Source organism: Ursus arctos, unplaced genomic scaffold (assembly GCF_023065955.2).
Source record: "Ursus arctos isolate Adak ecotype North America unplaced genomic scaffold, UrsArc2.0 scaffold_9, whole genome shotgun sequence".
NCBI lineage: Eukaryota > Metazoa > Chordata > Mammalia > Carnivora > Ursidae > Ursus > Ursus arctos.
Window position 1 is genome coordinate 57,775,564 of NW_026623111.1, and position 129,776 is coordinate 57,905,339.

Sequence of the window (129,776 nt, forward strand, 5' to 3'; positions counted from 1 at the left end):
GCTGAGATGCTGAGTGTAGTTCCTGGGGAACAAGTTCCTGGGGAAGGAGCTTGGTGGGGCTGCTCTCACTCCTCTGGGCGTTCTGCCTCTGTAATGCCTCACTGCAAAACAAATGCTGAATGTTATTTTCACTGCCTTTTTTTCATAACAGAGAAAATTCTTCTTAGATTTCCTTCAGTTAGCAAAAATAAGTACTAACATAGGTCTTTTATAAAAGCAAAGTGGCATAATGTGAACTTTTAAAAAGTGGGGAAATATCTCTACCCGACTTCCCCCTCCTCCTCCTGCCCTGCTATCTTCTGCCAGTGCCTTCCACTGGCCAAACCTGTCTGGAATGTAACTGGCCAAACCTACATGGAAATAGAATTCCCTGAGATACAGAGCAAAGCAAGGGAAAGGTGTGAATCGCATCTGAAATAAAACAGGCAAATGACAGACACGTAAGTCAACTCTAAGAGGAACAGGAAATTCCCCCTGCCTCCACCTGGTCTAACCATGCAATTCTCTGGCAAGTCTTTTCTTATCTATCTGATTCCATCTGTGTGGTCACACAACTCCAGGACACAACCAAAGGGCAGAGTCCCTAACTGTAGTCAGTGTGATGGAGTTTTCATGGAAGCTACTGCAGGTCTGTCCTAGAGCTAGAGAGTGGATAGTTCTTACTGATGGAGATGATGGTGACTGCAGATGCGGAAGGAAGTCAAACTTTAAAAAAAAAATAAGTCTATGGACACCTAAACAAATGTTGGGAATTTTCTCTCTTTTTTTTTCTTGTTTTTTTTTTCTTGTTTTTTTTCTTTTTCTTTTTCTTTTTTTTTTTTTAATGGGTTTTGCAGGGGCAGAGGGAGGGGGAGAGGGAGAATCTTAAGCAGGATCCATGCCCAGCACAGAGCCCGATGCTGGGCTCAATCTCACAACCCTGAGATTATGACCTGAGCCAAAATCAAGAGTTGGACAGTTAACCAACTGAGCCACCCATGTGCCCTGGAGAATTTTCTGAAATCATTGCGCCAATTAGTTCTTTTAACCTCATAACATCAAACTAATTTTATTGCTCCTCAGTGACAGCAATATCATCTATCCAGTTACTTTAACCAGAAACTTGGGGGTCATACTTATCTCTTCTTTTTCTTTTTCCCCAACCAATCCCCCTGGTGCCTTAGCCTTCAAAATATATCCCAAATCCACCTATCCTTCATCCAAAATCCTCTTCATCTCCCCCCAATCCTATTCACCTTTATCACTTCCCCAGACCACAACAAATGGCCTCTCAACTCCTGACCTGCTCCCATCCTCCCATCACTGGAAGCTTCCTCTACCCCCAAGGCCTCATATGGTGAGTCTTTTGTTATCTGCATCTCAGTGCCAATGGCGGGTCCTCAGAGTAGCCTTTTTGAAAACTAGCCCCTACCCCTCCTGTGTCACCCTGTTTTATTGTTTTCCTAGTATTTGCAGTGCCTGAATTTACCTTGCTCTTGTATTTGTTTTCTTCTTCCCTTCTCCATTAGGAGGTAAGCCACATGAGGGCAGTAACTGATCTGTCCTAGTCACCACTGAAATTCCAGCACTATAAAAAGTGCCTAGCAGTAAACAGGCAGTTGATAAGTATTTATCAAATAAGTGAAAGAATTGATTTTTCTACTCTCCCTATTAGATTGCTTGACTTGGTCAACACTTTAGACAGCAGAGAGGCACACCATCGAAGATAAAGTTATATTTAGATTTCTGCATATGTTTTGAGAGGGCTTTGAAAAGTAAAAGTTACCCCCAAGAAAGGTTTTAGGCCAACTGATCTGTCTTAGTCTGCTTAAGCTATTTTAACAAAATACCATAGGCTAGGTGGCTTAAAGAACAGAAATTTATTTTCTCACAGTTCTGGAAGGTGGAAGTCCAAAATCAGGGTACCAGCATGGTAAGGTTCTGGTGAGAGCTCTCTCTTCCTGACTTCTGGATGATTGCCTTCTCACAGTGTCCTCACATGGCAAAGGCAGATCTTCCTCTCTCTCTCTCTCTCTCTCTCTCTCTCTCTCTCTCTCTCTCTTCCTTTTATTATGAGGGCACTAATCCCATTATAAGGACTCCACCCTCATGACCTCAGCTGATTCTCATTGCCTCCCAAAGGCCTATTTCCAAATACCATCACATTAGGGGCTATGGCTTCAACATATAAATTTTTAGAGGGATGAACTCAGTCCATAGGATGGCCATTAGAATAAAATTCACACACATCAACATGGTACTAAGAATGAGTTGTCCCTCAGCTATGTCCACAATTTCCCTGGATTCCAGTCAAACCGTACTCTCTGAAAAAATGACATGCTTTTTCCACAGCTCTGCCTTTGCAAATTTCCCTTCCTTTTGCCTGGAATATTGTTCCCTTTTTATCTGCCTGATACCCTTCAAGATTCAGCTCAAGACTCCCCTTCTCCTAGAAGCTCCCCTCCCCCTACTTCATCCTAGATGGAGGTAGACATTTCTCTCTCTCTTTCTCCCTCTCTCTCTCTCCTTGCATTTCTCTTTTTATGCTCTTAGGATATTTAGCCTAGACCTTAACCCTAGGCTTACCTAGATTTGCATACCTTGCCATGATTCATGTATCTGCCTCTTCAAGTGGATTGTATACTGTTTAAGGTCAGAAGTTATATTATATTCATCTCTGCATTCCTGGCACCCAGCTTTTAGATGCTTAACCAGTGTTCAGTGAACAAACATAAATCTAATAAAACAAATAAATAAATTGGGCTCTGAATTCCTGGGTTCTAATGTCTGGAAACTGGGGTGTATAAAGAATATGGTGTTTAAAAGACCTGGAATCATGAGAGAACATTGTCACTGAACTCTCTCAACCTTGAATACAGGTTATAAACCTAAGGAAATCCCTTTTAGTGCAAAGAACAGTGGGGGAAACTGAAGGGGAAGAAATTAGAGAGGGGGAAAAACCGTATGAGACTCTTGACTCCAGGAAACAAACTGAGGATTTCGGAAAGGGAGGTGGGTGGGGGGATGGGGTAACTCAGTGATGGGCATTAAGGAGGGCACGTGATGTGATGAGCGCTGGGTATTATACACAACTAATGAATCACTGAGCAAAAACTAATGATGCACTATACGTTGGCTAATTGAATTTGAATTTTTTAAAAAATGCCTTTTCTTCAGTGTTCTCCTATAATGGGCTTTTTTCATCACCATATCCACCTGTACACATTTTTATTTATTACAGGAGGAGGACACTGTAGAATCTTTTTTCTTTAATAAAGCTCTTAAATTGCAGGCATGTCACCATGTTATGCATTTGTTCTTCTGTTGCCTTGTATAAGTGGATTGAAATTACTTCTCTGATGAAATGTCCATGGAGAGTTTTCTTTTTGCCTTGTGCAGTCAGAGGGAAAGAAGGCAAAAGCAACTTTGTGAGATTGATGCCTTTCCCAGAACCCCCCATCCACATCTCCTTCTTAATAAGTCAGTAGCCATGACAACTTCCAGGGAGCCCCAGAAAGCTTGGAGGCTACCTGCATCTGTTTTGCTCCATGGGCCTCCACCCAGGGGACTCAGGTCTGCATCTGACTGAGCCACAAGCAAAAATACAAGCCCTTCCTGAAGCCAGTCTCTCCTTAACATGGCCACTCTGGCTCAGAGTTTACTGTGGCTGCTACAGACTTGTCTTTGACCCAGGTTTGTCTGGCCTATTGGTTTCCATTTCTTCTTTGGCTTCTGACTATGGCCCGATTTGCTTTTCACTATTCTCTGACTTCACACTAAGTCCTTACCCAGAATGCCCTGCCCTAGGTTCCCAGTGTCTGCCATGACACTCTTGGTCCTGGCTCCAGCCTGTCTCCTCTGATTAACGGCTACCCAGGCCATTGCCCACATCCCTCTCACCCTCAACTCCCCCCCCAGCCCCAATTCATCCCTTGTCTTTACCAGTTACCCACCTCTGCTGGGGCTATGATAATAGGTGAGTGTAGGAGAAGCTCACACCACCCCATGGATGGAATAAGTGTACTGCTGAGACATTTCTATCAGCTGAGATTAGACTTGGCCATGCCTATTAGGAGCACCATCCATATGCAAATACATATGTGCTTGGTTCTACACTGGATTCTAGACTCCTGGATTAGACCCTTGGTAAATGATAAGAAAATGTATGGCTAGAAAGACCCCTGATCTCATAATTACTTCAGTGAAGTTTTCTCTACATTATCAACAGACAATTATTTAAAGCTTAAGATTTTGAGATAGCAGGCTGATTATCACTCATTTTTGTCTTCTGAAAATGGCATAGTTCCAGGCATATGGTGAGCACCAAATATTTTAATAAAGAGAAGGGAAGAAAGAAGGAAGGATGGAAGGAAGGGAAGAAGGAAGAGGGAGGGAGGGGGGAGGGACGAAGGCGGATTTTTGGACATAATAAAATTAGGTGGAGATAGAAGTAGCACTCTGGAGATAGAAAAATCACTGAACTGGGAGTTGGTCAGGAACCAGGAACTGTAAACCTGACTCCACCACCAATTTGTCACAGGACCTTAAAACATTCTGCCCCAAGTCTCTTTGTAGCCTCAAGGTCTGAGAAATGGAATCCAGATTTCATCAGGGTCACCTGGACCCTCTTTTCCTTTCTTTTTTGTTTTTAAGTTTTAATTTAAATTCTAGTTAGTTAACATATAGTGTAATCTTGGTTTCAGGAGTAGAATTTAGTGATTCATCACTTACATCTAACACCCAGTGCTCATTGCAACAAGTGCCCTCCTTAATGTCCATCACCCATGTAGCTCACCCCCCACCCACCTCCTCTCCAATAATCCTGTTTGTTCTCTATAGTTAAGAGTCTCTTATGATTTGCCTCCCTCTTTTTTTTCTGCTTCCCCTATGTTCATCTATTTTGTTTCTTAAATTCCATTATGAGTGAGATCATATGGTATTTGTCTTTCTAACTGACTTACTCGCTTAGCATAATACACTCCAGCTCCATCCACTTCATTGCAAATGGCAAGATTTCATTCTTTTTGATGGCTAATATTCCATTGTATATATACACCACATCTTCTTTATCCATTCATCAGTCGACAGACATTTGGGCTCTCTCCATAGTTTGGTTATTGTTGCTAATGCTGCTATAAACATCAGGGTGCGTGTGCCCCTTCAAATCAGTATTTTTGTATCTTTTGGGTAAATATCTAATAGGGCAATTGCTGGGTCATAGGGTAGTTCCATTTTTAACTTTTTGAGAAACCTCCATACTGTTTTCCAGAGTGGCTGCACCAGTTTGCATTCCCACCAACAGTGCAAGAGGGTTCCCCTTCTCCTCATGCTCAGCAGCATTTGTTGTTTCCTGGTTGTTAATTTTAGCCATTCTGACAGGTGTGAGGTGATATCTCATTGTGGTTTTGATTTGTATTTCCCTGATGCTGAGTGATGTTGAGCACTTTTTCATGTGTCTGTTAGCCATCTGGATATCTTCTTTGGAAAAATGTCTATTCATGTCTTCTGCCCATTTCTTAACTGGATTATTTGGTTTTTGGGTGTTGACTTGGATAAGTTTTTCATAGATTTTGGATATTAACTCTTTATCAGATATGTCATTTGAAAATGTTTTCTCCCATTCCATAGGCTGACTTTTAGTTTTGTTGATTGTTTCCTTCACTGTGCAGACATTTTTTATCTCAATGAAGTCCCAATAGTTCATTTTTGCTTTTGTTTCCCTTGCCTCCAGCAATGTGTCTCATAAGAGGTTGCTGCGGCAGAGGTCAAAAAGGTTTCTGCCTGTGTTCTTCTCTAGGATTTTGATAGTTTCCTGTCTCACATTTAGGTCCTTCATCCACTTTGAATTTATTTTTGTGTATGATGTAAGAAAATGGTCCCATTTCATTCTTCTGCATGTAGCTGTCCAGTTTTCCCAACACCATTTGTTGAAAACACTGTCTTTTTTCCTATTGGATACTCTTTCCTGCTTTGTTGAAGATTAATTGACCATGTAGTTGTGGATCCATTCATGAGTTCTCTGTTCTGTTCCATTGATCTGTGTGTCTGTTTTTGTGCCAGTACCATACTGTTTTGATGATTACAGCTTTGTAATATAGCCTGAAATCCAGAATCGTGATGTCTCCAGTTTTGTTTTTCTTTTTCAAGATTTCTTTGGCTATTTGGGGGTTTTTTTGTAGTTCCATATAAATTTTAGGATTGTTTGTTCTAGTTCTGTGAAAAATGCTGCTGCTATTTTGATAGGGATTGCATTAAATATATAGATTGCTTTGGGTAGTATAGACATTTTAACAATATTTGTTCTTCCAATCCATGAGCACGGAATGATTTTCCATTTCTTTGTGTCATCTTCAGTTTCTTTCATGAGTGTTCTATAGTTTTCAAAATACAGATCTTTTACCTCTTTGGTTAGGTTTATCCTATGTATCTTATGGGTTTTGGTGTAATAGTAAATGGGACTGATTCCTTGATTTCTTTCTGCTACTTCATTATAGGTATATAGAAATGCAACAGATTTCTGTACATGGATTTTGTATACTGTGACTTTGCTGAATCCATGTGTCAGTTCTAGCAATTTTTTGGTGGAGTCTTTCAAGTTTTCTACATAGAGTATCATGTTGTCTGTGAATAGTGAAAGTTTGACTTCTTCCTTGCTGCTTTGGATGCCTTTTCGTTGTCTGATTGCTGAGGACTTCCAGTACTATGTTAAATAACAATGGTTAGAGTGGACATCCTTGTCTTGTTCCTAACCTTAGAGGAAAAGCTCTCAGATTTTCCCCATTGAGGATGATATTAGCTGTGGGTCTTCTGCATATGGCCTTTATGATGTTGAGATATGTTCCCTCTATCCCTACTTTGTTGAGGGTTTTTATCAAGAATGGATGCTGAACTTTTTCAAATGCTTTTTCTGCATCTATTGAAAGGACCAGATGGTTCTTACCTTTTCTTTTATTAGTGTGGTGTATCACGTTGATTGATTTGCAAATATTGAACCACCCTTGCAGCCCAGGAGTAAATCTCACTTGATCGTCTTGAATAATTCTTTTAATATACTGTTGGATTTGATTTTTTAGTGTCTTATTGAGAATTTTTGCGTCCATGTTCATCAGGGACATTGGCCCGTAATTCTCCTTTTTGGTGGGGTTTTTGTCTAGTTTTGGAATCAAAGTAATGCTGGCTTTGTAGAATGAGTTTGGAAATATTCCTTCCATTTCTATTTTTTGTAACAGTTTGAGAATAAGTATTAGCTCTTCTTTAAATGTCTGGTAGAATTCCACTGGGAAGCCATCTGGCCCTGGACTTTTGTTTGTTGGGAGATTTTTTTTTTTTTTTAGATGTTATTTATATATTTATTTGAGAGAGAGAGGGAACAAGCATTGGGGAGGGAGAGAGAGAGAAGCAGACTTCCTGCTGAGCAGGAAGCTGGATGCAGGGCTCAGTCCCAGGAACCAGAGATCATGACCTGAGCTGAAGGTAAATGCTTAACCAACTGAGCCACCCAGGCGCCCCTATTGGGAGATTTTTAATTACTGATTCAATTTCTTTGCTGGTTATCATTCTTTTTTTTTTAAATAATAATATTTTTTATTATATTATGTTAGTCACCATACAGTTACATCCCTAGTTTTTGATGTAAAGTTCCATGATTCATTACTTGCGTATAACACCCAGTACACCCAGATTTTCTCTTTCTGTTTCAGTTTTGGTAGTCTGTATGTTTCTAGAAATGTATCCATTTCTTCCAGATTGCCCAATTTGTTAGCATCTAATTTTTCATAATACTCTCTTATAATTATTTGGATTTCTGTGGTGTTGGTTGTGATCTCTCCTCTTTCATTCATGAATTTATTTATTTGGGTCCATTCTCTGTTCTTTTTGATAAGTCTGGCTAGGGATTTATCAGTTTTATTGATCTTTCAAAGAACCAGCTCCTAGTTGCATTGTTCTGTTTTACAGGGGTTTTTTGTTTGTTTGTTTCTATATCATTTATTTCTGCTCTAATCTTTATTATTTCCCTTCTTCTTCTGGCTTTAGGCTTTATTTGCTGTCCCTTTTCTAGCTCCTTTAGGTATAAGGTAGGTTGTGTATTTGAGACTTTTCTTATTTCTTGAGGTAGACCTGTATTGCTATGTACTTCCCTCTTATTACTGCTTTTGCTGTATCCCAAAGGTTTTGGACTGACATGTTTTCATTTACACTCACTTCCATGTCTTTTTTTAATTCTTCTTTAATTTCCTGGTTAACCCATTTATTCTTTAGTAGGATGTTCTTTAATCTCTGTGTATTTTTGGTCTTTCCAAATTTTTTCTTGTGATTGACTTCAGGTTTCATAGCATTATGGTCTGAAAATATGCATGGTGTGATCTCAACCTTTTTGTTCTTGTTAAGGCCTGATTTGTGACCCAGTATGTGATCTATTCCCTTCCTGTCTATTCTGAGTTTCCTAGAGCTTAACTGATTTTAGTCATGCTTTGTTCTCTCTGGACAGATGTGTGTCGATCACCTCCAGGGGGTCCCTGAAATTTGTGGCCTCTACCCAAGCTTTCCTATCGCACGTGGTCTCAGAAATGTTAATCCTAACTTCTCAAAGGCCAGTCAAACCTCCTAGCCAACTCCCTGTCAAAGGAATCTAGCTCCTTATTTAGATATCCCTCGACACCCCTCCCCCAACTAGTATCCCAGAGGATTTTGAAAAAAACAGCCCTAGAAACCTCAAATAGCCAATACAGATGACCCTAGACCTGAAAAACAGGAAGTATCAGGTCTTGGGCTTTGGGCTCCCATTCTCTAAACTGCCAACAGATCTATAATTTCACTTTAAATTTAAATTCTATTTAGTGTTTTCTCGTCTTATTTTAAAGTGACTTGTTGGTTTTTAGGGTACTCCACAGCTTTATGTAAATCACAGGCAGCAGGAAGGATTAAAAAACTCATCAAGAGTAGCTTGAGGGGCACCTGGGTTAAGTCAGTTAAGTGTCTGCCTTTGGCTCAGGTCATGATCCCAGGGTCCTGGGATTGAGCCTCATGTCGGGCTCTCTGCTTAGCTGGGGCCTGCTTCTCCCTCTGCCTGCCACTCAGCCTGCTTGTGCACACTCTCTCTCTCTATCTGTCAAATAAATAAATAAATAAAATCTTTAAAAAAAAAAAAAGTAACTTGAGCTCATCACAGTGGCATGAGGTATTTCAGACATTAATGCTTTCACCTACCCCAGAGCCTTTCATGTTGGGCCTCAGTGGGTGATCCTGCTTTTTGAAGACATTTTCGAGAGGAAACAATTCATAAACCCTAAATACAAAGAAAACAATAATTCTTAAGCTTTTTTTCCTCCCCATTCAGCCATTTTTGCCCTCTCTGGCTATCCTAGGCTGTGACCCTTCCAGGCACACAACAGGGTGGGCATTACTAATTTTTATACTTTGCAGCAGGTGCCCCCCTTACCCTCAGCCTTGGAAGAAGTCCTTGAGTGGGCAGGAGTTTAGGCTGTAAGATGAGTGGTTGCTCCACAGCCCTAAGACCTACCCAGTCCTCAGAACACTATGAAAAAGAAACATTGCCAAAAGACTAAAATCCTAATAACACAGGCATATATGGTATACAATGGATGGCACACGTGTTTGCTTGAACTGTTCAAGATTTTTAAATTGAGGTTTATGAGGAGAAATAACTTTGAATCTTTGTCAAAGTTAAGTTCTGAAGCCCATCTTTCATAAGATCCCTATCCTTGGGCAATGAGATAGAGGAAGAGGGTGGGACAGACCTATGGTATGGGCATCCAAGGCTGCTAGGCCACAGTGTGTGCAAGAGCCCAACCATGACTGTAGGATAAAGAGGCTCAACCCTCATCCCTCCACAACCAGGGCCCTCTCTAGCCCCCTGAGCCCTTGCAGCTCCCTCCCTGCCCATAGGCAAGACTGCAGGACCCCATAAAGCCTAACTTGTGCCTTCTGTCCCCACTTCCGTACCCTAGTCCAGTCTTATCTGACTTCAGTTGCAGACCCTTTGCTTCAGACACTGTCCTTGATGCATCACCAACTCTATGTGGACTCTATTTTAGACAGTTCCTGTGGACCTTGGACTGTCCTTCACCTAGGATGTTGTCTCCATTGCCTTTTGCTCCCCAACTACTACCATGGATCAGTCCCACTCCACATCCACACACGGAATCCTCATCTGTGCCAGAACCCCAGCACTCCCCACAGCTGCACAGGAAAGTTCATACTGACTATGCCCAAACACTTAAATGTGTCATGTCACCTCTCAGGACCTGGAGGCTATTGGCCAAATCCTATGGGCTTGGGATTCAAGGAAAACCTCTTCAACCCATGTTCAAACGGGAATCCTTCGAACTCCAGGGATTCCACAAAGGTGCCCAGTGGTCACTCCAGACTCAAGGAAGGGTGACAAATAAGATGGGTTCAATACACCCACCCTCCCTTCACCCAGAGCAGCTCCTTTTTGATCTGTCTCACATGTTTGCCGTTCCCGAACATGATTTTACTTAAAGTAGTGGTTCCATTTTTTTTGTTTCCAGTACACTGCTTAAACTTCTTCGTGTAAATAATTATAACCAATTTGAATTATGACACTTCCCTTCAGTTTTTTAACTCTATAGTTGCTTTTTATTTTTTTAATAGCTCAAAACTGCTACTAAGTGAACTTGGACAGAATCTTATTCTACACACCTCAAGTGCAAAGCCAGTTGTTTGAAACCATTTCTGAGTGGGATCAGTCACCCCTGTTTTCTCCTCATTATCAGAAAAAAAAAGGCCCATTTTTCCTCAGCAGGATCTCTTTAGAGTGTCCATATTTATAACAACATAATTATAACCCATGAGAGAGAAATAAAAATGTTAATGACTATTTTTCCTGAGAAACAGAAAGTCATTCAATGTTTGTGAATAAAATGCTATGGAAATGATCTTTAAAAAATACATTTAAATTTGGCATTGACCTTTGTAGCAGCCAGCCCTAGCTCTCTCTCTCAGCTGGGATCAGTATGCACAGGTATCTACAGCTTTCAACAGTAAATCTGTAAATCTCCTTCATTATGTGCTGCCCCTGAGCTGCCAATATAAGCCTCATAAAAAGAAGCCACCTCCTCCTCCTCGCTAGTTAACACATCTCCACAGAAGCAAGAGATGGAAATGAATGTTCTTTTTTTTCCCCCCTATAAACACAATATACATGTTTCTGTGAAGCAGACCCAGTGGGAAAGAACAGGCCCTGTTTTCCCAGGGTTGGCAGCTGGCAGGGAGGAAAAGAAATTCTTAGTCCTCCAGGCTGCTTTGCCACTGTTCCATGTTTCCCAGACCACACACCTCATCAAGGGCCATTGTGAGGTAAAGGATTACAAGTCTACACAATTACATGTTGTTTCACTTGATTAAGTTCAGGGCTTATGATACAGAGTTACCTACTTGCAAGAAAATACGACACTTTCTCACTACATACAAGTTGACAAAAATAAGCTCAGGCCAAGTTTGGCTTCATTCACTGCAGCCGCAAAGCCTGCCTCAGGGTGGGAAGAGTGGCTTCCCTCCTCTCTGCCCAGTGTCCTGGCTGATCTCTTCCCAGTTCTTTTCCAAATCTACTACCTCTACGAACAGCTGATTTTCTGAGCCCCCTGAGTGTACCAGACCCCTGTTAGTGGCTGCAGTTCCCTTTGATAAGGCCAAAATAACAAAATCTTCTCATTGTATCTTTACCAAAGCATCAATTACATATAAGATAACCCTTGCCTTGTAGCCCATGTCCTCCCTCTTCTGGGATTCTTTAAGGGATGGTGTTAAATAATTTCACCTCATTTTCCAGCAACAACAACAAAAGCCCTAATATTTTTTCTAGAAGTCATTTTAAATGGTTCTGTGATCTTGGATTATGACTTTATCCTTCAGATGTTCAAATTATATTTCTCAGAGTTCCAGGATTCTGTAGCGTGATTGGATGGGGGGATGGTAGTGTCTCCCATTCCCACACCAAAGCAGCCCTACTTCTCTCTGTGTAATGCCCTGGGGTTATGTAGCTATGCCCTTAACTATTGGAAAGGCAGCAAGGTACAACCATCTCCAAATAGAACCCACACTATTAGATAATCACTCACCCAGCAAGACACAGCCTGGTCAAAACAGCTCTTTAATTATCCCCTGGGTTCTAAGCCCACCAGAGGGTGCATGTCAGAGGACCCAGCCTCTCTGGTTTATCCCCTCATTTTCTTCTCCCCTCATTGCCCCCCTCCATCTCTTCAACCCACTTCCCTCCCCTTAGAATTCTACCTTTTCTTCTCTTCACCTCTGGGAAAGGGGGAGGTGAGTTGGGAAGAAGGCACTGCACATCCAATCCTTCTAGAGATAGAGCAAATAAAGAGCAAAGAACTCTATGCCTCCAGACTCAAAGTGAAATGTCCACAAGATAAACTTTGTTCTGTTAGCATTACTCACTTCTGTAGCAAAAATAAAGGCATTACTGTGCCAACAAGGCTCTAAATCTTTTTACCATTGGCAAATACCCTTTTCTATTATCCCAACCTAATACAGGCTAGTGTTCCAGTATGAAGATCTCATAAGTAAAGAGGATAAAAGAAGAAAACTCTGCCCTACCACACTTTGGACAGAGTTTTATTAAAAAAAAAAAAAAAAAAAAAAAAGTTAGGTTTGAGATTCTTTTCTCTCTGCCAAAAGAAGGACTGTTCCTTTAGCCTGGAAGCCAGAATGAAGAAGACACTTGAGCAGAGTCACAAGCTAAGAGCTGCCTTTGAGCCAGAATTTGCATGCTAGCACAGCATGTAGCAAGAATTAGAGCTTTGTTGTTGCAATCCACTAGATATGGGGGCTGTTTCCACTGTAGGATAACTTAGAAAAGGCTGACAAATAAGAAATAACAACGAAGAAAAACTTAAACTGTGTGGCATTTTCTTTGGGACCAGGTGACAGGTGAAAAGAAAGTTTTTTTTTTAAATAATACGTGCCACCTCTGAATAGAAACTAGAAAGCCATTGCATGGTCCATCCAACACTGCTCTTTTTCCTCAACCATAAGACTAAGATTGGGGCAGCTCCTCAGCCTAGATCCCAAAATGAAGAAGAAACATGGGGCCAACCACAGAGCCATGGCCATGACAAGGATTGAGGAAAGCACCTTTGTTGTTTTAAGCACCCCAAAAAAGTTTGAAAGGATACATTTATACATCTTTGTGTCAGTAGGAGAAAGGGAGGGAGGAAGGGAGAGGGAAAGAGAGGACAAGAGGAAGAACATGTTCAGGCTATCAATGACGAGAGAAACGTTAAAGGAAGAGGGATGTTTGGCATATTGTCTGTCGCCAGTCGGACTCAAACAAGACCTAGATGGTAGATGAAGTGAGAAAATGCAGAAATTACAATGGAAACAAGCACCTGCTGCTCTGGAACTAATTGATTATGGTTCCGAAGGAGGCACCACAGTGAACAAGTAACAGCTCATCACACTTACAAGCCTTTTGTCAGCAATACCCCCAAGCAACCTCTTCCCTCCCTTTCCCAACCCACCAAAACCTCACCCCGCTAATCCATATGCCAGCATAAAGACGCTCAGGAAAACTTGATTCTTTCCCCCATAGCATCAATGTACTGTGAAAACCCTTCTAAATGTGAAATCCTCAGGAACAGTGGCATTAAAGTGTCATGGTCCATCATAGAACCAGAATACCTCTTTGTATATGGCTGTAATGATAAATGAGAAAGATCTGCACACCATCATCACAACAGGTGGTGGGAGGGGGAGGAGGGAAGCAGGACAAAGCTTGCTGAAGGGGATGCGTATAAGCTTATTTATTCAGCCAGGAGAGATCAGTATCCCTAAGAAACAAGTGGAGTTGGACAACCCCCAGATAAGAAAAGACAGAAAAGTCATTCTTGATTCCTCTTTCCTGTTGAAGGCTTATATTCAATTAGTTACCAATTTCTACTAATTCCAGCTCCACAGCATTCATCTCTAACGCCTCTTCATTTCCCTGACACTACTGAGTATAGCAATAGCTCTTCCTGGACCAGTGCAATATTTACAAGCTATGTCCTTGCTCCCCAGCCCTCGTGCATCCATTCTACACAATGCCAATGGATTAATCTCCCTAAAACATTGTTCTGATATCACTCACCTGCTCCCTCATACAATGGACTAGAGTCCCAAGTCCCTACCCTAGCTTCCCAACTCCTCCCCAATCTGGCTCACTGTTCCCTTTACACACTTAGAAATCTGACTAAAATAAAGGATTCATTCCTTTACACAGCTACCATTTTTTTTCTTTCTGTACCTTGTTTGAGCTATTGCCTTCTCCCTTTATTTCCAGTGTCTCAATCTTATCAATCCTTCAGTGAGCCTCCTTGCCGTGTCCTCCTTGAAGCTCTCCATAACCCTTCCAATTAGCAGTCATTGTTCCCCACTCTGAATTCACAGCTCCCATCATGTGAGTCTCTTCTTGGATACTTATCACTCCAAACTGGGGTCATTTGTGTGCATGCCTGTCTCCCTCTTACAGCTTGCTGCAAGGCAAGATCCATCTTCTTTATACTATGGAAGGAAGGAAGGAAGGAAGGAAGGAAGGAAGGAAGGAAGGAAGGAAGGAAGGAGAGAGAGCAGGAGAAGGAAGAAGCTTTGCTAGTAACTGGACCTGACAGCTAAACATCCCAAATGCCCTGAGTAGTCCCCCTGACAAAACTGGTGCCTGCTTTACTGCCTCCCTGGACTTTCCTCGCTTTTCCAAAATGTGGTGCAGTTATGGTCTCTACTCTCTTCTTCTCCCCTCATTAACTGCCAAAAACAGTCCCAGATTAGGTTGCCAGATCCCTGAGCCTTCAGCCAGGGTCCACTGTTCCTTGAGAGCAGCGATGGGGAAGCCAAGAATAGGGCAGAACACTTAGGAAGACTCAGGCCAGGCTGGGGAAAGGAAGGGGAAGTTTCACAACAGAGAGTGCTGTGCAGAACCATGAAGTCGAGGCATCACATCAATTCACATGGCTGCCTCTGTGCTACAACCTCAAATGCAAAATAGCCAGGTGTCCCAACACCTTCCAGGGACAGAGCACACGGCTCTGAAGTGAAGAGTCCTCCCATAGCTCTACAGGCATGCTGTCCCCGGAGCATCCATAGAGAATGATAACAGTTTGCTATGTTCCAGGCCCTCTGCCAAGTGCTGCACATGAATGATTTAATTTAATCCCCAAAATGCCTACCATTTTATAGGGGAAGAAGCTGAGACTCTGCACTGTGGCCGTCTCACAGAGATCCAGTTAGCTGGAGTTGCCCCATTTCGCTCCTGCAGCTTTGATGTGATGTGTAGACAGCTCAGATGGCAGGAGGCCCCCCTGCCCCCCCCCACCCCCTCTCCTGTTTCCCTGGAAAGCTTCTCCTGGGAGGTGACTCTGTTTCAGCACAGCCATTTGTATGCAATCTTTTATTCCATCACCTGTTGTGCTCTGCCAGTCAGCACTTCCAAAGCCCCAGCACTGATTGTAAAGCCCCTGTGTGACTTAATATGTTTGACAAGTTTTGAGTGTGGGGACAGTGGATGCTGCCTATCTTCCATCAGATGTCATCTTTTCTTCTGGACCCACCACCTTCCTGGTATCAGCAGTGGTAACCAGTCAGCAAGCACAGTCTAGTCATTGATGTTGGGTTTGCATAGCCTGTCATTCCATGAGGGCTGTCCTTTAAATCAAAGTCTGAGTCCATGCTGGTCACACATTCTGTCCCAGAAGAAGTCTTCACCGCCTCCCATAACCAGGCTCTCTCCGCTCCCTCTGTATCCAGTTGCCAAATGCATCTTGCTCCACAACTTTTGGTGGCTCCTCAGCGTCTCAGTAATTATGGGCAAGGGTTCTTGTCTCACATTTACAGCCCTTTTTGTTCTGGTACAGGCAGCTTTCCAGCCTTATCTCCAGCCCTGGACTCCCGCTGAGTCCCTTCCTCCAAACTCTGAAATGCCGGCAGTCTTTTCCCTCTCCACTTCTATCTGTAGAAGTCCCAACACCACCTCAAGACTCAGCTCAAAGGCTGAATCTTTTCAGAACTTCCTTCATGAGTTCTCTCCTGATTCCTCATCCTGGATAGGATTTTTCAATTGCTATGACTCCATGCAGTTGTGCCTCTGTTACTGCCCTCACAGCACTCTACAATAACCTACATTCTCCTCTAACTTCCTTCAGCATACACTCAACTCAGAGGCAGACTTTCCTGCATGTCCTTCCCCACCAACACCACAATAGCAGCTCGCAGGGGCTCTCACATCCTCTTTATTGAGTTTCACTATAAATTAGGTAACTACATTGGCAGAGTCATTGGATTCACTCCTTTATCCTGGGGTTTTATCCTGCGATTTGTTGTTTTCCTTTTCCTTATTTCTCATGCTATCAAGTGGTGGTGATTGTCCATTTTAATCTAGTAACAATCCAGAAGTTTTCTAAATATCACTTACATACAAGTGATCTGAATATGCTGGGAATTTCTCCATGTTATGAAGATAAAATGTGAAGGATACCGAGAAATAGGGTCACCCCCCCACACACCATGTCCCTTCCCAGCCTGGAGGCCTATACAAAGCCTGAGGGATGAACCTCTTTTTATTCCACAGCTTGTCCTATAGGTTTTACACTTTTCCTGAGTTAGAAAAATGATTAAGTACTTTTTGGTCAAAAGGCTCCTGCTAGGCTCTAGACTCCAAGGGTAGAAAAATACATTAAAAAAAGATGAAACCAAGGACATTAAGACCTATTCTGCTTAATTATGCCAATAAGAACTGGAAAACACAAGACATCATTAAGTGAAAAGTCAACACACAGAATGGGAGAAAATATTTGCAAATCATATATCTGATAAGGAACATGTATCCAGAATATATAAAGAACCCTTACCACTCAATAATAAAAAAGACAACTATTCCCAATCTTAAAATGAATAAAAGGTCTGAATAGACATTTCCCCAAGGAAGAGATACAAATAGCCAGTAAGCACGCAAAAAGATTCTCAACATCCTAGTCATTAAAAAAAATGCAAAAAACCACAATGAAATAACACTTCATACCTACTAGAATGGCTAGAATAAAAAAAGTCAGATAACAGGGAGTATTGACAAGGATGTGGAAAAATTATAACTCAAACACTGCACGATAAGAATGTACTATGATGCAGCCATTTGGAAAACAATCTGGCTGGCATTTCCTCAACCGATTAGATTTAGAGTTACCACATAGGTCAGCAATTGCACTCTAAGGTGTATAACCATGAGAAATGAAAATATATGTGCACCTAGAATCTTGTAAATAAATATTTATGGCAGCATTATTCATAGTAGCCAAAAGGTAGAAACAACCCAAATATCCATCAACACAAGAATGGATAAACAAAATGTACCATGGAATATTATTCAGCTATAAAAAGAAATGAAGTACTAATACATGCTATGACATGGATGAATCTAAAAACATTTTGCTAAGTGAAAGAAGCGAATCACAAAAGATCACATGCTATACGATTCCTTTCATATAGAAGTCCAGAATAGGGAACTCTATAGAGACAAAACGTAGATTAGTGGTTGGTTAGGGCTGAGAAGGGGGATAAGAGAGGTGAGGGATGACGTGTAAAGGGGTTTCTTTCCGAGGTGATTAAAATGCTCTAAACTCAACTGGTTTCAGGGATTCAAACAAGATTGTCAGAACTCTCTTCCTTTTCCTTCCCTTCCCTTCCTTTCCCTAACTTCCCCTTCTCTCCCTTGCCATGAACCCTCCACTCTCTCCATCAAGAGTGTACTCCACAGGGATGCCTAGATGGCTCAGTTGGCTAAGCATCCGTCTGGCTCTTGGCTTTGGCTTCGGCTCAGGTCATGATCTCAGGGTTGTGAAATCAAGCCCTGTGTCAGACTCTGTGCTGGGCATGGAGCCTGCTTAAGATTTTTTCTCTCTCTCCCCCTACCGCTCCCCCTCCAGTTGTGAGCTCTCTAAAAGAAAGGAGTCTATTCCATAGAGTCTTTATCAGTGTCCCAGAGACATTGCTGCCAACACTCTAAACTCTGAGTCTGAAGCTTGTGGTCCGAGAGCAGAGAGAGCACATGTGTTCATCAATCCTAATTTCATGGATGAAATTCTTAATTCCTAAGAAAGACTTTGGTTGCCTGGCTTAAGACACATGTCCATCTTAGGCAAACTTCCATGACCAGAGAATGAAATACTATGTGTGGCTGGCCAGGTCTGGGTTACATGCCAAGGGGGTATGGATGCTAAAGGGACCAAAACAGTAAATGTCCATTACTGGACTTAAAGAATGTTAAGGAAATTTTTTACTCACCAAAAAATGTCATCTAGATCTGCTCCCTAAACCAGTCAATGCACTTATTTGAACAGAACAGAATTAAGGAGATTGATCTGAGAATAAATAATATTAGAAAGCTAACAAAATTCCAGGAAGGCCAGAGAATAAGGTCAGAAACAGGGGGTACACCAGAACCAAAGCTAACATCATGCTATAAAGCCATTGCCGAATGTCGTACACTATAGCTGGTAAACCTGCACTGGACCTTAAATGTCACCACTGTTGCCACTGCTACTCTGTGCCTGGAAACTGGATGGCTCATTTGCCAACCCACTAGAAGGATTATTTCCAGTGGCCAAACGTTCAGCTGAAAATTGAGGACTCTATTCCTAAGAATGAGGAGAGAATGAATTTTGAGTAGTCTGACCATATATCCTGGTTGGCCTAGGACAGTCCCAGATGTTGTCTATTGCCCATTATCCCTTGTGTTCCCTACACTTTAATATCTGTCCTGGTTTTCATTTTTATGAAATATAATTATCAAATATTGTATTAAAGTAAGCTGGGAAGGGTTTGGTAGAGGTGTACTTTTCATTCCTGTGCTTTGGACCCATCTGGTAATGTGTGAGATACACGTGAAGTCTCACATAAATACATGCATGGTAAAACCCAGAAGACAACTAGCAATAATACACTTTTCTCTTTTCTTCGCCTTTCCAGATGCAACAGAGCTAACACCTCCCTTCAAGGGTCCAGATAAGGGAATTCATTGATAAAACAAAGTGTGTTCAGACAACCAACTCCTCCTGGTCTTGGGTGATGGTGGGCAAAGTATTTGGTGATGCTATCTCTGCCAGCCACTTGGTGGATCAGCCAGTTGTGGTCTGACCTATAGCATCAGCTACGAAGTATACAAAGCCTGTAGGCCACCAGTCAGTGGAGTCAATGGGAAATGGACAGGGTGGATGTACATGAAATAAATGTGCAGAAATGGAGGCTGAGCGGTCTTAATGTGGAGTATACAGGGAGTAGTATGAACTCTCTTGCTACAGTGGTTTTGTCATTTAATTCTTGGGATAAATCTACAACTATTGATTTTATTGTGTAGTAATTGAATTAATTATAATTGGCTAAAGTTTAAAGAATCCCTTTCCACCCTCAGAAGTGGCCCAGTTTAGACTGTAAATCATGTAGGCACTGTAAAATGACAGGAAACTAGCAGGATGTGTCAGTCTGTCCTTCACCATCCAAATAGCCATGAGCACCTGAGCACCTCAAGGGAGATAACCACAAAATCTGACTGAGTTATCTATCATCCAGCTCAGACTCCAGGATCTCTGAGTACTATGCAGTCTTCTCAATCAGGTCTCAACGTCACTCCTCATGGTCTGGCAATCTCCAAACAAAAAATCAAGTTAGCTACATCCAACACGCCCAGTGTACAATGTTGGAAAATAAGACAGCAATTGTTATCCCTTCCCTGGCAGTAGAGTAATGTCCTCGGTTAGTGTGACAGTTAATTTTATGTCAACTTGACTAAGGGATGCCTGGATAGCTGGGAAAACATTATTTGTGGGTGTATCTGTGAGGCTGGTTCTGGAAGAGATTAACATTTGAATAGGTAGATTGAGTAAAGAAGATTCCACTCACCAATGGGAGTAAGCATCATCCGTTCTGATGAGAGCGTGAATAGAACAAAAAGGTGAAGGAAGGGGAATTTACTCTCTTCTTAAACTGGACAGCCATCTTCTCTTACCCTCAGACAATGGTGTTCCTGGTTCTCAGATCTGCACACTCAGACTGATTCTTTAAATATCAACCTCCCTGATACTTGGCTTTTGGACTTGGACTGGAACTTACACCATTGGCTCCCCTAGTTCTCAGTCCTTTGGGTTTGGACTGGAACTATACCACCAGCTTTCCTGGGTCTCCAGCTTATAGCCGAAAACTTGTGGGACTTCTAAGCCTCCATAACTGCATGAGCCAATCCTTCATAATAAATCTCTCTCTCTCTATCTCTCTCTCTCTCTCCATATATATATATATAATTCTGTTTCTCTGGAGAGCCCTGAAACCTGACAGTCAGCTGAGTCTAGCAGTTCCCTTGTTCTGCTCTCTGAAGAGAGTGTTCTAGCCTACTGTCCTCAATGCCCCTGGCTTTATCTTCTTAGAGATTCTATTTTTCTTTGCTCATTATCCTCCATGGAGACATCTTAGGAGGGTATTAAAAAGTATAAAATGGGGGTATGGGGTAATTGGGTGACAGGCATTAAGAAGGGCACTGATGTAATGAGCACTGGGTGTTACATGCAACTGATGAATCACTACTAATTCTACCCCTGAAACTAATAATACACTGTATGTTAACTAAATTGAATTTAAGTAAAAAGCAAAAGTGAACTATTGGAATTTCATCAAGATAAAAAGCTTTTGCACAACAAAGGAAACAGTCAACAAAACTAAAAGGCAACCTACAGAATGGGAGAAGATATTTGCAAATGTCTTATCAGATAAAGGGCTAGTATCCAAAATCTATCAACTTATCAAACTCAACACCCAAAAAACAATCAAGAAATGGGCAGAAGACATGAAGAGACATTCCTCTAAAGAAGACAGACAAATGGCCAATAGACACATGAGAAAATGGTTGACATCACTTGGCATCAGGGAGATACAAATCAAAACCACAATGAGATACCACCTCACACCAGTCACAATGGCTAAACTTAACAATTCAGGAAATAACAGATGTTGGTGAGGATGCGGAGAAAGGGGGACCCTCTTACACTGTTGGTGGGAATGCAAGCTGGTGCAGCCACTCTGGAAAACAATATGGAGGTTCCTCAAAAAGTTGAAAATAGAGCTACCCTATGACCCAGCAATTGCACTACTAGGTATTTATCCGGATACAAACATAGTGATTCAAAGGGTCACATGCACCCAATGTTTATAGCAGCAATGTCCTCAAGAGCCAAACTATGGAAAGAGCCCAGACGTCCATCGACAGATGAATAGATAAAGAAGATGTGGTATATATATATATATATATATATATATATATATATATATATATATATATATATATATATAAATGAAATGTTACCCAGCCATCAAAAAGAATGAAATCTTGCCATTTGCAACGACATGGATGGAACTAGAGGGTATTATGCTAAGTAAAATAAGTCAGTCAAAGAAAGACAAATACCATATGATTTCACTCATATGTGGAATTTAAGAAACAGATGAACATAGGGGAAGGAAAGAAAAATAAGATAAGATGAAAACAGATAGGGAGGCAAACTATGAGAGACTCTTAACTATAGGGAACAAACTGAGGGTTGCTGAAGGGGAGATGGGTAGGGGGATGGGGTAACTGAGTGATGGGCATTAAGGAAGGCACTTGAAGTAATGAGCACTGGGTGTTATATGCAACTGATGAATCACTAAATTCTACCTCAGAAACTAATAATGCAGTGTATGTTAATTAAATTGAATTCAAATAAAACATTTAAGAAAAAAATTTTAAGTATAAAACAGGCAGTAAAGTGTGACAGAGAAAGGGAGGGCCTGGGTTGGGCAATTTAAAGTTTCCTGAAACTTCCAGATGGCATGAAAGGTGCACAGAGGTTCCCATAAGCTCCATGAAGTTTCCCATAAGCTCCATGGAAGGTGCACTAAGGTTCCCACAAGCTCCATGAAGGTTCTCATAAGCTCCATGGAAGGTGCACAGAGGTTCCCATAAGCTCCATGAAGGGTGGCACTGGTGCTGTCAACTGGCCGGTCTTCCAAGGAGGTTACTGTGACAAAGGCACAGTGATCCTGGCCTGAGGGCTACGGGGCCAATGGTCTGAGCTGGGTACTGAGTAGAACTCATAGCTGGGAGGACCTCTGGGTCCCAACAAACCTGATAAAAACAAACAGGTGACATCAGAAGCAGAAACTAGCAGGATGCCCAGAAATGGGGTCAGACCAACCACCTCTCAATGGACACCAGCCAGAGCACAGCAAGGACTGCCCTGAGCCACCAACATTAAGAAATCACCTTAGCTTCCATCTTGGAGAGGAGCAGGTGGGTGAAGAAAATCTGAAAGCCCGAATCATCCATAGGGACTGAGCTAATTTAAAGAAACTGTTTCAGTTATAGGACCAGCCTAACTGTACCATGTTGACCTAAAATTTCGTTTTCACACTCTACCCAATAGGGTGGAGGACTGATGAGAGCCATCAGATCAGTTCTATGTTCACTTTATACACGTCTATAGTGTCAGAAAATTTGCAACCACATTACAAGCAAAAAGTTTCTATGTTTATAGGCATTTTATCATGATAGTTTCATTTGCAGTGAATTTTTAAGAATGTAAACAGCTGTAGCAGTGTTTGCAGGAGTAAATTTCATCACTATGGCATATCAAAGACACATTCTAGCAGCAGGGAAATGGAAATTATGAGAAACTAAAATCTGGAGTGTCATATAAACTCCTACAAAGTGTGTGTGTGTGTGTGTGTGTGTGTGTGTGTGTGTGCGCGCGCGCGCATGTGTGCATGCTCACGCAAGATCAGGAGCAGGGCAGGGGGAGCCTGTGAAGTTGTGCTAATCCGTTAGGGCTCCTTGGAGCTGATGCTGGGCTCCCCTGGAGGTCACCCGCAGCTTCGTGGTGAGTTCCTGTGCACTTTCCTGCTGGCCTCCTTCCTCAAGCACCTCCATCTCTCTATCTGAAGTCTTTCTCCGGGAATGTGCTCAGCATACCTCCCTGGCAGGCTGGACACGCTGGAGAGTTAATAGCCCCAGGCCCAACTCTCAGCAGTGACTGATGGGAGCTAGTGAATCAATACCCCGTCTTCCTCTCTCTTCAGTAGGACAATTCTGAGGAGTGCTCTACACTCCTTACAGGGCCCCTGTCAGACTAAACCCTGGTTGTCTGCTATAGCAGCCCACTCATGAACTCGGCTCCCCTCCCATGCCTGCCTCCCTTCTCCACTCTGTCACTGTGCTTCCTGGGGTAACCTTCCAAGTCCAATCAAACACAGAGCCAGATTCTGCTTTTAGGGAAACTTAGAAAAGACAGCGAGCTAGACAGGGAATGGAAGGTGACCGGACTGACAAACCCTAGCAATGAGCAAATTATGGAAAAGAGCAGAAACCTCTCTGTGTAAGATAACTTATAAGGGCTTATGTATCTGTAACATACAAACTTGTCACATCACCATGCTGTACACCCGAAACAAATGTAACACTGCGTGTCAACTATACTTCAGTTTTTTAAGAAAAGGTTAATGTATCTGTTTGCTCTTTTAAAGTTTTTAATATGCTGGCTAATTGAACAGAATAAAAATAAATAAAGCTTTTAATAAATTCTAGACCACCTTGGCCATGCTAGGGGAAACTAAGGGAAGGAGCTTTTGCTTAGGTGTGAGTGAGAGCCTAAAAGCTGACCCGGAACTGCTGTAGAGACAGGGGCTACACTTTCTGACTATAGGGGCCTTTCAGAGGCAGAAAGAGGCTTACTTGATCCAGTCCCCTCTTGACCAGCAAATAGTCTGCTGGGGGCTAAATCTTAGAGGTTGTGGGTTTTACCTTACCAAAGGAGACATTTCCCAGAATTTGTTTCTCTGGACCCACCATTTTCCTTCTTCTCAGGCAAGTTTTTCTAATACACTCCAGTGGTCATGAAACATATGCACAAGGTGGAGTGCAATTTAGTCTATGAGTTGACAGAAATACTTAAAATGATGAAACAGAATATAGCTGTAGGATGAAAAACCTTTCTTCTGCTGTGAACATATATTTAGTCCAGCTGCGTCTTTATTCTTGAGTACTCTGTCCCAGCAGCATGGGCACCCACTGAGAATGTTGTGCTAATACAACACTCTTCTGAGATGGTTTGCTGTGGCATTAATATTTCAGCTCACTTGTTGCAGCTTTCCCATTGAGCCAAAACGGGTGTGCGACTGACAGGTTGTGTTATTAATGTTCACCTTTCTTCAGATAATTATTCACCTTGAGAATGGTCAGCACTGCCTTCCTGCTGGGCTCAGTCAAGTCTAATGCTTTGATCCACTTCTTCCGTTGATGTTGCCCTTTCTTATGACACCCGCTAATTCAATTTAGATCAGTGCCTACAGTATCTCTGAAAAAAAGAATTCAGGGGAATGCTTAAGAATATACTCATATTTTTCTGCCCAGGTAGCATTTATGGTGTTCTCAATGGTTTGCTCAACTTCACAGAGACATTAGCTTATAAGGTCTGGGTGTGGGTTTAGGGTCTTAGGAATGCAACAAGATTTGGTGAATCATTTATCCAGAAAACAATGGCTGAAAACAATGTCATTAAAAATACAAAGTAAAAATTGCGACCAAAAAGAAAAGTAGAAACCAGACCTGGAGAAGCAGTTGCAAGCCTTAAGTTTTAGGAGAGTTACAGCTCTGACGATGTAAATAAGTCAAGAGTCAAAAGCTGAGGCTATCAGAAACAGGTCTAGAAGCAGATTGTTTACAGGTCAGGTGAGGTCTTTTGGACTAAGGCCATGAACAATGCAAAGGTGACAGAGACTCATTTTGTGGTAGGCTAGTTTCATGGCTATAGTAATAATTATCTCACCAATTATATGCCAATTACTTCTGTGGTTCCCCCTTCCTGGGAATAATGCTGTATTGGACTTTCTGGCTCCCTTATGGTTGGATGGAGCCATTTTACTGGTTCTGAGCCATGAGTTTTAAGCAAATGCCATGTGTTTCCCTTCCAGGTTAGAGCATTTAATTGCCATTCCAAGACTCACCAGAGCCCTCTTTTCCCTCTGGAATGAGAACTGGCAACCTTCAAGATGGTGACCGCGACATCAGCCTGAGTCCTCAAGTAAGAAACCATGGAGCATATTGTAATAGGGATGTAACGGGACAGATGGTGGCTATACTTGCAGTGAACACGGAATAATGTATAAACTTGTCAAATCACTAAGTTGTATACCTGAAACTAACATAACACTGTGTGTCAACCATATTCAAATTAAAAAAGAAAAAGAAAAAAAAATGTGGAGCCAAGCACCTAACTGACCTGTAATGGATATGTGATAGTGAGAAATATTTTGTTTCTAAAGCCACTGAGATTTTGAACTTGTTACCACAGGAGAATCTTACCTAACCTAATATAGTGACAGCGAGGCAATTCTGCTGAGTTCAAAGAGATGAATTTGCTGAATATTACTCACATTTATACAAGAATCATGATGTAGTGAAAAGAACATGATAGGATGGTTGGATGTGAGGGTAGGTGGATTGGTAGATACAAAAGTATATAAGATGGTTAAATACTGATGATTGCAGCATGGAACTAGGACTTAGGGATCCTGGGTTTAATCTGACTTCCTATTAACTGTGTGCTCTTGAATATCAGCTCATTTAACCTCTCCCATAGAACATCACTGTCTTCATCTGTACAACAGAGGAAAGGACATCTTCTGAGCCTTCTCAAGGACTGTATTGACAACTGTGGCCAACAGGCGCCAGGTGGCCCACTGTGATCCCTACTTCTTGGTGTCCAATCCCCTCCCCTTGATGTGGGCAGGACAAGTGCCTTACTTCTAATCAATAGAATATGGTGAAAGTTACAGCTCATTCTCTGATTATATTATGCCGTGTAAGGCTCTACCTTGCTAGTGGACTCCCTCTAGAAACTCTTTGCCAGATTTATTAAAATCAATGGGCAAGTTGAGAAAGGCCATGTACCAAGAAACAATGGGCAGCGTCCAGGAACTGAGTGCCCAGTAACTGAGGACCCAGCAAGAAACCAGGGCTCTCAGTCTTACAACCTTAGGAAATTAATTCTGCCAATAAGCTGAGTGATCTTGAAAGTAGATTCTTTTTCAGCTGGTCCTCCAGGTGGGAATGCAGCCTAGCTGACACCTTCATCACACCCTTGTGAGACCCCAAGCAGACAACCCAGCTAAGCAGTGCCCAGACTTCTGAACCACAGAAACTGAGAAAATAAATGTGTGCTGTTTTAAGCTGTTACATATATTACTGTTACTTTATTCAGCAACAGAAAAGGAATATGATACTTACCTGAGTTAAGGCATATCAAATCATTTAATAAACTGAGAGGTGCTAAATACATGTTAGGTACTCGCTTAAAGTACAGCAAAAACTTCATGGACACTCTACATGGTACAAAGTCAGAAAAGTTACTCATATGTTTTGGGGATGGGGGATCTGCAAGTCAATCCTTAACCAAATCTTTACATAGACTTTTCCAATTTTCCTTAAAATTACAGCATCTACTCTTTTATTCTGACCTCGAAGTTCTGACAGCTGTGTCACTGATCGCTTTTGGTCGCTGATATGCATAACTTCTATATTGCTGTCAATAAAAACAAAATCTGGGGTTTAACTGCTCCTCCTCAGAGAACTCTGAAAAGCCCAGGCTATTTTAACTATGGATCCAATTTAATATGTGTGCTTCGGCCCACATTCCAGTGAAATTGCCACTTCCATCATTTTTACTATTACCCTACATGGTGCCCCAACTACGGAGAGCATCAATAAGTGTTTGTACTTTGTGTCTACGTTTTTCTTCTGGAGACTTCTAAAATGCATGTTGGAGGGATATTGTCCAAGTTGATATGCCAAATTTCATCACAGTTATGGGGTATAAATGATATGCTCTCAATTTCTGTTACCAGTAATAACACTCCTTGCCTTCTATGGCAAATCTCCTTCCAAGAACCCCTAACCCACGTATAATCAGCTCTGTGGCTCTGGGATAGGACAACGTAGAGCTTTTCCCTTAATCATTCCAAATCTGCAGTACAATGATTATAATAATGCCCAACAATGAGTATCCTCTAAGTGCCAGGCTCTTTGCAAACATCTTACCTAATTCTCAAAACGACCCTGCAAAGTAAGTATTTTCATTTCCATTTTATGGATCTGGAAACTCTGACTTAGGGAGAATGATTTCCCAACCTGAGGCCACAAATCTGTAAGTCACTCAACCAAGATTTTAGATGAGGTGTGTTACATCATAGCCCACCTCCTTCTTCTACACTACCAACCCCTCTAACACTGAAAATTGAGAAAAGATCATAGCACCAATTTAAGAATATTTCCCAATCTTCTTCCATTTATTAACATTCTTTTAATGTTCTAGCCCTTTTTAGGTGGTATCTGTCTAATCACCAGTTTAGATATAGAGTCATGCCAAACTCTGAAAAGGGATCTTCTATAAGTTAGGAGTGTACTTGGCTCTAAGTGATAAAATAATGCAAAATTACATTTGTTTAAACAAGAAATGAGTTTACTTCTCTTTCAGTAGGACCTGTATGGATTTGGACATGATTAAATCCAGGACCCAGCCCTCAGGAAATTTACAATCTAAAGGAAAAAATAAACAACTGCTGATAATGTGAAACAGAATGTACGCTTTGCTATAATAAAAATAGGAGTAATGGGCTGGGGAGCACAGAAAAGGTTAGTTCTAATTGGTAAATCCAAGAAGATTCCTTTGAGGAAGTGACATTGACTTAAGCTTTGAAGGTGAGAAAAATTTCAGTAGAGAACAAAGGAGTTAGGGGTATATGTAAAATGCAAGGGGGAGACAAGGGTATTCTGTGCCAAATAAATGACATGAACAAAACAGAGAATAATAAAAGCACTAGCCCATTTCCCATTTATACAGGGGGTATACATCTGGAAGAGGCTCTTTGTTGTTCCCCCAATATCCACCCTTCCTTTCTTTCATAGTAATAGAATCTTTAGTGAAGTACATGGCCGCTCAAAATAAAGACATTTCCAGACTCCCATATAGCTAGTCTGACCACATTACTAAATTCTGATTGATGGGATGTATACAGATGTATCATGAGATAGCAACTGAGAATCATCCTTAAGAAACCAACCAGCACTGTCCTTGGCCTTCTTTCCTTCCCTTTACTTCCTTCCTGCATATAGGAATGTGATATCGGGGCAAGCTTGAGCAGCCTTCTTCAAATTTGAGATGCATTTGGGCATCGTGTTGGAGGTTCCAACAGTCTATAATTTCCATAGAACCTTCCCATGGGTCTAGATTGGCTTTTCCATTGGGAACAGGGTCAGTGGGGAAAATACTATGCCTGCCCCTTGAGATCTACAATGAGAATGTATCCTACTGAACAGTGTTGAAAAGAGACACAGGCCACCAAACAGACAGCAATTCTAGATTAACACACATTCTTAGCTGTGTTTTTTTAATACATGAAGGGGATGGGTACCTGCTCACAGCAACCCTTGTCTAAATCCTCCTTCCCCCATATCTACTTCCCTCCCTACACTTTTTCTCTCTTTCAATCTCCAAATTTCCCTGAAAATTTCCTTCAAAATCTCCTCCAGTAACTTTAGCTTTGCTATTTCTCCTTGTAACCCTCTGAAGATCCCAGGCATGCAGCATTCCACAAAATATTTTTATCCTTCTGTAAAATTCAATAAAAGGTGATGTTTTCAATGTTAGTCTTTGATTCTAACCCCTGAATGTGTCTCTGTTTCAGGAAGCAACCAAGAACCTCTAAAGAAACAGTGGAAAATATGTGAATCAGGCAATATTGCTTGCCTTCTCAAAAGCCATTTCCCTTTTTTCCTTACTAATAACACTTATTTTATTCAGATTTGAGGAAGCAGTGTGCTCAAGGAAGTTTGGACTCTATCCCAGCACTAGAAGATTAAACATAATTAGCCAAGCCAGCCATGCTGATTCCATTTCCTCTCCAGTAATTGGTGTGAGCGTGGGCATATGACCCACTTCTACTCCAAAGGGCCTGAGGAGAACCTACTAAGAACTTCTCAGAATGATTTTTCTCCATGATTAAAAAGAAGAAGAAGGGGTGCCCGAGTGGCTCAGTCGGTTAAGTGTCCGACTCTTGATTTTGGCTCAGGCCATGATTTCAGGGAGGTGAGATCGAGCCCACATCGGGCTCCATGCTGGGCGTGAAGCCCACTTAAGATTCTCTCCCTCTCCCTCTGCCCCTCCCCCACTCGCATGTGCTTTCTCTCTTAAAAAAAAGGGAAGGAGGAGGAGGGGAAGCATAAAGGAAGCACTCTCTTTCCTGTTTGAATTCCGTTATGTGAGGACATGATGCTTGGAGCTATGGCAGTCATTTTGTGATCATGAAATGAAAATCAGAAGAATCACAGAGAAGCCAACCCAGAACCCAGGTATCAACTGACTGCTAAATTAACAAACCTCGGAAAGTTATTTCCAGATTTGTGCCATGTGAACAATAAACTTTTATTTTTAGTCTCTATTAAATATTCTATTTCTTATAGCAAAAAGCATCCTAACTGATAAAATATTCATGAATGACATCCATTTGTTTCCCTTTCACTCAATATTTCAAGGTTATTGAGGTTTTTTTAAATAAAAATATCAAATATTATTATAAATACAATCTTTTAGTTAGGTATAATTATAAATTAGACATAATTCATAATCTCTATTGATAATATTTGATAGATACAATTAGACCTCACAGACACGTAAGGCTAAATCTCTATGGAGGTCATGACATTCAGGTCATTTTACGATGTCTGAGGGAATTCCTTACCAGATGGTAAATCTCATTTTCATTTCCTTATCGGACTGGCTGAACCTATGGGCTGCCCAGCCAAAGAAGTTGACAGCCATGCAGTGTGCTCATCGTGTTCACAGCCAGGCTTGGTACCTGACCTGAGAGTGGGGGCTATAGATGGCCCCAAGCCTCTCAGCAAAATGAAAAGCCAAGTGGTCAAACTGGAAGTTCTGCACAGAGACCAAAGGTTTCCATAATACCCTTGCTGAAACGATTCAGCGTTTCCCTCGGAAATTTTATGAGAAACTAACAACGAGTCTGAACTGCTTTTTCCCAGCCGATGCAGTTTTCCTGACCGCCCTAGGACACAGCGTATGTTTGTACGCAGCCTTCTTCACAGTCATTTTTCATTATCATTGGATCTGGACTATCATGTAGCCAGCTGTGTAATGTACCTGCCCTAATGCGCAACACATTTACTTTAAAATGCCATTTGTAGATTCTCTCAAGCCTGCAAAGGACATAATGAGATAATGTGGTGGAAAGCACTCGGTACTCTGTGAAGTACTATAAAAATGTTGCTATTTTTATTACAACTCTAGATTTTTTTTTTAACTTTAAAATGTTAAAGTGAGCAATGGCTTTATAAAAACCCTCCCATGGTCCCAGAGAGCTGCTACTAAGACTTTGGGACACATACCTACATGTAGACCTGTGCTAATGGTTTCTACCATTTTTACAGGCTAACATTCTGTCCAAGAAGCAGAAATAGTTCAGGGATTCCACCTTTTCCTCTGACTCTTAAAACAGATAAATATGTAGTGAGCACTTCCAACCCTGAACAATTAAAACAGGTGTGAAAATGCCTTAAGGAAACCTAACTCAAAATTGGAGTAGGGTGCCGTGAAAGAGGGCTTTCACACGAGGACGACTGGTTGCAGCTTGCCCAGTCCTGCAGGAAGAAGGAAGATTTCCTCCCCAGGGGGCAACAGCAAGCTGCCATCCCCTGCAACCAATGAGAAGCCACCACTACTTCCAACTCTCATTTTCCTCCTGTTACCAGTGAGACCCCCTCAACTTGGAAGAGTCCTTAGGAGCCTCTGCTAACTATTATTTTGTCTTGTAGTGACGAACTAATGAATTGCTGGAACAGGAAAAGAAACATCTTGAGTACGGCCTGCACAGATAAATCATAAAGTGTCAAGTTACCTCAGCTTCCTTGTAATATTTCCTTAATATCACTAATGTGTATATAAGCATATTTTCTGAGCGTGCATGCACAACTTTATGCACGGCCATTCAGAGGCCTCACCCTCTCAATATTCATCCCAAACCCTAATAAAGGGAGCCTGCTTACCCCTGTTGCGGGAGTCACTATTCCCCCCAGACCTCCTTATTTGTACAAATGAAGATCACACTGTGAGGTCACTCCACCTGGTCTAGTCTCTCTGTAACTCACCAAGGAGCTGGCCCACTTTGGTGCAGTAACACTCCAATGGACTTTTGTTCAAAACAAGTCCCCCCAACTTGCTCCTGTCCTCCATGAAAGGACACTTTCCTCTTTTGTTCTCCAGACTTGGCTGTAGCTCATATTGTTTGCTTGTCCCAAATTGCAATTCCTCTGCTATTCCTGAAAAGACTGGATTTTGCTGGCCGAATTGCTTACTCTTGTCTTTTAAAAGGTTGACACGGGATAAAGCCTAAGATCATCTGTAAAGTGGACACAACGCCCGTACCCTATGATCTCACTATTCCCTGTGTTAAGCATAGGATCCAACTCAGCAGGTGTCCTAGAAATATGTGTTGAGCTGAGCTGAATTCATGAAAGACTGTGGAACTCTTTTTTTTACTTAGACTCAGTTAATTAACATATGTATTATTAGTTTCAGAGGTAGAGGTCAGTGATTCATCAGTCTTATATAATACCCTGTGCTCATTACATCGTGTACTGCCTTCATGCCCATCACCCAGTGACCCCCATCCCCTCATCCTCCTCCCCTCCAGCAGCGCTCAGTTTGGTTCCTATGGTTCAGAGTCTCTTATGCTTTGTCCCCCTGTCTGATTATGTCTTGTTTTATTTTTCCCTCCCTTCCCCTATGCTCCTCTGTTTTGATTCCTACATTTGTAGAATTCTTTCTATTCAAAGTCTGGTCCATAGACGCGCTATGGTGGCATCACACGGAGTGTATTCGAAATCCAGAATCTTGGACTGCACTCCAGACCTACCAAACCAGAATCTGTTTTTCACAAAACCCTCAGTGCTTGGTGTTCACCTCGAAGTGTGAGAGTTCTGCTACAGCAAACTTGTCTCTGCTGTGTTCACGTTCGTTCAGTCCCCCCAGGAGGTGACTTGAGACATTCTTGTGCACACCTTGCTGCATCTCTCCCTGGCGGCACCCTCTGACCCAGGAAACCTGCTGCTAGGCTGGCATGTGTCAGGTAGGCCTGAAGTGCTGTGAACCTCACGCCTTCATGGGGGCAGTGAGTTGGTGCATGAAGCTCACAGGTTTCCTGGCCTTCAGTAGGAATATTTTCAGGCATATTCTGCACAATTTTTCAGAGGGTCCCCAGGGATATTGATATCCAGTTGCCCATAATGATAACCCATATTGGCTTTCCTGCATTTCTCTCTCCCTCCCTCACACTGTCAGCATTACTTCCTGGAACCATCTCCCGGATAAACTGTGGTCACTCATCCCTGTCTCAGGGTCTGCTTTTGGAAGAACTCAGATGACGATAAGTTGTCTTCCACTTCCAGTAGTCTATGCTTTCTTTCTATTCTAGCCCCTTGCATTAGTGTGGTCAGGCTGCCTTAACAAAATACCATAGAGTGGGTGGCTTCAACAACAGACTTTTAGTTTCTGGCAGTTTTAGAAGCTGGAATTCCAAGACCAGGGTGCCAGGCTTTCTGGTGAGAGTTCTCTTCCTGCTTGCAGACAGCTGCCTTCCTGCTGTGTCCTCACAAGTTAAATAAATACTCAATAGGTCAGTGAGATCAGATAGATCAGAGCGAAGAGGGAATTCAGCCAGCTGGCTTCTAATCCTGGTTCTACCACTAAGCTCTGTTTGCTCAACTGAAGAATCGAGATGTTGGACAAGGTGATCACTAAGGTATGGTAAGGCTGAGTCCCGGGTAGGAGAGCAGGTCCAGGAACCAGAGTTTCTGGACTCCAAATCCAAGGCCCCTTCCAAACACACCGAACTACTTCTCCCAACAGTGTTTTTAGGAGCTTAAAGAGCAACAAAAGACCCAACAAGCTATAACATTTAACTAAAAAATGTACCTCACTCTTTCGTTCCTTAAACCTAAATCACTTTGATTACAACCAATTCATGACAATTCACACTAATGAAAGGAAGCATTGCTATGAATAATTCAGAAACTCACTAATAATTGGCCCAGCTGTAAGACGCTCCTGCCAAGAGAAGCGTCCCGGGAGGCCACCCTGGCTGGGTAGGTGGCAGGCGGGCCTCACAATGCATGCAGATGATCTGCAGGACAGGAACAGCCTGTTGCCAGCCTCAGGATCGGGTTTACAAAAGCACAGTCACTCTCAGACCCTCTGGTGGTGGGGATGGAGGAGACCTTCAGTACCTGTGGCCAGGAGGCTGAGGGGAGCTGTGGGTTTTCAAAAGCTGACATAACACGAGGTCTGTACAAGTGTTCTACCGGCTTCTTAATCAATTCGCATCACTTCTTTGTTCCAGGAGCTCTATCAGCAGCCACCCTCATTCCACATGGCCACTCCTGGCCTTGGATATTGCTGCAGGAACTGGACGGCGCACAGCAGGAAAGATGCCAACAATCCCACAAAACTCCAGCGAGCCACTGAACAATGAACTTCCCTCAGTATTCTCAAAGGACAATGGAGGGAGGGGTGTAGGGAATCACCTGTTGAACATCTCCAAGCAACATATAGTCTCCCCCTTCTCTCCCCTCCCACTCCCCCCTGCCAAGAGCATGACTTGTGGGGAAATCTTCCCAAGCGGATCCGACTGAATTCACCCCCATCATTGGAGCCATACATCTTTGCTCCCACAGTCTGGAGTTAAATTAGCCTATTTCCACCTTCGGTGAGCCACAGAGGAGCGAGCACCTTTTATGCTACCGCAGTCCTCAGAAAACAGCAGCAGCTGCATGGTCTTACACCAAAAACATATCTGTGCACGTGGCACTAGCCACAGGGATGTCATTAAGCAATGGTTTAGAAAAAGCACTGGATACTTGTGCTTAGTGTGACCTTGAGTCTGTACCCCAACAGCTGTGAATGCTTGATGAGAGGGACTGAAGAGGACTGCAGCACCCCAACCAGACAAGGTCAGTAATGCTCCATATGTGGTATAATTTGAAACCGACAAATCCAGACTTTAGGAAGTGTCCTATTGTCTGGCTACTTTGCGATGATTTGTTGAGGCGTAGAACAAGATCATATCTGGATCTGACACCTCTTATGTCCCAGTTGACATCCTCTCTGCCCACCTGTTTACTCATCATTACTGACGCAATCCACTGCACTCAGATGGAACCTGACCACACATTATGTCAATCCCCACCCCCAAATACACAGCCCAGTTGCTGCCCCCAGGCTTCTCTGTCACTGCCAAACCATGTGAGATGCCTGCAGACCAACCATTCTGATCACACAGGTGGCTAAAAGTGGGAGGAAGTTAACACCAGGGAGCAACCCTTGAGCAATGGGGAACTAGAAGCAGGAGATATATTTTCTCTCCTGTGTGACCTTCACATTTTACACAGCTCCTCCAAGGGTCCCTGGAAGAATCGAGCTCTGATGTCCCATCCTGGAGACCATAATGCACCGTAGATTGGCCTTCTCCACTTTCCACTTTCATGCTTCCCAATCTGAACATCTTGAAAGCAAAACCTTGTCTTAGGCACTGCTTTCGGGAAGAATCCAGGCAAAAAAAAGCTGTCGCCAACAGTGTCCCTAGAAACCAGACCTTCTGCATGGGATTCTGGATCTGAATCTTTTGTGGGCAGACAGAGATAAGGACCACTTAGGTGTTGGTATTTCAGGAGGTAATGACCCTGGGCATGCAGCAGTATCACAAACACCAAGATGTTCCCGTGGTGGAGAGAAAGGAGCAAAAGAAAGTAAAGGATTGAACTATGTGACTGGAACAGTATGCCCAGTATGTTAACTCTAGTGATTGTGAAGCTGTCCGGTTTCATTTAATTGATTTAGAAACCCTGACAAAAGACAGGCTCACGTTAGCTAACTAGCAATTCAAGGCACACTGTGAAAGTCATAAAGTCTCCCTTGCAGAGTTGAAAGAGGCCCTTAATCCTGCAGTCTATGTTGAAAACCAGAACTAACTGTCAGGGTAACAGAGCCACAAAGAAAACTGGAGGCACAACCTCAGGAGTGTCCTGTGCTGAAGCCAGGGCCCCAGTGTGGAGACGGGGGGACCCTAGGAGGCAGTAGGGACTCAGCACAGGGACCTGGCAGGAGGTGGGGCAGAAGCACCCATGGGCCCTTCTCTGTTCCTGGGGACACATGAGGCAGCCCAGGGCTCTCAGAACTAGCCTGGGAACACCATGGCCTCGGCCATAAAGCCAAGAGAGACTCCTATCGCTGTAATGTGAGTTAAATTTTGTAAATGTATCATTATCTTCATCATCTCCAAGGAAAATTACTCTTAGACTTTGTTATATACATAAATATATTCAAGCTATATATTTTAACATTTAAAGAGTTTAAAAAGCAAAGGCCTGAAGACCAACTGGAAAGGAGCTAACTTGGGGGATTAGAAACAGCAGAGGCTTTCAAACCACACAGATGAGAGTTCAAATGCCAGCTATGCTGCTTACAACACACCAGTTTCTTCGTCTGTAAAACAGGAGGATCTTGTTGTGAGTTGTTGGGTGTTCAACAGTACAAAGTGCGTAAAGCTCCTGGCTCATAAGCAGCAGTCAATACACGTTATCTAGATTCTTTCTTCACCAGGTAAAAAACTGAGCCAGGTCTTTCATCATAAAATGAGCACTGGCGATTATCAATATTGTATGTTTGGTATGAACAAGGAAAATAATTCAGTTTACTGGTCTAGAGGGAAATTTCCTCATTTTAAGGATAAAATAAGCCAATTTCTCGTAAGACTATAGCAATCCCCTCCTGGTTAATTTATATGTAATATGTGAATCAGTTAAACTCATTCTTTAGTAACAAAGCTAGCATAGAGAAATTTATATTAGAAACCCTTGATTGAAGGTTTGGCTTAATTTTTATGGCATTAAACTGCTAGAAAATTTGGACTGTTAACAGTTTTTAATAATTACTGTCAAGGTTTCAAAGCTCCAAAATTGGCAGGGGTCTTATTTTACTTTTGAGTTTTAGTTCCATAGCATAATATGCAGCAGAGATTTGGCTGCTGTCCAGGGAATCTGATCCTGTAGACAGCCCAACAGGCCAAAACATCCACTTCTGTAGCTAACCCTATGGCAGCAGACTTTGAATTGGCCACTTCATTCTGAATTTTTTGGGGGTAATTTTCATGCCCAGGAACATGGCTGAGAAGGCTTAGAGTAGCCAGATCAGACAGTGAGAGACGGCTGCATAATTCGGTTCAGAAACCTTCACAAGACAAAGATCTACAGGGAACTGAATCAGTTTTCTCTAGTTTAGAGGCTCCCTTCAGAGAAACCATTTGTAAAGCATTTCTGTAGGGTGATCCCTGCTGAGAAAAGTCCTTCCAGAGGAAATGTGCAATTCAACTGCCAAGTCTCATCACTCACGTGAATGAGTTTTGGGTATTTAAAAATCATCTTAAGTGAATATTTTCCCCATCCAAGAAAGACAGTCCAAAGCACAACGTATTTTAAAAGCAATACTGGTAGGTTAGAAAGGATCAGGCAAGAGGTGATAGATAGCAGATTATAAAAATACAAAACCTTAATTTATTCTGTATAGAAAATGCAGTGTTATTCCTTCTTTCATTCTACACACGTTTATGGAAAGTGTATCAGGCACCAGCATTAGGAAGGTAAAGACAAGCAAAACATAGTTCTTGTCTTCCAGAACCTCATGGTCCATTCTATCTCAAGACAAACTGATAAAATATAAAACTATCTATATAAATAGAATGTAGGAGTACTGGGAAAATAGAAAGAACAAAGCTACTGAGTCCAATCAAGTTTTATGCACAAAAGATGGGAACAATAAAAGGTACACACACTGGCCAAACCCAAGATGACTTCTCAGAAAACCGAGATTGGGAACATTCTTAAATAAAATAGCTAAATATTGCTTTAGTAGGTTAAGAGCTGGGGCATGATAATGGAGCAGTAAAGGAATTCTTAAAATTATTTTGAGAGGCAAAAGAGTTGAGGAAGTTACCCATGTGTGATGGAAGCACGGGTAAAAAATATAGAGGCATGGGGCGCCTGGGTGGCACAGTGGTTAAGCGTCTGCCTTCGGCTCAGGGCGTGATCTCAGCATTCTGGGATCGAGTCCCACATCAGGCTCTTCCGCTATGAGCCTGCTTCTTCCTCTCCCACTCCCCCTGCTTGTGTTCCCTCTCTCGCTGGCTGTCTCTATCTCTGTCGAATAAATAAATAAAATCTTTAAAATATATATATATAGAGAGAGAGGCAGTTATTTCTGCAGCTATCATATTATTTCATTTGCATATTTTGACTTATTAGTTGGAATAGGGGAGAATATTTGACCAAAGCCCCGCCAATCAGATTCCTTCCCAGGGAATTTCAAATGAGGATTCCAGCAATTCCAGTCAAGTGTTTTTCCACCACGTGCTCAGAGAAGCAGAATAAGCCAGTTAACCTAGAAAAAGGACAATGAAGCAAAGAGAGAAACTGAGGTGTTAGACTAGGTGCTCCAGGAAAAGAGGAAGAGTGGCCTCCTCTGTTCCTGGCTGGTGACAAAGCCCTGGTTCCAGTCCCACCTGAGACCCAGGTGAATCAACTGCCTGTGTTGTAGGAGACAGCCTTGCATCCATCCAGAAAATTCCCCCTTTGGACTTAAACCAGGGTGAGAGATTTGTAACAAAGAGTCTCTGACTATAACACACCCCTCCAACAAGGCTGACCTGTTCACTAACCTCAAAATGCCATTGGCATTTCTAAGAAATGTAAATTTCTACTATCCCTTCATTGTCCCACCCCCCAAAACCCACCCCACCCCCACACAAGTCCCTTGCCCTCAGTAAAGTCTTCATGCCTCAATGCCTTTAGATGAACTCCTTGGAGATCAAGACCAGAATGAGATACCACCTTACGCCAGTTAGAATGGCAAAAATAGACAAGGCAAGAAACAACAATTGTTGGAGAGGATGTGGAGAAAGGGGATCCCTCCTACATTGTTGGTGGGAATGCAAGTTGGTACAGCCACTCTGGAAAACAGTGTGGAGGTCCCTTAAAAAGTTAAAAATTGAGCTACCCTATGATCCAGTCATTGCACTACTGGGTGTTTACCCCAAAGATACAGACGTAGTGAAGAGAAGGGCCATATGCATCCTAATGTTCATAGCAGCATTGTCCACAATAGCTAAATCGTGGAAGGAGCCGAGATGCCCTTCAACAGATGACTGGATTAAGAAGTTGTGGTCCATATATACAATGGAATATTACTCAGCTATCAGAAAGAACGAGTTCTCAACATTTGCTACAACATGGACGGCACTGGAGGAGATAATGCTAAGTGAAATAAGTCAAGCAGAGAAAGACAATTATCATATGATTTCTCTCATCTATGGAACATAAGAACTAGGATGATCGGTAGGGGAAGAAAGGGATAAAGAGAGGGGGGTAATCAGAAGGGGGAATGAAACATGAGAGACTATGGACTATGAGAAACAAACTGAGGGCCTCAGAGGGGAGGGGGTGGGGGAATGGGATAGACCGGTGATGGGTGGTAAGGAGGGCACGTATTGCATGGTGCACTGGGTGTTATACGCAACTAATGAATCATCGAGCCTTACATCGGAAACCGGGGATGTACTGTATGGTGACTAACATAATATAATAAAAATAAATAAAAAGTGTATGTGTAAATAAAAACAGTTTTTAAAAATGAAATCAGATTTAAAAAAAAAAAAAAAAGAAACGCAATTTTTTCTTACTTCACATCGCAGCCCCTTCCAGATGCGCCACAGTGCGGGAAGTCTTTGAAATCCAACATGCATCTTACATCGTAATTCCAACCAGCCACATTTCAAGTGCTCCGTCATGACATTGGGCTTATAGCTACCATATTGGCCAGTGCAGCTCTACAGTTTGAATCTAAGCTCTGCCACTTCCTTACTGTGTGATGCTGGATAGATTACTTAATCTCCCCAAGCCTCGTGAAGTTGTTTTTGCTTATTAAATGATTTATTCCCTACAAATCCTTTAGCATCGTGTCTGGCACAGAGAAATCGCTCAAATCTTAACCACTGATTTTATCACAAGATACAAGGGTAAACAGGGGAAAATCAGAGAAAATTCATAGTTTGGTGGCATTCAGTAAAATAATTTAGCATAAAGTAACGAATAAACATCCTATTTTGACTGTTAGAATTTGTCTTTTATAGTGCTTAAGAGCTAGCTTGAGATTCAAATCCCGATTCTGCCACTTACGAGCTGTATGAAATTGGGAAACTTCTGTAATCACTTGCCTCTACAATGCCTTCATCTGAGACCTGAGAAGAGTGATGGTGTCTACCACATATTATCATCACCATCATTTTTAGCGGCAGCAGCGTCACTACTGATATTGTTATCCTACCACCCCAGATAGTTAGTAGCACTTTAGTCACTGGGTCTCAGGTCCTCAGCCTTCACTAAATACATGCTGACTTTTAGTTGACCTGGAATCAATTAATCTATTATACATATAATCATGAATTTTCTCTATTCAATGTATACAGCCACACGAGGGCAAAAGCATAATTACAACAGACTAGTTAGAAATATCTGGTTTGCAAACATCACAATCCAATTCATAATTATAAGTGCTATGAAATAAAAGTAGGATGCTGGGGACTAGGCATATAAAATGAATGATAACCAGATACTGTCTATGGGCCCTGCATACTCTCCCATTCCCTTCTCTGTTCTCCTTTATATCACAGGGGCTGGAAGCCTGGGAACTAAATGTCATATATTCAGTTGCCAGCAGGATAGTGGGTAGGGTTTCGTTTAGAACACAGAGATATGCTCATGCAAGACTCTGCTAGCGTTAGCAGAGAGGTGGGCTTCACAAAAGGGGGTTTTAATAATAGCTTCCATGTTCCCTTGAAATCCACTCCCCTGGGGCTGCAAGGATCTATGTAGGCTGGCTCTGAGTTCCTGACAGTTTCTGACCTATGGGTAGCATTAGAATCTCTCTGTCTCCTTGGATGGACCATAGGACCATTGTTGTCCTCTTGACTTTTGCTCCTTCATTCCTCTCAGTGATTTTTGTAGGCAATTCCCTCCCCCTATTAAGTCTTGTTCTGTTTGAGATACCTAGAATGATTTCTGTTTTCCTGCCTGAACCCTGACTGATGTTGTTGCTTTTCTCTGAAAATTGATCTTGACTCCCCAGTCGAGGTGATGCCTCTAAGAGATGCAGGTAGTAAAATGTCAGGAATTAAATTTAGAAATTCTAATTCATTGACAAAGTTTAATTTCAATAAGAGTAACAATAACAATGAAAAGCAAAAGCCATTGCCATTTCTAAATGGCAAAGAAAGTACTTTTTACAATAAAAGAGTCCTCTTTTTTATGACTCTTTTACTGCCTCAAAAGTCAACCTAAAACCACCTAGAATGATTTGTTTATTCCCCCCCCAAAAATTCATACAGTGAAGTCTTAATCCTCAATATTATGGTATTTGGGGGTGAGACCTTTGGGGGGTAATTAGGTTTAGATGAGGTAATGAGGTTGAAGAACTTATGACGGGACTTATAAGAAGAGGAAGAAACCAGAGCTCACTCAGTCTCTGCCATGTGAGAATACAGCAAGAAGGTGGCCATCTGCGAACCAAGAAGAGAGCTCTCACCAGACACCATATCTGCCAACACCTTGATCTTGGACTTCCTAGCCTCCAGAACTGTGAGAAATAAATGTTTGTTATTTAAGCCACCCAGTCTATAGTATTTCATTATAGATTCCCACACTAAGACAAATGTAATACTAAAGCCCATGTTCTTAACCAGGAAATTGTATCCACTACATAGCATGTAACTGAGAACCGCTGTCACCCACTGGGGAGATAACCTTGGGCCACACTCATACCTATGCTCAGTCTCCAGCATCAGTGCCATCACCATGGAGAGATACCATATCCTATAACAACTCTCCTTAAAATCTTGCTTCCTTGACCACAGAAGACATTAACCATGTGTTAACATAATCATTCCCATTTCTGGAAACACAGATGTAAATGTTGAAAGAATCTACAGTTTCAAAATAAGGCTGAAGCTAAGGTGGCCCCACTTGATCTTAATTGAAATAAGTATGTGGTAAGTGCAATTCCCAGCAGTCATTCTGAAAACCATGCAGCACAAGAAGATTTTGTTTTCATCTAATTTAGCAAATCTTAACTAAAAATACCCCAAGAGTCCCACTCACCCAGGAGAAAGTCAAGGGGTGGGGCCCTTCTCTAGAGAAGGGATTGAACAGAGATATGGTCAAAGCCTCCTGTCTTGCTAGGCTCCTTCCCTAATGAGACACAAAGCAGATGGATAAAGCAGCTGGGATTAGAACAGAGTGTTCTTTGAGGCTTCAGGCTCTGTGTTTCCACAGCAACATCATACCTGGAGGGAAGCAGCCTTGTGATGAAGCCCGGCACGTCTGTCTCCATAACGACAAGATCATGGCAACTTGGCCATGACTCCTCCCTCTTCCTCCTCAGCAGTGACCACAGTAACAATGCTACACACCCTCAAGTTCCGGATAGGCAAGTGTCCATCTCTGAACTTCTTTGATGGATGTCTCCGTCAGCTTCCCCAGATGCAGACATTGAGATGAGGATCTGTGAGCAAGTGATCTTTTTAAAGAAGTACTCCCAAAGAAAACCAGGAAGAAATATCACCACTTCGGAAAACAGTTTCATGGTTTCTTACAAAACTAAACATACTCTAACCATATGATCCAGAAATCACATTCTTGGTATTTATCAAAAAGGAACTGAAAACAGGTCCACAAAAAAAAACCTGCACATAGATATTTATGGCAGCATTATTCATAACTGCCAGTATTTGAAAGCAAACCAAATATCCTTCAGTAGGTGAATGGATAAACTGTGATACATCCAGACAATGGAATATTACTTAGTGCCAAAAAGAAATGAGCTATCAAATCATGAAAAGACATGGAGGAAATTTAAGTGTATATTATAAGCCAATTTGAAATAAACCAATCTGAAATCTCTACATACTATAAGTGTCCAACTATATGACATTCCAGAAAAAGCAAAACTATGGAGACAGTAAAAAGATCAATGGTTGTCAGGAGTTAAGGGGGAAGGAAGAATGAATAAGTGGAGCCATAAGATTTTCAGGGCAATGACTACTGGAAATTTACCAAAAAAAATACAAAAACACTAGTTCAAAGGGATACACGCACCCCTGCATTTATTGCAGCATAATTTACAACAGCCAAAGTATGGAAGCAGCCTAAGCACCCATCAGTACATGAATGGATAAAGAAAATGTGGTGTGTGTGTGTGTGTGTGTGTGTGTGTGTGTGTATACACACACACACACACACGAATAATACTCAGCCATAAAAAGGAGTGCAATCTAGCCATTTGCAACAACATTCATGGAGCTAGAGAGTACACATCAGTCAGAGAAAGACAAATACCATATGATTTCACTCATATATGGAATTTAAGAAACAAAACAAATGAGCAAAGAAAAAAGAGAAACCAAGAAACAGGCTCTTAACTATAGGGAACAGAAGGTTACCAGGTTAGGGGATGGGTGAAATAGGTGAAGGGGATCAGGAGTACACTTATCATGATGAGCACTGAGTAATGTATAAAATTGTTGAATCACTATATTGTATACCTGAAACTAATATATCACTGTGTGTTTTACTAGAATGTTTTTTAAAAACTGAATTAACTAATTAATTTTAAAAATGCGTTTGTCAATTAAAAAGGAAGGAAGGAAGGAAGGAAGGAAGGAAGGAAGGAAGGAAGGAAGGGAAAGAAAGAAAGAAAGAAAGAAAGAAAGAAAGAAAGAAAGAAAGAAAGAAAGAAAGAAACGAAGGAAGGAAGGAAGGAAGGAAGGAAGGAAGGAAGGAAGGAAGGAAGAAAGAAAGAAAGAAAGAAAGAAAGAAAGAAAGAAAGAAAGAGAAAGAAAGAAAGCGAGCCACCAGAGTTAATTCTGTGACATTATGTGTGCGTAAATGCTGGGAAGAGGTGCAGCAGTATCCCAGGGGGGAAAAAAAGAATTCTAGGGCAATGAAACTATTCTGATTGATACTATACCTGAGATACATGTCATTATGTGTCCAAACCCACAGAATGTACAACACATGAATGAACCCTAATGTGGGCTCTGAGTGATAATGATGTGTCAGTGCAGCTTTATCAGTTGTAACAAATGCACCACTCTGGGGGGGGGGGGGATGTCAGTGATGGGGAAGGCTATGCCTATGTGAGGCAGGGAATATATGAGAAATCTCTGTACCTTGTGTACAATATTTCTGTGAACTTAATACTGCTCATAAAAATAAAGTCTATTTTTAAATAAATAAAGTCTATTTAAAAACAAAAACAGGGAGCCTGGGTGACGGAGTTGGTTAAAGCTTCCCACTCTTGGTTTTGACGCAGGGCTGATCTCAGGGTCATTGGGATGGGGCCCTGTATGGGGCTCCATGCTATCAGGGAGTCTGCTTGAGTTTCTCTCTTTCCCTCTCCTTCTGCCCCTCCTCACCATGCTCTCTCTCTGTCATACGCACACATGCAAATAAATAAATGAATCCTTGAAAAAAAGAAAGAAAGAAAAGAAACTATAATTTATAGGGGAAAAAATTGAAGAAATCCTTGTAAACTAGGATTAGGCAACAAATTATTGGAATCAACACCAAAAGTACAATCCATAAAAGAAAAAAATGATAAATTATACTTCATCAAAGTTTAAAATTTTTGTTCTGTGAAAGACCTAGTAAAGAAGAAAAAAAAAATAAGCTACAAATTGGGAGAAAATATTTGAAAATCACATATCTGACAAAAGACAAGTGCCTAGGATATATAAAGAACACACAGAGCTCAACAATTAAAAAACTATCCAGTTGGAACACGGGAAAACGACATGAAGAGATATTTTAACAAAGAAGATACACAAATGACAAATAAATGAAAAGATGTTCAGTATCATTAGCCAGGAGAGAGAGGTAAGATGGTGGAGGAGTAGGGCAGCCCTAAGCTTGCCTTCTCCCTCAAACACAGATAGATAAATACCAAATCATTCTGAATACCCAAGAAATCCACTGAAAGTCTTCGAGAACAAAGCTGCGTATCTACAAACTGGAAAAATGACCCGTGCAAGGTAGGAACTGTTGAGAGTTGGTTTATGGTAGAAAAGCGCTGTGGAAGCTCCCCAGAGGAGGGAGCGCTGATCGCAGAGGGAGCAGCGAGAGAGAGGAGGAGAGAGAAAGCACGGGGCGGAAGAGTGAAAACAGGCACAGGGGACTGCACAAGAAAACCATTCCCCCAAAACCATTAACAGGGAAAAAGGAGAAGGTTACAATACCGCCAAGTTTTTATCAACAGAGAAGCACAGTCTGAAGTTTCGGAGGTCATGCCTGGGGAGCTCCGGTGGGGGAGTAGGGTAGAACCCCAGCAGCGGGCAGCCTGAGGATCCCCAGACTCGCACGGGGACAAAGCGGTTCCCCTGCTTGGAGTGCATTTGGTAGAGATGATACGGCCTCTCTGCAGGCAGAGGGCCCCGCGGGCACCATTGAGCAGCCCTGCTCACCAGAGTAGGAACAAAGGCCGGCTGAGAGCAGCAATCCCGGTCTGGCACCGGCTGTGTTGCGATTTACCACAGACGCCAAACCGCTGCCTGGCCGCGCAACTGTTTTCTGAGACTGGCTGACACTGGCCACAGCTTGGAGTGCATCTGGAAGAGGTGGCACTGGCCTCTCCACAGGCGAAGGACCCTGCGGGTACCACTGAGCTGCCCAGCTCACCGGTGTAGGAATAGAGACACCAGCTGAGGGCAGCAAACGCTGGCGCCCCCGTGTGTTGTGATTTACCGTAAACCAGCTGCGCCATCCGCAACTACCTTCTGGGACAAGCCAGCACCAGCCACAACACAGCGACACCCTGCCCCAGAAGATCAGTGTGGGTCTGTGCCTCTGGGGTCTCTGAAGCGTGGGGTTTTGAAACACAGCCGCACCTGAGATAAAACACAAGAGTGCCCTGCCATTTGACAGGTGGACAGCTCGCACACAGGGATCTGGCGGCAACCAGGGACACGGGAGAGCATTGTGTGTGTGTCCGTGAGAGCTTCCTGAAGCGGGGTGGCGCACATTTTCCACTCTGAAGGCAAGAGAAGGGGTGAAGCCATTTTCTCCCCACCAGCCAGCTTGATCCACCTCGGTGAGCTAAACAGCACCACCAAGTGGAGACCGGAACCACTACACCATGCCCCACGCTCCCGTGCCTTGCAGAGACACCTCCACTAGGGGGCGTCCACCTGAGAATCAGAACAGAGGGCCCCTCCCCCAGAAGACCCGCACAAACCCCTTCCCCACACCAAGTGTACTGACTAGAGAGTGCTGCAGAGCTTTAGCTGGTAGGGGAAACAGGTTCTAGCGTCCTTTAGATTTTTTTGTTTCTTTGTTTCTTTTTTGTTTTTGTTTTTTTTACGGGGGAATACAGAAAGAGAAATTTTTTTAAAAGATTTTATTTATTTGACACAGAGAATATCTGTGAGAGCACACAAGCAGGGGGAGCAGAAAAGGGAGAAGGAGAAGCAGGGTCTCTGCTGAGCAGGGAGCCTGACACAGGGCTCGATCAGGACCTAGGATCATGACCTGAGCTGAAGGCAGACGCTTTACCAATTGGGCCACCCAGACACCCCCAGAAAGGGCAATTTTTAATTTTTTAAATTTTATTTTTTATATTTTTTACTTTTTAAATTTTTTCTTTTCTTTCTTCCTACCATTTTTCTATCAAGTTTCTCATAACAAGCAGACCAAAACACACCTAGGATCTAGCTTCCTTTATTTTATTTAAAAAATTTTTATTTTATTTTATTTTGCTTTTTCCCCCTTCAAAATTTCAAGACAGAGGAATTCACCCAAAAAGAAAGAACAAGAAGAAATGACGGTCAGAGATTTAATCAATACAGATATAAGTAAAATGTCTGAACTAGAATTTAAAACAATTATAAAGATACTAGCTGGGCTTGACAAATGCTTAGAAGACACTAGATAATCCCTTACTGCAGAGATAAAAGAACTAAAGTCTACTCAGGCTGAAATTTAAAAATGCTAGCATACAAGATGCAAACCAAAATGGATGCCATAAAGATGAGGAGGACGAAGCAGAGTAATGGATCAGTGGTATGGAAGATAAATTTATGGAAAATAATGAAGCTGAAAAGAAGAGGGAAACAAAGGTGATGAATGACAAAGGTAGACTTAGGGAACTTAATGACTTACTAAAATGGATAACATTCGTATCATAGGAGCCCCAGAAGATGAAGAGAGAGAAAAGGGGGCAGAAGGTTTATTTGAGCAAATTACAGCTGAAAACTTCCCTAATCTGAGAAAGGACAGACATCAAAATCCAAGAAGCACAGAGAACTCCCATTAAATTCAACAAAGGCTGACCAACGCCAACGCATATCACAGTTCACAAAATACACAGAAAAGAATCCTGAACGCAGCAAGGGGAGAAAGTCCTTAACCTACTAGGGAAGACAGATCAGGTCCACAGCAGATCTGTCCACAGAAACTAGAATATACAGCAGGATACATTCAACGTGCAGGATATATTCAACATGCTGAATGAGAAAAATATGCAGCCAAGAATACTTTATACAGCAAGGCTGTCATTCAGAATAGAAGGAGAGATAAAGAGTTTTCCAGACACAAAAATTAAAGGAGTTCATGACCACTAAACCAGCACTACAAGAAATATTAAGGGGGACTCTTTGAGGGGGAGGGAGACCAAAAACGACAAATACTAGAAAGGACCAGAGAACATCACCAGAAACACCAATTCTAGAGATAACAAAATGACACTAAATTGATATTTTTCAGTAATCACTCTGAATGTAAATGGACTAAATGTTCCAATCAAAAGACAGGATATCAGAATGGATTAAAAAAAAAACAAGATCCATTTATATGCTGCCTACAAGAACCTCATTTTAGACCTAAAGACACCTGCAGATCGAAAGTGAGGGGATGGAAAACCATCTACCATGCTAATGGACATCAAAGGAAAGCCAGAGGGCCCATACTTATATCAGACAAACTTGATTTTAAAACAAAGACTATAACAAGAGATGAAGAAGGGCATTACATTGTAATTAAGGGGTCTATCCATCAAAAAGATCTAACAATTGTAAATATTTATGCCCCCAACTTGGTAGCACCCGATTATACAAATCTATTAATAACCAACATAAAGAAACTCACTGATAACAATACAATAATAGTAGGGGACTTTAAACCCCACTTACAGCAATGGACAGATCATCTAAGCAGAAGATTAACAAGGAAACAATGGCTTTGAATGACACACTGGACCAGATGGATTTAACAGATATTTTCAAATGCACTGGGTGTTATACACAAATAATGAATCATGGAACATTACATCAAAAACTAAGGATGTACTGTATTGGTGACTAACATAACATAATAAAAAATTATTATAAAAAATAAAATAAGTACAAAAATAAAAAATAAAAAAACATTCCATCCTAAAACAGCAGAATACACATTCTTTTTGAGTACACACAAAAATAGAATAGATCACATACTGGGTCACAAATCAGGCCTCAACAAATACAAAAAGATTGAGATCATACCTGCATATTTTCAGACCACAACACTATGCAACTTGAAGTCAACCATAAGAAAAAATTTGAAAAGACCAAAACTGGGCTAACCAGGAAATTAAAGAAGAAATAAAGAAATACATGGAAGCAAGGAAAACACAACAGTCCAAAACCTTTAGATACAGCAAAGACAGTCCTAAGAGGGAAGTATATTTCAGTACAGGCCTACCTCAAGAAGCAAGAAAAGCCTCAAATACACAACCTACCTTACACCTAAAGAAGCTAGAAAAGGAACAGCAAATAAAGCCTAAAGCCAGCAGAAAAGGGGAAATAATAAAGATTAGAGCAGAAATAAATGATATAAAAACAAAAAACAGCAGAACAGATCAACAAAACTAAGAGCTGGTTCTTCAAAAGAATTAATAAAATTGATAAATCCCTAGCCAGACTTACCAAAAAGAAGAGAGAGGCACCTGCGTGGCTCAGTTGGTTGGGCATTCGACTCTTGACTTCAGGTCGGGTCATGATCTCAGCGTTGTGGATGGGGCCCTGCATGGGCCTTGGCACTCAGTGTGGAGTCTGCTTGTCTGTCTTGCTCTCCCTCTGTCCCTCCCCCTGCTCACGTGTGTGCATGTGTGCTTCCTTTCTCTCTCTCTCTCTCTCTCTCTCTTTTTCTCTCTCAAATAAATAAATTAAAATTTAAAAAAGGAAAGAGAAAGAACCCAAATAGGTAAAATCACAAATGAAAGAGGAGACATAACAACCAGCACCGCAGAAATACAATTATAAGAGAATGCTATGAAAAATTGTATGCCAATAAACTGGGCAATCTGGAAGAAAAAGACAAATTCTTAGAAACTTACAAACCACCAAAACTGAAAACCGAAACAGGAAGAAATAGAAATATGAACAGACCCATAATCAGCAAAGAAATTGAATCAGTACTCAAAAAACTGAAAAAAACAAAAGTCCTAGGCCAGATGGCTTCCCAGGGGAATTCTACCAGACATTAAAAGGAGAGTTAATAACCTACTCTCCTCAAATGGTTCCACAAAATAGAGATGGAAGGAAAACTTCCAAGCTCATTTTACAAAGCTGACAGTACTTTGATTCCAAAACCGATGAAGACCCCAGTAAAAAGGAGAATTACAGGCCCATACCCCTGATGAACATGGATGCAAAAACCTCAATAAAATGCTAGAAAATCAAATTCAACAGTACATAAAAAGAATTATTCACCATTATCAAGTGGAATTTATTCCTGGCCTGTAGGGGTGTTTCGATATTCACAAATCAATCGACATAATACACCACATTAGTAAAAGAAAAGATAAGAAATATATGATCCTCTTGATAGATGCAGAAAATCATCTGACAAAATACAGCATCCATTTTTTATAAAAACCCTCAACAAAGTAGGGATAGATGGAATATATGTCAACATCATAATGGCTATATATGAAAGATCCACAGCTAATATCATCCTCGATATGGAAAAATTGAGAGCCTTTCCCCTACAGTCAGGAACAAAACAAAGATGTCCACTCTCACCGTTACTATTTAACATAGTACTAGAAGTCCTAGCCTCAGCAATCAGACAACAAAAAGAAAGAAAAGGCATCCGAATCAGCAAGGAAGAAATCAAACTTTCACTATTCACAGACGACATGATACTCTATGTAGAAAACCTGAAAGACTCCACCAAAAACTTGCTAGAACTCCTACATGAATTCAGCAAAGTTGCAGGATATAAAATCAATGTACAGAAATCTGTTGCATGTCTATACACCAATAATGAAGCAGCAGAAAAAGAAATCAAGGATTTAATCTCATTTGCAACTGCACCAAAAACCATAAAATACCTAGGAATAAGCCTAACTAAAGAGATAAAAGATCTGTATTCTAAAACTACAGAACACTTATGAAAGAAATTGAAAAGGAAACAAAGAAATGGAAAAGCATCCCATGCTCATAGACTGGAAGAACAAATATTGTTAAGTGTTTATACTAGCCAAAGCAATCTACACATTTAATGCAATCCCTATCAAAATACCACCAGCAGGGCACCTTAACTCAATCCATTAAACATCTGCCTTCAGCTCAGGTCAGATCTCGGGGTCCTGGGATCGAACACCATGTTGGGCTTCCTGATCAGTGGGAAGTCTGTTTCTCCGTCTGCCTCTGTCCCTCCCCCCCAGCTCGTGCTCTTGCTCTCTCTCCCAAATAAATAAAATCTAAAACAACAACAACATTTTTCAAGAGCTAGAACAAACAATCCTAAAATTTTTATGGAACTACAAAAGACTCCAAATAGCCAAAGCAATCTTAAAAAAGAAAAAACTGGAGGCACCACAATTCTAGATTACAAGCTATATTACAAAAATGTAATCATCAGGACAGTATGGTACTGGCATAAAAACAGACACATAGATCAATGGAAGAGAATAGAGAACCCAGAAATGGACCCACAACTACATGGTCAACTAATCTTTGACAAAGCAGGGAAGAGTAACCACTGGAAAAAAAAGACGGACTCTTCAACAAATGGTGTTGGGAAAACTGGACAGCAACATACAGAACAATGAAACTGGACTGATTTCTTACACCATACACAAAAATTAATTCAAAATGGAAGAAAGACCTACTGTGAGACAGGAAATCACTAAAATCCTAGAGGAGAACGCAGGCAGCAACCACTTTGATCTTGGCCATGGCAACCTCTTACTAGACATGTTGCCAGAGGTAAGGGAAACAAAAGCAAAAATGAACTATTGGGACTTCTTCAAGATAAAAAACAGCTGCACAGTGAAGGAAATAATCAACGAAACTAAAAGGCAGCCTATGGAATGGAAGAAAACATTTTCAAATGAAATACCTGATAAAGAGTTAGTGTCCAAAATCTTTAAAGAACTTATCAAACTCAACACCCAAAAAACAAATAATGTAGTTAGACAAATGAGCAGAAGACATGAATAGACATTTTCCAAAGAAGACATCCAGGTGGCCAACAGACACATGAAAAGATGCTCAACATCACTCACCAGGATGAGATATCCCCTCACACCTGTCAGAATGGCTAAAATTAACAACACAAGAAACAACAGGTGTTAGCGAGGATGCGGAGAAAGGGGAACCCTCTTGCACTGTTGGTGGGAAAGCAAACTGGTGTATTCCCCACCATACTGCTGGAGAACAGTAAGGAGATTCCTCAAAAAGTTAAAAACAGAACTACCCTACAATCCAGCAATCACACTAATAGGTATTTACCCAAAGGATTAAAAAATACAGATTCAAAGGGGTATATGCACCCCAATGTTTTTTAACAGCATTATTAACAATAGCCAAATACAGAGAGAGCCCAAATGTCCATTGACTGATGAATGGATAAAGATGTGGTGTATATATAAATACAATGGAATATATTACTCAGCCATCAAAAAGAATGAAATCTTGCCATTTGCAATGATGTGGATAGAGCTAGAGTGTATTATGCTAAGCGATATAAGTCAGAGAAAGACAAATACCATATATTACTCATATGTGGAATTTAAGAAAGAAAACAGATGAACATAAGGGAAGGGGGCAGAAAAAGGAGAGAGGGAAACAAACCATAAGAGACTCTTTACTATAGAGAACAAACTAAGGGTTGATGGAGGGAGGTGGATAGGGGATGGGCTACATGGGTGATGGATGTTAAGGAGGGCACTTGTGATGATCACTGGGCGTTGTACGTAAGTGATGAATCACTGAATTCTACTCCAGAAACCAATATTGCACTGCATGTTAACTAATTAAAATTTAAATAAAAAATATATCATTAGACATTAAGAAAATACAAACTGAAACCACAATGAGATATCCTTATGTACTTATCAAAAAGAGTAAAAATAAAAATAGTGAAAACATGAAATAAAATAGCAAGAATAAATTCTAAATAACAGTAATTATAACAGGTAAATTAAACTCTTGGTTTGGATGATCAAAACAAAACAAAACAAAAATCCAATAATTGTTGCTTAGAAGAGCTATCCTTAAAATGATGTGGAATGATTGAAAATAAAGTGATTATATACAACCTTTTTTATGCACACAGATGATTGACAGATAGATATAGATAGACAGATAGATAGACAGATAGATAATAAAGAATAAAATAAAATTCTCTTGTCAAGTTGAGCATTTGCATAGCCTATGCTTTAGCAATTCCCCTCGGAAGCATGTGCCCAGAAGAAACTCTTGCCCATGAGCACTAGGAGATACTCAGGAATGTTCACGGCAGCACTGTGTGTAATAGTAAAAAAGTTAAAATCCTTTGATAGAATGACATATTCGAATCATGAACTACTTTATTGAGGTAAACATGAATGAACTGCAATAACACAGAACGTGGATGAATACAAGAAGCATAATGTTAAGCAATAAAATAAGTCCATAAAGGCTTACACACAGCACAGACACTCTTTAAAAGTTTAAAACCAGCTAATGAAAAACAATATGTTTTTTACATATCATTGATACCTATATGTTTGTATGTGTATATATATGATAAAACAATTTTTTAAAGCAAGGCAATGATAAACACAAAATTTAGGATAGCTCTTACCTTTGAGAAAAACAAGCAAATGGTTCGGGAGGGGTGCTGAACAGAAGCACATAGATAGATGAATTATTACTGTTTGAGTTCTTGAGTCAGGTGGTGAGTTAAAAAATACTTTTTTTAATCTATCTTTTTAAAGGGATGAAAAAAGACAAACTAATCAGATATTAACCAGAAGAAGTCAGTAACAATCCTAAAACTAGACTAAGAAAGGATATGTAAGATAAAAAAACATCATATGGGATAAAGACGGGTATGATGTTGACATTAGGAACAAGAGATGGAGATATAATGATCATGAACATATATATTTTTTTAATGTAGGCTTTAAAATATATGAATAACTAACAGAACAATGAAATAAATTAATCTTCTACTTGGAAATTTTTAAGTTACCATTTTCAGAAACTGATAACCAAAGGAGAAAAAGAAAGAGCAAAAGGGTAGCACATTTAATTCCCAAACTCAAACTGAAAAACATGTTACTAAAAATACATGCAAAATGTATATAACCCATTCCAAACCGAATTTGGGGCTTTTCAGAGCTGCTCTTTTTCTTTTCATACATTTTAACGTTTAGCCTTGAAAACCTAGAGACTCTTCTAACTCTGGTGAAAAGTCTTTGCAAGATAAGGAGCAAATATCTCCACTTCCCCCTGAAGCTGCCGGAAAAGCACAGAATATTCTGCATCATGAAACTGACCTGACAACTTTAAATCTAACAAAGATTTGTAAGACATCCAGATTTCAGAAACTGTTGTGATATCCTGGGGAAATAGTTCCTCATCACTAAGAGGCTTACAATGCTGACTGGCTGTTTTACAATGTGTTGCCCTGGTGATAATATTTAATATGGCATCTTAAAGATATACTTGTTGACTTTCTTTGTTAAGCCAGAAAGAGATCATTGGCACTTAAAGTGCCTAGAGAAAACAAGTAAAATGGCTTTTACATTTCCATTTTAGAGTTTGATTGAAAGTCTTGTCTTATTTAAATAAATGAATAGCACTTGGGTTAAACAGAAAATCATGAGGGAAATTATAAGCTACTTAGAACTGAATGACAAAGAAAGTACTATATATTAAAATCACCTAAATAATAGAGGGAAATTTGCATCTTTGAATATACTGAAAGAAGATTAAAAACAAATTAACTATTTCTCTTTTTCCTCTTCCTTTACCTTCCATTCTTTTTCCTTCTTTCCTTTCCTGAACAATTCAATCCTAAATGTATCAGATGAACCCACTTCTAAGATACGTGGGCATCTACGCCATAGGAACGGGGAGACGGTAAGCCAGAGCAGCCAAGAGCTCAGAGTTGGCATCTGAGAAAGGTAAGAAGGGTGTCCACACATGGTAGTGGCCCCAACTTGGCCAAGCAGGGTAAGAGTTCACCTCCACCCAGATGTCATGGGGAGTCAGAGCCCTAGCAGGGTGAGCAAGTCATCCCAATGGAAGGGAGAGCTGGCATGGGAGTTTGAAAGAATGGGTACAGTGAGGGCCACACAGGGGAGGGCATGGTGGCAGGGATGAGAAATTGAGTATATGCAGGGAATTAATCAAATAAGTAAATAAAGGGTGTCCCAAAAGTCTTCATACAATTTGAAGCTTTAATAACTTCAGAACCATAAATTCTACAAACATAACAAATTAGTTTGAATATTGAGTATTAAATTTTCTTCTATACTTACTTATATTTGTATACTTTGAGTGATACTTAATTTAAAATTTTGTTTCAATCTCTCCAATTGAATCTGGCAAATGTTGACTGAAACAGGATAAAATTTTAAATGTATTCTTCAAAATTCACAAAGATACACAAGTGTAAAATAAATTTAAATAATTATACTTTCAAATGAAGATAGAAGGGGGAAAAAACTAGGCTATACCTGCTAGGGTATATTGGAAATGAAGATATTGGTGCAAAATCATGGTTTTCAACTTATAAGTTCTGAAATTAATAGATGTGTGTGTATCCATGAGAGAGAGAGTGTGTGAGAAAGTGAGCAAGAGCAGAAAATACAAATACCCCCTAAAGTGTCCACTAACTGGACAAGAAGCAGTGTTACCCCAAAATCAATAGGCACTCCTGGCACTCAGATAATACCATTCTCCAGTAGAAGGAACCAGATCTTTTTGGAGAAAAGGCCAATTCAGGCTAGGACAGGGTAAATACAAAGTTGACCCTAGATCATATTGTTGAGCCAGAGAGTAAGTAAGGATTCAAAGAATGATGGGAACATGTTGAAAGAACACATAAGCTATCTCGAGAGAGCTTCCACTGACCAATTGCCACATTTGAGCACTGAAATAACTAATGATCGAGAAAATTATATCTCAATTAATAAATAGGCAGCATGACCCCATACTGATGTAAACAAATAAAATTGAAAGTTTGAGGGGAAATGGACTGTTTGCATAGCTTCAAAATATTTCCCCCAAAATATTTATCAAATAACATGGGAGAAAGAATAACTTCACAGTGAACAAGGGGGGCAGACACCACATAAATTGCACAAAGTTTACAAAATTAGTAACAGGACAGATATCAGGCATGTGCCACCCGGCAGGACCCAAAAGAGAACACAACACCAATTCAGTGGTGTTCCTGCCAAAGGTGCATAACCTGAATGTAATCATGAAGAAACATGAGACAAATTCAAACTGGAGGACGGTCTACAAAAACAAACAAAAAACAAAACACAACACCTGGCCTGTAATCTTCAAAAGTACCAAGAATATGAACGTCAAGGAAAAACTAAAGAACCATTCAAGACTATAGTTGACCCTTGAACAACACAGATTTAAACTGTGTTGGTCCATTTAGACATGGATTTTTTTTCAATAAATACAGTATAGTACCTTAAATGTATTTTCCTTATGATTTTCTCAGTAACATTTTCTTTTCTCTCGTTTATTGTAAGAATACAGTATATAATACGTATGACATAGAAAATACATGCTAATCAGCTGTTTATGTTATCAGTAAGGCTTCCAGTCAACAGTTCACAACTAGGAGTTAAGTTTGGGGGAGGGGGTCCAAAGCTGTACATGGATTTTCGACTGCACAGGCGTCAGCATACCTAATCCCTGCGTTGTTCAACGGTCAACTCTAAAGAGACATGACCATTGAATGCAGCACACACGGGACCTTTTTATTATAACAGAACATTATTAGGGGGCATCTGGGGGGGCATAGCTGGTTAAGCGGCCGACTCTTGGTTTTAGCTCAGGTCAAGATCTCAGGGTCATGAGAGCAAGCAAGCCCGCTGTCCGGCTCCACATGCAGCGCGGAGTCTGCTTAAGATTCTCCCTCTCCGGGGCGCCTGGGTGGCACAGCGGTTAAGCATCTGCCTTCGGCTCAGGGCGTGATCCCGGCGTTATGGGATCGAGCCCCACATCAGGCTCCTCCACTAGGAGCCTGCTTCTTCCTCTCCCACTCCTCCTGCTTGTGTTCCCTCTCTCACTGGCTGTCTCTATCTCTGTCAAATAAATAAATAAAATCTTAAAAAAAAAAAAAAAAGATTCTCCCTCTCCCTCTGACCCTCCCCATCTCTCTCTCTCTCTCAAATAAATAAATAAATCTTTATAAATAAATAAATAAATAAATAAATAAATAAATAAAAACATTGGGATCACTTGTGAAACTTGAAAGGAGTCTGAATTGAATGGTAGTAGTATCGCAATGTTGTTTTCATGAATTGGATAGCTGTGTTGTGTGTATGTTGGAGAATTTCCTTATTTCTTGGAAATAAATAGTTTGTAAGACTACTTATTTCCCTGGATCTCTGTCACCAAATAGGTGTTATTGACTTGATTTTTCTTTTTCTTTTTTTTTTTTGCAGTATGATAGATACTAAGTGATATTTCACTGTTACTTTAATTTGCATTTCCTGACTGCTTGTGAGTTCAATCGGCTTTTGTAAGATCATTGCCATTTGAGAAAAAAATATACACACACACATATACAATATAATTTTTGGATTTCCAGTCCTACTTGAGATAGATTCCATCCTTAGATTGTAGATTATTTTCCTGCAATTCTCTTGCAGATTTTTCATTGTGGTTTCTTTTCTTCATTTACATTATTAAATAATCTTAAAATTATATTTGTATGTGGTATAATATAGGTACCAAATATTACTTCTAGATTTTTTATAGATTTTGTTTTTGTTAAATAATTCTAACTTCTCCCAACATAGTAAAATACCAGTTTATTGCATTTTAAATGCTTTTATATGCTAAGATCTACTTCTGTACTCCCTTTTGACCCATGTGTCTATTTCTCTATTCCTATGCCAGTGCCATATTGTTTTGACTTGAAGACCTTTGTAGTATGTTCTAATAACTGATAAGAAAGTCCTTCCTTTGCTAGTTTATGTTTTCAAACTTTTTTTGACTATTATTAAGCACCTAGTCTTATCCTTAACCTTTAAAATAATTTTACACAGTCCCAAAGAGATTTTTTTAAAATGCCCTGTTGGTGTTCTAATCTAAATTTCATCAAATTTATATTAATTTAGGGGGAAACTAACATTTTTATTATATTGTCTTCTCATTTAAAAACATTTTCTTACCATTTGTTCAAATCCTGTTTTATGTCATACAGTAAGATTTGGTAGTTTTCTTCATATAGTTCTGTGCTTTTATTTTAAAACTTATTTCTGGGACACCTGGATGGCTCACTCAGTTAAGCATCTGCCTTCAGCTCAGGTCATGATCCCAGGGTCCTGGGATTAAGTCCCACATCGCATCAGGCTCCCTGCTCATCGGGGAGTCTGCTTCTCCCTCTCTCTGCCCCACCTCTCATGCTCTCTCACCCCCCCCCCAAATAAATAAAAATCTTTAAAACAGAAAAGATATAAACCTTTTTTCTAAGTACTATACTTTATAATGCTTGTCACTTATGTAAATGCTATTTTTACTCAGTGCTTATTATTAAAATAGAAGAAATGACTGATTCTTGCACAAGAATCTTGTAGCAGTTGTCTCACCAAATTTTCCTATTAATTCTTATGCATTTTTATTTATTGGTATCTTGGGTTTTCTAACTATGAAATCATATCATCAGCAAAAAGTAATAGTTCTCACTTTTTTTCCAGTATTTATATCAATTACTGTATTTTATTGCCTCACTATATTACTAATACCACCCAGTCAGTGTTAAATAATAATGGTGATAGTAGACATTCCTGATTAGTTTCCAATTTGAGGATTTTAGGATATTCACTGTCCAGTTTTAGTACCTAGTCTTTATTTTAATTAATTCTGTAGTAGAACTGGAAATAACCAGCCACACTAGTGATTCGTGTATAAACAAAGACAGGCCTCCAGGGGAGAGTCTATCATCAGGTTAAGCTGCATTCATCCCCTTGACCTTGCAGTTTTCTACTGTCAGGTAAGCAACTGAGCTCTCGAAACATCTATCACAGAAATTAGAAAAATGTCATGAGCATTTTGTAACATAAAGGAGTTTGGTGATTAACTTAAGAAAAACTTGTCTGGCTAGCTAGTTCTGGAAATTTATGGGTTAATTGGCCAGTTGTTTGCAGTCGGCTGGTTAGCAAGTTCGGAATATTTCTATATTACCATACAGGTAAGAAAGCTTAATTTTTAAAATAATGGGACAAATAATGGTTGTCACCTAAAATGTACCACCCCAAATAATTCCCTTCTGCTCCTATTTTACTTATAGTGTAATTGGGAATGGATGTGAACTTTTATTAAATATTCTTCCATATCTATTGAAATGATCATATGATTTGCTGATAGAATAAAGTACATTGCTACATTTCTTATTATTGATTATCCTTAAATTTCTAAAATAAAAAGACTTGATCAAATTTATTACTATTTTGATTCTTTTCCAGATTATTTTTGCTAATACTTTATAATTTTTGCATCTATATTCATAAATGAGATTTGTCTATATTTTCCCCCCTATCCTTCTCAGGTTTCAGTATTAAAGTTATGATAATCTCATAAAATCATTTGGAGACATATCTGTCTTTTTACATGCCTGGACTCATTTGAAAAACAACAGAATTATTCCTTTTTTAAAGATTAGATGATTGTTCTGAACCCATTTGTTCCCAAGTGTTTCGAATAGATCTGCCATCACTTTTCCATTCTCGTCAATAGTAGTTTTCCATGTGTTCTCTGTTCAATCTTGATTATTTATATTTTCCTGGAAAATAAACATTCCCTAGAGCTTTTCAAAATTTTTATAATGAAATCGCATCATCAAGAGTTAAAATGAGAGTAAGCCTCAGAAATGAGAGTCAAATAAAATGAAATGGGAAACTAAATAAAATAAGAGTTAGCCTCAGAAAACCAGCAGCGCCTCTCAGCTGTAAAAGCTGCTTCTCTCCATCATCCATCCGAGTTCCCACGGGCCTCAGTTTGCTGCCCTGGACTGGGAGGAAATGCAGCGGCCGTAAGCGAATTTCCACCAACCAGGTACTGGCCACGGGATCCTCTCAGGATTCCCATTCAAGCCACTCTAATCTCGTCCCTGGACTGTAACAGCCTCTCACTGGTCCCCCTGTGTCTTGCCCTACTGTGGTTTATCCTCCACACAACTATGAGAATATTCTTCAAAAGTATAAATTAGATGAACTCTCTTACTTGGAACTTTCCAAAGTCCCCCACCAAACCAGAAAAAATATCTGCACTTCTGACCACAGCATTCACAGCCCTATGTGAACTGGCCACCCTTGAAACTCTCCGACACATGTCATTCTGTTTGTACCCCCGCCACCATGCTCTGAGCACTCCGCCCTTTCTTTCTCTCTCAGAAGATGCCAGACTTGCTTCTGTCTCTTGCCCTTTCCATCTGCCATTCCTCCTGCTTGCAATGTGCTTCCTCCTTCCTGTTTTTCAGTTCTCACCTCAAATGTTCCCACCTCAGAAAGACCTGACCTGGCCACACAGCTAGAACCCCAGGCACTGTCCTTCCTAACACTGTTTTAGCTTTGTAACACTTATCTCTACCTACTTCTGTGTTTATTATCTATCTTCCCCCATACAATCTAAGCCTCTTAAAAGTAGGGATCGCCTCTGACTGCTATGTTCTTAGTGCCCAGAATAATGCCTGCCCATAGTAAATACCCGATAAATATGTGTGACCAATTACCTGTTACTTTCTAGACAAAATTCTAACCTATGCCAATCGAGTGCTCCATCATCTCACCTGGCTTCGCATCCTCAGGCTCACGCTTCCCTACCTCCTGCCAGGATGCAACTGGGAGCCAGTGTGGAGTAGTGCAGGTCTGATAAACCTTAAATAGTAACCTTAAGGATGTGAATGGTTGGTATCAAATCTTTACCAGAATCCAAATACATGCAGGGAGGGAGGGAGGGAGGGAAGGGAGGAAGGAAGGGAGGGAAGGGAGGGAGGAAAGACAGCAGGCAAGCAGGCATGTGTCAGCGTGGGTGAAGGATAAAAGATCATCAAAGAGTTTGCTTTTTTAGGGGAGGATTCAAGTAAAGAGGATTAGAATAAAGGACAGGAAAGTTTCTATTGCACATGGAAAATTACAACACAAGACAGAAGATATTATAAGTATTAAAGGTACAGGCAAGAAAAGTGTTCTAAGACACTGCTAATTTGCTATGGAAATTTTACATATACATTTTAGTTTTCCAATTAGATAATTGGTTTTCCCCAAAGACAAGAACCACCTGTAATCCTTTCTTCCTTCCTTCCTTATTTTTCTAGAGTCCCCAAAGCCTTGAGTACAGCATTCTGCATGCAGTAGAAAATCAATCAATGCTTATCTAAACAACTAAAGGGATAGATGAGTGTCCAGGTTTCATGGGGTTGGAAGTGGGTGAGATGTGCGTAGTGGATGGCAAAGAAACACTGATGCCTCCTTCTGCAAAGTCAAAATATCTCCATGGAACTAGTCCAAGGACCCACCCAAGGCCAGAGTCAGAATCAAGAATCATGCTTTGGCCACAGAGGAAAAGGCAATAGAAAATCTTTCCTGATGAGATCTGTGTGACACCACAAGTGTACCCGTCATTGTAGAGAAAATACCTGGCCCCTCACCGGAGCTACTGCGTGCTTTCAGCGCAGGAAGATAATTTGCAAGCACCAGAGCAGAAACACTTAACATAATGATGAGCTGAGACTCGCAATCATCTCCCTTTCCTGCCACTCCACTGCGAGCAGGAAAATGGCTGACAGGGTCAGCTGTAAGCACAAGGTGGCACTGAACAGCAGCCGGAGGGAACCTACCTGTTTCAACAGATTCCACGGGAGTGCACTCCCGGAGCATCTGACAGGCGAGGCTAAGTGTCTGGGAACAGCGGGCTGAGGAGGTCGGACCGCCCATCCGTTCCTGATTTGCTTGAGCGTCTGAGCAGCACTTTCCTTGGGGCATGTCAACAGCACTTGTTTCTCCGTACATGAAAGGCAAGCGTGGATGTTTAAAAAGCAAAAGCATATTCTCAATTTAAAAGTGAGAGGAGGAGAGGGAAGATAAAATTCGTGCTTTAAAAACAGGGAGGAAATCATTCTGTGATCAACTATGTGTGTTCAACCAAAAGGGTTTCACCTGAGTGAAATGGTCCTGTCCCCAAACACCTAACACCCTTCACTTTCCTGAGGTCACCCGCCCTCGGGGAAGCGGGAGGATGGAGGTGCAGGTGCTAACTGGTACGGGAAATATGAAGTGAGATAGATTAAGAGATGGAATCATCTAAGCTCCAAGACAGCAGTGATGTTACCAAGATTGAATTCCTTGTCAAATAATCAACTCAATGGGCAGCAACTAGCAGTTTTTCAAGGCAATAATGAAAAGACTAGAAGACATCTGAGTACAGCTATCATAGTAAGGGTATTGTGTCTTGACAATATTTTTTCAGTCATATATACACACTGGATTGTGATGTCAATTATATTTCTCGCTGAGTGGTTGCAAGTCACAAAACTCGAAATGTTATGGTCAGAAGGACAAAGACGGTGACATCACCACTTGTAGGACAAGTGACTGCAAACTCCTGTTCCAAAAAACACTGGGGTTTCCTCTGAAAGCCTAGAAACTTCCTTTCCACAAAAGTAATTGTCCTTTACACAACAAATAAACATTCACCATGGGGCCTGTCCATAGGGAATAGTTCAGGCCAAAAACATTTAAAGGACTTTTTAAAAACATTAAAAACAAAACACACATTTGAAAGTTTCCCAGTCCATTCCTGGGGCTCCTATCTTTGTCCTGGAGGAAATCAAAGCACGTGCACACTCCCCAGAAGAGCCTCTTTGCTTTGCTGTTGGGATCCGTGGGCTACACGCATATCTCGGTTCGGAAGTATTTATGCAAAAAGCAGAACTTGAGGAAGTGTGAGAAACCGCGTCAACTGCAGTGAGGCCTGAAAAGTGCACTGATCTGCCCTAGCAGTAATGCCAAGGTAATAAAGACCGTGGATTAAAAATATTAAGTGCAAAAACACTGCCTTTATAGCTGAAGATTCGCCTCTCAGCTCACTAATGCAGCAACAGGTTCACTGCTGAAAAAAGACGGCCTTGTCATCTGTGACGACTGAGTTCCCTTCTTGCGTCACCAAAACGAACGGGATGGGAATTACCTCCAAATTGCGCGAGTTCAAAATTGCTTAGACTCAGAAGTCTCCCTCTTGCTAACAGGTACTCTTATTTTTTCGGGTTTCTTGCTCTTTCCTTCCCACCCCGCCTCCTTTTTTAAATGAAAAGGTGAACATACATAATTTACTAAGAATCAGACAGCATTCCAACCACTTTGTGAATATTAATTCATTTAATCCTTACCACATCCCTATGAAGTAGGTGCTCTTTTTATAGATGAGAAAACTGTGGTATGAAGAAGTTAACGTGGCTTGCCCAGTATCACACAGAAAATACGCAGACTGCTTCCAGAGGCCAGGCTATTAACCACACCAGTCTGACGCTCATGGTTATGACTTGCTAATAATTGTGCCAGAACCAAAGGTCTTTCAATAAAAAATGCATTGTTAATGTTTATTATGGAAAATATCAAATACATAGAAAGGAAAATAGTATAATGAACCCCCTTGTACCCATATCTCAGATTACCAAACCATTTCCAATCTTGTTTTGTCTAGAACCTTAGCTCCCAATAATGGATTATTTTGAAGCAAATTGCAGGCATATCATTCCATCTAAGTGGAAAGATTTCTTGAATGAGTGCTAGCAGATCTTTTTTAATACAGTTAATGAGATAGAACTCACATACCATAAAATTTACTCAGTTTAAGTATACAATTCAATGGCTTTTAGTATATTCACAGCATTGCACGGTTATTACCACAACCAGTTCTAGAGCATTTTCATCACTCCAAAAAGAAGCCCCATAGCCATTAACAGTCACTGCTCATCCTCCCTCTCCCCTCCCCCAGCCCCTGGCAGCCATCAAGCTCTATGGATTTGCCTGTTCTGGAAATTTCATATAAATGGAATCACACAACATGTGGTTCTCTGCGACTGGCTTCTTTCACCGAGTATAATGTTTTTAAGGTTCATCCATGTTGTAGCATATATTAGTACTCCATTCCTTTTTATGGTTGTATAATATTCCATTCTAGAGCTATACCATATTTTGTTTATCCATTCATCAGTTGATAGACATTTAAGATGTTTTCACTTTTTGGCTAATGTAAAAGTGATGCTGTGAACATTCATGTTCAAGTTTTTACGTGGATATCGGTTCCCATTTCTCTTGGGTATATCCCTAAGAGTGGAATTGCTGCTTAGTATAGTAACTCTATGCTCAACATTTTCAGGAATTGCCCCATGGTTTTCCAAAGTGACACCATATGTATTCCCACCATCGATGTATGAGTGTTGTAATATCTTCACACGCTTACCAACACTTGTTATTATCTGTCTTTTGATCACAGCCATTCTAGTGGGTGTGAAGTGGTATCACATTGTGGTTTTGATTCCCATGTCCCTGATAGCTGACGTTGTGAGTCTTGTTCATGTGGCTAGCAGATTTAAACCCTCAGATTCTCTCACTTGAGGATTCTCTCTGGAACACCTCTTTTAATTCTAAAATGTTTGTTCTCTCTTCTTTTACCAATGAAATGTTCATCAGTTTTGGTGTTCTACTTTCTGCTTTTTCACCCCTGTTCCCCATACTTCCAACTATTTCAAATATAGTATCTAGCCAGAGATCCCCACAAAGAACTACTTTTTCTAAGTAGCTGCTGCATGTTTTATATTCTTCGTAGTATCTATCACTGCCTGAATAATCTTGCTTACCTGTTTATTGTCTGTCTTCCCATACACACACTAAAATATAAGCCCCATGAGGGAAGAGACCCTGTCTTTTTATCACTGTATCCCCGATGCCTAGAAAAAAGTCATAGCTGAAATTCAATAAATACTTGGTAATTGAATGAATAGTTCTAGGTTGTAGAGTTCTTACTCGATTTTGTTATGCTACATTATGTGTACATTTGTGCACTAACCTTTCATAGCTTTTTAAAATAAGGTGCATTTCCTAAGGCTGATCTCTGAAATACAAAAGAGTAAAATATGTCACTCTTCATCACAGCACATTTACAAATGAAAAGCTATCAGTAACACTCTAAATACTTAACACCTATAATTGACATATTATGCAAGACAGTTAAATGGTGTTTACATAGAGACTGGAGTATTACAGGGATGTGTCTGCCTACCATATGAAAAAGAGCAAGACAAGATATGTCTGTGTTACACTATGATCACACATGGGGCTTTTTAAATGCTTAAAGAAGAGATTGTGAGGAAAGAAACTAAAATGTTTACAGGGTTGTCTTTGGGTGGTACAATGAAGAGTCACTGTTTTTCTCCCTTCTTTCTACTTTTCCACACTTTCTGTCATGGACATGTGTTACTCTAATGATAAGAATCAAAACTAATTTATTAAGACAAACTAGCTATAATTTGCATAGTACTCTCATCATAACTTAGAAATAAGTATTTTTGCTGATTTTTATACATTTCTAAAGCAATCATTTACAAAGTAAAAGCATCAGGCCACAATTATTATCCACATTACCAAGTTGATTAGGGGAGTTTTCTCTTTATAGTAATGTTACTGTAATAAACAAAAGATGAATAGAATTAATCTTCAACCCCTAGTAAAGTAGTGGCTCTAAGACAATGATCATCAATGGCTACCAGTCATTATGTGTCTCCTAATGGAAGAACACAACATAAGCTACAAGTACTCTCGACAAGAATTTATCTTAAAACTGATCAATCTTATAGATCAAGTTATCTGTTTATAGGAAATACAAGGACTAGAAGAACATGACAAATGATGTTAAAGGGATGCAAGCAGCAAAATCCAGAATGAAAAACTCCACAGGACAAACAACACATTTCTTTAACAAATAAGTTACAAATGAATAAAATGAGGCAACTCTTTCTGCCCACAGGTCCTGGCCCCATGCTTAAAAAAAATCACCTTTTCCCACAAACACACACACACACAGAGGAATAAAATGAATAGGGAGGTAGGGGGAAGGCTCTTGGAGATTAAAAATAACATAAGAGACATATCAACCAATTGCAGTAAGTAGATCTTCAATTTGATAGTAACTAGCCATTTGTGACTAGTCCAAACTGAGGTGTGTAACTCCCTGATTTCAAACTACATTACAAAGCTATAGTAATCAAAGCAGTATGGTACTGGCAAAAAACAGACACACAGATCAATGGAATAGAAAGCTCAGAAATAACCCCACGCATACAGGAGTAGTTCAATATTCACGAATCAATCAACATGACATAACACATTAAAAAAGAAAGGATAAGAGCCTTATGATCTTGTCAATAGATGTAGAAAAAGCGTTTAACAAAATACAGCACCTATTCTTTTTTTTTAAGATTTATTTATTTATTTTAGAGAGTGAGAAAGAGGGAGGGGGGGAGGCAGAGAGAAAGGGAGAGAGAGAATCTCAAGCAGACTCCACTGAGCACAGAATAGAGCACCCATTCTTGATTTAAAAAAAAACAAAAACACTCAACAAGGTAGGGGTAGAAGGAATATACCTCAACATCATAAAGGCCATATAAAAAAGTCTCACAGCTAATATCATCCTCAATGGGGAAAAACTGAGAGGCGTTCCCCTATAGTCAGGAACAAGACAGGGATGTCCACCCTCACCGTTACTATTTAACATAGTACTAGAAGTCTTAGCCCTAGCAATCAGACAACAAAAAGAAATAAAAGGCATCCAAGTCAGCATCCAAGTCAGGAAGAAGTCAAACTTTCACTATTTGCAGACAACGTGATACTCTATGTAGAAAACCAGAAAGACTACCAAAAAATCACTAGAACTCACACATGATTCAGCAAAGTTGCAGGATATAAAATCAATGTGCAGAAATCTGTTGCATTTTTCTAAAGATTTATTTATTTTAGAAAGAGAGCGCACTAGGGAAAGGGGGAAAGGGAGAGTGAAAGAGAGAAAGAGAGTCTCAAACAAACTCCATGCCGAGTGTGAAGCCCAACACAGGGCTTGATCTCACAACCCTGAGGTCATGACCTGAGCTGAACCAAGAGTTGGACACTTAACTGTACCACCCAGGCACCCCAATCTGTTGCATTTCTATACACCAATAACAAAGCAGCAGAAAAATAAACCAAGGAATCAATCCCATTTGCATTTGTACCAAAAACAGTAAGATACCTAGCAATAAATCTAACCAAGTAGTTAAAAGATCTGTACTCTGAAAACTACAGAACACTTGTGAAAGAAATTGAAAAGGACATGAAGAAATGGAAAAGCATTCCATGCTCATGGATTGGAAGAACAAACATCGTTAAAATGTCTATACTACACAAAGCAATCTACACATTTAATGCACTCCTTATCAGCATTTTTCACAGAGCTAGAACAAACAATCCTAAAATTTGTATGCAACTACAAAAGACCCTGATAGCCAAAGCAATCCTGAAAAAGAAAAACAAAACTGGAGACATCACGATTCTGGATTTCAGGCTATATTACAAAGCTGTAATCATCAAAACAGTATGGTACTGGCACAAAAACAGACACACAGATCAATGGAACAGAACAGAGAACTCATGAATGGATCCAAAACTACATGGTCAACTAATCTTCGACAAAGTAGGAAAGAGTAACCAATGGAAAAAAAGACAGTCTCTTCAACAAATGGTGTTGGGAAAACTGGACAGAAACATGCAGAAAAATGAAACTGGACCACTTTCTTACATCATACACAAAAATAAATTCAAAATGTGAGACAGGAAATCACTAAAATCCTAGAGGAGAACATAGGCAGCACCTCTTTGACCTTGGCCATAGCCACTTCTTACTAAACACATCGCTAGAGGCAAGGGAAACAAAAGCAGTAATCAGCTATTGGGACTTCATCAAGGTAAAAAGCATCTGCACAGTGAAGGAAACAATCAACAAAACTAAAAGGTAAACTACGGAATGGGAGAAGATATTTGCAAATGACATATCAGATAAAGGATTAGTACCCAAAGTCTTTAAAGAACTTATCAAACTCAACACCCAAAAAACAAATAATGTAGTTAGACAAATGGGCAGAAGACATGAACAGACATTTTTCCAAAGAAGACATCCAGATGGCTAACAGACACATGAAAAATGCTTGACACCACTCACCAGGATGAAATATCCCCTCACACCTGTCAGAATGGCTAAAATTAACAACACAAGAAACAACAGGTGTTGGTGAGGACGCGGAGAAAAGGGAACACTCTCGCACTGTTGGTGGGAATGCAAACTGGTGCCTTGCCCACCATACTGCTGGGGAACAGTATGGAGGTTCCTCAAAAAGTTAAATATAGAACTATCTACCCTATGGCCCAGCAATTGCACTACTAGGTATTTACCCAAAGGATACAAAAATACAGATTCAAAGGGGTACATGCACCCTGATGTTTATAGCAGCATTACCAACAATAGCCAAACTATGGAGAGAACCCAAATGTCCACCGACTGATGAATGGATAAAGAAGATGTGGTGTATACTTACACACACACACACACACACACACACACACACACACACACTGGAATATTAGCCATCAAAAAGAATGGAATCTTGGGGCACTTTAGTGGTTCAGTCAGTTAAGTGTCTGCCTTCAGGTCCTGAGATCAAGTCCCACATCGGGCTCCCTCCTCAGCAGGAAGTCTGCTTCTCCCTCTTCCTCTGCCCTTCCCCCTTACTCGTGCACTCTCTCTCTCAAAATAAATAAATAAAATCTTCAAAAAAAAGAATGAAATCTTGGCACTTGCAGTGACATGGATGGAGCTAGAGTATACGATGTTAAGTGAAATAAGTCAGTCAGAGAAAGACAAATAACATATGCTTTCACTCTTATGTGGAATTTAAGAAAGAAAACAGATGAACATATGGGAAGCGGGAGGGGGAAAGAGAGAGGAAAACAAACCATAAGAGACTCCTAATGATAGAGAACAAACTGAGGATTGATGAAGGGAGGTGGGTGGGGGATGGGCTAGATGGGTGATGGGTTTTAAAGAGGGAGGGCGCTTGTGATGAGCACTGGGTGTTGTATGTAAGTGATGAATCACTGAATTCTACTCTAGAAACCGATATTGCACTGTATGTTAACTAAGTAAAATTTAAATTAAAAACTAAAATAAAATAAGAAAAAAAGATAAAAAGAAATAAGCCCGTGCATATATGGTCAATTAAGTCTATGACAACGGAGGCAAATATACGCAATGGAGAAAAGACAGTCTCTTCAATAAATGATGTTGGGGTAACTAACTAGATTGCTACATGTAAAAGAATGAAACTGGACCACTATTCTACATCATATACAAAAATATATTCATAATGGATTAAAGACATGAATGTAAGACCTGAAACCATAAAACATCTAGAAGAAAACATGAGCAGTAAGCTCTTTGACATCAGTCTTGGCAATATTTTTTTGGACAAGTCTCCTCAAGTAAAAGCAACAAAAACTAAAATAAATAAATGAGATTACATCAAACTAAAAAGGGCTTGCACAGCCATCAACAAGAACAAAGGAAGCCATCAACAAAACAAAAAGGCAACCTACTGAATGGAAGAAGATATTTGGAAACCATATATCCAATAAGAGATGAACGTCCGAGATATTAACTTACATAATTAATATTTTTTAAACCCAATTAAAAAATGGGTGGAAAACTTGAATAGACATTTTTCCAAAGAAAACATACAGATTGGCAATAGACACATGAAAAGATGTTCAACATCAGGAAATGCAAATCAAAACCACAAGGCAATACCACCTCACACTGGTCAGATTGGCTATTATCAAAAAGACCAAAAATAACAAGCGTTGGCAAAGATGTGGAGAAAAGGGAACACTTGTGCACTGTTAGTGAGAATATAAACTGGTGTAGCCACAGTGGAAAACAGTCTGGAGGTTTCTCAAAAACTTTAAAAATAGAACTACCATATAATCCAGCAATTCTACTTCTGGGTGTAAGAAAACGAAAACAGCAATTTGAAGAGATACATGCACCCCTATGTTTATTGCAGCATTAGTCACAATAGCCAAGATACAGAAGCAACCTAAGTGTCCGTCAATAGATGAATGGATAAAGAAAATGTGGTATATATGTATATATGAAATATTGCTCAGTCACAAAAAAGAATGAAATTCTGCCATTTGGGACAACATGGATAGACCCAGAGGGTATTGTGCTAAGTGAAATAAGTCAGAAAGAGAAAGACAAATCCCATATGATTTCATTTATATGTGGAATCTAAAAAACAAAATAAAGAAACAAACAAAACAAAACACACACCAGCTGTTGGTTACCAGAGGGGGGAGGGCTTCAGGAAATGGGCAAAAGAGGTAAAAGGGGATTATGAAATACAAACTTCCAGTTATAAAATAAATAAGTCATGAGGATATAATTTATAGCATATGTAATATAGTCAATAGTATTGTAATTACTCTATGGTGACACATGCTAACTAGATTTATCATGGGGATCATCATATAGCATAGTAATATAAAAATATTAAATCACTATGATGTACACCTGAAGCTAATAGGATATTGTATGTCAATTATACTTCAACAACAAAAACTTGATGTAAATATATACCAGATTTCAAATACTTAATATGAAAAGATTGTATAATATCTGATTAAAATATTTTATACTGATAAATACTGAACTTATAATGGTAATATTTTTGATAGATTAAATAAAACATTAAATTTTACTTTTTAAATTAGCATTAAAATTCATATAATAGATTGCATTATATTTCTACGATAGTCTGGCATTATTGATATTCTTCAGATTCTGATTTAACATAAAAGTTGTTATATGAACATATAATTGTCCATTTGGTCATTGCTTTAGGTGTGATAATAGTATTGTGGTTATAGTTGGTTTTTTTTAATCGTCCTTACCTGTTAGAGCTCTGAAATATGTAGGGACAGTAAGATATTATAACTGGGATTTGCCTCAAAGTAATGTGAAGGAGGACAGTGAGGAAGGGTATAGACATATAAGGCTGGCCATGAATTGATCATGTTGCTACTAGGCAGTGAATATGGAGTTCTGTGCATTAGTCTCACCACTTTTGCATATGTTTGACATTTTCCATGATACAAAAAGTTAGAAGGGGCCAACGTCAGGGTAAAGCTACAACTGTGAGCTTACTTTTAAGAAGAGCAAGATAAGGTGGTGGGGGGATGGGGTAACTTGGTGAAGGGCATTAAGGAGGGCACATGCTGTGATGAGCACTGGCTGTTACACACAACTGATGAATCACTGAACACTACATCTAAAAGTAATGATGTACTATATGTTGGCTAATTGAATTTAAATTAAAAAAATTAATAATTAAACAGAAGCATTAAAAAAAAAAAAGAGCAAGATAGTAAGTAGTGTGACATGTCACAGAACCCCAACCACTCATGCTTCGTTAGAGACTCCCTTAGTGGCTACCCCATACTTGATCTCGAGTCCTCCTTCTGTACTCAAACTCCTTTCTGCTATTTAGCTCTTACTTTGGAAACACATCCTTGACTTGATTCTCTTATCCCAGATCCTCTTGCTGATGGACTTTAATTTTGTATTTCAGTTGCTATTGCTGGGTACAAGTCACCCCAAAACTTGGTGGGTTAAAACAACAACAATCATTTTCTCATTCTCTCTCATGGATTAAGCAGGTTGAGCTGGGAACTTCTCAGTCTATCATGTGGTTACAGTCAGGAGGTGATGGAGGCTAGAGCCATCTGAACACTTCTTCACTCTTGAATCTGGCAATCAATGTTGGCTGTTGGTTGGGATGTCAGCTGAGGCTATCAGCCAGCACACCCACGTGCAGGCTCTCCATGTGACCTGGGTTTCCTCATAGCATAGTGGCAAGGTTCCAAGAGCAAGCACCCCAGTAGTATCCCAGGTAGGAAGTCTATACACTTTACAATCAAGTTTAGGAATTGACTTCGACCATAGTCACCAGACACCCACATCCAAGGGGAGAAAAAATAGGTCCCACCTATTGCTGGAAGAAGTGTCAATGTCACATTAGAAGATGCACATGTAAAATGGACATCTTGTTGCAGCCATCTTTGAAAATTCAGTCAGCCATACTTCAGATTCCCCTTGGTATGTACATTTTTTTTCCTCTGGCACTGACCAGTTTCCAATTATCAGGAAGCCAAAGAGCACTTTTCCGCTTAGAACTATCATCCATCTGGTCCTGCTCAGCTTGCAGATTCCCCATGGCAAATCATTCCAGCACAGGTACTGCCTGATCCCAGACTTTCGGCTCTACCCTTTACCCCTCACCATGCCTCCCTCATCTCTAGCCCATTTCAAAATGTATAAGGACATAACATTAGCATATAACACTGCTCACTTGGAACACTGCTCATATACTCTAGAAAATACTCCATCTTTACAAACCTGATCCAAGAAATACAAACAGGCAGATATGAAATATGGTGGTGATAGGCATGCTTAATCAAATTTTAAAATTATTCAATGACATGTTTGTGTCATTATTATATAATGGACAATAAAAGTCCTCACTGTCAGTAATCCTAAAAAGCTTACTTGTAAGTACCAGGTCGAAAAAAAATCATTCTGCACAGAAGACTCCTATTACCAGAAACATTGTGGCACCCTCTGCTGTCAGGAAACAAAGTTTAAAGGTACCCGAGGTTCATTTTCCTTGAAGGACTCTCCAGCATCCTTTAACTATAGGCTGTCAATCATCTTATCCAGATGTAAAAGCATAAATCAGAGGCAGTGGGGAATTACAGGGCTTAATTCAGGCAAGATAGTAAAGAATGAAAACCCAATCAGTGTGTGTAGCTTAATGGTAATATGTAGGAAAGAAGCTAGGTAGAGAATCTCAAGAGATAGCAGATATCAGAGACCACAATATAGCTATCTTTCTCTAAACCTTTTACATAAGTTAATCTTGACAAATTACCCATGAAACACAGAAAGGTTAAACAAGTTGCCCACGGTCACACAGCAAGTGAATGGCAGAGCCAAGATACAAACCCCAGCAATCTGTCTCCAGAGCCTGAGACCTTAACCACTCTTCTCTACTGCCTAATAAACAACGATGATTATTAATGGGGAGGGACTTCTTTGAATGTAACAAGAATTATTATTAGGTATTACTGCTCTTACCTAAAAGAAAATTGATTACCAGGAAAATTACTTGCCCCATACTAAGCAGAGAAATTAGGAAGTAAAATCTCCCATTCACAATTAAGCCATTCTGAAGTTCGGAAGGTTCTTTTCCCTTCTTAAGTGCAGGAACAAATTTGTTCTTTTGAGAAACCAAAATGTATTACCATGACCCCCAAGGTAATATCCCTCATCACGATCTCACGCAAGTTTGTCAGCTGCTTTTACAAAGAGAATGGATTCCTCCTACAACAAGCTCAAGGCTTACACAACTGGACTCATTCATCCACCACCCAACAAGTCAGCTGAGCAGATAGTCACTCAGATCCAAAGACTGGTTCACTTGCCAAGTGAAACCTATACAGAGGCAGGAGAGAAAAAAAAAGGCTTTCTTCATAAAGGACAGAACAATGGGTTCCTATCCTATCCTCCTTCAGGAAAAAGTGAGTCAAAAACAGATCTGGGGGGCGCCTGGGTGGCGCAATCATTAAGCGTCTACCTTCGGCTCAGGGCGTGATCCCGGCGTTCTGGGATGGAGCCCCACATCAGGCTCCTCCACTGGGAGCCTGCTTGTACCTCTCCCACTCCCCCTGCCTGCTTGTGTTCCCTCTCTTGCTGGCTGTCTCTCTCTGCCAAATAAATAAACAAAAACAGATCTGGGCCAGGACGAAAATTATGTCCAGGGATTTGGGGAGCTCTGGGCTTCACGCTGAATAAAACCAGACCAAATTCCTGGTTTGGTGCTGGAAGAACCTCATGGTCCAAGGCCCTCTAGGCAGAGCAAGGAGCAAGACCTAATCTGCTTGAGGTCATTTGTCCCTGGGCCGACTCCCAGGCCCCCTTCAGTCAGCACCCAGACAATAATGGTAGAGCCCAGACCCTGTTCCAGTCTTGGAGACTTGGGGACACTGGTACCATTCGCTGGGAGCACATGCTGCAGATCACCTAAACGCTGCAAACAGGAAGATTATGAGCCTAATGTCTACTGAGCACTCAGTGTGCACCAGGCACTATTTAGTGCTTTACCTTATTCAAACTTCACAACACAAACCCTATGTGATTGTTACTACTATCCTTATTTTACAGAGTAAAATGTCTGGGTAGTTAAGAACTGACCCAAAGTCATATGCCAGCATGTGTTAGACTGAAAGAATCTGAACTTCTGTCTCTCTGCTTCCAAAGTCCCACGCTATTTCTATTACCTCAAGCAGTTCATGCAACAACAATTCATATATAACATTGCGTAACTCTGAGCAGCCTTCCCCTGACATTTTAGACTAGACTAGAAGCCCAAATGTTTGGGTCTACAAATACATCCAGATTGCAATGCCCAGCTATGACACTGGGAAGTACAGTTTGGAGGAGGTACCTCTTCTATTTATTCCTCCAGGTTTTTCCTTCTTCCCCGATAGTCCTCAGGTCTCCCTTCCTCCATCCCAGGTCATCTCTCTGGATCTTTAAATCTTGGGTATTTGTCAAAAGGGACAACCCTATTTATTTCAGCCTCCAACATACATTTACTGAGCCTCAGGGGAGATAATGGTGCAGAAAATCAAGAGAAATTCTTCCTTTGCAGGACTGCATAGAAAACCCGGGCAAGGAAATTTAAGTTTTCTGGGCTTCAGTTGCACAAGCAAAACCAGAGTGGGTTGGACTATATGGTCTTCCAGCTTCAGTCTATAATTCCATTATTTTAAACAAATCTGTTAATCTTCACAATGAAATGGCCCTAAACAAATACATCAACTTAGAAAGAAAAAGGTCAAAAGCAAGAGATAGATTAATTCTAACAAACACTGCACTTTGCCTAGGACAACATGATTTGATTTAAAAAAAAAAAAAAAAAGTATACAGATGTACACTAGCCAGCACTGCTTCCCTCTCAAAATGACGAAGTGGAAGGTACGTCTTACAGGTGCCACAGCTCACACCATCCCTGAAGGTCAGGCCAATTTTAGAGTTTGTACCAGAAAGAAGTTATTCATCTATCCTCTGCAAATTACATTCAGCCCACAGGGGTTAACCAGATTCAGATTATCCTTCCAATGCCAGGATCTAGGGCTGCCTCAGGGTCTCTAAAGGAGAATTTCTCTATATTCTTGCCTCAAACAATTCTGCCCCCTTTGGAAGTACTGGAAAGAAAGCCTCCATTCCTCCCTCCACAGCTTCTCCATTCACCCCACCCCACCAGAGGAGAGTTAGTGAGAGTGATGAGATTTGAGAAAAAGCCATTACACCCATGTGGTCTAAATCCTTTCTAAGGCTCCAGCCTTGCCCCAGGCAGCTGCAATATTTAGAACTCACTGCTCATCTCCCTAGGACAGAGCCTCCCCTGTAGAGGGACACCTGTAGCCTGTGACCTTATGGGTAAACTCAACTGAGAACAAGGAGGAGCAAGCTCCTGGTTCCAAGCCACAATCCCCTTCCCAGCTTTAGCAGCAATATCTGACTCCCATATTTACTTCTCAATTGATTTAAAACTTGATTCAGAACTCCAGAGTAATATAACCCTTTAAAACTTTAATAAGAGAAAGCACAGATCATATTAAGTTCAATGTAAGACACTGTATGAGATGCTCTAAAAGAAATTAGAATTCAACAAGGAACATTAACATGTAAATAATCTAAGCAAGGCAGACTGGAACAAATGCCAACCAGAGATCTCAAGCAAATGTTGCTGTGATGCCAAGTGGGAGGTGGGGAGAAAGGGGTGGTGACAACAGCCAGGGACATCAGGGCTGGGTTTCCAAAAATCCTTTGACAGATGTGGTAACCAGGCCCTGGGAGAAGACCCAGAACCATCCCTGCCTTTCAGGGTTCTCCATGCATCAGCAGGCAGGCTCAGCTCCTCAGGGTCCCCACATACTTGAGGATGAGGAGCCAATGGCCAAGCCCCACCCTAATCCACTCTAGTGGCAAAGGCTGCAGTTCCAGGAGCCTCTAGACAGGCTAAAGAGCCGTTCACCATAATTGGCTCATTCTGAATTCTGACTCCAGAAAAACAGAACACGTGCACGTGAGACGAGGAAAAGGACAAAGCGTGAAAATGAGACAGAAGTTGGAAGCAGGTTGGTGATTAAGACAAGTTTTGACTCCAGTTTGAATATATGTTTGTGTCTGGAGGGAAAAAAAAGTGCAACCAGCCTGAAGCTTTGATCTTGATCAGAGGTTTACAAGAGTAGACGCTTGGCATGCCTAAGCAACATAATCTGGGCAAGGGCAATCCTTAATGAACTGAGGAATGGCAGGTGTTCCACCAGGGACCCAGTGTATCACATATCATGGACTGAGCCTCTGTTAATTGACATCCATAGGAATCTAAGTTTAAATGCCTATTCTAAAATAGAAGGCATACAAGTCACAGGCTTACGTGGTCCCTGCGTGGCAGAACCAAGGCAAAAAGTTGTCCTGAAAAGTCTAGTTCTCAGGACTCCCTCTTTACTGAGCCACTTAACATTAAGGTTAGAATTCAGCCAAGGCACTCCTGCAGCATGTTCTGTCAGTCACACATCCTTCTCTCCCAGGCCAGGAACAGTTTGAGGTCATTTACTGTCTTACTCATTTTCTTTTTTTTTATAATCTAGCTCTACATACTGTGTCTGGCATATAATCAGCGCAAAATAATCATTTGTTAAATGAGACAAATGAACCTAACAAGCAGCTTCCAGCATGACTTGATTTCTGTCTTCTAGTCTGAGAAAGGTATGATATCATCACACTTCAATCAATATGTTCAAGTGTTAAACACTTGGGGGCTGGGGAAGTCTCGACCAATTTTTATATGTATGTGTACACACACTTCTATCAGATTCTTAAGTATGATGAAAACTTAGGAATAAGATTTTAACCTCACTAGAAATACAACAAATTCTTATGAGCAAGATATGATATGAAAACTCCCATCACTGTCCTCAGAATGTAATACTCATTCACCCTAACCCTGATCAGTTAGTTGCTTCCTGTTTTGTCTTGCATGAGTCAACTGCTAGAAAGCTTTCAGTAGCTTTAGTTGTACCCCCACCCCAACCCAGCTTTATCTATAAGAAGCTTTATAAACTGTTTCATAAACAATGTTGAAATGAGGGGAAAAGCAAAAATTGAACTATAATAAAAGAAATGCTAAGTACTTTAAAACTGGTAAAAAGTGCTTATTGTAGAAGAGAGAGAGATTACAAAAGAATGTGGGGTATTAATTAGCATTCACGGAACAGGTAAACTTTGAGCTGGACTATGAAGAAGCAGCAGGCCTTTGACAACAATTTTTCTAAGAATAACTGTTCCATGAAGGAACCGTATGCACAAAGGAGCAAAAATTCAGAGGCCGTGTATTTTAAAAATATATGTAAATGAATAATGAAAAATAAAACTGAAAAGATAAAACTGGAACAATATTTTAACGACTTCAAAGTAAAGAATCTGGGCTTAATCAAATGAACATTAGGAAGCTTGTACATTATTTTGACCAAAACTGTAATGAGTCTAAGTGCAGGAAAAGTAATCTGGCAGGATGGATAAATAAGGTGTGAAATCAGACATAAGATAACCAGGTAGGTGTAAAACTATTATGGGAATGAAAAGGAGTGTTTTAGAACAAACAAAAAAAGCAGACCTGCCCAAAGGTGGCATATAATCCAAAGGATTAATTGGACAAACACAAGGAAAAAAATCCACATGAAAATGACAATAAGAAACAAGTCTACTTAGTAAGAAATAAATTCAGTAAATATAAGGCAAACAGCAAAAAGTTTTAAGAGAATTTAAGCAGAGATGATTAAAGAAATGGAATAAAGAATGAACGTCCATCATTTCAAATTAGTTAACTGATTTCAAATTAATTTATTCACCACTGGCCACCTATTAAGTGCCAGGCACTTATAAAATAGGATCTTGACTTCACAGTACTCACATTCATTTTGATTCATGACCAAAACTTGAAAAAAATTAAAAGAAAATTAAACATGTATACATTATAAAAATGTTTTAGTGGAAAAAAGCTTGGTTTTAAAATCTCTGATGTCATAAACATACCTCAAACATGAGTTCAAGTTAGTACCATACAAAGCTCCCTGTACTAGTTAAGAAGACTCTAAAAGCTACAAGAGATAAAAATAAACAACTTCATACACACTCTTGAATGATAAAAGGGACCAAATGAGTTTCTGCATACCAAGAAGCTCATAAACATATTGAATTACGGGCTTTTAAAATAAGTACACACTAGATACAAATTCTGTAGCAGGGCAACCTGACTTATTTCAGACACAAGAGTCTTCTCTACCTTATTTCATGGACAATTCTACCATACTTAAAATCAGACTAAGGGTTTAATAGTTCTTTAAGATTTTTAAAGTCTCTAAATAGAGAAAGAAAAAACAATGAGGTTATCTGTTAAAATGTTAATAATATTTACCTCTGGAAGATGAGATTGTGAGTTTTTCACCTTTTCTTACACATTTCCTACAACAGATATTTTTGAAATCAGAAAAAGCCAAAAACATTTAAGATTATCCATATTAAGTATTACATACTGAATGCTAAGGAACTTCTAATTGTGAATGAGAATTGTAGGATTTTAAACACGAATTAACGTGCCAACGACAAATCTTTGAAGAAATCCTGAGTACTACAGCCTAGAGACTTCAAGGGCATCTGAAAACTGCTTCAAGCACATGACTGGATGTAAACAAGTGATTGCATTTAATCCTGCATTATTTTGGACAAATTTGGATCCTGAGTTGAAGATGTAAGTAATCAGATTTTGAATTAAAGCATCTAAAAATGGACAGTCTATCAAATCATGAGCTCCTCCATGTAGAGGACTTAGCTATTACACAGGTAGTTGAACAAAATTGAAGTTTGAGTGAAAGGCCGGGTGGTACAGGGTGTTTGGGGTCACAGACACCTAATCTGATTCCCAGCTCCCAACACTTAATAACTATCATTTACTCAGGCTGGTCATTTAACCTCTGAACCTCAGCTTTCTCATCTATAAATTGAAGACAACACTTACCCTACAGAATTATCATGACGATCAATACTAATGCATAAGCCTGGCACACAGTAGATGCTCAAAACACGAAGCTTTGTTACTATTATACGCTCACTCCTACTCAAGATCCAGTGATTCTGTGATTAAAAGTAATAGGATTTAAATTAGTTTAACATGGTGAGATAACAGAAATAAAAAGTAATACAACTGGAAAATGAGTCTTTCCTTATTTGTATACTGATTGGTTAACACCTGGCAAGATAACACATTCCTTCCCCAAATCAAGATCAGCCCTGCTCCTCTGCCTAGGCCAAGGAAACTGACACAGGGAGAACACAAGAGGAGTAGAAGAGAGAAGACAGGAAGGCAGAAGAGAATAAAGATCTGGGCCCAAAACAAAATCAATACCATTGCCTTTATCCGGGTAAAGAGACTTCAACAGAAGAAATAAATTTACCAGAAATGTTAGGATTTCTAGTTCTAAGACAAACTTTCTTATTTGCAAGGGATTCAACTAGCTCAAAGTTACAAAAATGGTGTTCAATAAATACCCATCAACTGATATGTACACATTTTACTTCCTAACCTAAAGCTCTTTATAAAACAGGCTAAGGTGGATACTGGAACTCTACTCTAAAAGCTGTAGGATCATCAAAGCATTTTTGTGTATTTTGTTCTTGAATTAAGAGGTGTATTTAATTCCATTACATGAGCCCAAAAAAGTATTATAAAATTGAGATCTTACCAGGAATATTCCATGCCCCTTCTACTTACCTACTCTCAAGCACTTGGGGAAGAAAAGACATTTACACCAAAGACAACCACTTCATAAATAAAAAAGGCAAGGAAAAGGCTAGTCATGAGGCATATGAAGAACGAGGCACCACCATGAGGGCAGGGACTTCTGTCTATATCGTTCACTGTTGTCTCCACAGCCATCTAGAACCTTACCCTGCACATAGTAGTTGGTCACTGAATACTTGCTGACCGAATGAATTAATCCTTGAAGAATAACTCTGGGAAACCAAAATAAAATTATTTCAATGTTGATGGTTTTTCTTAAGGCTTGGAAGAGTTCTATTATATTTTTCTTGACTACTCTAATGGAAGAATACTTCAAAAGGAAAAAAAAAAGAGGTTTTCTATAGAAATATATATACAAACATATATATGTATGCATATTTGTATTTATAGAGAGAAATACATATGACTATATTGCTGAAGTTGAGCCAAAAACAGATAACCTTGGAAAAAACTTTCCATAAAACACCGTTTCGATATAATTTTATTAGCAGTTATTACATCAAAATTCACATTTACAGGATCCAAAGGACTGTCTTAGAAAATTCTAAAGTATGTGTAATAAGATTTCAACAGTAAGACAGAACATATTCTCATTATAGCACAGCCCTTAAAAAGTCAAGAATAATACTGAGAAATAAGTGCAGTTCTATCAAGAACTAGAAATGAACTCTTTGTGCATAGTGTCACTTAATGCAAAGTTCCATGGAAGTATAATATACTTCTCTAGATGTGAATTTCAGTGGCAAACATCATTGGCTTCCAAACAATTGACACTAAAGGAATTCCCAATCAAAAACAAGCACAGTGGCTTTCATCCAATATAAAGCTATGATAATTCTATAAAGAGACCCTGAATCCTTAAGTACATGTAATATGATTTTATGCTGTGACACTAGTACAAAACACATCAACTCTAATGCATAGATTCTGACACATTATGACAAGAAAATACTAAAGATAGCCTCTTTCTAGATCAGAAAATGCTGAGTTTTCCAGTGTAGTATACCCTGGTCATTGCTGATCTAGTGAAATTCTACAACCTCCAGCTTGAGCAGTATTGTAGGATTCACAAATATTACATTTCATGCCTAAAATATGGAACTGGACTGTAGATCTCCCATTGCAATCATTGCAGAGAATCTGAAAAGTGAAGAGATGAATTCAAATTAAGTATATTAAACCTTATAGATAGAAAATGGCATTGTCTGCTCAAAACAATTCCTCAAAAATCATACCGAAGAACTGAAACACATATAGCTAAGTCTAAATATTTCCCTAAACAGAAATGTCTTTTGTGATGAAAATGTCTTTTGATGAAAACTCTAAGAGGCTATTAAGGTAGCTTTGAATTTAGAAGATGAAAGCGTAGATTTGAGTCAAGAAGTCTTATTTTAAAACTGTTCCCAAATAGTATAAATAGTACTGAGCATAAAATCTAACAGGTATAATCTGATTGACACCTATACTCAGAATTCAAAATAACATACATGATTTATTTTTCCTTGACACCTGCGAAATTCTTATTAGTTAATAAAACAAATCTTTACACAATTTCAATATTTTTGCTTATTCTTTAGGTTTAATATACTAAGTTCTTAATGCCTCAGGAATGAATTAAAGTCCAAAAAAGTAGTTCCTACTTTAATAAAAAGAAGCTTTTGGCACATCCCTAAAATGACAATAAAATGTCACTTGGGAATTAATCTCTTCTAGTACTGAATCCTGAAAAATAAAAAGGTGTTAACCTGAAAATAGATCAATGCATTATTATGTGAGAAAACCATTAGCTTTAGAATACCATACCATAATAAATAGAAAACTTCCAAATTTGCTCAAATTATAATCTGGAAAATAAGAATACAACCTGAATGTAGAAAGATTAGTGATTGCCTAGAGCTAGGGGATTGGGGAATGGCTGCTAACGGGCATGGGGGCAATAAAAATATCCTAAAATTGATGATGGTGATGTTTGCACAACTCCAAGAATATACTAAATAGCACTGAACTGCACATTTCGAATGGACGAGTTACATGGCATATAAATTATATCTCAATAAAGCTGTTATTTGAAAAAATGATTTACATGGAACATAGCATACTGAAGCCTGTAGTAAAACATCACATAATTATCAATTAGTATTCTAAAAGTGATCCTTCATTGACCTTACTAGCAAGTCAATTATCCACATGAATAAAAAGGGTAATGAACATTAAAAAACAAAAGTAATCTTCTTCAAAAATCAACAAAGACATATGCCTGAAATAAAATTAAAAATAATTACAAATAAATCATCATTAAAATAAAACATGAGAGTAGTAATTCACCTCCACTCAGTTACATTACTGACTGGCTCTGACAAGTAAGATGTAAATAATTCAGAATGAAGTTTTTGCCTGCCATCTAGTGTCAGGAAGAATTGCATTAAGGTATTCTCAGGAGTTTTTTGGTCTGGTCTTTTGAATTCAAAGTAACTAAAATCTATTATTTGGTCCTTCCCATTAATCATCACATTGGTGTCTATGCCAAAGCAGTATTTTTTTTTTTTTTAAGATTTTATTTATTTATTTGACAGAGAGAGACAGCCAGCGAGAGAGGGAACACACGCAGGGGGAGTGGGAGAGGAAGAAGCAGGATCCTAGTGGAGGAGCCTGATGTGGGACTCAATCCCAGAATGCCAGGATCATGCCCTGAGCCGAAGGCAGACGCTTAACGACTGCGCCACCCAGGCGCCCCCCCAAAGCAGTATTTTTTAGACAGATTTCAGCAAAAAGGCAAAAATAAACAAGAACATCCACCAGGAACCTAAAATGATTATACTCACATCCACAGTCATGTTCTGATATTCTGACGGCATAGGAGTCTGTGCTACCTCATCATCCAGCTGTCTCCAGTACCGCGTCATGTCTAAAGCAGAGTGCATGCACAGTGGGCATCTGTAGCCTCTAGAAGAGATAGAAAGGTTATTTTCCAAACATTAAACAAGGAGTATATCAACTCAGGTATACAAGATGCATGCTAACTGGCACATAAACCATCCAAAACAGAGCATTATTCTGTATTTCAGGATGACCTGTTACAAACCTGGGAACTTTTACACTATAGTTATTAATTAAATCCTGTAACCCACGAGGCGCCTGGGCAGCTCAGTTGTTAAGCGTCTGCCTTTGGCTCAGGTTCTGATCCCAGGGTCCTGGGATCGAGCCCCGCATCGGGCTCCCTGCTCCACTGGGAGCCTGCTTCTTCCTCTCCCACTCCCCCTGCTTGTGTTCCCTCTCTCGCTGGCTGTCTCTCTCTCTGTCAAATAAATAAATAAAATCTTTAAAAAAAAAAAATCCTGTAACCTATGGTATTTTTTAGACCTCTTCTTTTTCCTCAGTTCTCTAAAGGAATTAGTCCCTATTCTTTGTAGAATACATTTAATACATTTTTTATATAAAGTTCTTTATTTAAGTAATCTCTACGCCCAACATGGGGCTCAAACTCACAACCCAAGACCAAGAGTCACATGCTCTTCCAACTGAGTGAGCCAGGCACCCCTATATTTAATATATTTTAAAAACCTGTTCAGCTGCTTTTTTTTAGCTAAATAACCTCAATTTCTTAATATAGTCAGGCAATTCAGATTGTATCATTTTCTTTCTAAAAATTCTGAAGGATTCCCTTCTACCTGGCTCTAAAATTAAAAGTTTTGCTTATGAATTTGCAGGACCAAAATACATTTACACAGTCTCTTCTCTCCTAGCTACTCTCATTTCATTTTAACATCCTTCCCCCACAATAAAGTCTCTGCTTTAGATAATCTTGTTACCAGCTTTCTTTGCAGATGATCATCCTGGGCCAATATAAAGACTTAACAGAATTTTGAGCAACATGCCTCAGCATTTTTACAGTGCTATGGATTGCCTTTGGCAGAGTCTGTGCCCCCTGGTAAGCACAGCCAGAGAAGAAGAGGTAGGTCTTGCAAGTTGTGGGATGAGATAAAGCATAATACAAGCATGGAGACAAAGATGCAGTCCTGTATCTGCAAAATGCTTTGCCCAATTTAACACTGTTCATTTACCCTACCCATCTCAAGATAAGTATCTGCCATGCCAATAAGATTTAAGTATCAGCAATGTTTGCCAACCGCCATATCCCCCGTGCCAAAAAAAAAAAAAACAGACATCTTACAGTTATAACTTTTAAAAATCCCATCAAACACTCACTCTTTCAACATTTCTTCATAACACGTTCTGAAAAAAAATATATAACACTATTTTAGTAAAGCAAAAAAGCACCTCCACTATTTTCAAACATTTCTGAGAAAAAAAAAAAAGAATTACTTTACCTATGTAAAAGATGTCCACATGGCAAGACATGAGCAACAACACGGGATGTGTGAATGTCCTATAAAGGAAATAAATGTTAGTGTTTGCATGAAGACAATATAAACATCCAAGTACTTTAAATTCCAGAGGGAATATTTCCAAAAAAAATGAAATCTTGCCATTTGCAAAGACGTGGATGGAACTAGAGGGTATTATCCTAAGCGAAATAAGTCAATCAGAGAAAGACAATTATCATATGATCTCACTGATATGTGGAATTTAAGAAACAAGGCAGAGGATCATAGGGGAAGAGAGGAAAAAATGAAACAAGACAAAACCAGAGAGGGAGACAAACCATAAGAGACTCAATCATAGCAAACAAACTGAGGGTTGCTAGAGGGGAGAGAGGTGGAGGGATGGGGAAACTGGGTGACAGACACTGGGGAGGGTATGTGATGTAATGAGCACTGGGTATTATATAAGACTGATGAATCAGAGACCTGCACCTTCCCCTGAAACAAATACATTATATGTTAATTAACTGAATTTAAATTTTAAAAAATTTAATCTTAAAAAATGGAATGTTTTTTAAAGTTATTAACACCTCACAAATTTGCTACTCCCAAATTTGTTGTAATTTTTTTAAGTAGGCTCCACATCCAACATGGGGCTTAAACTCACAACCCTGATATCAAGACTTGCATCTCCACAGACTGAGAGAGCCAGGCACCCCTTTATTGCAATTTCAACATGACTTTTGCTAAGAAAATATTATTTCTCACTCTTTAGATGTCCTCAGGTTTTCTAGAGAATAAACTGAATTTAAAAAAAAAAAAAAAGGGCATATTTCCAAAGCAAGTAATATTTTAAGCTTACCTCCAAACATATTGGACAATTCTGCCTGGAAACATTTTCAATACACTGTTTAAGAGAGAAACTCAAATTACTAAAAGCTTAACTGGATGGAAATGACAGATACATACATATTAACAAAAACTAATGATAAAGAAAACAATGATACTAACTTACTAAAGACAATAATTAACACTAATACATGTCTCTTATATGTCAGACAAGAACTGCACAGTTAACTCACACCAACTATTTCAGGCTTTGCACATTACCTGAAACAATGAAATTATTCAATACATCTTAATTGTTCAAATTATCTTCATTTTACAAATAAAGAAAATCAGTGAATCAAGATTTACCAAAGATGCAGAAATAATGATGTTTGGAATCTCTCTATTTTATATGTATTTTGTTCCAAAGCTACTTAAGGATATTGACAATGATAACGGTTCATAGTACTGAAATTTACTACATGCCATATATTAAGTACATTACCTGCATTAGCTCAATCAAGTCCCACAATTCTAAACACAGGTACAATTATTACCCCATTTTACTGATGAGGTATTTGAGGCCTAGAGAAGCTCAATAACTTCCAAAGTCACATGCTAATAAGAGGTGGAACTGTATTTGAGCTCCAATAGGCTGCCTCCAGTGCCAGATTTCTTAACGTGGTAAAACAGGCTGATTAAACACGGGAAGGTAATGGGAAACACCAAGCCATGGATGATGCCCAGGTTTTTTAAGTGAGCACCTGAGTATATGATAGAACCATTTACTAAAATACAGACCATAAAAAAACAACCGACAAACAAAACAAAGATACCATAAAAGAAAATGTGTATACAGTTTTTGAAAGACCACACAGCTATCATCGCCCAACCCAAGTCTATAAAACCAAACTCAAATCTTTTAATTCCAACAAATTCACAGTCTATCAATCAAGTACCTTAAAGCAAGGGCTAAAAAGCTTAGGAGTCATCTTTATTCAGCCCCATTCTTTTTCCCTTCTCCCTTGTCACCATATCCCAAATGCTCATTATGCAATTCAATTTCTTGTAACACTTGACTATTTTAGGCCAGCATCTATTTAAAAATCCTCATTAATGTTAACCGTATCAAATTAAAATAAAAAACTTAAAAAAATCCTCATTAGCCTCTCCAATCTCTGATTTTTTTAGATTTTTTTCTAAATAATGAAAAATAATTTTAAAGGGCCTGGTATCATGACATAATTACTATATCCAAAATTAAAAATATTTCTAACTATGAAAGGAAATATAAAAATATTTTCTGAATTTTCTTGAAATGCTGTTACATTGCTATTGTTTTTTACTATGCAATTTTACTTTTTTTTTTTTTTTTTTAATTTCTTACGGATTTATTTGACAGAGAGCGAGAGAGCACAAGTAGGGGGAAGGGAGAAGGAGAGGGAGAAGCAGGCATGCCCTTGAGCAAGGAGCCTGATGATGCAGGGCTCGACCCCAGGACCCTGGGATTGTGACCTGAGCCGAAGACAGATGCTTAACTGATTATGCCACCCAGGCGCCCCTCCTTTTTAGTTATTTTTAAAACGAGTATCAATGAGATGAATCCATAAACTTACTTAGAAGTTGTCAACATTATGCTAATAACTGATATAAGTATTCTTACACATTATGGGGCACCTAGATGGCTCAGTCAGTTAAGTGGCCAACTCTTGATTTCGGCTCAGGTCATGATCTCAGGGTCCTGGGATCAAGCCCTGTGCTCAGCACAGAGTCTACTCGAGATTCTCCCCTTCCCTCTGCCCCTCCCCGTGCTTGTGTGCTCTCTAAATAAATAATTCTTTAAAAAAAAAGGTATTCACTATACAGAAGAAAAAGAATTGTAGATCAGATACTCTGAGGCATCAGTCTTAGAACACCTACTTATTAATGCTCAAAAATAAAAAGCAACATAGTTGTACTTGGTAGTATCTGAAAATTAGCATGCTTCCAAACATATAACGATTTAAGCCGGTTTTCAAACACAATATAATACTTTTTAAATTATGCAAACTTAATTATATACCTTGTGCTTTCCTTGGAGATTCATAGCTAGGCATAAGTTACATTTCAGACAGTGGAAAAAGTCTTCCTTTGGACCAATCCTAAAAATACACGAGAAAGCCAAAAAATTAGCTTCATTTTCACTACAATGGTAATTTACTCATTTTTATGTAAGTTTAGTTTCATTGTAAAGTTAGTTCAAATCACAATGACGAACATGGGGTAAACCCCCACCTCCCCAATGTTACTCCCCAAACATAAGCACTATAAACAGAATGGTATCTATCCACGTTTCTTCTATAAAAGTGTATACGCAATACATACACGCACACAACCTTTGGGCTTTATTTTTTACATAAACGGATTCTTTCTATATATCCTGTTCTGTGATTTTTTTTTCACTGAAAACATATCCTGAAGATTATTCTGTCTATATAGAACCACTTCACTTCTCTTCATAATTACACAGTATTACACAGTATAGATAGATCATAATTCTTAAAAGTATTCCCGTATATAATTTACTATCTTTAGTCAATACAATGATATAAAATAAATATGCTTATACAGGGACACCTGGGTGGCTCAGTCGGTTAAGCGTCTGCTTTCAGCTCAGGTCATGATCCCAGGGTCCTGGGATCAAGTCCCCCATCGGGCTCCTGCTTCTCCCTCTCCCTCTGCTTGTGCTCTGACAAATAAAAATAAAATCTTCAAATAAATAAATAAATATGCTTATACAGACACCACTCAGCCCATCTGTTGATAATTTTTATAAGATTCCTAAAAGTGAAACTACGGGATCAGAGGGTATTGCATCATTGGTTTTGATACTAACAAACTGACCTCCAAAAAGACAATACTAAATTATGCTCCCATTAACAATGTGTGACAGCACCCGTGTCCCCCACACCCCAGTGAACACTGGTTACCTAGATGATAGACAAATAAAAGATGTCATTTTAATTTGCATTTCTCAGGTAATGAGACAGGAAATATATTTTAATGTTTATGAACCACACGGATTTCTACTGTGGATTGTCTGTTCATGTATGCTCTGTTCATTCTACGGTATCTGCCTTTTACCATTTTAAAACATCTGTTTATATATCCTGACTATTCATCTTTTTCATTCGTATATTTACAATTTCCTGGTATGTCATCTATCTTGATTTATATATTTTGTCATACAGCCATTTTAACTCCTACGTACTAAAAAACCACTGATATTTTCCTTTACGGCTTATGCTTCTGCCTCTTGTTTAGGAAAGACTTTTGAAATCTACAGGTTATAAATATATGTATACCTCTAATACTTAGGAATTTTTATATTTTTCTTTTATCCATTTGAAATGTATTTCGCATGATAAAGATGACTGCCAGTTGTCCCCAAATTCTTATTATCCCCTTCTTTCACAATAAGAAAACACTTAGCTAGGCACAGGGGTGTCCTGAATAAAGACCGTTTGCAACTTCTCTGGAAGTTGTGAATAAAAGAGATAAATGAAAATTCTATGTTGTGCCCTTACAAAAAAGGAAAGCTCAACAAACCCTAAACACAAGCAATATGAAAAAAATCTCTATCACGGAACATCACAAACTGCTCAAAACCAAAGATAAAATCTTAAAAGCAGCCAGAAAAAAAAAAGGCCTGTACAGAGGAACAAAGATAAGGATGACACCAGACCTCTCACTGCAAACAATGCATCAGGTATTATATAGAATACAGTAGAGGAGCACCTTTAAAGTACTGGAAGAAAAAACTGTCAACTTAGAATTCTATATCCAACAAAATATCTTTCAAAAGTGAAAGCAAAATAAAGATATTTCTAACATACAAAAACCAAAATGATTTATTACCAGGAGACTCTGTTTAAACAAAAACAGCCAATTTGGCATCAGTACTTGAAATCCCAGTTAGAGGTGATCTGGGAGGCTCTGCAGCAGTGTCTCTCAAACTTCACCCCAACACACAGTAAATACTTTTACATCCTGACCCAGTTCTCCCTCCCTGCCCCCACTCGTGGGTGTGCTCTCTCTCTCTCAAAATCCTTAAAAAAAGAAAAAAAAAGTGTAAAACCCAGAAGAACATGAAGCAACAATTATACCAACAAATACCAAACATCAATCATGATCCCACCACTCATGGGTAATTACTGCTAATATTTTGGTATGTACGATATCCTGACAGACATTTTGTACCAATCATTCTCCCAATCCCTAAATATTATTCAAGAAATTACTTTTAATATGTGTTTGCAAATTTAACAATCCTCCAACATACATGTTGGTTCTCATTTTTCATTATATTTTTGTTATATATTTATCGGTACAAGACATACTCAACACATTATTTTTGGTACATACCTCTATTTCCTTGGAATAATCTAAAAATGGAATTATACAGTCAAAGGGCTGAAACATTTTTTAAGATCAAAAATCAGAACCCAAAACCACATCTGCCATATCATACTCTCATGGTAAATATCCGGTGCTTACTTAATAACAATAAGAAATTATACTTCCCCATTTAAAAAAAAGAGAAAAAGCTCATTCTAGTACATTTCAGTAAGGATATATGCAGCCATTGCCAAAAAAATTCAGTGTTGGATGTCTGCCTCTGAAGAAAAACTGAAACCCTATCTTTAGGGCACGTCACTCTTTGAGATTGAGAGAATTAACTGTGATGGTCAAAAGATTATCTAAATATCATGGAGCTATTTTAAAATATAAAATCAGGAATAATATATTAATAAACTCTAGAAGAACCACTGATTTCCTTATAATGATTACTGCCTGAAGACAATTTTCAAGCCCAGAGACCAGAGTCAAGCTTAGAGGTGTTATAAGTACCAAGCACCAGTAGGAGAAATCTGATCACCTTTACCTTGCAGATTTGTTTAATGGACTAAAAGCAATAACTAAATTTCATAATATACTTAAGACAAAAAAGTTGTCTTTAACATCCAAAAGAGGACTCACTGTAAAAGAGTATCAAAGAAGGTTCAACTACAAAATAAAGACATATATTTAAGTAAAAATAGAATAATTCATACATTCAAATGACATGATTTTTTAAAATCATGGGTAAAGGGTTTCCAACAACACTGCTATTGGAAAAACATTTTTTAACTTGTCTTTTGATATTTTTATTGTTTAAAAAATTGTCATTATCTGATGGCCATGTCATTTCTGACTAAACACAGTATTTGCCAATCTTATTTAATAGATTTTGCTCCCAATATCTTTTTCTTTTTTAGAGAGGGAGGGGGAGTGTGGGAGTGGCAGAGGGAGAGAGAGAATCTTAGGCAGGCTCCACACCCAGCATGGAGCCCGATGCAGGGCTTGATCTCACAGCCCTGAGATCATTACCTAAGCTGAAATCAAGAGGTGGATGCTTAACCAACTGAGCCACCCCTACTCCCAATATCTTTAAGCAAGGTTTAAAAAAATAAAAATGAATACCTCTGAAAATCCCCAAGAGGAGTGTATTTTCAGTGTGCTATAGGCACTCTGAAAGAACTGTACAAACACGTTCCAAAGATTTTTTTAACAATGACAATAGACATAATACCACCTAAAATACCTACCTGAAGTGATCATAATCATCTGTCTAAAACACATACCCTAGATAAATGGCCTCACAAGAAAATGAACAATATATTTTTTTTAAGGGGCGCCTGGGTGGCACAGCGGTTAAGCGTCTGCCTTCGGCTCAGGGCGTGATCCCGGCGTTACAGGATCGAGCCCCACATCAGGCTCCTCCGCTATGAGCCTGCTTCTTCCTCTCCCACTCCCCCTGCTTGTGTTCCCTCTCTCACTGGCTGTCTCTATCTCTGTCAAATAAATAAATAAAATCTTTAAAAAATATATATATATATATTTTTTTTTTTTAAGATTTACTTATTTTTATTTTAGATAGGGAGAGCGAGAGAGCGAGTGAGTGTGGGGGGAGGGGCAAAGGGAGAGGGAGAGAATCTCCAGCAGACTCCTGCTGAGCATGGAGCCTGACACAGGACTCCATCTTATGACCCAGAGATCATGACCTGAGCCAAAATCAAGAGTTGGATGTTCAACCAACTGAGCCACCCAGGTGCTCCTACACAATGTATTTCTAAGGGGAAAACAAAAATGGATTCCTCACCTACTCAGTCATTCAACAGGAGGGACTTCAATTCACAGTATTTTGTTACATGAAGCTAGACCATCCCATTTTGCTAAAAGGATGTAACAGCATTCTTCCATCTTTTATGACCTTTATACACCAAATTTACTTGGTATGGCTCCTAAATAGAGAAATGTTGAAAGGAAGTATGTGTATAAAGTATTTGGAAGAGGGGCACCTGGGTAGCTCAGTCGTCAAGCACCAGCCTTCAGCTCAGGTCATGGTCCCCGGGTCCTTAGATCAAGCCCCTCACCAGGCTCCCTGCTCAGTGAGGAATCTGCTTCTCCCTCTCCCTTTGCCCCGCCCCCCACTTGTGCTCTCTCTCTTGCTCACTCTCCCTCTCAAATAAATAAAAATCTTTAAAAAAAAAAAAAGTATCTCGAAGAAAACAGATGATGTAAAAATCGAAAAAATTTACAGGATTGATCATCCTAAATAAGGTGTTTATAAATCTAAAAATAAAAAATATTTTGTTATATTGAAACTAAAAAGATAGTCACCTTTAAATACAATTATGAGCTCTCAGGGTTTCAAAAACATTCAATTTGACAATGCATTGACAGAAGTAATGATAAGCCAGAATCTATTAGTGATGTATTTGAGATCTGGAATGAATATTATATTTTGATGGTATGAGTGCAGGAACTGAAAAATTTACAGGACTATAAGTTAAAGTAATTACAAGCTAGAACCTACTAGAATTGTATCTAAAACCTGGAATCAGTTATTAACAAGATAGACATGTCCCAGATTCATGAATGACAAATGACCATTAAATAGCTACATTCAAAGGACACTGTCAAATTTAGTACATATCCCTTCAGAACTAGAAAAATATGGTATCAAAATTTAGATCTGCAACATTTAAATTCTTATTAAAATTTCCAATGAAGTTGTCTTTTACTGCCTTTATTCTTGTCATTCATAATAAATATATAAGCAATATGTAATAAAAATATTCTCTTATTTGTAAAAGGATTTAAAAATATACTTAGATGCTAAATGTTGATGACAAATTTTCCTCATATGCAGACAGAAATCATAACACCAAAAACATTTTGCTAAAGATACACAACCTACAAATTACTAAGCACCTACTGTATACATGACACTTCCAGGTATACAAATTTAAACTTTGATAATACCTTGCTCTCATGAAGCTTAATATTTACCAGGTGTAGGAATTTAAAATTTGAGAACATCTTAATTTCATGAAGCTTAATACATATAGAGTAAGATGAGATGTCTATCTATTCTGCACACTCAACAACTTGATAGTCAATAAATTAACTATAAAATGTATTGATTCCTTTGTTATAATAGTGGTACTTAAAAACTGTGTGCAGATCTGACATACAAAATAACTCAATACAAGACTGAAAATGAACTGGAGCTCATGAATCAAATAGGATGAACCCTAGAAACAAGGTTCTGTTAAAAAAAAAAAAAAAGCCACAGAAAAAATATATAGAGTACGATTTTAAAAATAAGCAAACCTAAACATGTATTGTAAACTTCCACTCCACAAAAGTAAAGTAGCCTGTATGGGACCAAAGCTCCCACTGATAACTACAAAGGCTAGATTCAAAGAAAACAAACAAACTATTTAATAGCAGTAAAGAACAACTAAGGGCTTAAAGGATCAATATCCCAGAGAGAAGGGAAATACCCTGAGGCAAAGCCAACATTCCCTTCTTCTTCCTCCTTGGGGAACTTGCAGTCCCTACGCTATTCTGTTAGAAGCTAAGGAGCTAAGCACCAAGCAGTAGGTAAGGGATAGGAAACCAAGTAAACCCTCTGGCAATTTCTCTGCTAGGGAGACAAAAAACTGGAGGCCAGGTCACACCACAAGAGATGAACTGGTAAACACCTTGGCTTTAAGTCAAGCCCCCTAAGGATCCATGTCCTAGGAGCCTGAGTGTTAGGGAAAACGAAATAGAACAGGACTTATAAATGAAACTTGGCCTCAAATGATCTCAATCTTTAATTGGATCAATGGGTTCTATCTCTAATTAAGTGCTTGCCAAAAGAAAATTCTCTTTGGACAAAATTAGCATCCAGAGCTTATACAATTTTGTCCAACAACCAACTAAAACAAAGTATCAAACATGCCAAAAGGCAGGACTAAAGAACCAAACACCAGAGGAGGAAAAACAGAAATCAGAACTGACCCACAGATAATCAAGATCGTGGATTTCTCAGATATTGCCTTTAAATTACCAGTGATTAATATGTCGAAGGAAAAAAAAAAGGTGAAGAATTTCACCTAAAAAATGGAAGGTACAGAGGGTGGGGGAGGACTAAATGTAAACTGCATAATTTTAAGGGGAAAAAAAAAAACTAAAATGAAAAACTCACTAGATTAAATAGACTATTCAACACAGTACGGAAGAGACCTGGAAGATAAATCAGTAGGAAGTATGCAATTTAAGCATGAAGGGGGGAAAAAAAGATAAATACAGAAAAAAAAAATTTAAGAGACATATGGGACACAGTGAAAAGTCTCAGGAGAGGCAAAAGCAGGGGGCAGAAACATTATCTGAAGAGATACCGGCCAAGAATATTTCAAAACTGAGAGAAGACATCAAGCTACAGATTCAAGAAATTCTACAAATTGCAAGCCGGATAAATACCTCACAAACCTGGACACATCACGGAAAAACTGCTAAAAACCAATGACTTGAAAACATCGAGAGAGGGATAAAAGACAGATTATCTTCAAAGAAGCAATAATAATCCTGTTCGGTGACTCAAAAACAGAAACCATGGCACCAGAGTATCTTTAAAATGCTGAAGGAAAGTAATTCTATACCCAAAACAGATAAAATCTTAAAAATGAAGGCAAAATAAAGACATTTTCAAAGAGACAAAAAAAGTGACAGAATTTGTCACCAGCAGAGCCTCACTAAAAGTAATAATGAAAAGAATTCTTGAACCTGAAGGAAAATAATCCTTAAGACAAAGGAGATGCAGAAAGGCAAGAAGAGCAACAGAAATGGTAAATATGTAGGTAAATCTAAGAATATATTGGCTGTTCAAAACAATGTCTATAGAGTTTATACACATTAAAAAACATGACAATTGCATGTAAATCCTTTTAGTTAAGGTTCTTGCATTGCCCAGAAACAATAAACACATTTACTCTAGTAAACCAAGGATGTATGTTATAATTTCTAAGATAACTACTAAGAGAATAATAGAATAGAAAATGCATCTCTAACAAGTTTATAGAAAATAATAACAAAATAGAAAAATTGCTGATTAATCCAAAAGAAGGCAAGCAAGGAGGAAAAAAAGACAAATAGACAAATACTAAGGGAATAGAAAATACTAAAATTGTAGACTTAACTGGAAAATTGTATATTTATATATATATACTTATACAATTATAAGTAGACTAAATATGCTAACTAAAAACAGTTTTCATCGAACTCCATAAAAAATAAAATTCAACTACGTTCTGCTTACAAGATACATGTCTTAAATACAGACGTTTGGAACAAAAAAAAAGGGATGGATACACATGCAAAAACTCATCAAATGAAAGCTGATCTAGATATAGTAGCTCTTAAGGCAGGAAATATTGCTAACAATAAAAAGAGACATTATATAGTGATAAATGGGTCAATCATAAAGGAAAATAGAGCAATTCTATGAAAACACCTAATGATATTGCCTTAAATATATAATAACACAAAAGAGCATATACTATATGATCCCATTTACAAAAGTTCAGGAGAGTGGTCACCTTTGGAAGAGTGTATTGACTTGAAGGGGGCATAAGAGAGGCTACTATATTGCTATGAACATTCCACTTTTTGATCTGGGTGGTGATTAAAAAAATGTTTTCCTAAGTAAACTCATAAGGTGTTTGTCTATGATTTCTGCATCTTTTGGTATGTTTGTTATCCTTCCTGAAAAACAAACTACATAAAAGCTAGAAAGTGATTTAAAATATTCAAGAGGGTGGTTATCTCCAATGGGAAAGAGAAGATTAGTGGAATACTTGGAGCTCCAACAGTATTGGTAACATTCTATTTCTTTTTCCTTCTTTTTTTTTTTTAAAGATTTTATTTATTTATTTGACAGAGAGAGACAGCCAGCAAGAGAGGGAATACAAGCAGGGGGAGTGGGAGAGGAAGAAGCAGGCTCCCAGTGGAGCACGGAGCCCAATGCAGGGCTCGATCCCAGGACCCTGGGATCATGCCCTGAGCCAAAGGCAGACACTTAAAGACTGAGCCACCCAGGCACCCCGGTAACATTCTATTTCTTAAACTGAGTGACTTATTTATTGTATTAGTATGCTTTATAACACATTGTACATATGTGCTTTTGTATATATCTAATACAGAATTTTTAGAAAGAAAAAATTCTTATATATGGCATGTTGATGGTAACTTATCAGTAAGAGACTGGACTATAGGTTATTTTTATTCTTTCTACACTTTCATATTTTCCAATTTTTATAAAATCAGCTTATATCTTGAGAATTTTTTTTAAAACTGATTTTTAAAAAAGAAAAGTCCACCCTAATTTTCTACTTCAGTTGCCTACAAAACACTTCATATAAAAGCGTATTTTATATCCAAAAGTATTTAAAATTTTAAATAGCCACACAATAACTGATGGGCTAATTAAATTACCACTACAAAAGAGGCATGAAAAATTTTTTTAGAATAACGGAAATGTTTTTTATCTTCATCGTGTTGGTAGTAACACAGTTATATATATTTGTCATACTTACTAGACACTTAAAATGAATGCATTTTATTAGATGCAAATTATATCCCAACAAAGTTGATTTTAAAAACTATTATTGCCCAGGTACATTAAAAGTAATTAGAAAAGAACATTTTACATACAGTACCTACAAATTCCACAGTTTTCACAATGATACTGCTTCTTGTCTTTGTCAAAGAGATGGCATATACTGCAATAATATTCCCCAAACAATGTGCTACATTCTTCGCAAGTCTGTTGGGCCTAAAACAGATACGTGTAATTAAAAATTAAATTTACCAAAACATTTTGTATTATTATTTGAATATCCACAATTTATGTTACAATACATGCAGATTTTTATAAGGTTTTAAATATTTAAAGCAAAGATATTGCTTAGAGTTAAGGAAGTCTTATTTGCAATACTGTTGATTAAATTTTGTAAACCACCTTAACAAACATTTTTTAAAAAGAAAATAGAAATGTGATAAAATCTTACGTGTTGAATTTTTTCACAGTTTATGCACTGCACTTCCTTTACTTTAAAGCGATCTAGCTGATGATCTTCATTGTTGTCATGACACAACCGACAAGTATAAAGTTTGTCACAGCAAGGTGCCTAACACCCAGGGGGAAAAAAGAGTTATAAGAAGAGAAAAACAAGTTTACAATGCAAAAAAAAATTTTCTTCCTCCTCCTCCTGGAACAAAGTCAAAGAATACAACCAATGGATCAGTTTGTAAACTGATCCTAAACATAACTTTTCACTGTTTCTTAGCATGTTTTAACTATTCCCCCTCAACATCTATGTCTGTATCAAGTTGAACATAATCTGGTCCTTAAAGACAAAGAATTATGAAGAATGGACATTCACAGAAAGAACTACTAATCCCACAACACCCTAAACTCATCCTCAGCCTAAATGGCAGGCAGGCAACTTCTTCTGAGACATTTCCAGATAAATTCATTTATCTACTTCAACCCTTAAACATTAACTATAATAAAGATTATATTTTAATTCACTTGTGTTTATTAACCATCAACTATACCCTTGATATTTTAGAGGATACAATAAATGTAAGAGATAGCCCTTGTTTTCAAAAGTGGCAGACTACCAAAATTTTTTTCTCTCCTTCTTCCTGGACACATGATTGCCCAGCTATACTACAGTTCCCAGCCTTCTTTTTATTTCAGCTGTGCCCAAATGACTAAGTTCTTACCAAAAGAATATGAGCAGAAGAAATCAGTGCCACTCCTGGGCCTGAGTATTAAGAAACTGGGCATGCCTCCTCCTCCACGCTCCCTTTCCCCTTTCCATCAGATGAAACCTGGACATGGCAGCAACCCAGCTGATGACTGTATGCCCTAAAACATGGCAAAATAATACAGTGGGAAGAACTTGTCCCTGGAGTGATCATGTGGATCAGTCTCATCACCAAACTGGATAATTCACCTTGAAATTGTTAGGTGGGAAAAAATAAATTCTTAATTCTTTAACCCACGTTACTGTTGGGTTTTTTGCTACCCTTAGTAACTTACCCTTGTCCTAACTGGTACATCAAGAAGTTTCCAAGCCAGTAAGTTAACCCAGTGCTTTCCAGTATACTGTGACCTTCCAGAGCCACTCATTACTAAAGATTTCTTATGCTGATTTACCACAACACCGTTCATTCAGTAAAGATTTTAACACTCAACTGGTACCCTTTCTCTCCCAATACTACTCTTGTCCTAAATCTTAGTGATCTGCACATCCACCATGATAAGATACTCTGAACTTTTAACTCTCAATTCCTTGACTTTCTCACTTCCAATGGCCTTGTCCTCCAAGCCTCCTCAGTCACATATTCTCACAGTCATACCACAGAACAGTGGTTCTCAAATGTTTTGGTCTCAGCACCCCTTTACAGTCTTAAAAATTACTGAGGATCTCGAAGAGCTTTTGATTATGTGAATTATCTCTATTGACACCATACTATAAAATAAAACTGAAAGGTTTTTAAAACATTACTTCTTTTAAAAACAACAGTAATAAACCCATTACATGTTAACATAAATGACATATTTTAATGAAAATAACTAGGTTCCCCCAAAATAGCTGGTTTCTCATTTCTGCTTCAACTTCTGTATTCAATCAGTTTAGGTGAAGTATATGAAGAAACTTTGGACCCACAAATATATAATTGAGAAAGGGAGGAGCATTTTAATAGACTTTACAGAGAATCCTTCTCTGATACTACACCAAAACTTAACAACTCTTATAAATGATCAGTTGTAACATAGACTCTGAAAATTGTATTGGTGAACTTTTCTCCCTCTGTTACATTAAAATCCATTGATCTATCCTGCACTTTGAATCAAGCTTTTACCCACACATTAGTCATTTGGAAAGTATCAGTTCACTGAGTTCTACAGCTCTTCCAAATGTTCACACATTTTCCATGCAATATAAAAAAATCATATTTGTTAACATCACTACCTATCTCATCAGCAAAGTCTCTAGGTATTGGGACACTTTGAAGCTTACAGAGGCTTATACAAGTGTTTCAAAATTCTAATTTTTATGTGAACACTTGAATTCTACCACTGTCAATTGTTTTCCTTGGAATGACAGTTTCTTTTCAACAGTTCACTTTTCAAGAAAGTGCCCACCAAATACTCAAGTCTGAATAACCAGATTTCAAGTAAAAACTGTTACACGAGAAACTAGTTCAGTTCACAATCCAATTGCATAAGAACTTTCCTCACGACAGTCTAATTTTAGTTTGCAGAAGTGCTTGATGAAAACATCCCATTCCATCAAACATGTAAAAAAACATGTATTCAAGAGTTGAGATTTTATAAAATTAGTAATCTTATTGCTTTAATTTTATCAATGACATTCTTAAGTAAAACTTTTTTTTTTAACTACAGGCATAGTACAAGTCAGATGCCAGCAGTTTTAGTAATTGCTTTTGCACACACTGAAAAACACAACATCTTAGTATTAGAAAGTAGTTTTGACTACAAGGATCCCCTGAAAGGGCCTCAGGAATCACCAAGGGGTCCATTCACCACACTTTGAGAACCACTGCTCTAAAACAAGAACTGAATCCTGTTTATATCATAATTTCAAGCATGAAATTCTCTAACCCCTACCTCTCTTTCCAACTCACTTCAATGCTTCCCTTACACATACTCTAGTTCCTTCCTTCTCTCTTCCTCTACATACTCTCCTATCCAAAACCCTAAGTCTGGTTAAACCCAATTCTCTCCTGTATAGGAATAGCCAGATAAAGCTAAAGAAAAACACACTGGTCTCACTTTTAAGTCATGATCACTAATAAAAAGTGGGTTTTTACTACCACGTTTCTCTAGTCAATTCCCTCATTCTTCTACAGTCCTAGCACCTAAAATCTAGATGATTGTTTCACATCTTCTCTCTTTAAACCTTTTCCTCCACCCTTACACTCCACTCATAATCTTGATTATTAAAAAAGAAATAATCAAAGAAAACATTCTCTCACAGACTCTATCAACCTACTTGCAAATGTACCTAATACTCAGTCTTCCCTTGTTACATGTTTTTCTGTAAGGCCAACTCCTCCACTTGTGCACTGGATCCCATCTTTTCTTTGATTACTCAAGAGCAGTAAATAATCCTACAGTTTTTCCTTTCCTTCCTGCATTATAAAATGTTCTCACTTCATGGGATGCCTGGGTGGCTCAGTCGGTTAAGCATCTGCCTTGAGCTCAGGTCATGATCCCAGGGTCCTGGGAAGTCCCACATCCGGCTCCTTGCTCAGCGGGGAGCCTGCTTCTCCCTCTGCCTGCAGCTCCCCCTGCTTGTGTGCGCGCGCTCTCTCTCTCTCTCTGACAAATAAATAAATAAATAAAATATTTAAAAAAAAAAACATTCTCACTTCACTGGGCCATTTCCAAGAATATGCAAACACACTGCAATACCTCCCATTTTAAAGCGGGGAAAAAATCTCATGATGCCACATCTCTCAGCAACCACACTTTCTCTCTCTCTCTCTCTCTCTTTCACAGCAAAACTCCAAGAATTGTCTATCAAGGCTATTTCCAGTTTCACTGCTCTCATTCTCTCTCAATTCCACTCCAGTCCAGCTTTGTCCCAATCTCTCCACTGAAACTTCTCTTGTCAAGATCACCAGTGACCTCCCCACCAAATTTAAAGGTCAATTTTGAGTTCTTATCTTACTCAAATGGCAGCATTTGATTTAGTTGATTACTTCCTCCTTAAAACTCTTCACTTGGCTTCTGGTATTTAAGGAAGAAGGAGGGGGAAGGCAAAAAAGTATTTGATACTCAGGGTCAAGTATCTCAGCGCTATGAAACACAGACATATTTATGTGGTTTCTTGGGGGAAAGGGCCAACATGTCAACTACAGTTCTAGTCATCAAGTTTCAAAGAGTTACAGAACATGTCAGTGGAAATGAAATCGTAAGGATAGCATTCAATTTGCTTACACAACACTCGGTGAACGACTAACTTTCCAAGAGCTTCACCTAATGCAGTGGAGAATGTTCACCAAGCCTGGCCTACAAAGCCGGCTGGAAGTTGTCCTTACAGGCCTCATACTTTTTTTTTTAATGAAACAGGAACTTTTATCACCCCTATCTTACAAACGGAGCACTCGTTCAAAAGCACTGAGCTATCAAGGGTCTGAGCTAGATTTGGGGGTAGGGCTGTGGGACTCCAAACCTCAAGCTTTCTAAGTAAAATATTTAAACTGCTTCTTGCAGCAACAACAAAAAAATCAGGAAACTGAATGGGTGTCAACTTAAAAAGTTTTAGATTTACTAGCAATTTTCCTCAAAGAGCAAAAATAACAATACATGCATACTGGGCACTTTCCTACACATAATCTCCTATTCAGTGGCAATTACACGGCTGTCTTCCTATTTCACAAAAACATTTTCTTGGCAGGCTTAGGCATACTCATTGACTCCAAAATGAAGCTGGCAAGCTGCAAAACTTATTCACTACAGAAGCTGAAATCGTATTCCGATTCTCCACTTATTTATCCCTCTTCCATTATTTCATCACACACCTGATAAGTCACCCTGGCAAAAAGCCAGCCCAGGCCCGGGGCTGCCTCAGTCTACTTATAGTAGCAAAAGACTAAATAAACCCATTGATAAGGTGACTGATGTGCAAGCTCAAGCTCTTTCTTTCCAAGCTGAGAGCTTTGCTTACGAAGTGTGAAGCAGGAGAAGAGGTGGGGCCTGTGGTCGCCTTGCCAAAACGTTCTCCACAGCCGAAACCCAATTCGAGGTGGAGAAGGTAACCTGACAAACAGTTTAGCCTCTAACTTAAGCCCAAGCCTAACTGCCTTGCCCACTCCGCCCCCGCCCGGCCCGGCGGAAGCTTGTAGCGAAGAGCCCATTGAAGTCGTCACCTTCAGGAGACATCCTCTGTCATAGTGCTCGCAGCCCCGCCGCCCTTGCTTTTGGCTGCGGGCGCCATCTTCCCGCGCCGAGGCCGCCATCTCCTCCACCTCCCCTCAAACTCCACGGACCCTTTCCCCAGGATGAAAACCACGCCCAGAGAAGCAGCGTCAATAGCGCACCCCCTCCCAGCCGCAGAAGCCAGCCGAGCAGGTATGGCGGCTGAGCACGTGACCCGGGGCAGCCGGATTTCCGGTTCCCGGGGCAATGGGGCGGAAGTGAAGGGAAACGCAATCTCTGTCGTCGACGTTAGTCGCTGACTTCGCTGCTAACGGTAATAACTCTTAGGTTGCTTCTTCTCCCCCCCCCCCACCCCCATCGCTACTTGCCCAAACTCTGGGCGTGGTTCGGGGCGAGGTGGACCATAGCGGCTCGGAGACGCCCGGTGGCCCCCAGAGGAAGGGACGCTCTCCGGCGGCATCCGCACCTGCGACAGGGCGGCCCCTCCCTTTCTCCCTGCGGGGGCCGGGAGCCTCGAGAAAGGGGCGGAGCTCCGCGGGCCCCGGACTCAGAACGGGTACCTGCGCGCGCTGCTTCTCCAGCACTAGGCATTCCCCGGCCCTTCGAGCTGCTGCTGCTTTTCCTCGTTATTCATACCTTCAGAATAGGCATTGACGTTTACTATGTGCCAGTCACCAGTTAAGCATGGGGACAAAAAGTGAGAAAAAACACACGCCCCACCATGCCCTCTTGTAACTCACAGACTGGCAAGGGAGAAAGACATTAATCAGAGAATCACTGAAATAAGATGACAACTTTGAGAAGTGCTAGGAAGAAGTGTGTGTTCTGTGAGAGCTAATGCTAGATGGGATCTGATTTCATCTGAGTGTCAAGGAAGGTTTCCCTGGGGAAGCAACACATAGTTAAAAGATGAGTAGGAGTTAGTGTGCAAAGGCCTTGTGTCCTGGTGCCTGTAAGAAGCCGCGGAAGAGAAATGTACAAGCCTGCAAGATTGAGTCAGACACCTCAGAGTGCATAGTGAAATGCATTTGCCTTGTAAAGAGCCAAGCCCCTGGAAAATTTTTAAAGCTGACGGTGTTGAAGAAAATATTTTGCCTTTGGCTTTCTTGCATGATTTCACAGTACCTAAAACATGCTGGGGAAAAGTAAATATGTTGCCCTTAGCTTTAAAGTTACTAACTCTTACCCTTTTAATTTTCTTTCAGTTCTGTTATGAGTTGCTAAAATCATGGTGAAATGTTGCTCGGCCATTGGATGTGCTTCGCGCTGTTTGCCAAATTCCAAGTTAAAAGGACTGACATTTCACGTGTAAGATTTTGCTGTAGTTAAGCCAAGTACTTCTGACTGTTATAAAAAGCCAAAGAGAGTTCCACTTAAATCTTCAGTTTTGAACTTTAGTTCCCAAATCTGTTAATAGCTTTTTTAGCTAAATTTGAAGTGACAGTGATATGTTTACATTTTTGTAATTTAGTTTAAAAGTTTAAGATACCTGCCAAGGTATCAGAGGCTAGTAAACAAAAATATCAAGCTCATTTTTGCTAATATTATTACTTTGCATTTTAACATACCTTCAAAGAAATTCAGTTTTGTTTACAATCTGAAGGAAGAAAGGATCTTTGCCCAAATAAGTCCTGTCCTTTCTATTTAGAAATAGGTCAGACTTGTGTTGTAGAGAAAAAATAGAAATTACAAGCTCAGACCAAGGGTTCTTTAGCAGTATTACAGATAAGTCAATCCAATTTTTCTATTTTAGCCATTCTTCTGACAGCAAAGGAAAGGAATAATAAGATTTAATCATTACTCATTTGCTAAAGGTTTATTTTGCTGCTTTTGTGCCAGGCACTGTGCTACATGCTAGAGAAAGATCTGTTAACTACTTTGCTAGGTATGAGGAAACAAAAAATAAGTATGTATACCCTACCTTTTCCAAAAAAGATTTGAATCAGCTTGGAAAATTGAAAAGATATTGATATTGGTTTCCAGATCTCTCAAAATAGTTCTTATCTCTAGAACCCCATACTCTGCAGCAGTTCTTTGCCTCATTCACTAAGCATTTATAGACCTGTTATGTATTAAATGCTATACTAAACAACTTTCTGATGCTGACAGAAGAATGAAGGTACAAGGTACTCTATTCATCTGGGATAAATTCTGGATATTGCTTCATGCAGGAAAAGGCCCAAGTGATATTATCATGTATAGATGAAGAAAAACCTCCAGTTGTGGATCTTCCTATCAGGTTGAAATATCCATTGAAGCTTTTCTTCTTTATAATATCAGGAAAATTGAAATGAGCGCCCTATGTCTGCAGCATGATTGGTACAAAAATCTATTAAAACTCAAAGTTCTGAAAGCATGATTCATGATGGCTTCTGAATATTCCATTTCCCAAGAGTAATAACAAACTCATCAATGAACCAACTTAGTCACAGCCTTAGTTCAAGTATCTATCAGTGGTGTTTAATTTTAAAATACTTTTTTGTATTTTTTTTCTAGATTCCCCACAGATGAAAACGTCAAAAGAAAATGGGTATTAGCAATGAAAAGACTTGATGTGAATGCGGCAGGCATTTGGGAGCCTAAAAAAGGAGACGTGTTGTGTTCAAGGCACTTTAAGAAGACAGATTTTGACAGAAGTGCTCCAAATATTAAACTGAAACCTGGAGTTATACCTTCTATCTTTGATTCCCCATCTCACTTACAGGTTTGTTTATGAGACACTACTTACCATCATTACTCATTTTTTATGGTACTATTGAAGAACCTTTACCACTCAGGCTAACATTTTTATTGTTTGCTTATTCCTCTGAAGTCTATTTTTTGAGTTTTCACATTGTAAGCTACTGCTTCAGCTTCTGTAATATGTAGTAGGAGTATTTTACTAGTAGCCACTCAGAAGTATTTGTATGTTACTAAGATTGGTGAAGGAGACTGACTTTAGGAGTTAACATAACTCAGGATTTGTATCTAAACAATGGAGGGTTGAACTGAAGTTCCAAGTTACCAGTCCTCCTCACACTGAAGCAAAAGTCAAGAGCAGAGCCACTAATAAGACCAAAGTATACTTTTAGAGCTACATATATTCAAGCTTAAAGCCTAGGTAGAACTAAAAGGAAGAAAAGCAAAAGAGATGAGAACAGAAGAATGAAAGGAGAAAAAGGGTAAGAAAAAGAAAATAAAAGGATTGTATAAGTAAAATCTAGTTGAATTTTGTGTTTTTTCTCAGTGATATTAGTGTTCTAGATTGACTGCCTTGCCTTCAGTATCTCTCTTAATATACGGAATGTGTTTCTAGAAACTATAGAGTAACTGATTCCGGTGTAGAAAATTCAGGGAGAGCCTGTGGGTTCCCAGAACAATAGTAATGAACCTCCGTTGAAAGGTACCTCCTTCCCAACAGCTGGAAACAAGGGAAGTCCTTGATTTACGATTTTTCAACTTTATGACGATGCAAAAGCAATGCTCATTCAATAGAAACCATACTTTGAATTTTTAATTTTCATCTTTTTCTGGGCTAGTGAAATGCAGTGTACAATACCATCCTCCCATGATGCTGGGCAGTGAGAGTGAGCTGCAGCCACGTGGTCACGAGGATAAACAACCAATACACTAATTATTTTGTATCCATACAACCAGTCTGTTTTTCAGTTTCAGTACAATATTCAATAAATTACATGAGATATCAACACTTCATTATAAAACAGGTTCGGGGCGCCTAGGAGCTCAGTTGGTTAAGCATCCAACTCTTGATTTCTGCTCAGGTCATGATCTCAGGGTTGTGAGATAGAGCTGTGTATTGGGCTCCATGCTGGGCATGGAGCCTGCTTAAGATTCTCCCCCTTCCTCTCCCCCTGCCCCTCTCCTCCTTGCTCTCACTCTTGCTCTCTCTCACTCTCTCTCTCTAAAAAAATGAAAACAAAAAATAAAAGAGGCTTTGTGTTAGATAACTTTGCTCAACTATAGGCTAATGTAAGTGTTCTGAGCATGTTTACGGTAGGCTAGGCTAACTACCAGGTTCAGTAGATTAGGTGTATCAAATGCCTTTTCAACTTACAAGATTTTAAATTTACATAACCCCATCATAAATCAAGGAAGATCTGTAATCCGCGGGTGTACCTGCTCCTCTATGGTCTTGGCCACTGTGCCACTGTCTTTACTTGGTCGTATTCCAGTACCTGAGTGATAAGTAGAGACTGCCTCACTGTCTCCCATGTTAATAAATGTACAATATCTTGTGTAATTTGTTGTGAAGGGTTTTCTTCCCTTATAGCAAACATCATCTAGCTTTAATGTTGAGAACTTAAGAAATGTGGGCATAATCAAATAAACCATAAGTTACTAACTTTCAAAAACTATTTCTATCCTTATTTTTTTTTTTTAAAGATTTTATTTATTTATTCGACAGAGATAGAGACAGCCAGCGAGAGAGGGAACACAAGCAGGGGGAGTGGGAGAGGAAGAAGCAGGCTCATAGCAGAGGAGCCTGATGTGGGGCTCGATCCCATAACGCCGGGATCACGCCCTGAGTCGAAGTCAGAGGCTTAACCGCTGTGCCACCCAGGTGCCCCCTATTTCTATCCTTAAAAGAAGTTTTTCATTATAGGAAATTAGATGATGCAAGCAAAAAAAAAAAAATTACCAATCATCAGGGGCACCTGGCTGGCTTAGTTGGTACAGCATTTGACTCTTAATCTTGGGGTCCTGAGTTCAAGCCCCATGTTGGGCATGGACCCTACTTTAGGGTTCAAGCCCCATGTTGGGCATGGATCCTATACTTTAAAAAAAAAAAGTATAAAAAAATTTAACAGTAATCACACCCAGAGATAATACTTTTAACATTTCGATATGTATCTTTCCAGTCATTTGTTTGTGTATGTTTGTATATAAATTCATCTATATATATTCTTACAAAAATATCATTACACTACATTTGAACCTTGAACAACAGAGTTTGAATGCATGGGTCCCCTTATACACAGATACTTTTCAATAAATACAGTACAGTACTATAAATGTATTTTTTTCTTCCTTAGGATTTAATAACATTTTCTCTAGTTTACTTTATTGTAAGAATACAGTATAGAATACATATACAAAATATGTGTTAATCAACTATTTGTGTTGTCAGTAAGGCTTCTGTCTACAAACAGTAGGTAGTTAAGTTTTGGGAGAGTCAAAAGTTATACATGGATTTTCAACTGTGCAGAGGAGTTGGTGCCCTTAACCCTGCATTGTTCAAGGACCAACTGTATATCCTTTTCTTAATTTGCTTCCATTTCTCTCTCTCTCTCATCTCAACATTTATATAGTGTTTACTATGTGCCAGGCACTATTCTAAGCACCTGACATGTAAACTCATTTAGTCCTCTTACAACCAGGTGAAATAAATACTATTATTACTCTCATTTTACTACGTGAGGAAGCTTAGTCCCAGAGAGCTGATACCTTCCCCAGAGTCACACAGCTATTAAATGGCAGAGGCTGGATTTGAACCCAGACATTTTGGCTCCAGAGTCCACTGTTAACTACAGCTATCCATGATGTTAAATATTTTTCAATAACAATGGCTTTCAAACTTTAGTCTACATAAGAATTATCCAAGGAGCTTGTTTATTTTTTTTTTTAAGATTTTATTTATTTATTTATTAGAGCACAAGCAGGGGGAACAGCAGGCAGAGGGAGAAGCAGGCTCCCCGCTGAACAGGGAGCCCGATGCAGGACTCAATCCCAGGACCCCAGGATCATGACTTGAGCCAAAGGCACATGCTTAACTGAGCCACCCAGGTGCCCCAAGAAGCTTGTTTAAAATGGAGAATCCAGGGCACCTGGGTGGCTCAATCAGTTGAGTGACCTACTCCTAGTTTCAGCTCAGGTCACCATCTCTGGGTCACGGGATCGAGCCCTGCATAGGGCTCCATGCTCAGCAGGCAGTATACCTGATGATTCTCTCCCTGTACCCCTCCCCCTGCACGTGGCACTCTCTCTCTCAAATAAATATATCTTTTTAAAAAATAAATAAAATAAGGGACGCCTGGGTGGCTTAGTTGATTAAGCATCTGCCTTTGGCTCAGGTCATGATCCCATGGTGCTGGAATGGAGCCCCACATCAGGCTCCTTGCTCAGCGGGGAGCCTGCTTCTCCCTCTGCCTGCTGCTCACCCTGCTTGTGCGCTCGCTCGCTCTCTCTGACAAATAAATAAAATAAATTTTTTAAAAAGTTTTAATAAAATAAAATAGAGAATCCTGTGCGCCAGACATTTTGATTCACTAAGTTTGGGCTAGAGTCCAGAAAGCTACACATTTTAACAAGCATCCCACACAATTGTGTTGCAGATCTACAGATGATATTTTTAATAGAAACCTATATAGAACATCAATTTTTTTAACTATATACCAAAATATACATATGGGAAAGTACATACATCATAAGTGTACCTAGCAATAAATTGTCATAAAGTGGATACACTCATGTTACTCCCTTTAAACCAAGATATAAAATATTACCAGCACCCCAGAGGCCTCCTTCATACTCTTTTCCAGTCACTACACCCCCAAAGGTAAATACTATCCTGGCTTTTATCACTGTCTGTTATATAAATGGAGTCAGTATGTCCTCTGACTTCTTTAGCTCAACATTTTGTACATGTGATTCATCTATGTTGTAGTATGTGACAGTAGTCCATTTATTTTCTTTGCAGTATAGTATTCTATTGTCTAAATAAACTATAATTTCACCTTTCTACTGTTGATAAACATTTGGGTGGTTTTCACTTTAGGTCTATTACGCATGGTGAAACTATGAATGTTTTTGTCCGTGCCTTTTGGTGCACTTAGGTTCACGTTTCTACAGTATATGTACAGTTCTCTTAGAAGTGGAACTGCTGGGTCCTAGGGATGTGTATGTTCAGCTCGAGCAGATAATGCCATCGTTTTCCAAAGTGGTTTTGCCAATTTGTAGTCTCACCATCTGCATATAAATGTTCCTCTGGTTCTATATCCTTGTCAGTACCTGGTGGTACCAGTTTTATGAAACATTTTTAATGACCAAGTAGCAATTGATGTAATGTATGAACAATAGTTTATCTAACCAATTACTATTGTATATAGGTTATCATCACCTACTATTTTAAACAGTGCTGTGATGAACATTATTCTAGCCGAATCTTTGTACATATCCTTGCTTGTCTCAAACTAAATTCCTGGAAATAAAATTGTTGCATCAAAGATTACACACATTTTTTAAGACTCTGCTTTTGATACAGATCCCCAAAGGCCCACCAGAAAGCTTGTACCAGTCTACTCCCCTATTACCTTTGCATGCAAGTGTCTATCCACCGTAGTCGTCAGAGTAAGTTGTTTTTAACCTTCATTAAAATTGGTAGACGAAAATGGCATTTTATTGTTTTAATGTATTTTTGAATATTGGCCTCTACATTTTTTATGCATTTATTAGACATTTGTATTTTTTTCTTTTGTGAATTACTTACTGAGGTCCTTTTCTGTTTTCATCTTTTTCCTCAACTACCTTTAAAAACACTACGTATTGAAGATAGGGATCATTTAACTGACATCAGTGTTGCAATTACTTTTTATTGTTTTTAGTACTAATTATCAGGTTGGTTTCAGTTTTTAGTTTTGTTTTGTTTGAAATTCAGATGTTGGGGGCGCCTGGGTGGCTCAGTTGTTAAGCGTCTGCCTTCAGCTCAGGGCCTGATACTGGAGTCCTGGGATCGAGCCCCACATAGGCTCCTCCACTGGGAGCCTGCTTCTTCCTCTCCCACTCCCCCTGCCTGTGTTCCCTCTCTCACTGGCTGTCTCTCTCTCTCTGTCAAATAAATAGGTGAAATCTTTAAGAAAAAAAAAAAAAAAAGAAAGAAAAAAATTCAGATGTCTCTTGTAAATAGTCAGTTCTATATTTTCTATTGAATTATCTGACTTTAGCCTTCCCCACCTTAAAATAATATAAATATTCCCTATTTTTCCCTACTTCCTAAGGATTTTCATTTTTACAAAAATTTTCAGTGCTAGAATTTCAACATGATTTATTGTATATAAAGGATATGACTTTTTCTTAATTAGTTCATTTTTACATGATTTATAGCTTTTTTTAAAGTATTTTTTAAATATTTTATTTATGGGGCGCCTGGGTGGCACAGCGGTTAAGCGTCTGCCTTTGGCTCAGGGTGTGATCCCGGCATTATGGGATCGAGCCCCACATCAGGCTCCTCCGTTATGAGCCTGCTTCTTCCTCTCCCACTCCCCCTGCTTGTGTTCCCTCTCTCACTGGCTGTCTCTATCTCTGTCGAATAAATAAATAAAATCTTTAAAAATAAATAAATAAATAAATAAATAAATAAATAAATATTTTATTTATTTATTTGAGAGAGAGTGGGAGATCACAGAGAGAGTGAGAGGGAGAAGCAGACTCCCTGCCAAGCAGAGAGCCCGACCTGGGGCTCTGTCCCAGGACCCTGAGATCATGACCTGAGCCAAAGGCAGATGCTTAACCGACTAAGCCACCCAGGCACTCCTATGGCCTTTCTTCTCTTTTTTTTTTTTTAAGATTTTATTTGAGAGAGAGAGTAGGTGCACATGCACATGCAAGGTGGGGGGAGGGGCAGAGAGAGAGGCAGACTCCTTGCTGAGCACAGAGCCAGAGGCAGGGCTCAATCTCACAGCTCTGACATCATGACCTGAGCTGAAACCAAAGTCAGATGCTTAAACAACTGAGCCACCCTGGTACCCCAACCGTTCTCCACTTATTTAGACTGCCATTTTTTATTCTAAAGCCTTTTATCCACCCGATCTATTTCTAGATTTTTCTGCTTATCTTTAAGAGAGTAGCACACTATATTAACTATTGTTAATGAGTAATATATCTTTAATAAGTGGTAGGACATATTCTTTCTTAATAGCACTCTTTTTTTTTAGGAAAATTTGTGTTTCTAGATGAACTTTAGAGTTACTTTCAGGAAGTTCCTTTAATCTCGGAGATTAGACTTGTACTTATGTTATATGTGGACCAATATTACCTGTAAAAAGATTTTATATATAAAAAAAGGCAATATTGGTCTATACACTACAGAATACCATATAACACATACTAGCTCATATGCTAGAACGTCAGCTCTAGTCTCCTAGCGGCCAGTAAAAAGAATAGAATACGTTAGGTTACCTGGATTGCACTGTCAGTATGTTTTCTTAAAACTCATGTTCTCTGTTAAGGAGAAGCAAAACACTTTTCAGCAATAGCTATGAAAAGAATGTTTCTCTTGAGGCCTCTTAAAGGAGACATTGCCTGACGTAGTGGACAAGACCTCAATGACATCCTTAAAGCAAACAGCGCAGCAAATTTCGTAGTAAAAATGCTGTTTCTCTTACAAGCTGAGTGCATACCACCAGAAAACAATTTTAAAATAAAATTTGAGAGTGGATTTAAGCAGTTCAGGTCAAATCTGCCTCTCTATGGTGGCCTCTCTTGACCTGGGGCTGGGGATGGGGAGAGGGGATATCTAGGTTATTTGGAGGATTCCATGAATCCCAAATTATTTTTTAATAAATATTAGTTGTATTTTTAAAAAAAAACTAATTTCAGAGGAATTTAAAATTTACTGCGTTTTTCAAGCAGTTTCCATGAAAAATGTTGTATTCCACTACACAAAGAAGGAACAAAAATTTTAAAAAGGACAGAAGTGTCTACAATAATTTTTATTAACTCTTCTTAACAGGGGAAAAGAGAAAAACTTCATTGTAGAAAAAACTTCACCCTCAAAACCCTTCCAGTCACAAACCACAATCACCAGCTTGTTGGTTCTTCCTCATGTACTGAAGAATTTCAAACCCAGTTCTTTTTTGTAAGTAAAATTACTTACTGACCTAATGTTGATATTTTTAAGATAATATGTCTTCTCCATTAATTTTAGACTAGAGGTTTAGGTGTTTGAGATTTATATATACATACATATAATGTCCAAAAATAATGTTACTTCCCAGGGCCATTATAATTTTTTATATGCAGTAATAATATAGAGGTAGTTAATCCTTTGGTTACATATTTGGTTGAAAGAGTGCTTTCACACAGATATTTTTACCAAGAAAAATGCAATAATTAATTCCTCCCTTTAGGTACTGTATCTTCTACATGGAAATACCTAATAAAAAATATAGATACCTCTTTAGGTTTTCTTAAAGAACAGTGATACACATACAGAGTTTTCAAGCTTGCATTATTATTCATCTCATTGCATATTCACATTAGAGCCAGACCTAGAATCCAGATCTGTTTTACTTTCTTGATTACTATAGCTTTGTAATAAATCTTAAAATCAGACAGTGTTTGTCTTCCAACTTTGTTATTTTTCAAAGTTGTTTTGAATATTCTAGATCTTTTGCATTTTCATGTGAATTTTAGAATCACTTTGTATCAATTTCTACAAAAATACCTGCTGGAATTTTAACTGGGATTGTGTTGAATCTACAGCTTCCATTTGGGAAGAATTGACATCTCAATGAAACTATTTTAAGTCTTTGAACCTGTGAACTCATTATATCTCTACATTTATTTAGGTCTTTAACTCTTCTCAGCAAGAGTTTTATAGTTTTCAACGTACCGATCTTTCACTTTGTCAGATTTATCTCTAAGTATTGTATGCAGTTGGATGCTATTATAAGTGGTGGTGTTTTGTTTTTACTGATAGTATATGGAAGTTGATTTTTGTATGCTGATCTTGTATTTTGCAAACTTGCTAAACACACATATTAATTATAAAAGCTTTTTTATAGAGGCTCTTAGGTTTTTTACATAATCATGTTTGTCTGTCATTAAAGACAGTTTTAAATCTTCCTTTCCAATATGGAAGCCTCTGATTTCTTTTTCTTGCTTTATTGCACTGCTTTGAACCTCCAGGGCTATGCTGATTGAGAGCTGATTTCCAAGCTTTGCTCCTGATTTTAGGAGGCAAGCATTCAGTCTTTCATCACTAAATATGTTAACTGTAGGTTTTTCATAAATACCTTTTATCAGGTTGAGGAAGTGCTTTTCTGTTCCTAGTTTGGTGAGAGTTTTTATCAGAAGCGAATGTTAGTTTTGTCAAATGCCTTTTCTGTATCTATTGAGATCATGTGGTTTTTCTTTCGTAGTTTGTTAATATGATTAGTTGTATCAATTGACGTTTGAATATTAAACAAGTCTTAGAATAAACTCTACCTCATGGTGTGTTATCACTTTTATATATTGTTGGATTAGATTTGTTAAAATTTTGTTTAGAATCTTTCCTTGTGTGTTCAGTAGGGATATTGGCCTGTAGTTTTCTTTCCTTGTAATGTCTTTGTCTGGTTTTAGAATCAGAATAATGCTGAATAAGTTGGAAAATATTGCCTCTTTTTTTGATTTTCTGGAAGAATTTGTATAGAGGTATTATTTATTACATATTATTTCTTCCATTATTATTTCTTCAGTATTATTTCTTCCATAAGTATTTGCTAGAATACCCCAATAAAACTATCAGGGCCTATGGTAGGAAAAGTTTTTTTGGTAGCTTGTGTCTTCCAAGGGATTTGTCCATTTTATCTCAGTTGTCAAGTTTATTTAAGATTGTTCATAATATTTGCTTATTACCCTTTTAATATATGTAGAATCTGTAGTGATATTATCTCTCCCATTTCTGATATTGACAGTTTGTTTCTGTTCTCTTTTATTGCTGATCAGTCTGCCTAGAGATTTTACTGATCTTGTCAAAGAACTAGTTTTCATTGATTTTCTTGCTTTTTTTATTTTGTTTTATACTTCACTGATTTCCATTCATCTTTATTATTTTCTTTTTCCTACTTCAGTAAAATTTGCTCATCTTTTTCTAGTTTCTTAAAATGAAAGCTAAGGTCATTGACTTGAGGCTTCTTCCTTTGTGATGTAGGCGTTTAGTGATATTGCTTTAGCAACCCTCCATAAATGTTTTCATTTTCATTTAGTTCAGAATACTTCCAGATTCCATTTTGATTTGTTCTTTGACCCATGAGTTATTTAGAAATGTATGCCATAGAGTTTCCAAATATTGGGGAATTTTCCAGATATCTTTCTATGAATTTCTAATTTAATTCCTTTGTAGTCAGAGAATATATGTTGTATGGCTTGAAATTGCTTGAGATATTTTTAAATTAATATAGTCTAGAATATGGTCTACCTTGGCAAATGTTCCATTTGCATTTGCAAAGAATGTACATTCTGCTAATGTTGGCTAGAATGTTTTAGAAATGTCCATTAGATCAAATTGTTTATAGTGTTGTTCAAGTTTTCATCCTTACTAAACTTCTGTCTACTTGTTCTATTATTGAGAGAGGAGTTTAATCTTTTTTTTTTTTTCAGATTAATCTTCTGATAATCTTCTAATTCTCCTTGAAGTTGTCAGTTTTTACTTGTTATGTTTTACAGCACTGTTATTGGGTACCAAATATATAGGATTGTTATGTCTTGATAATTTCATCCTTTTATTATTAAGAAATGACCTTCTTTATCCCTGGCAATGTTCTTTTGCTCTGAAATATTTTTTGTCTGATAGCAGTATACCCACTTTAGTTTTCTTTTTTTAGTGTTATATAATTGGTATACAGATGGTTCCCAACTTATGATGATTCAACTCTTGATTTTTCAACTTTACAATGGTGCAAAATCAATAGACATTCAGTAGAAACCATATTTCAAGTTTTTAATTTTCATCTTTCCCTGGGCCAGTGATATGTGGTACTATACTCTTTTGTGATGCTGGACAGTGGCAGCAAGCTACAGCTCCCAGTCAACCACACGATCACAAGGGTGAACAATCAATACACTTAGAACCATTCTGTGCCCATACAGCCATTGTGTTTTTCACTTCCAATAACAGTATTCAGTTACATGAGATATTCAACACTTTATTATAAAATAGGGCTTGTGAAACCCATCATAAATGGAGGAAGATCTGTATCTTTTTCTGCTCTTTTGCTTTCAATCTATTTTTTTTGTTTGAAGTGCATTTTTTTTTTAGGTAGGTTATACTTTTGGGTCTTGATTTTTTTATTCTAATCTGATCATTTCAACCTTTTGCTTGGGTTATTTAGACCATTTACACTTAATGTGTTTATTGATATTATTTGGTTTAATTAAATCTGTCGTCTTGTCTCCTACTCGTTCCATTTGTTCTTTGTTCCCATTTTCTTCTTTTTCTGCCTTTTTTTGGATTAATTGAATTTTTTTGGTTCCATTTTATATCCTTTTTTGACTCATTAGCCGTAACTTTTTGTTTTATTTTAGTAATTGCTTTTGAGTCGATAGTGTTCATCTTTAAATTATCAAAGGCTATATCCAAGTGATATCATTCCACTTAACATATAGTGTAAGAATATTAAAATAGTCTGCTTTAATTTCCCTTCTCCCAATATTTGTGTAATTGCTATCATACATTTCATTTTTATATATGCTATAAACCACACACTACATTGTTATAATTTTTGTTTTAACAGTAAATTATCTTTTAAAGAGATATAAATAATAAGAAAAAAAAATCTTATACCCTACCCATGTAGTGGCCATTGCCAGGGCTTTTCATTCCTTGTTGTAAGTCCATATTTCCCTCTGGTTTCATTCTGTCTGAAGGACTTTAACATTTCTTACAGTGCAGCTATGCTGGTGATGAATTCTTTAAGCTTTTATATTTCTGAAAAAAATCATTATTTAGTCTCAGTTTTTGAAAGATTTTTTCATTAGGTATCAAATCCTAGGTTGCTAGTTTTGGAAATTCTTTTGTTTGTTTTTAGTTCTTGAAAGATGTTGTTCCACTGTATCCTCACAGGCATTGTTTCTAATGAAAAATCTGTCATCTTTATCCTCTATATACCTAATGTTTCTCTCTTGCTTTGCTTTTAATAATTTTTCTTTTCCAGTGGTTTGAATAATTTGATTATGATGTACCTTAGCTTAGTTTTCATCATATTTCTCGTGCTTGGGATTTTTGAGCTTCTTTATCTGTGGGTTTCTAGTTTTCATCAAACTTAAACAAATTTTGGCCATGGTTTCTTCCGATATTTCATTCTACCTCAACTTTTCTTTCCATTTCTTCAGGGATTCTGATTGTATGTATATTAAACTATCTGAGTCACACTACCACTCACTGATGCTCTGCTAATTTTTTGGTTTTTTCTGGTTTTGTTTTTCACTATTCTCCTTTCTCTTTGTAATCTATTCTGGATAGTTCATACTGCTGATTCTTCACCTTCACTAATCTGCCATTAATTCCCTCCAATGTATTTTTCACCTTACCCATTGTAGATTTTATCTTTAGATGTTCTATTTAATTCTTTTTTTATATCTTTCATGTCTCTACCTAACTTTTTGAACATATAGAATACAATTTAGTAACTTTCTTAATTCCCTTATCTGCTATTTCCAACATTTGTGGCAATTCTGGGTTAGTTTCTGTTGACTGGTTTATTTCTTATTATGGCTCATCTTGTCCTATTTCTTTGCATACCTGATAAATGTTTGTGCTGCATATTGTGGATTTTACTTTGCTGGATGCTGGATATTTTTGTATCCTGTATTCTTGAGCTTTGTTCTGGGATACCACAAAATTATTTGGAAACAGTTTGATCCTTTCAGGTTTTGTTTGTTAGGCAGGACTAGAAGAGTGTTCCATCTAGGGCTATTTGTTCACCACCACTGCGGCGAGACCCTTTTGTATACTCTATTCAGTGTCCCAGGAATCCTGAAATTTTGTTATCTGTCAGGGGTGGGAATAGCAGCCATGCCCTCTGAACACAGGGCACTGCTGGTCATTTCTGGTCATTCTTTCCTCAGCCTTGAACAATTTCCTACCTGTGTGTACTGAACACTAGAAGGGGAGCCTGTAAAGATCTTCAGTGTTCCCTCTCCTCTCTGGTACTTTCTCCTGTGAACTGTAGCCACCTTGGTCTTCCTGGACTCTTTGCACAATCTTCTCAGTCTACCGAGCTCTGCAGCATACACACTCTCCCAAGGCAGTAAGCTGGGGCAGTCGGCCATAGGGCTCACCTCTTAGTTTCCCATCCCTCCAGGATTGCTGCCTTCCTTGCCTGATGTCCATTATCTTCATAATGTTTTTTTATGTCTCTTAGCCATGGGTTGAGTTTTTTAGATAGGAATCAATCCAGTCTCTGTTATTTCATCCTGGCTAGAAGCCATGGGTTGGGTTTTTTAGATAGGAATCAATCCAGTCTCTGTTATTTCATCTTGGCTAGAAGCAAAAGTCCTCTTTACTAATTTTAATATTAAATAACAGCTTTTCAAAATTATTTTATAGTGCCTTTTTAAGATATGTTGGTGTTACTTTCCCTGTTTTCAAATAAAAAAAAAGTATACCCAGCAAAGTTAAGCATAGCCATAATAAATATCGAGAGAGCTTTAATTCTCTCTCTAAAAACCCCAAACCATAGTCCTCTCTAAATATATAACATTCAGCCTGAGGACCTGCTCCAGTGCCCCTTTTCTGTCATCTCCTTTAACATGAATATTCATCAGTATAAAATAAAATAGTTAAAAGTGTAACAATTGAAGATTTGTTGGTACGTAAAACTTAAACTTAGCAGCCCCACACCTAGGGAACGAAAGCTGGATAGTCATTACAACTGTCATGTTCATAGCAGATACTTACGCAAAATGAGTAGTGCTTCCCTTCCATAGATTCTGTACCCCTCATGTTACGCCTAGCCTTAGATAAAGGAGGGTGGCTCTGGGTACCCAAAATACTGCTGCTACCCCATCTTCTTCCTGTGTTCTTTAAACCTCTAAGTATCACCAACTTAAAGATATCTAAACATTATAAATGGAGAAACAGGTGAGGCCTAGCTATAAGCTTTTATGTAACTACTTGTCTCTCTGGTTTAATAACTTGGTGTTTATGTTTTTAGGAACATAGCTACAGTGTAATGGACAGTCCAAAGAAACTTAAGCATAAATTAGATCATGTGATCAGCGAGCTAGAGGATACCAAGAAAAGTCTGCGGAATGTTTTAGACCGAGAAAAACGCTTCCAAAAATCATTGAGGAAGACAATCAGGGAATTAAAAGATGAATGTCTCATCAGCCAAGAAACAGCAAATAGACTGGAAGCTTTCTGTTGGGAGTGTTGTCAGGAGAGCATAGAAAGAGACTATATTTCATGAAATAATTCTGTGTTATGTTCTACCTAAAACTAACATCGGTACAGCTTTTTAGAAAATAGTTCTCATTTACCATCATTAAATATTATCCATCACTTAGAGTGCTTCTTTGGATCTCCTGTGGCATTATGCATTTAGTTGTTATCCAAAGATTTTATTTTTTGAAGATGTACAGAAATGTGTGCTAGTTATCATGTTTTTGTGTGATTTGTGACAATTATGTTTTTATAGACCTAAACTAGTACCAGGTCACTATCGTAAGATGTTAAAAGATCAAGAAGATGCCACAGGACTTAGGAAATGATACCAAGTTAGCCACATTCAGCAATGGTAGTAGGAACTGGACTCTGCTTCAGCAGCATCAGATTTTTGGCTTCAAAGGAGTACCTTTACTTATGTATGCTTTATGGTAAGTATGTTGAATTATACTTTAAATGTATTTTACTATAAAGCAGAATTCATTTATAACACATGTCTATCTTGGATCCAATCCAAGGTGCTTTTGTTCTTAGTAATAGCAGAAGATTTTTTTTACATAGCATTCCATAGTCCTGACCCTGAGAATAGCATATGGTACAGATCTGTTGGCTTTTAGAGTTGTTCAAAGCCGGGTTGAGAAGACCTCTGACAAGGTCTCAGTTTTTCAGTATGGTACAGGTTTCCTCCCCTCTAGGAGCACTTTAAATAAACCCACATAGGTTTAAAAATCAAAAAAAGAGTCATAAATGTGATCTTTAAAGGTTGGTTGCAGACAGTTGTTCTGAACATTTTGTTTCGTTATAAAGGAATGTCTTTAAAACCTAGACGCTAGTACTAGCTGAATATTTTTAGTGCTACTTTGTATTTTATGGAAAGTAATATTGCTGACATTTCTAAAATACGAAATATAGGTGAAATCATTAAAAAATAATGATTGTGGCTCTTCCAGTTGCGATAGGACTTGGAGAAAGGGTTAGAATATTTTCCTGTAATTAGGAGAGTTTACTGTCCAAAGACTTCTATTTAAAGAAAGAAAGTAAAGCAGCAGCTTTAGAATAGCTTCTTACTGAATATACAAAAGAAGAACCCTTAGCTATTTTTTGATCCAAGTGTCAGAAATTTAGCTTTTCTCCTAATTTCTTAATAACAACTGAAATTAAGAGTCATAAATACTGTGGATTAGAATAAAAATTACCAGCCCAAAGCCAAACACATGTACATATTCAAGCCTCGTTCAGACGTCTATGCTATAGTAGTTAGAATTTGAGTATCAGTTGTTTCATTGTGTTAACTAGAAATGAATTGCATTTTGTGCTAAAATGTTCATGGAAATTATATTTGTGTTATATTAATATCAGTAAGGATATGGTCACTTGAATTTTTTTTGTATTCAAGAATCTTCTATGTGTTAATGCATGTTATATTTTTATGTAGGATTCCAAACCTCCTCTCTAAAAGGGAACCTTCCCGCATTTCAGAGGTCAGCATTATGCTAAGAAGAAACAGTGAGGTCGTAACTTTTTACTATCTAGAAAAAAATCTCATTAGCTACCCACTATTTATTTTAGTTATTTAATTTTGAATTCATAATGAACATTCTAAGGGGAAGTTGGGGTAGATACTGTGATAGAAATGGAAACTATTTTTGAGTATAAAAATTAAAGTCAGTGGGCAATGGAGAAAAGTAGGATAGATCCAAACACAGTATGTCCAAATTCCAGCTCTCCACTGGCTGCTTAGAAGGACTCCAGCCTGGGAGACCTTTCCAAGAGTCAAAGTCCAGTTTGTGCCTCGATCACAGTTGCCACAGTCACTTTTACCACTTGTATTCACAGTGAACTCAGCCCTTGTCTTTGTCATCGGGCTTAGTATCACTGAGAAATAGGTAACTGAGAACAAAATGTCGGTATCATCAAGGACCCAGAGCTAACCCATGTGCTCTTTATTCTTATGGAGATATGATTACCAGTAGAAATCTGACAGAAGAAATAGGGTTCTCCTCACCTGCCATCCCAGACAAATGCCTAGACACAGTAAATACCTCAGTCCTCTGTTCCAGATATTCCATCCTAGCCCCGGGATAAACTATCCTGTGCAGAGCAAACCAGTCACCCCCATCCAGAGGTTCCTCAAGCAGCCAAGGCCAGCCTAAGAATTTCACTTTGCTTTAAAGCTTGGAGTAGCCTCTGGATCCTGGAGCAAACCAATACACCAGTTCAACCTCAGCACCAAATCAGGTACAAAGGACTTGACATGGCATTTTTCTCCATATCAAGTTTAAATCGCTGGAAATAGACTTTGGTTGCTAAAGATAATCACAATTATACCACAGTCTTTGAGAAAAGATGAAATGTATTAAAATATATATTTAGTTTTAATAAAAAGGTAAATTACAGAAATAATTGAGGAGTGAAGAATCCATTATTCATTTGGAAAATAAAATATTTTCTCCGGTAATGTATTGTATGTGGTTTTTATACAGTTACTCAATAAAATGAGCAGAGAATAAAGAGTATATATGCTGTGGTTTTGCTTTCATTTCTTCTGCATTTTTCCCCCTCCACCAATAACTCTAACATCATAGGTTCTGCTAGGTTAGATGACCCAAGTGGCACCCCTGCTTTTACCACAATATGGATGTGTCATAGAGCCCTTTCCCGCTTGGGCCTCACTCCAAACAGGCAGCCTTTCGTGTCACCCAGTGTAATAGCTGAGAGCAGTATTTTTAGGTGTGAAATGTGCTTCCTTCTTCAGAGTGGGAGATGCAGTTTGTAATAATTTGTCTTTTACTTCAGAGGGGCCGTTCTAGCATGCCCCTGCTCCCTGGACACTCCTCCCCCCAAATTTTACTGATACAGTAGCTCTGAAGTGCATGGGTTTTATCTCACCCTCTAGAGCACATGTACTTTATCCAGGTCTCAGATTTATGACTCACGCCATTGGATTACATAATCCAATCTTGCTCACGCCATTGGATTACATAATCCATCAGTATGCCGACCTAAGTGATTTTCTGTTGAATGTCTACCTGGTCTGGGTCTCTTTCTATTATGTTAATAGAAGCAAGAGAGTTACATGGCCTGTTGTTCATTCCATGTGAGTGTGAACTGTTTGTGATCCTGTTTTACCGGGATGGAAAAACATGTGCCCACCAGATAGGTAGTCACCTACCATGTACCCGCAGCCATGTTAACCTGCTCTAGCAGAGATGTCACATCGGGCACAGCATCTGTAGTCAGGGCTCCTTCGTTGAATTTGCCTTAGTCCCTTGTCCTCCTGCAGGCTCTGTGTGAATTCTGTGGCATGAATAGAGCTACGATGAAGACTAGCACTCCTGCATCCTGTACGGAGGGCTGGAAAGGCAGCATCTTAGCCAGCTCCACAGGAAATCTGAAGCTGAGCTTGTGTGGAGAAGGAGTTAACAGAGCAGGCCTGAGACTGCTGTCCTTGGCAAGGCCTGCCTACAAGGTTGGCTCTTGGCCGCCATCTGCTGACTTCAATTTTGAGAGGATTCCCACCCTTCCAAACTGAGAAGACGGTCACTGTACCTAAACCGTTTGTAGAAACAGAATGGTGTATACTTAACACCTGCTTTCCTTCTGGGAGTCTGGAATTTGGGAATGTGTCAAGCAGGGCGCCTGTGTGACCAGCCACCAATAAAACCTTAGACACTGAATCTTTAATGAGCTTCCCTGGTGGACAACTCATCGTACCTGCTGTCCAGTCCGGTGCTTACTGAGGGCCTGATTCTTTGCCCAAAGAAAGAACTGCTCTATCCGTAGGAAGATCAAAGGTATAATTGGCTCTTCCATTGGAGTAATGAAGGGAATGTGATATTCAGTAGTCTGAGAGGAGCCAGGTTCCAGCTCCTGGAGGCAAGCCTGGGTAGGGCATGACCTCTCTGCACCCCTTGCCTGCCTCCTCCATAGGCCTCACGGTCTTACTTTCATATCGCTTCCTCACACTTCACCACAGTTTTAACAATTGTCACATCTCTCACCTTCTTCCCTGCTGTGCTTCTGGTCATAGAACTGGGCCTGACGCAAAGCAGGAGCTGGCAGAGATAGAAAAAGAAGAAAAAAATGTCAGATCAAGACCAGGAAATCCAGGAGCAAAAGAAGATACACTTTGTAACGGAAGAACCACGTGGGAATTACTAGCACTAGCAACAGCAGTTTAAGAGCAAGTGCTGAGACTCGAGCACATTCTAAGTAATTCTACACATTCTTCAAGTGCCAGGAACTCTGTATCAGGAAGTATGCTGGGCACTAGAGAAACAAAGAAAAGACCCAGTTCCTGTCCTCAGGGGGGTTACAGACTAGTAACAAGTTCTAAACCCTGTAATCCAGGGACAGCAAGGAGTGCATCTCAGGGGAATGGGCTGTCTGCTGCCTTCTCCCACACTGTGCACTGCTTTATAGGACCACGCCCATGCTCAGCTTCATACCACAACAGTCTCAGAGTCTTACTCATTCTCAGTCGTCTAACATTTATCTTTGGCACACAGAGAAGTTTATAGATTAATATCCAAAGCAACAACCCATCACATTACGGCTTTTAAAGCCCCATATCCTATTGTGAGGGATACAAAAATGATAAGATGAAGGTATTCACAACCTATAGGGACACACAAGTATCTAACAAATGCAGAGAAGTGGGCGATGTGGCGGGACTGTGGCAATTAAACAGGTGCCAAGACTGGGAGACTAATGGAACCTCAAAGTTCCAAAATGAAACATTAGTCTGTCAGTGTGGGCACTTTTTAAGTTCTGTCCCAGGACCTGGATTCTCTTTTTTTTTTTTTTTTTTTTTTTTTTTTTTCCGATTTTATTTGTCAGAGCGAGCACAAGCAGGGGGAGCAGCAGGCTCCCCGATGAGCAAGGAGCCCAATTCAGGACTTGATCCCAGGACCCTGGGATCATGGCCTGAGCCAAAGGCAGACACTTAACCAACTGAGCCACCCAGGCGCCCCTCCAGTTAACATTTTTTTTTTCATAGCAAGACCTTTTTCCGAGAATGAAACAGTATAATGGTTTACATTCCGGAACAACTGCACTATCTCATTCCAGACCAGTAAAAAAGAGTTTGCAGCCTAGCTACTTTGAGTAGCACTGTTTCAGTGTATCGAGTCACCAAATAGCCTTTGGACTAATCTTAGCTCCTTCGTGGTAGTTGGCAGCAGAAGAGTCCCAACAGATTTGTGTCGGATAATAAACTTCCCAAATCCCTGTGGTGGAGCTTGTGCAGTTGAAAGATATTCCATCTGACTCAGCAGATCTGGCCTTGCGTTTTTTAAAATAGAAGAGTTTTATTAAACAAAGCTGGTGAAGTGTCCAGGGGGTGCAGGGTGCTAACCACACATACAGCTAATGAGCACCTTGCGGAGACGGACATTCAGGTACAGACTTGCCAGCAAAGTGTACGCAACAGACAATTTAAAATAAATGGTCCCGGTGCTTACAAAAAAGGTTGATTTTATAACGGTCCAAAATGTTGCCAGGCTACACCCAGTTGAAGGAAATTACTTCTATAAATCCTGAGGATTTCAGCAAACATCTTGGTTGCCACTGTCACTATCACGCACTTGGAGATGGGTCTTTAGAGAAGAGAATGTCTTACTGAGAGGTCCATTTCACCTGTCTGTGGCCATCAACATGATCTGGCCATATTTTGTTGAAAAGATGGGAAACAGTTTTAACCAGCAATAAAATAAGGCTATCCAAAGGCTCAAACTCACCAAGGCCCCATAGGGACTGGGAAATTTTAGAGTGAAATGAAAATGCATTCTATAATTTAAATCCAAAAACAGTTTCAGCAAGTTATTTTTAAATGTACCTTATGGCAAAAAAAAAAAAAAAAGCTCCACGTGTGCCCAAAGAGGGCTATGGAAGGATTGCCAGAGCAAAAAATGGAAAGCAACTCAATTCTGTCAAGTGATGATAAACTATGGTGTACCCAGATAATCAATAATAAGCAACAATTGAAAAAAAAAGAGAGATCAATCTATATGTATTGGCATGGAAAGAAAAGGCATTTTAAGTGAAAAGAAGTAATTTAGGGGGGGCGCCTGGGTGGCACAGCGGTTGAGCGTCTGCCTTCAGCTCAGGGCGTGATTCCGGCGTTATGGGATCGAGCCCCACATCAGGCTCTTCCGCTATGAGCCTGCTTCTTCCTCTCCCACTCCCCCTGCTTGTGTTCCCTCTCTCGCTGGCTGTCTCTCTCTCTCTGTCGAATAAATAAATAAAATCTTTAAAAGAAAAAAAAAAGAAGTAATTTAGGGGCACCTGAGTGGCTCAGTCAGTTGAGCGTCCAACTCTTGGTTTCAGCTCAGGTCATGGTCTCAGGGTCCCGGGATGGAGCCCCACATCCGGCTCTGCGCTCAGCGTGAAGCCTGCTGTCCCTCTCCCTCCTCCTCTGCTCCTCTTTGTGCTCTCTCTCTCTCTCAAATAAATAAATAAATAATCTTTAAAAAAAAGAATTGAGATGGCAACTCAAAATACCCCATTTATATAAAATTTTTAAAAACCCTTCTACAAAACAGTTTCTAGGTGTATGTGCAAACATACAGAAAAAGGAATGAAAGGATATATGTCAAACTGGTAAAAGTGGTTATTACTTCCTGTGAAACACAGAAAAGGAGAAGAGGAAGGAAAAAAGGGAGGGACAAAATTATAACAATGGCATTCTACAAATGTAAATCAAAACCATTTCATCCAGGAACACCTAGGGGTTGCTTGTTATCAGCCCTCATCATCTCCTTGAGACATTGCCTAAAATTGGATCCAAGTCTAGAATTACTACCACTTCCTGTGCCGCCTGGATATCTCAAAGAACTCTCAAACCCCTACCAGCTTAGCTGTTGAGGTGTACAGAAACCACTGTCTGGGTAGGTGTGGTTACAAGATTGTAGTTAGCTTGCCTGTGATTGGTCACCTAGCAGAACCTAGGGGGAAAAAAACAATACCTTCATCCTCTGTTAAGAAACTTTCAGTCAAGGGGCGCCTGGGTGGCTCAGTCGGTTAAGCATCCGCCTTCCGCTCAGGTCATGATCTCAGGGTCCTGGGATTAAGCCCCACATTGGGCTCTCTGTTCAGTGAGGAGTCTGCTTCTCCTTCTGAGCTCTCCCTCTCCCGCTTTCTCTCTCAAATAAATAAATAAAATCTTTTTAAAAAAAAGAAGCTTCCAGTCAAGCTTTCCAACTGACTCAATACTTCAGAACTAAAACACATGACTTCAAAGTCTTATACCTGAGAAGTTTCACACTCTTACAGAATATTTCACAATTTTCATAAATCCTCATATTTTTGCTTTTTCTTTGTCTTGTTTCAGATATCCGGTTCTAGAGGAAATATCTGAGGCAGAAAATTATTATTTTTCAGTAATAACGATAGTTAACGTCTACAAGGTGCCAATTTCTATTCAAAGTCCTTAAAGCCTATTAACTTATTTAACCTCCCAACCCTATGAAGTAAGAACTATTATTATTCTCATTTTATGCAAGGGTGAGGGAATTAAACAGAAAAGTTCAGTAACTCGCCCAAGCTCTCACCGCTGGTATAATGATACATACTCTCATCATTATACAAAGAGATACATTGTCCACCCTGATCTGTAACACCAAGCCCAGAGACTGGGATTCACTAAATGTTGCATTACTATTGAACATTCCCAAGACCCACAGGCTGGGTTTCAGTCATGCCGTTTAGGTGCTCCGATGGGGGCATTTAGAGGCTGAAGGATACAATGTGACCTCATCCCGTGTCTGAAGCTGGGGAAAGCCCAGAGTTACTCATCACCACAATCTGGATCTGTCTGATGCTAGCACCAAGCATAAACCAGGCCGCTGAGCACTCAGGGTGAAGTCACCTTACCACATACGGGGGCAAGACATTCAAGCATCCATGGGTTTCACCTGCTCAGGAGTCTGTCTAGTGGCCTGGCTGCCCTCAGCGCTCAGGAAGAATGCATGGAATAATGCATACACTGATTCTCATCTCTGTCAGTGCCTTAGGCAGCCACTGGAATGGAGACAATTTTCTGCTCTGTCCACATCTATAGTTTGTAAATAAATACAAGAGAATAGAAATGAATGGTTCTTCTTTCCTAGCAACACTAGGCTTAAAATAGAATCTTCATTCCATATGTGCTTTGCTACTATGAGATAGTGTGGTTATATTTCAGGGTTTCAGCAAACCACATGCAGTCCACTATGGCCTCAGGTAGAGCTGGACCCAGGGGTTCAAACTCATGTCATCGTAATCTGATATCTCTCCGCTCTGCTTTATCAGGCAGCCCCCCCTCAGGTAGGTATATCTCTCCCCAACTTCAAAGTTCAAAGGAAGATGTGTGCCTCTTTTCTGGTCACTCATACAAAAGTCCCAGGATTCATTTTTACTGGGCCTGGTTGACTTGACATCCGTCAAATGCCCATCCTGAAACAATTTCTGTGGCCATAGGAATGCTATGTTATGACTGGCAGGCATAGGTTACAGATGATCCCGGAGCCAGATGAATAATAATGCCGGTTCCTCAGAGGGAACTCAGGGTTAGATAAGTAGAAGAATTGGGATGATTCTGAGATGGGCAAGTAAGACATGGCACTAGAGCTCAGAGCAGAGCATGGGCTCTGCGAACTGTGGTGATGGGAACATCACTCTAGAGTAAAGATTTTGGTATTAGTAAATCTCCTCGTGTGCATTTGTCCACGAGGATAAAAGGGAATGGTGGAGGAGTGTTTTAGTCATTATGATTGTGGTCAATAAAGCTGCCCTTAAATACACAATTTGATTAAATGAGAAGCATACAGAATCATTTGTCATTATATTTGGCCCCAAAATTAGATTCTCTTCCTGATCTCATGACAGAATCGTTCTCTAACTCGCTGTACACCAGGCATTCACATTCATTCGTTCATATGCTCATGCCTTCACGCAGTCCAGAAGAACCTACTAAGTGTCTGCCACGTGGACAGCCTGGGGGTCATCCTCAAATAAGTTACACTCTTGGAAGGGGGATCGTCTAAGCAGCGTTCCACCCATTCTCCCCCTATGGACTGTGGTTCTTCCCACTAGTCCTGTGACATAGGTCCACACTGCTTTCAACATTTCTGAGAGAATACAACAAAAATTCAAACAGGGTGATTGTTTTAACTTTTTACAGTGGACAGTTCCAAACCAAAGTAGAGAGTAGAATGAACTCAAATGCACTCGTCATCCAGCTTCAACTATTATTAAACATGGGGATCTTGTTCTGTCTATATCCCCGCTCACTTCCATCCTCCTGATTATTTTGAAGCAAATCTCAGACAGCATATAATCTGTAAATATATCAGCATCTATCTCTCTAAAAGGTAAGCATTTTATTTTTTTTTTCTTTTGGACAAAGCCATGTATCATTATTACACCAACAATAATCCCTTAATATCATCAAAAATGCAGTTCGCATTTCCCTAATTGTCTTTTTTTCAATTTGTTTATTTGAAACAGGACCCAAATAAAGTACAAGCATTATAATTGGTTGGTATGCCTCTTATATCTTTGAACCTGTCGATTCTCCTCTACTTTTTTATTTAGTTGTTTTGCCTTGAAAAAACAGTTGTTTTTAAAGAGGGGCAAACCAGAAAACAGACTCTTAACTAGAGAGAGCAAACTGATGGTTACCAGAGGGGAGGTGGGTGAAATAGGTGATGGGGATTAAAGAGGGCACTTGTGATCAGCATCGGGTGTTGTACGGAAGTGCTGAATCGCAAAATTCTACACGTGAAACTAATATTACATTGTATGTTAACTAACTGGAATTTAAATAAAAACTTGACAAAGAAAAAAAAAGAAAAACAATTGTTTTAACAAACAAGTCTTTTGTCTTACACTACCTGGTGAATTTTAAGGATACTGTCACAGAACTTTCCCATCAGTAAGTTGACAGCCAGGGTCTCAGGGCACACCTAGCCCAGTGATTAAGAGCAAGAGTTCTGGAGCGGAACTGCCTGGGTTTCTATCTGGCTCTACCACTTATTAGCCACAGGACCACCTCTCTGTGCCTTGGTTTTTCTCATCTTTAAAATGGGGGTGAGGGGCGCCTGTGTGGCTCAGTCAGTTAAGTGTCTGACTCTTGATTTCAGCTCAGGTCATGATCTCAGGGTCGTGAGATCAAGCCCAGCATCTGGCTCCATGCTGGGCATGGAGTCTGCTTAGGGTTCTCTCTCTCCTTCTCCCTCTGCCCCTTCCCATCCTCCCACCCGCTCATGCCCGCTCTCTAAAAATTACAATAAAATAAAATGGGGATGACAATAGTGCCTATCTCATTGGATTGTTCTGAAGATTCAATGGCTTCATGTACGTGCAATGATGAGAACAGCTTTGCTTAAGCACACGGCAAATGATAGATGAGGAAACTGAGGGTCGGTGAGGCACAGTGGTCCAGCTGTGGCTGCTAACTGGTGGAAGGGCACGGACCAGGACACGGATTTGTCCCACTGCTTTAACACCGTTTCAAACCGTGGGCGAATAAGGGCTGTCCGCCCTTGACCAGGATGCCACTGCCATTCTGTTGTTAAATCACCGGGACGACTTCAGGAACCTTCTCCAGGCCTCCGTTTCCTACTCTGCAAAATGGAGTCGCCGGAGACGTGCCTGCAACTCCTTCCAGGAGAGCTCCCAGCAGGAGACACCGAGGCAGGCGGCGGGGTAGCCACGCAGGCGCCCACGGGGCAGCACCGTCCAACGAGTGCCAGCCGCGGAAGCCTTCCAGTGCCCGCGCCCGACAGAGCACCTGCGCCGCCGCCCAGAGGGGCCTCGCAGCGGGGCCCCCGGCCGACTCGCCCGCGCCGCTGCGCCGGCCCCGCACCGCTCACGGCAGCCCCCTGACCCCGCACGGCCCGGCGTCGGCCTGCGCAGTTTCCGCGGCGGAGACCCGCCTCACCGGGCACGGGCGGAGCTTGCCGGCGCTTCTTCCGCTCCGTGCAACACGGCGCCTTCAGCCCGACGGGACGGCGGAGACGAGGGAGCCGGGGCCCCTGAGCCGCTGCTCAGGCTGCCATCCTGCCGGGTCCTTGAGGGCGCCGCCCTCGCGTTTGCACGCACGCCGGCTGCCCTGCCGGGGGAGGGGCTGAATAGAGCGCAGGGGAGAGGCCGAAGTCACACGCGTCTAACGAAGACCTGTGGTGTCGGTGCAGAATGAAAGGCGGTAGCCGCAGAGGGACTAGAACAGTCCAGCCTTCTGAACGTCGTTGGTCCAAACTGCGGCTGGTGGGGGCTTTTCCCCTCTCGGGCTTCCATTTCAACTAATATACTGTCTCCATTTGAACTCCAAAACCAAAAAGCATTTACATTGTATCCAAATCCAGTATCTTCAGAGTTTGAGCTCCTTGAAATTCTAAACACATTTTTAAAAACCACCAAGAAGGAGGGCACAGGACACCGCAGGGGGGAAGCGAGCAGGGGGGTCACCGCTATGAGACTCTCCCCAGAATGAAAAGGTTCGACTGCAGTTACTAGACAGGCTGCTCCAAGCCAGAGACGGGCTGCCGTCCTCACGGGCGTCTTTCTGAGGGATTTGCGTTAGAAGCAGTGCCACGCTCACAAACCAGCCGAATTCCTCAAGTCACCCCACACGTCTCCGGCCAAGCAGCGCTGGGCTATGCCTTTCATTATCCGCCAACACCAAAGGTCTTCTTCAGAAGCGTTTGATCGAAGTCTCTTCAGCTGTATTTGTCCCCTCCACCTGCAAGGCAGCAGGTATGCATGTCAACGTGAGAGACACAGAGAGAATAAGGGTGTGTATTGATCGGGGTTCTCTGAAGAAACAGAACAGGATGTGTGTATAGCGAGGGGAAGATTCCTTTTCCGTACTTTCGGAGGCAAGACCAGACTCTGCAGGGTGGAGGGCAGGCTGGACCCCTCGGGAAGAGCCGACTTGCAGCTCAAGTCCCCAGGCCATCCGCAGCGGATTGTCTCTTGCTCCCGCTAAGGGGAAGTCCATCGTTTGTTCTATTCAGGCTTCCGGCTGATTGGAGGAGGCCCACGCCCAGTGTGCCGGGCAACCTGCTTTACTCAACCTCCACCAACAACGTAATGTTAATGTCATCCAAAAACATCCTCACAGAACCGTTATGGGACTAAACATCTGGGCACCAGCCAAGGTGACAGGTAGAAGTAAGCCTCACAGGTGCAAGTGGGAAGACAGAGGAGATTAAACCCTCCCCACCCCAAGCTCAGATCCGAAAAGCAGGGCATGGCAGAGAGCGGAGACCCTGGGCAAAGCCACCTTCCTGCCCTAGCGCCCTTCCCTGACCCAGACTTGACTTGCTGTACACCAGCAAACACCGTTGTCCCACTCCCTCCCCAGGCATCTGTCCATCATTTGTTCCGGAAGAGTTTACTTAGTGCTCACACGTGCCGGGCACTGTGGCTCTGACGGTAATCAAGGCTCACGTCTTCTGTGTCCTTAAAAATAGTTAAAATGGTAATTTTCATGTTGTCCCTTTTATCATGACTTTAAAAAGACAAGATTGAGTCCTTGCCATCAAGGGTCTCAAAGCCCAGAGAGAGAGGACAGACACAAAGCACAATTTGAGCGTAGGTGTCCCCTGTGGTGAGACAGGGCATCCAGAGAACCCAGAGCCCACGTCCCTACAGCAACTGCCCCTCTCCCATCTGCTCATCCAGCCTTTCTCTCCCCTTCGGGCAGAGCTGCTTTGGACATAATGATCTCCCGGCACACCACCAATCTGCAAGGCAGACCCTTCTTATTGCCTAAATATGAAAATCTCACCTCCAGTCCTGCAGCTTCGAGGTAGCACTTCACAGACTAATAACTTGGTACCAATGTATTTTTATTGTCCCAATTTTTTCTTTGTGGACGAACCAATATTATAATAACTTTTTAAAATTCAGTTGCAATCTCACCACCTGATCATACCCGATCTCAGCAGTCAAACCCTCAGACCAAAAGTGTGACGTTATCTAGGACTCTGTCACTCATAACCTCCTTGCAATTCACCAGGAAATGCTGTCAAGTCTACCTTCAAAATATGTCCAGAATCTCCCCGCCACCCCAACCTGTGTCAGCATCACCTCCTCCCTACACTACTGCTATTTTAAGTTCTCCCCTGCTCCCCCAACAGTTTATTCTCCACAGAGTGGCCGGAGTTGTCCTTTCTTTTTTTTCTTCTCTCTCTTTTTTTTTTTTTTTAAGATTTTATTTATCATTTGACAGAGAGAGAGAGACAGACAGTGAGAGAGGAAACACAAGCAGGGGGAGAGGAAGAAGCAGGCTCCCAGCGGAGGAGCCCGATGCAGGGCTCGATCCCAGAACTCTGAGATCAC

At 39.6% G+C, this 129,776-nt stretch overlaps 2 protein-coding genes and 1 long non-coding RNA gene across 5 annotated transcripts; 1 reads left to right on the forward strand and 2 right to left on the reverse strand.

Annotated features, from left to right (window-relative positions):
• Positions 1 to 40,524: 40,524 nt before the first annotated feature.
• On the reverse strand, positions 40,525 to 79,123 carry LOC130543220 (uncharacterized). Its single transcript, XR_008958388.1, has 3 exons — positions 78,041 to 79,123; positions 60,593 to 77,487; positions 40,525 to 41,756 (listed from the first exon to the last, which is right to left on the reverse strand). It is a non-coding gene; the product is annotated as an uncharacterized LOC130543220 (long non-coding RNA).
• A 163-nt stretch (positions 79,124 to 79,286) lies between these two features.
• RCHY1 (ring finger and CHY zinc finger domain containing 1) lies at positions 79,287 to 100,803 on the reverse strand. 2 transcript variants are annotated; one of them, XM_057309630.1, is made up of 10 exons: positions 100,297 to 100,357; positions 96,115 to 96,259; positions 95,394 to 95,513; positions 95,043 to 95,158; positions 86,036 to 86,114; positions 84,008 to 84,052; positions 83,152 to 83,210; positions 83,030 to 83,056; positions 81,646 to 81,766; positions 79,287 to 79,963 (listed from the first exon to the last, which is right to left on the reverse strand). In XM_057309630.1, exons 5-10 carry the CDS (start codon positions 86,057 to 86,059, stop codon positions 79,835 to 79,837), a joined length of 405 nt encoding a protein of 134 aa, XP_057165613.1. In that variant the 5' UTR covers positions 86,060 to 86,114; positions 95,043 to 95,158; positions 95,394 to 95,513; positions 96,115 to 96,259; positions 100,297 to 100,357; the 3' UTR covers positions 79,287 to 79,834. The 2 variants fall into 2 exon arrangements, with proteins under 2 accessions (XP_057165613.1, XP_026365737.1); XM_026509952.4 differs by lacking the exon at positions 96,115 to 96,259 and having other exon boundaries at positions 100,297 to 100,803.
• On the forward strand, positions 100,506 to 118,964 carry THAP6 (THAP domain containing 6). Of its 2 annotated transcripts, XM_026509956.4 has the most exons (5): positions 100,506 to 100,619; positions 101,512 to 101,614; positions 102,803 to 103,010; positions 110,034 to 110,159; positions 116,221 to 118,964. In XM_026509956.4, exons 2-5 carry the CDS (start codon positions 101,535 to 101,537, stop codon positions 116,473 to 116,475), a joined length of 669 nt encoding a protein of 222 aa, XP_026365741.1. In that variant the 5' UTR covers positions 100,506 to 100,619; positions 101,512 to 101,534; the 3' UTR covers positions 116,476 to 118,964. The 2 variants fall into 2 exon arrangements, with proteins under 2 accessions (XP_026365741.1, XP_057165614.1); XM_057309631.1 differs by lacking the exon at positions 101,512 to 101,614 and having other exon boundaries at positions 100,532 to 100,619.
• Positions 118,965 to 129,776: the final 10,812 nt, after the last annotated feature.

Coding starts and splice junctions, on each gene's coding strand:
- RCHY1 (XM_026509952.4), bottom strand. CDS start 100,386: ATGGCGGCCTCGGCGCGGGAAGATGGCGCCCGCAGCCAAAAGCAAGGG. Junction 86,115..95,042: donor GAAAACTGTGGAATTTGTAG/GTACTGTATGTA, acceptor GTGTATTTTTAG/GATTGGTCCAAAGGAAGACT. Junction 83,057..83,151: donor TGTGGACATCTTTTACATAG/GTAAAGTAATTC, acceptor ATTTTTTTTCAG/AACGTGTTATGAAGAAATGT.
- THAP6 (XM_026509956.4), top strand. CDS start 101,535: ATGGTGAAATGTTGCTCGGCCATTGGATGTGCTTCGCGCTGTTTGCCA. Junction 103,011..110,033: donor ATTCCCCATCTCACTTACAG/GTTTGTTTATGA, acceptor TCTTCTTAACAG/GGGAAAAGAGAAAAACTTCA. Junction 110,160..116,220: donor TTCAAACCCAGTTCTTTTTT/GTAAGTAAAATT, acceptor TTATGTTTTTAG/GAACATAGCTACAGTGTAAT.